Genomic DNA, 121896 nt, shown 5'->3' on the forward strand with positions numbered 1-121896 from the left:
GCTCAGGGAGCTGCGATTGTTTAGTCTGGAGAAGAGGAGACATTATTTCTCTCTACAATGCCTGCAAGGATGTTGTGGTGAGGTGGGAGTTGACCTCTTCTCCCACGTAATTAACGATGGGACTAGAAGGAATGGCTTCATGTTGTGCCAGGCAAGGTTCACATTGGTTATTAGGAAAAATATCTTCTGAGAAGGAGTGATCAGGCACTGGAATGGGCTCCCCAAGGACATGATGGAGTCACTGTCCCTGGAGGTGTACAAGAAACGTTTAGATGTTGTACTGAGGGCCATCATTTAGTAGGAGATATTTGTGGTAGGTGGACTGGATGACCTTGGAGGTCTTTTCCAACCTTGGTGATTCATGAATCTACAGTTTTAAGTGTCCTACTAACTGAATTTCAGGTTCAGTTAAGCACTTAGAACTTCTATGAAACAATGGAATTTCTGATATTCCACATCCCCCTCTCCCCTTCCCCCCCTCCCCAAACAATGATTAGTAGAAGTTAGCTCACTGAGCACTCAATCTCTTAATCCTCTCACAAGTAAACGCTATGTAGTATTATTTATCCTGTTCTCAACAAAGTAGTTCAGGCACCTAATGCTACCAGTAGAGCTAGAAACCTCAGGAAGTTGTTATCTTCTAACAGTTTAAAAAATCTTGACTTTTTCAGTTCACCACTTTTTCTTCCTTATGTATATATGGGATCATACCATAGAATCATATCAAAGAATGGCTTGGTTTGGAAGGGACATTGAGGATCATCAAGTTCCAAACCCCATGCAATAGGCAGGGTTGCCAGCCTCTAGACCAAGTACTAGATCAGACTGTCCAGGACTCCATCCCACCTGGCCTTAAACACCTCCAGGAACAGAGCATTCATCACTCTCTCAGTAAAAACTTTCCTGACACCTAAGATAAATCTCCCTTCCTTTAGTTTAAAACCATCTCCCCTTGTCCTGTCACTATCCACCCTTGTAAAAAGTCAGTTCAGTGTAGACTGCTGGTCTGAGCTCCAGAGACCACAGGTTGTGCAGTCCATGAATACAACTGGAGCTTAGATGTGAGATTGACGTTGCCAGGACATAATCAGTTCTGTGTATTAACTGCAACAACTCATGAGTTCTCTCAAGTTGACCTAAGAAATCACCAGAGGAAAATCGGCCATTGATAAAATCTAGGATATGAGTGAGTTGTATCTCTTGGAAACACTGTTTCAGGAAAAGAGACCCAGTCAAAATCTTTTTTTTTTTTTTTTTCCCCTCGAAAAGGTTCGCATAAAAAAAAATGTGAAATTTTCACCTGAGAAACTAATTTCCTTATTCTTCCTAGTCTTAATTGTCCAAAGACCATTATCAGAACTAATTCCACCCTTGACCTACCCTATTCAATGCATATGCATGCTGTATGCTACACTGTTTTACTTGCACCCTTCTTTCTGATGTCTAGATAGAGAAATAGATTTCAAGTCTTTTCTGCAAGTAATAGCATTGGTCATATTACTAATTGAGAGTGTAGTTAGAAATGAATAATCATTAAATTAATCATTTAAATTAAAAAAGTGTAAGAAAAGTTCCTGCATTAAGAACAGTGCAAATTGGTTAAAATTATCATCACTATTAAAAGATGTTGAACTGGTTTCCTAACTGCTTAGGACTTAGGAGGGAGGGCGGGAGGAAGGAAGGAAGGAAAGAAGGAAGGAAGGAAAGAAGGAAGGAAGGAAGGAAAGAAGGAAGGAAGGAAGGAAAGAAGGAAGGAAGGAAGGAAGGACAAGAGGGAGGGAGGAAGGAAGGGAGGGAGGGAGGGAGGAAAAAGATGAAAGAAAGAAGAAAAATGAAAAATGAAAAAAGAAAAATGAAAAAAGAAAAAAATCTCCATCATTTTAAATTAAATGAAAATATATTTAAATGTGTTTTCATTGGCAACCAGAAACTGCTGCTATGACTCAATTTTAAATGCAACCCACTCACAGGAATGCAACTCAAATCCTGAGAATTCCATTCACAAGTCAGCTAATAGCTATGAAAAGAGCAAAAAAGCAGCAAAAGGTGTGCCACCTCTCAACAAAAAGGGTTTTTGCTCAGATGAAGGTGTGCTGGTAAATGTTCTGCCCTTAGAATAGCAAGACACATTCTTTAACTTCCAGTGATTCCAAAGATCTTAGTGTAACTACTTATATGATTAGAGATACCCCCTGATTCAGCAAAATATTTGAAACAAATGTTGAAACAAGCAGGCATTTACATTTTTTATTGTTGCTGAATGAAATTACACAGCTGCATGTTTGCTTCAGGACACTGGTTAGGACTTCTTATTCAGGGGCATTTCTGTCTCAGTAAAGCAGATAAATCTGCCAAATCTCTAAATCAGATTAACACATTAAATGGTGATATAGATGCAAAAAGGAATTACTAGAGCATACAGTCTTAAACTATGAATAGGTTAGAATGCCTTTTAAACATATGTGTGAGCAGTGGCCACAACAAACCAGCACATGATGATACCACAGACAGGTATGCCTACGTTTTCTTTCCACCAGATGTGGCTGGGCATCATTTGTTAGGTAAAATACAAGAAGACTTTGAGTATCTAACATATAATCCTTAGCATTCTCAGGATGAAACCACTCCATTCTGAGCCCTGCAAATAGCATTTTATAAGCTTCCTACAGAGCTTGCTTTCTTGCTCTTAGTCGTCATTCCAGTTAACGTTAGCAATCCTAAAATTAAACCGGATCTCAGCTGCTCCCTGGACTGCAGTGAGGTACGAAGAATTGCCAGAAAGGCAGCCAAAATCTTCATGTGCAGCTGAAAACACTGAGAGTTGTTGAAATTGATGTGGGTAATTTCAGACACTGGTTCAGTTCTAACAAAAATCAGCCAAGCAGTGTAGTACCCGTAAAATACATTGCAAATAGCTCTAAATATTATATGAACTCAGTTTATTTATTATTTTCTGGGGACCTTTTGCTGATTTGGGACTCAGGGATGTTTGTGAAATAGCAAATATATTTGGAAGCAAGTGTATGGGGCAGGGAGATTATAGCATAGTGAATATCTAAAGAAACAAAAAAAAAAAACAACTGACTTCAGACCTCAGGAAGCAAATTGTGCAAAGCCAATAAAAATATGATCGATTTTCATACTGTGAAAGATACAACTCACTCTCACTTTTATCAAACAAATCAGTTTCATGGCTGTTTGGAGCTGCCAAAAGTTGTTGTTGAGCCAGGAAGCTGCCAAATGTTCCTAATGTGAAAAAAAAAAAAAAAAAAAAAAAAAAAAAAAAAAAAAGAATAAGTTATTATGGTATAAGTGTCTTATGCAAAGATTTGTGATGTAACAGAATGGAGCTGGAGAGTCTCTAAATTGTTGGTCGCTCAACTTTTAATACCTTGGTCAAGGTCTGGTGTTACATAATTTTATAGCTAGAGTTTAAAGAAGTACAATAAAAATTGTTGGCTAGAATGAATATTATTCACCGTCAAAGAAAGCAGCAGTTTAAAGAACAATCATTCTTTTGAAAGAGAAATTACGGAATGACTAACTCTAGGTTATAGTGGTCACATGGTATGTATGCAAGTATTGGAGTTTGTGAACATAAGGCAGACAATACATGCCCATTTATCAGTCTCTCCTCCAAAAACTTTCTCTGTTCACACTCAGTATTTTTTCATTCCTGTAAGTATAGAAGCATAGAATATCCTGAGTTGAAGGGTCCAACTCCTGGCTCCACATAAGATCACCCAAAAACCAGGTCATATGTCTGAGACTGTTGTCCAGGTGCTTCTTGAATAAGCTCAGTGTCATGACCACTGCCCTGGGGACCTTATTCTAGTGCCAAACCATTTTCTGGCACAGATCCTGTCCTCAGCCCCCAGCTGCCCCTGCCCTGGCACATCTCCATGCCGTTCCCTCGGGCCCTGTCGCTGTCACACAGAGCAGAGCTCAGCACTGCCCCCCGCTCGCTGTCAGGAGCTGCAGCTGCCATCAGGCCTCCCCTCAGCCTTTCCTGCTCTTGGTCAAGACACCCAGGGGCCTCGACCACTCCTCATACTTCTTCCCCTCTAGACCCTTCACTATCTTTGTAGCCCTGCTTTGAATGCACTTTAAGAGCTTTATATCTTTTCTGTACTGTGACGTCCAAAGCTGCATAGTTCTCAAGGTGAGGCTGCACCAGGAGTGTCAAACATTGTAATGTCTGACATATGTGAAGAGACCATATGGCTTACATAGAGGGCCTGCTGTAAGTAAAGACGAAGTTCAAGACCACCTAAAGAGTTGAACGTACACAAGTCCATGGGACCCAATGCCATCCATCCACGGGTTCTGAGGGAACTGACTGATGAAGTTGCCACATTGTTATCCATCATATTTGAAAGGTCATGACAGTCTTGTGAAGCTCCCACTGATTGGAAAAGGGGAAACATAACACCTATTTTTTAAGAAGGGGAAAAAAAGAAGATTCAGGGAATTACTGGCCAGTTAGTCTCACCTCTGAGCCTGGAAAGATCGTGGAGCAAATCATCCTGAAAGGCCATACTGATACATGGAAAATAAAGATGAGGTGATTCGTGGTAACCAGCATGGCTTCACCAAGGAGGAGTCATGCCTGACAAATTTGGTGGCCTTTTATGATGGAGTTACAGTGTCAGTGGATAAAGGAAGAGCAACTGACGTCATCTATCTGGACTTGTGCAAAGCATTTGAGACTGCAATATCCTGGTTGCCACATTGGAGAAAAATGGATTATGGATGGACCACTCACTGGATAGTGAACTGGCTGGATTGTCACACTCAGAGAGTTGTGGTCCATGGCTCAGTGTCCAAGTGGAGACCAGTGGAATCAGTGCTGGGACTGGTGTTATTTAACATCTTTGTAGGGTACATGGACAGTGGGATCAAGTGCACCCTGAGCAAGTTTGCAGATGACACCATGCTGTATGGTGCAGCTGACATGCCAGAGGGAAGGGTTGCCATCTAGAGGGACCTGCACCAGCATGAGAGATGGGCCCATGCCAACCTCATGAAGTTCAACAAGGCCAAGTGCAAGGTCCTGCACCTGGGTCAGAACAATCCTAAGCACAAATACAGGCTGGATAGAGAATGACTTGACAGCATCCCTGAGGAGAAGGATCTGGGTGTGTCATTGATGAAAGACTCAATATGAGCCAACAGTGTGCTCCAGCAGCCCAGAAGGCAAACCGTATCCTGGGTTGCATCAAGAGAATTGTGACCAGCAGGTCAAGGGAGGTGATTCTGCCCATTTGCTCTCATGAGATCCCATCTAGAGTATTGTATCCAGTTCTGGGGCTGCCAACACAAGAAGGACATGGAGCTGTTGGAGCAAATCCAGAGGATGGTCACAAAAATGATCAGAGGACTGAAGTACCTCTCCCATGAGGACAGGCTGAGATATCTAGGGCTCTTCAGCCTGGAGAAGTGAAGGCTTCGAGGGAAGTGTATAGTGGCCTTCTAGTACCTGAAGAGGGCCTACAGGAAAGCTGGGGAGGGACATTCTATAAGGGCGTGTAGTGACAGAAAGAGGGGAAACAGTTTTAAACTGGATGAGGGTAGATTTAGACCAGATAATAAGTACAAATTCTTTACTGTGAGGGTGATGAGACATTGGAATATGTTGCCTAGCAAGGCTGTGAATGTCCCCTCCCTGGAAGCATTCAAGGCCAGGCTGGATGGAGCTTTGAGCAACCTGGTCTAGAAGGAGGTGTCCCTGCTGATAGCAGAGGGGTTGGAACTAGATGATTTTAAAGATCCCTTCTAACCCAAACCACTCTATGATTCTATGGCCAGGTGACAGAAGTCTCTAGGTCACCTTCCTCCAGCTAGACAGACCAACTTTGATATATGGCTAGAAATCAGTCAGAAATACATCTGATAAATTTCTATCTACATACAATGACTATTGCTCTTAGATATGACATTGTGCTTGATACAGTTTGAAACACACACTTTTGCAGATGTTGCATATTTATGGACTAGGATTTTCATATACATTAGCAGGAAAAAAAATTAAGCTAATGTTGAGTACATATGAAAATATTTCCTCAGGGGAAAGAAGATGCCAACAGAACAAGGAGGTATTTTAATATATTCAATCACTAATTCAGTTATAATTTTATATTAACAGTTAAGCAGTTTGAGAAGCTTCACCCATTGGCAGCAGTTCTGCAACCTCATAAAATAAGACCATGGCAGGCAATTCACACTGTCTATTCTAGTAAACTCACAGGAATGCTTGGGTGCTGAAGTAAAATGTGTGAAAAGGTCCAGAGCTACACTAATAAGCTTTCTTAGGAGCCAGAAGATGTCAGGGGCACCTCAATGTGCCTTTTACTAATGGTCCCAGAAAAAGGTGCAAGAATTGTCTGAAAGTGGCAATAGACTAGATCTGAAAGCATTCTGAGGAAAGCTCATGAAATTAAAGGGAGCATATTCCCTTGTCATATTTGTCTACTGCTTATCTATCTGAGAAGGTGTCAAAAATGCCATCTTACTTTGAAAATGGAGTAGACATTTAATATAGAACAGAATAAAGCTGTTCTTGTTTTCCTAATAGGAGACCTGCATGAATGCAGATAGATTGTCAATGAGGTCTCATAAAGATTATTTCAGGTAATGCACAAGAGAAAGCGATTGTGAAAGAAACATCATTAAAATCAGAATGACATATTGACTTGCATGGAGAAAAATTGGGAAGCATAGTGAAAGACAAATATGCCTTATCTGTTGTTCCTTAATGGGCAAGCAAGCCTAGGCACTTAAAGACAAAATTAGAAAAAGTAAGTTATAGACTGAAGGACAATAACATCAAAAAAAAGATATTATTCTGTAAGCAAAAGAAAGGTATAGATAAGTAAATTGTGTAAAGGAGAGCAGTGATCAATCATGGGAGCAGAAAAGCATGAAACGTTCTCTCAAAGAGCTGCTTAGTGATGGACTTTTCTTTACAAGGTCAAACAGATCATAACTCAAAGGAAAATAAGATATTTATATATACTCTACAAGTACAGTTTTGAAAGGGCAGGTAAAACACAGTTTGGCAGTTGAAGAAGTCCTGAGTAACCTTGGAACGAAATAGAAATTATAACTTTGAATCTGAAAAGGCTAAGACAAAAATAGCACATATCTTGAAATGGAACAGGAAAAGATTTGGAGAATTATATATGTCAATCTAACACTACTATTGGTAAAATGATAGAACAATCAATTCTACAAGTACCTGAGGTATAACAATGCTAATAAATGTATAGGTTTGTCAAAATCAAATAGTGAAAGACAATGTAATTTCTTCTGTTTAGAGAGCCAGTCTAGTAAGTGAGAAAGAAGAAGGAAAAGTGATGTTTTGTCATTGGCAAGACTTCTGTCACTGTCCTGAATGAAATTCTTATTTGCAACCTAAGGAAACATGGTCCAGATAAAATAGTTACCCAGTGGAGAAACTCTCAAACTGTGTGATAATTTCAGTAGTCCTGCATAATTCTGCTTAAGGTACACTTCTGTTCAAGACTTTAATATTGGCCTGGATGGTGAAGTAAAAAAAATATATTCAGAAATTCTGCAGATATCATGGGACAACAATGGGTTTAAAATACATTAGAGGAAGGACAGGAAGACTGAAATTTAGAGTGTTCTTACTATAAGAGCTCAAACTCAATAGATTTTCCTCTGTGAATACCATTCATAAAACAAATGCAAACAATATTCACTTTATTTGTATATATTCTAAATTTAAAGGTTAGCTTTTTCTTTAAATTTAAAGGAGAAATGTATAGGGAAAATATCTTAACGAGTATTCACAGATCTTTGCAGAATTAACTGACCCTGAAATACACTGCTCCAAACCCAACAAAATGACAGAGGTAGAGTACATATTTTTGCATGAATACATGAGAAAAATTTAACAGTTCATTAAGCAACCAATGAGATTAGAAGCTATTTTTACTTTATCCAAATGAACAAATCAGCCTGGATAAATGAAATAAACTGTGGTGAACATTTAGGAACAAGCAGTCAAGCATAATAACTTTTAAGATACATGTGGAATATTCACAGAATTGGGTAGTCTGGGAGGAGATACAAAGGAAACATAATAAGAATTGAACAATTATTACAATAGCCCATTATTTTGGAACTATTATATGAACAAGATAACATAAAACAACAGTTGATATCATTTTGTACATCACAGGCCATCCTGTGGTGTACAGCAGGGAATAATCCATAAACACATCAGCAGGGTTCCTGATCTAGTAACTCTGGTGTGTACACATGGAGAGAAATTTCATCACAACAAATCAAGATATCTCTTTTTCCTTTGTGTTTTTTCTTTGGAAAAAGACAGAAAGAGTAAACTTCTCATGAGACCTAATACAACATTTCATTATATGTCCCCAGTTTTTCTTGGTATCACAGGCTATTGACTCCTTCTGGATTCACAATGGAACTACATTAGTTTTGAAAATCCAGCAGAGGATGCTCAGGCATGTCTGACCATCTACTAGATGCAGGTTTTGAAGGCATTCTCAGTATGTTTGCTGATGACCCTGAACGGTGAAGTGTTTTTAACTGTCTGGAGGGTTAGAAAGACTTGCAGATGGATCTTGAGACATTGGAACATCAATAGCATGAATTTCAACCAAGGAAATACTAGATGCTGCACCTAGAATGGAGCAATGCTGAACACAGGTACAGGTTGAACGTAGGCCTTTATCTAGCAGTGTTCCCCAGAGGCCAGTGCTGGGTCTGATCTTGTTCAGCATCTTCATTAATGACCTTGATGAGGGAATAGTGTCCACCTTCAGCAAATTTGCTGATGATATGAAGCTGGGAGGAATGGCAGACGTATCAGAAGACTGTGCTGCCATTCAGTGAGACCTGGACAGGCTGGAGAGTTGAATAGAGAGGAGCCAGATGAGGCTTAACAAAAGCAAGTGCATAATCTTGAATCTAGGGAGGAATAACACATGCACAAGAACAGGTTGGGGGGTGATCTGCTGGAGAAGAGCTCTGTAGAGGAGGACCTGGGCATCCTGGTGGACGACAGGTTGGCCATGAGCCAGCAGTGTGCCCTGGTGGCCAAAAAGGCCAATTGCATCCTGGGGTGCATTAAAAAGAGTGTGGCCAGCAGTCAAGGGAGGTGATCCTCCCCCTCTATTCTGCCCCGGTCAGGCCTCACATGGAATATTATGTCCTGTACTGGGCTCCCCAGTGCAAAAAAGACAGGGATCTCCTGGAAAGAGTCGAGCAAAGGGCCACAAAGATGATAAAGGGCCAGGAGCATTATGAGGAAAGGCTGAGCGACATGGGGCTGCTCAGCCTTCAGAAAAGAAGACTAAGAGGGGATCTGATCAGTATATGTAAATATATATATTTATTTATATATAAATATCTAAGGTGCAGGAGACAAAGGGATGAGGCCAGACTTTTCAGTGGTGCACGGCAATAGGACAAGAGGAAGTGACCCTGAATTGAAGCACAGGAAGTTCTGCACAAATGTGCTTAAGAAATTCTTCACAGTGAGGGTGACAGAGTACTGGGACAGGCTGCTCAAGGGGCTGTGGATTCTCCTTCTCTGGAGATGTTCAAGACCCACCTGGACACCTACCTGTGCAACCTGGTCTATGTACCTGCTTTGACAGCGGCTTTGGACTAGGTGACCTCTAGAGGTCCCTTTCAGTTCCTACAATTATTTGATTCTGTGAATCTGTGAGTGGCTGGGGAGCAGTTGAGCAGGAGGAAACATGGGAGTACTGGTGCCAACAGTTCAGCATGAGATAGCAGCATGCCCTGGCAACCAAGGGGCAAACTGCATGTTGGGGTGCATTAGCATAGCACAGCCAGTTGGGCAAATGAGCTGATTCTAACACTGTATTTGGTTCTGATGCAACTTCATCTTAAATATTGTGTGCCGTTCTGGGCTCCATAGCATTAAAAAATGTTAAGGTCCTTGAAAGCATCAAGGAAGCAGCATCAAAGATCAAAAAAAATCATTCTATGATTCTATGATTCTGTGAAAGCTAGCGACCAGGCCGGAAGGCATGTCCTGTGAGGAGAGGCTAGGGCACCTGAGAGGTCCAGTCTGGAGAAGAGAAGGCTGAGATGCAACCTCAATGCTCCCTGCACCTCTTTGAGGAGGGGAAGAAGAGGGAGGTGCCAGGCTATCCTAGCCTAGCCTACCCTAGCCTAGCCTAGCCTAGCCTGTCTGACCCGACTCTACCCTACCCAATTCTATTATATCCTATAAAAACAGAAGTGGCTTCTCACACTGGAAAATCACGTCAGATATCTGTTAGTAAAATGATGAAGTAATTTGTAATTTAGTAGCTCTTCTTTTAAACCATCTCACTCCAGACTGAGGCCATAGTTTCACCATCATTACTACAAAATTAACAAATTAATGAGTTACTCATTTACAAAAAAATTGATCCAAGCATGCAGTTTATCACTATGTTTATGCTGGTCTAGCTGGAGCACACTGTGAAATTTATGACTGACGTTCTGCCAAGAACCAGATGCAAAAGGTTGAATAATGGGCCTGTGGCAGAACACTGAACCACTCAAATGTGTGAAAACAACTCAAGCAGACATGAGTTTACATTGGATCAGTGCTTTTGTGTCATGTAATGGAAGTGACTTTGTTGGAAGCCCTGAAGCTTGACTCTAGACTATGCATGTTGTGAAAACATGGCCTGAGGGTACAGTTGTAGATATTTTTCCAAGTATATTCCAGCTAGTATAAAAAAAAAAAAAAATTAAAATTAAAAATCTGTTTTGCTTATGGATGTGCATTCTTATTTTTACAAAAATATTTGTTATCACCTCACTTTTGTCAGTGACAGAATCTGTCAGTTGTGCTGCTATGCCGCAGTCTAGGCACTGAAGGAAAGTTTTCCCCAAAGGTTTATAGAATCACAGAATGGCTTGAGTTGGAAGGAACCTTAAAATTCATTCAATTTCAGCCTCCAGCTGTGGGCAGGGCTGTCCTCCACCAGCTCAGGCTGCCCAGGGCCCCATCAAACCTGGCCTTGAACTCCTCCAGAGATGCGGCATACACAGCTTCTGCAGTCTGTGCCAGTGCCTCACCACCCTCCGAATAAAGAATTTCTTCCTAACATCTAATCTACATCTCTCCTCTTTTAGTTTAAAGCCGTTCCCCTTTTTCTATCAATTTCAGGACATGTAAAAATTCAGTCTCCCTTTTTTAGGGTCACAGAATTATAGGGATTGGAAGGGAGCTCTGCAGATCATCTAGTCCAACCCTGATAGTTAACTACAACCAAAGCCCTTTCTTCTCCAAAGATGGTGCCTTCATCCCAAATGTGTAAGGTGCCAAGAGCTCCATTTAAACACATTCTGCATTTAGTGAAACTTCTGTAGTCTTTAAAAGCATTGGCTAACTGTGTGCTTTGTTACTTAAACATTTTATGAAGGCAGACTGCCAAACTAAAAATTCTGATTTATATCCTTTGTGTGATGCTCAATTTCTGATGCATTAATCTCATCATTGTTATTGAAGGTGATAGCATTTTTTTAAAATACAAACATAAATATATTTACTTTAATGGCTTGTATTGTTGTACACGTGTATCTTTCTAAGTTGGACATACAGAAACATAACAATTTAAATTATGCTAGAGGTATCACTCCTTTAAATAAGATTATTCCAAGGTAGGGTTTCTTTTGCAGCATGTTGCTTTATAAATTTTTCTACCATGTAAAACCAACTGTCTAAACAAATGTTTCATACTTATAAATGGAACTGGATGCACTGTGACCATGCTAATGTTTATCATGATTATTTTAGCTCCAGCACATTACTTTAACTTGTAAGCAACTGATATGTCAACATTGGAAGTAGAAATAGAAGTAGAAATATTTTAATGTGTTTACTCCAGAGTAAAAAAAAATAAATTAATTAAAAACGTCATACACAGTGTCTGTTGTATTTTAGTAATTACTGTTACAAATGAGTACTGACTCTACTGTGAAAGGATGGTTTCATCCAAATCTTGTTTGAAAGAAAGTAACTGAAGTTATGTTGTTCTTGTACTGTGATTTCACAGCACATGGCAGCATGTTCCTTGTCTTTTTTTTTTTTTTTTTTTTTTTTTTTTTTTTTGCCTTCCAGATGCTGGTGGTAGCAAAGGGGAAAGACTGAGTGCCAAACTAAAAGCTTTGCCTGGAACAAGTGAGCTCTGTGAAAGCAGCAGCAGTAAAAAATAGGCAAGTGGGTATCTTATACTTGCAACTTCTCAGACCCTCAAAGGGAGGGGAATTAGAAAAATTATGTTATTGGAAGAGCACGTAGAATAATTACACAATTAGGAAAGCATTTTTCCCATGAAATAGTCGTGATGAACGACGTTCATTGTTCAGAGCTCACTTTAAAGGATCTGTAGATCATGTAGAAATGTGGCCCAAGTAAATATTTATGTTGTTATTCATCTGCAGCAAGGTTTGGTCAGGAAAAAATATCTTAAAAATCCAAATGTGATCTTCTTTTCCTTCAGTGATCTTTCTAGTCTGCATTTCAAAAAGATGCCTTTGACAGATATGTCATGTTAGAAAGCAGTCTCATGTTTGATCAGATGTGCTTAAAATCAAACTAAAAGTACTTGCAGGTAACTGTTTCAAATGTAGTTGTTTAAATCCCAGATGCTTCCTACATAGACTCACTTGGCCCACAAGCAGAAAGACCGATAACTGCAGCAACGAAAAGAATGGAGGAAGATGATTTTGCTGATGAAGAACTAGGAGAGGATTTTCTTCCAGAATAATGTGTGGTCCACTCAAAATCTTTTTTCCTTTTAAGCTTTGTAGCAAAAAAAAAAAAAAATGCTTCTTCACGGTGGTTTTGTACCAGGTTTTAATGAAATAACTGTTGATCATGTTTATGATGACTTATTCCTTTTTTTTTTTTTTTTTAGCTGGGATCATTTCGTTTTGCAATAGTATCCCACTGTGTTGTACAAAAACAGCTGAGGAATGATGCCTTACGGAATAAAGCAAGAATGAGCAGTCAGGGACAGGAGTCACTGAAGTCAGCTCTGCCACTTGTACACTGTATAAAGAACATCAACCACAGAAAAACTGGGAAGGTCTTGAGGGAAAAAAAGGAAAAAAAATCTTAGTATGGGAGGAAGTGATAAAATTATATATGACACACAGAGTTTGTAATTTCTGTCTGCCTAATGCTGTTAATCACTGCTGTTAGGAAATACTTAAAGACTGTTAGCAATATCTCTTAGAGGCAAATAGCCTTTCAGAATTCTTGCAATATTTACTTATTATGAAGTGTAACTGCATACAGTACATGAAATGTGGAGAGAATGTATTTTTTAAAACAGATTTATTCAGACATTCTACAATAGTCTCTACAATGGAAATCATGTTCAGTGATGAATTACTTTCTACTTGAACCATCTGTATTTGCTTGAAATCACTAAAGTAATAAAATAACTAGTCGAGATTTAAACCTTAGGCAAATAAAACAATAGAATACAGTACCAAAGATTTATTTGTCGCACCGTTTCTCTGTATTTATCTTTGACTAAACTGAATATCAGAAAGAATAAGGCAGGCCCACCTTCTCAAGACTGGAATTGACTTTATACATCCAGAGCATTACTAAACACTCAGCTAGACAAACAACATAAAAATAAAATTCTCTTTTTATTAGTGAACATCAAACTTGTCAAAAATCAATTCCATTAATAGAGGAAGAGAAATTCCTTACACTGCGTCACTATCTTTCTCACTATCCCTTGCACAGTATGCTATCCTCCAACATAGAGCAGACATTCTATTTTAGTAAGCAGGATCCCAAAGACTATGCCAATGCCACAGGTGGATTGTAGCTCCTTTGAGAATGCTGGGCCCACATGTTTGACAGGACTCACTCACAAGTCTTCTCTTCTTTTTCCACATTTTCATAAGGCCTATTTCCACATGCCCTCTACCGTATAGTACGTTGCCTGTACTTTTAGTCCGTGGGAAGGATCTATTCCCTAGCTACTCAAATATATCAGGTTATAAATTCGGAAGGAAAATACTAATGACTCCAGCATATCTTCATGAGATAGTTTTGAATATGAATCTTGTATGTCATACCAATTTCATTTTTCCTTCCAATCCCCACAGATGCATCCAGTAGCTTCTAGAGATGCCATCTTGTGTGCCGTTTCTTCATCATTTGTTCCGAGAAGCTGAAGACATGTGTGGCATGGCACATTCAGAAATAGCCCTGTTATCACAAGTGCAAATCTCACATTTAATCAAAATGTTTAAAGCTAAACTAATCCTTGAGAAGATATTTGCTCACTCTCCCCTTTCCATTCCTGGACTGCTAAGCTTTATCAGTCTTCTCCCTGTGTTCTTGATTTTGATATTTATCACAGTCATATGGTCAACTTTATACAGCTGTAATTCAAGGCATATATTTAACTTTGAAAGCACAAACATTCTTGTCAGTTTTCCCATCCACAATGATCCTCATAAGGATATCTTGGCATAGTCTTCTGGGAACTAAACTTTCGATGTTATATGTGATCTGAGAAGGGAGTTAATGCATTTTGGCTGCAATTCCCAAGAGAGCTTCAGGATCCGTTTTTCTTTCAGTCAGGAAATGTTCCCCTTAAGTGTTTGACACTGAACTAGGTAAACTCTGCAACATCAGCAGATGCTAACAAGTAAATTGTTATGCAACCAGTATGTAAGAGGGCAAGGGTCTGGCATGACAGAGATCTCAGTGAAATAAATACAGGAAATACAAAAATTTCTCAAACGCTGATAGAAGAGAGAAAACAAAGTGAACTGCACTGAAACTTGGACAGTTAAGCATGTATAAAACTGTAGAAAAATATGAAGAGAACATTCAACAATAAATTAATAAATATATAAATGAACCACTACTGTTTTTTCTATATACACTGTTCTCATCAGTGAAAACAATTAAGTAGTTGCTGGTCCAAGTAGGTCTTATGAAATGGAAGTAGTGCACATTTTCTAACTTTTATCTGTTTCCACAATACTGGATTTTATTCTGTCTAGATCATAACTGAGTAAATTTTCCCACACCAAAGAACTTCTATATTCATTAACAGAAATGTGATTCTGCACATCTTCCCTTTATTTGTTTGAAATTCCTGGAGTGTGTCTTCTTCACTTGTATTTTAACCTGATCTCTTCTATTCACCAGCAGAAAATCATAAAATCACAAAGCAAAATTGAGTCATCTTTTTAATTACCAGAATCTCTCTGTTTTACTACTAAATTTGTGGAAATTTCACTTTTGTTTTAAACATTTACTCCAGTTTGTTATTTTCAAAAAACACCTCTGGACAAGTAGAATTCAGAAATTCTGAATCAACTTATTCCACTCAAAGGCTTTGGTCCATTTGCTTGCTCATTAAGGCCCATAAAAACATAATACAGTACAGCTTTGAGTGAAGCAAATTTTCTGTATGCCTAAACTCTACTATCTAGACAATTAAAAAAAAATATAGAGGCTTCATTGTCCTAAATTAAAGTCAAATATTTTCCTTTTTCCTTTAAAGAAAAAGAAAAAATTCAACCTCAGAATTAAGCATGGTTGCTCTATCGTCTAATGCCCAAAAATTCTTACCTCTTGTAATTAAACACATTTTTTTCAATATTCATAACGTTGTTTTCATAGTGCCAGGAAGAGCTCAGAGTAACAGGGAGAGGGAAGTGATTGTCCCCCTCTACTCGGCTCTTGTGAGGCCCCATCTGCAGTACTGCATCCAGACTTGGGGCCCCCAGTACAGGAAAGACGTGGAGCTCTTGAAGCGGGTCCAGAGGAGGGCCACTAAGATGATCAGAGGGCTGGAGCACCTCTCCTGTGAGGAAAGGCTGAGGGTACTGGGATTGTTTAGCTTGGAGAAGAGAAGGCTCTGGGGAGACCTCATTGTGGCCTTCCAGTACTCAAAGGGAGTATAAACAGGAGGGGGCAGGTCTGTTTATGAAGATGGATAGTGATATAAAAAGAGGGAATGGTAGGAGAAAGTTTTTCACACAGAGGGTGGTGTCACACTGGCACAGGTTGCCCAAGGAGGTTGTGGATGCCCCATCCCTGGAGGCATTCAAGGCCAGGCTGGCTGTGACTCTGGGCAGCCTGGTCTGGTGGTTGATGACCCTGCACATAGCAGGGGGGTTGAAACCAGATGATCTTTGAGGCCCTTTTCAACCCAGGCCATTCTATGATTCTATGATTCTGTGAAAGCCCCATAGAATGCAAGAGTGAAGAAATCAAGGGGGGAATTTAAGAAATCAGATTGCAGAAATAACCCAAACGAGCTGTTACTTGTATGCAAGACATCCATTCCAAAGGATTTTGTTCAAATAATTGTGGCTAATGTATATTGCTCTTGGATGGTTATTAAAAAGACTCCATTGTAAATTGTTTTCCCATCAAATTCTGTAGGCCCATAAAAATCGCCTATAAAAAAGTATTAGAATCTGACATTGGATACGTTCATACAATATAAATTAAAGAGGCCAAAGAAGAAGATGAAGAACAAATAGAAAAAGGAGAAGAAATAGGAGGAATTTAAATTCACCTGGGCATTTGAATACATAGGAAATACTGGCAGAAACATTACTGCCTTCCACAGTTGCAAAAATTCTATTATTCCAGGATTTTATTCTTTTTTTTTTTTTTTTTTTTTTTTTAATTGCCTCAGGTTTCCAGACTAAAAATACACTAGAACTCATCAGTTCCAAGTTTGGGAGTTGCAGGCAGATCTTGGGAGTTGTGAGCAGGTCCATGGATACTGAGATCACCTTCTTCTTAATACCTGGATGGAGATGTTAAAAAATAGGGCCCAGTATACTGGAGAAAAAAAATACATTACAGTTTTAGGATAATCGCACTAATATATTTTCCTTCACTAAACTTTTAGATATTTCCTATTTTTGTTCCAGTTAAGTATTTCCTCTTCACTCTTTCATCCTGAAAATGTCCAATGACAGATATTTCTTTAGATACATAACTATTTTAAAAGAAAATGTATCAAGGTGGTAAATACCAAGGGCAAATCTATCTTGAAAATAAATGAATCTAGAAAAAGTATTCTGCAGAGAAACTCCAGGGAGGTGTTGCCTTTTTCTGGAAGCATCAAACAGTTCTTTGCTAATTGATCTGTTTCTCTAATGGTTACAATTTCCAGTGATGAGGAAAATTGCTGTAATGTGAGAGCAAGACAAGGATTTATTTTACATTTGTTACAAAAAGTAGTAGAAATGATGGAGACCAGAGCTAGAAAAGGTGGGAAAAGGAGAAAGGAAGTTGAAGAGGGAGTAGCCAAATAGAACATTTCTGTCTTTTTTTGGTAGATATGGAATGCATCAAATCAAATCAATTTTTTGTCACATTTTATGATGCTCATGTGATTTATGGATTCTGATCACATCTCATGGTACATGCACCATACCTGGAAGTTTTGGCTTGGTCCCACTTCCTGTCAGTCAGGTCTCAGAATGTCAGGAAACACTGAAGAATTGTTTGTTATGCAGCAAATCCAACAGTACTATTATAAAGCGCAAAATATATCATTTGCATGCTGCATTAAAATAAATAAATAAGAATAAAACCCAACTGAATTACTTTCAGTATAAGCTAATCTCTTTTTTTTTCCTAAGAAATAAGGAATAAAGTTTTGCAATTTTTCTGTTAGTAGTTGATCATCAACCCACCTCCCACCTAGATCTTGTCAATGTATCTAATGGACAAAGTTTCCACTGAGAATGGGATCAGGTACACTTGCACAATTTTCATCTGCCTATAGTCTTGGGCTTAGATAATGGGGAGAAAGTCCCAGACTACCACAGTGGTAGGTATATACCAGTATGACAAGAAAGATTTAAATTCCCTCTTCTGTAACCACATAGAGTTGTTTAATATGGTAAGATATATTCCTGAAGGTAATTCAGTAACTAGTACTAAATGGAGAGACAAATTTGCAGCATTTGACTGAGTGTATAAGTTTTATTAACTACGGTTCATTTTCTGTATTTCAGATTTTTCTGCCAGTGAAATAAAAGAATGATTACTTCTTCATCACTGTAGTGTGATCACTACAGTGTCAGAAGTCATCACACATGACTTCTGTATGTTTTTATTTTCAAATAAATACAAGCTGCTCTGCAAAACATCATTAATAGTTATTACCAACATCTAATTTCATGCTCATCATGAAATACAAAGAATGCCTCCTTTAGTCTGATTCCTGTTTGCCCCTGTTCAAGGAAAAAAAAAAAAAAAAGAAAAAAAAAAAAGAAAAAAAAAAAAGGAAAAAGCCACCTGCAATGGAGAACTTCTGAAACTAGAACTTCTGCAGTTTGAACTAAGGAATCATGACTCAATGCTTTGAAGGGATAGGCATGAAGAGAAAATTGCAAAACAAATATAAACAAGCATATAGACAAGACTATTAGATGTTGTAAATGTAAGTAAACAGAAAGGGTCAGTGTTGTTACAGACAAAATACTGAAGTTAAAACCAACAGGAAGCAACCTCCTGTAAATCATACCCATTGATACATCAGGCCAGACAAATCTATTGTTAAATGCTCTCCTTGTAAGAAAAATCTCAATGGAAGTAGAGGTGTTCCCAAGTGCAGAATTTGTGATGATGTCCATGCATCCAAACAAACGCATGCTGCCACTTTTTTGCAGCATTAATAGACTTCACAGTGCTCTAGCTTTGGCTTAGCTTTCCTGGGTTAGCATTCTGAGCTAACTTCATAGGCACCTCTTCCATCTTCTTCAAGAGAAGTTTGGAATTGGCATTGTGGAATGTCCAGTACAGAGGAAATTCTATAAGAATCTATTCTGTTAAATTTTATTGAGTAACACAGGTTGATATGTCAAAAGGAGAAAAATTTCTAAAAATTATCTATAGTGGAAACTTGAATTAATCTTAACTTGCAGCTGTTAAACTTAACTTGCAACTGTTAACGAACTATGGTACACCATAAATGTAAAAACAGCAACCTGAGAGTTTAAAGCATGTTACTACTTTATAAAAAGAAAAACAAACTCCATGCAAAAAGTGGAGCAAATTGTTAGCTCACACCAACAACGCTGAAACCTTTGAAACATAAATTGTGTTTCAGTGCAGCTTTACAGAAAGATGCTGGAAGAAAACTGCTGTGATGGACTGCTGTAATTTATCCTCCCATACTGTTTTAACTCTGTTAAAAGTACATAGCTTCTCCAGTGTCTGATGTGTACAATGCAAAAATGTCACTAGTTTGCGATCTAAATTCTGTCCTCATTGCACAGGGTCACATTCACTAAAGTATTGAAAAAGTAACGTACAGAAAAGTATAGGAAGTCTCTCCTGCTTTTATCAGTCCAATGGAGCTGCTCAGCTATAGAGAAGAAAAAAGGACTTAATTCCTTGTCAATCAAATGTGACTATATAGAATGACATCTTTACAGAATTTTGGAAGAAAAGAACACAGTATAACTCATCATCACTCTTTTGCAATTACAGGTAGGAATAAGAGATCAAATTAAGAGATTTAATACAGAAATAATTATGACATATTTACAGACATATCCCTAAGAATTTAGTGATGACTGAAACAGTACCACATTGAACACAGTGGACTATACTAACAAAAAGTTTTCATCTCCCCATTTCTATCAGATTTTTGTATGGCGACGTGAACTTAAAGTAAACAGAAAAATATTCAGTTTTCTACACACTTGAATTGGCAAGAACTACCTAACTAAAAAATACTCCAGTCAGTGGAGGCTTGTTTAATTACGATATCATACAGTCTCTCATAATACATTTTTTATGACTCAGAAGCATCTTAAATCAGTTTTATTTTTCTATCTATATTCTTCTGAATTTAATCTCATTAGTGGAAAGAAAATTCAGAAGAAAGAGAAGACAATCACATATTATTCAGATTTTTTTGAATCTGTGCAATATTTACTTTGTAATTTTTTGAAGAAGGTAACTTTGTGCTCACTGCACATCCTTGCTCATTGCAGGAGAGGTCCTGCTTATTGCAGGAGAGTTGAACTAGACGGCCTTTAAAGCTCCCTTCCAACTGAAACAATTCTATGAATTTGTGGTTTACTTACATGGAAATCGGCAGGAAGTGGATGAATTAATGTTGTTAAAAATCCCATACATAACTATCTGTTCCAAAAATCTGCATTTTTCTAATTGTATCTCTCATAAGAAAACAATCTTCAGAAAACAATAGAAGTGAAAAATACACACGTGTATTACATGCCCTTATAATCCTAAGTGTGTGATTGCTGGGACAATGTAACTGATTAATCTGGAGAAGTCTCAGGATGGAGTAGGTTAAGGAGAATCTCATCAATGTCAATAAATACCCAAAGGAAAGACTCAAATAGGATGGAACCAGGCTTTTATTGGTAATGTCCAGGGCCAGGACAGAAGACAATGGGCGCACACTGGAATGTAGGAGGTTCCCCCTGAGCACCAGGCAGTACTTCTTACCTGTGCATTGCTGCAAGTTGCCCAGAGATTGTGGAATCTTCTCCTTGAGGGTCTCCAAAAGCTGTCTGGGCATCCTTCTGATGTCTGGAGGAGAGGTTGGACCCAGTGGACCCAGAAGGCCCTGACAGTCTGAGTCATTCCTTGATACTGTGACAACTATTCCTCTAGTGAATTTCAAACTGAATACTGAATAATAATGGAATGATTATACTTACAGGTACCTGATATTAAAATAGTATGAAGAAAACATAGAATCAAAGTCTTTACCTTAAAATAAATGAGTGGTGTTGAAATTTCAAAAGGGCTCTCCTCTTTATTGTCTACAGATCTTTACCATGAGACTAGGTGAAATTTGTAAAAACAGTGTATATTACTGTAAAGTTTGCATAAATTAAGGTCATATATTACACAGCAAAAAGAAATGTGTAAGTACTGACAGAACACTGAACATAGCGCAAGCAGAGAGCAGGTCAAGTCTGAATGAAGAAAGATAATTAGCTTAGGTAACATCTTTAAGAGAGAGATAATTTTGTAGAGTTCAGTGCAAGCAGGCCATCCATACTACTAGGAGCCTATAGAAATGTGTTGTTGCTAATGTTTTTACTCAAACCAACTTCTAAAAGATAGCGTGGATATATCTACATAAATTGTAATTTTCATACCTTCCGTTCACAGACAGATACAATAGCATATATGAAAATCCTACTGATTCTGCAAAAGATGACGTGTAGAATCTTACCAAAAGTGTATTTTGTGTTGGAATGAAACTACTTCATTGAATTGAATTGCACTTTTCATAAATGAGAATTCTGATGAAGAACTGAAACCTCCTAAAATGCATACATTTCCAAAATTACTGATTTACATTTTATTTACAGATTTCTTAAATGGTATTTCTAAACCAAGCAAACAGAAGGTGAAGTAATACTGTTTTTTGGTGTTTTTTTTTTTAATATATATATTTAAAAAAGTAGAAAAACACCATCAAGTGGGAATGAAGAAGAGAAACAAACATGAGTGATTAAGTGACATAAGCTGATAGATGGTTGATATTGTTTCTCTTTTTAATACTTTTTTTTATAATCTCCTTTTTCACCAATTACATTACCTGTATGTTATATTCCAAATTATTTGTTTTATTCTATAATACTCTCTTTTATAGGTCAGAAATTAGTAATACTGATAGACTGTTTACAAAATAAGAACTCTTGTACTCAGAGATAATCTATTAAGTGGAATAACAAAAAAGAATACTTAAACACCAGCACAATATTGTTGTAAGCAAACTGGTGAGTAGGGATTTCTTTTCTACCTGTAATGTCATTATTAAAAGCACCCTTCCAGTGAGATTTTAGATAAGATAGGTAGGCCCAAGATGTAATACAAAATCTGGTTTATTGTTTTTCCAGAGACAGTCCTGGTAAGAATGTTTTGCTTGCAGTTCTTACCTTGTTTTGAGGCCGTAATGTAGTACTTGGATTTAACTGCTTGAAAGGTCAGCTCTAGAAATCCATTTTAAAAAGTCAGAGTTCATATAAAAAGTCACAGCCCAGACCCAACAGAATTGTCAAAATATTACTGTTGTAAAAGGCTCCTCTGCTTTTGTTGCTGCTCTTTATGAAAAGGAATATCTGATTATCAGAATTCTGCTGATCTACCCTTTCCTTATTTAACAACAAGAAAAAAACAAATGTAGACGTTTGCTTTTGTTTTCTATTAGACTTCTTAGACCATAGTTTCAGGCTGACTCCCACGGATGTCAATAAATATAAAAACAATTATTGTGATGAGACCAAGCCCAGCTGTCAAGATGTTAGTGCAAAGTCAGCAGTGTTCTCTTTTTTATTGTAATTCACAGTCCATGCATCCACACACAGAAGTTAGCGTTTGTGATAGAGTAATGCATTTCTTTTCCCCATCCTCTGTTTTTTCTGTGTATTCAAACTGAAATTTCTTACTATATGGATTCTCATATTTTCCACGAAGGCTTTGAACCTGTAGTGATCGTTCAGCTTTCTGTACATCTTTCCAGAGCCATACAGCACACTTTAAGCAAGAAGGACCACAGAACTACTCTTTTGCTCCAAATGACTTGAGATAGAACAGTAACATTTTTGTCTCTCCTTCTATAAAAATCACAAAGATTAATTTCATTGCACAATTGGTTTTAATATCTCACCCCTGTGCAATTGTCTGTCTGGACTCGGTTGCATGAAGAAAATATGTTCAGCTTTAAAAATAACAAGCACCCAAAAAGCTAATATAGATATTGTCAATTGATAGATAACATACTAATATGTGAAGCCTGTTCAGTATTCATTTACGCCTTGTATTAATGGCATTTAGCAGGAAGGAAGAAGACCCATGAAACAGAAGTCTTCAAACAGATAATCTTTGAAATGACAGAAGTCTTCAAAACTGCTTTCCTGACAAGAGTATGAACTACTATTTGGAAATACTTCCAGATCTTCCCATATTTGTGACAGTAAGATTTCAATTGCTCTTGATTTTGTTTTCTCCTTATTTGGCTCCTTGATTCTTTCAGACAGACTATGCAGAATACAGACAAAATATCTGAGAAGCAGCAACATAAACACAATGTGTGACAAGCAGCACACTGCATTATCTAGGATGAAGAATAAGACCACTCCAGAGTGTGAGAAGACATCAAAATAACAGATAACAATAAGCAATTGCAATATGAAGCTCAAGACTTCAGTCAGAATTCAATTGGTCTTAAGCAGGGAATTCCATTTCTATCACTAGTGAGGACAGAAAATGTTTGACTACTTATCTCAGAATCCATTTAACTCAGATTGGTGTGATTTATAATTATGTATCTTGCCTCCTATTACACTTATGTGTTCAAGTTTTTGTTTGATACCTTTGTAGTTAAACAAGTCATAAATAACTTCTTCACGGTGAGGGTGACGGAGCACTGGAACAGGCTGCCCAGGGAGGTGGTGGAGTCTCCTTCTCTGGAGATATTCAAGTCTCGCCTGGACGCCTACCTGTGCGACCTGGTGTAGGGAACCTGCTTTGGAAGGGGGGTTGGTCTCGATGATCTCTAGAGGTCCCTTCCAACCCCTACAATTCTGTGATTCTGTGATTCTGTGATAAATTGCGTCTGAGAGTATGAGTTAATAACTTTCCTTCAGCTACATCACTGTATTATTAGCTGTTTTCAAGCAAAACTAAATTATCTTCTCAGAGCACATTAAGTCGTAGGATTTGGCATATTTAGCATCTGCGCCAGTTGGCCTAAACAGGATGAGCATACACAGAACAAGCATCTGTTCTAGAGCGATATTCAGAAAAACAGGTCTACTCTGTCTGTTTTATATCTTTGGGATTTCTCTCTTATCTCATAATGCTTACAAAGTATCTTGTAGATCGTCTGTGATTTTTAGTGTACATGAACTTCAGCTTGTTTTTTCCTGCCTAGTTTGAGTGAGAAAATGCATTCACAGATGCATTTTAAAAACAGGATCAATGCTTTTACACTGGTAAATCCTGTGACTGAGAGCTGTCAAATTTTTCCATGCATTAGTATGCAAAGATTCTGTTAGAGTATGTATTGATACTGCTGGCTGAGAGTTGAAGCAAGAAAGTAAGGACTTGTGTATCAGCTAGTCTTAGGATGTCCAGCAAGATATCAAGGAACCAAAGTCATGCAGGATGGGTATGCTGAAAGAGGGAATGAGTAAGTCTTACCAAGTGAGTGAGATTGTTACTAGGCCTTCAGCATACCAAAGAACAAAACGATATAGCCTCCTAGTACTACTTAATACAAGTAAAGTAAGTTTAATGCATGTTTCTGAGACCATTTGCTATTTCTGAGACCAACTATGGGAGAACAACTCTCTCCCTCATTATTAAATTATCTCATCTACTTTTAAAAGCAGCACAGACAAATACAATCTGCCTTTTGGAAATAGTTTATAGTGCATCACAAACTGAGCTTGGAATTTGTTTGGAAGAATGTGCTAGAAACCATGCTAAAAATTTCACAGCACTAACAATTGAATTTTAGTGTCCAGGATGTTCCCTTGCATTACTCAAATTTTTAGCAGGTGTAGTTAAGACAAATAATGAGAACAGTAAGATTCTTTTGTTCCTTAGAACTGTTGAGGTAGTGTTCTTGGTTAAGCACTTGTATAAACTGAACAATGTTGTCTGTACAAAGCATACATTGAATTCCTGTAACAGAGTAAGAGTCATTAAGACAAGAGATGTATTAAGTAGTCATCACACTGAAAGTGAAATGGAATTTCTCATTGTTTTTCTCTGTGGGACATTGGTTTGTATAACTCCAACTGTCATATGAGCAATTCCCCACTATTTCTGTGCAACAATAATAGGTACGTAACTAACATCATTGAGAGGTTTTTCCAACATTCCTAATCACACTTGTTACAAGATCCAGAGAGACAGCCAGTCTCTGGTGCCACAAAAGTTCTCCATAGTTTCCTCAAAATTTGCAGAAGACAGAAAATAAAGCCTAATTGGAAGAATCCTGAATGTCAAGGACATTCTGACCAAACGGTAAGGGCAGAAAGTAGAGAAATCTGACTCACTTCATTAGGTCTTTGCTATTTATCCTCTTGCTATTTATCTAGAAGTTTGGATTTGGAGCATAATGTATTTAGAGAAATAATGCTGAAGTTGCATTAATAAAATATATCTTTGAGATCAAAAGGATGTATTCAATGGAAAATATTTATTTTCATCCATCTTTTTGAGCATCTGTAATTTACAAAAAAGGGGAAAGTAGAACAAATAAGCTTTCTAGCAGAAAACTTCAAGAAGGAATGAGAACAAATAAAATACCATCTTAATTAAACAAGATCCTTTCATTTTGGAAGTGTACATGATTCCTTAACCAAAGACACTATACACTAGGGAAAAAATATGTTATAGAAATACACTTCAACAGAAAAGATTCATGATCTATCTGCATTTTTTAGTATTCCTCAATGTTTCAGTTAGTATCTAGATTTTCTCTCTTTTCTATTTGGTTATGATTTTTAGTTTTCATGCTGAAGGTGAACAGTTTTCCCTATGTTTTCTGAGTTTCCAAGATTTTCATCAGGACTTTCTTAAGTTATGTGTGCTTAGCATTCTGCAGATCAGTCCTTTCAGATTCTAATTCATCTATCTGCAGCTGTGGCTCTCTGCTTGAAACCTGTGTATACTCCAAATGAGAATGCAGATCAGTGATTTGGAACAGGAGTTCTGAGAAAAGAAGTTTGAGCTCTTAACTCTGGAGTTGAATGTAGACATTTGAAATACCAATAGTGTAAATTATGTTACGTTCTGAGGTAAAAAATTCACCTGAAAGGATACTACAGAGGGTTGACAAATCATGAGGTTTTGAGGGCGTTGTGTCTCACTAAGAGCAATTGCCAGTTCTAGAACACAAGGCAGTGTAGATACAAACTGTTGTACTTGATGCTGACCGGGAACAACTGTTCTCCAGTTAATTGATGACCGGCAGCAACAAACAGAATTGGAAGAGTTAAGCCTTGAAGATACTGATTCAGATTACTCCTACAGAAACTGAAAATGTTCCACATGTTTTAGTAGTCCTGGCAGCATGGGCATAGAGCAGACTTCTGTGAAAGGCAAGCAAATCACTGACACTTCTGAAAAAGTGGAAAATAGATTCCTTTCATTTTACCTCTGCTGCCTGAAAATCCAGCTCAAAACGAAGAGAGCTTTAAACTGTTTTTGGAAAGTATAAAGCCCAGAATTGACCACCTTTTGCACAGAGGCAAATTTTAGTTATATATCGAAACAACTAAGTTAAGTCATTCCTCCTGCTGCCTTTCTACACTGTGAATGCATGTTGACAGCTGCTTTGCCTTATTAATAGAAACGTGTGGTCTTCCCTTCTACCATGCTTGGAGGAACTGCTAGATGTTACAATGACTCTTGAGTAACATCTCAGCTTAGGAAAGGTGAGATTGTTTGCTAAACCAATACCTTAGACTTCTTCCAGGCGGTGCGGTATTTCAAATGGGCAACTCTAGATACAAGGCACATTTCAGCCAAGCTAATTGCATTAGTAGACAGTAGAAAAACCGCTCTCAATGTGGGTTAACAGGGTGGGTAATCTATCTGTTTGTCATTAAGTAAGCAAAAAGGGAATCTGTAAATCTTACAACAGATGGTAGATTTATGCTACGGTCTGTGTTCTTTCCATGGGATTTATTACCATATGTGCTGTTTCTATTTTACCATCCTTCTGTTTTGATTACTGATACAACTCTATTTGAATGCAAGCAGGATTAGGGCTTGGTGTAGTGAAACCAAGTCAGGTTCCAAAAGAGCAATGAGCAGTATGCTTATCCTTAATGTAAAGATGATAGTAGATCAAAAATTAAAACGATGTATAAGAAATTATAAACTTTATTGTTAACTACTTTTTGATATTCAACACAGTCATTTGAACACTTAAAGGGGTTAGAGGGTTGCATATGCTTTCAACTAGCATCAGTTAGCACTATCATTAGCATTTGGGTCAACAGTCAAATCCGTGAGGCAGATGGCAACTTTGGAAAGCTTCCTTGGATAGACAGCTATACAGGTGTCAACTTCATGTCCTCTCATTCTGAGATAAAGTACCATTATTTCTACTCCTCTCCATCCTCTCGTTCTCTTCTGTCTCCTTCTTGGTACATTTCAGGTAGGTGACTCAACAGATGAGAGAGTAGGCAAAATGTAAAAACATCCCAACAAAGATGAAGTCAGATAAAAGTACCCTTAATTCCCTGAAGAAGCAAGTGAATTAGACTGCAGGATAAGAAAAAGGAAATTTGTACCTCTTAATAGTCAGAAATATTTTCCCAATAAAAGTAGGCCAGAAAAGATCTGATTCCAGCATCAATTTCAGACATTTTACAGGAGGCTCTTTTTGACATCCTATGGCTCAGTGTTCTGCATATCTTTATAATGAGGAAAAGGATTGCTAGCATCTAGCTTTAAAAACAATTATAGTTTTGGTACTACAAATGTTAAGCTATAAAGTGTCATAGAATGACCCACAAAAATCTTCTTTCTTGTTTTTTATCTGTTTTAGCTTCATAGATGGGAATGAGAATGGGAATCTGCCTTTTAAAAGTTTTGTGAATTGTAGGGTCTGGAAGGGACCTCTAAAGATCAAGTCCAATCCCCCTGCTAAAGCTGGCTCCTGAGACCAGGGTGCACAGACAGGCATCCATGTAAGTCTTGGACGTCTCCAGAGAAGGAGAATCCACAGCTCCCCTGGGCAGCCTGTTCCAGTGCTCTGTCACCATCACTGTGAAGAATTTCTTAAGCACATTTGTGCAGAACTTCCTGTGCTTCGGGGGGGGCCATTTCCTCTTGTCCTATCGCTGTGCACCACTGAAAAGTCTGGCCTCATCCCTTTGCCTCCCACACCTTAGATATTAATAGACATTGATTAGATCTCCTCTTTGTCTTCTTTCCTGGAAAGATGCTCCAGGCCCTTTATCATCTTTGTGGCCCTTTGCTCGACTCTTTCCAGGAGATCCCTGTCTTTTTTGTCCTGGGGAGCCAGAACTGGATGCAATACTCCAGGAGAGGCCAGAGTAGGGTAGAGCAGAGGGGGATGATCACCTCCCTTGACTGCTGGCCACACTCTTTTTAATGCACTCCAGAATGCCATTGGCCTTTTTGGCCACAAGGGCACACTGCTGGCTCACTGTTGTTGCTGGTAATTTTTTTCCCACATCAATATTCTGAAATAAGACAGACCAATTCACATTATTGATGTCTCATTGCATTTCTTTTCTTTTCTTCCTATTCAAGGAAAATTCTGTGGCTTCTGGACAGCATAGGATAACTAATAATCAGAGTTAGTTCTGTTCGTTTAGTGCAGTAAAAAATTAAAACTATGGCAGGTATGTTGCAGAGGGCAACCACAGCCCACTCAAATTGTATATGCTTTACATGTGAAAACCTGCATAGCCAGTAACAGTTAATTAATCCTCACTTAGAATATCTATTAGTAACAGATGTTACAGTTTCTATTTAAAACAGACACATGAGATACCAAGACATGACAAAGGAAATGTTACTCTTCAATTTTCCTTTTCTCTAAAGTACAACAGTGGTATTACACCATAATCAAAAACACAGGACCTCACCTTAGGTTCACTTATCTCTTATCTATGGAATTATAAAGAGATGTGATGAGGGTAGATAGTGATAGGACAAGGGGGAATTTTATACAGGGGGGGTTTTATACAGAGACAAGGGAGACTTGGGTTAAATATTAGAGGGAAATTTTTCACCAGAAGGTGCTGAAGCACTGGAACAGGCTGCCCAAGAAGGCTGTGGATGCCCCGTCCCTGGAGGCATTCATGGCCAGGCTGGACATGGCTCCAGGCAGCCTGGTCTAGTGGTTGGTGACCCTGCACATAGCGGGGGATTGAAACTAGATGATCTTTGTGATCCTTTTCAACCCAGGCCATTCTATAATTCTATGATTCTATGACTTTAAAAAAACTACAATAGCAAAAAGAGAAGTAGATGCATACAGGTATAAATATCTCCATCATTCAGCACCATTGAGCACCAATACTGGAAATCATCATGCTAGTTTTAAAGAAGCTAACTTGGGAACCAGTGATAGTAAGACTCCTTAGCTGTTTCTGTCAGTGGGTTCCGGTGTCTTATGAATACTGCATCCGCTAAATGGTAAGTTATCAATTCACAGAAAAACTAGAGAGTAACTAAAAAAACTGTGTGCCAGTCAGTTTGACTGTCCTTTTGAAAACAGAAGAAGCTGAATCTATTCCTTTGCGTCAGTTTGCATTAGCTGTCCCTTCTATCATAAAATATTTTCCTTGGAAAATTATTTCCAGAATACAAATTATACCAGATGAAGTCAGTGTTTTAGAGGTTATCTCAGGGGACAACCTAATGATGAGAAAACTATAGGAGTTAATATATATGATTAAAATGTCATTGATAAATGTCTAATTAAAAAAGAGAGATACCATTAGACAGTTACCTGAAAGTTACTTAGCCATGGGGCAGCCCATGTAGGAAATGTTTTTAATTGCTCAAAAGTCAGAGAAAATTCCTATCACTAATGAAAATACTGCTTTGGGTGAGGATGAAGTAAATAAATATAGCAGCATGTCTGAATAAAGTCTCCATCGTGGTCTTTTTCTCACAAATACTTAAGGCCATTTATATCACAGAATCACAGAATCACAGAATTGTAGGGGTTGGAAGGGACCTCTAGAGATCATCGAGACCAACCCCCCTTCCAAAGCAGGTTCCCTACACCAGGTCGCACAGGTAGGCGTCCAGGCGAGACTTGAATATCTCCAGAGAAGGAGACTCCACCACCTCCCTGGGCAGCCTGTTCCAGTGCTCCGTCACCCTCACCGTGAAGAAGTTCTTACGCACATTCGTGCGAAACTTCCTATGCTGCAGCTTATGTCCGTTTCCCCTCGTCCTGTCTCCACGTACCACTGAAAAGAGACTGGCCTCACCGCTATGGCCACCACACCTCAGATATTTATAAACCTGGATCACGTCCCCTCTCAGTCTTCTTTTCTCAAGGCTAAACAGACCCAGTTTACTTAGCCTTTCTTCATAGGGGAGATGCTCCAGGCCCTTCACCATCTTTGTGGCCCTCCGCTGGACTCTTTCCAAGAGATCCCTGTCTTTTTTGTACTGGGGAGCCCAGAACTGGACACAGTATTCCAGATGAGGCCTTACCAGGGCAGAGTAGAGGGGGAGGATCACCTCCCTCGACCTGCTGGACACGCTCTTCTTAATGCACCCCAGAATGCCATTGGCCTTTTTGGCCACGAGGGCACACTGCTGGCTCATGGCCAACCTGTCGTCCACCAGGACGCCCAGGTCCCTCTCTGCAGAGCTCCTCTCCAGCAGCTCATCCCCCAGCCTGTATTGGTGCATGCAATTATTCCTCCCTAGGTGTAAGACCCTACACTTGCTTGTGTTGAACCTCATCCGGTTTCTTACTGCCCAGCTCTCCAGCCTGTCCAGGTCTCGCTGAATGGCAGCACAGCCTTCAGACGTGTCAGCCAATCCTCCCAACTTCCTATCATCAGCAAACTTGCTGAGGGTGGCCACTATCCCCTCATCAAGGTCATTGATGAAGATGTTGAACAAGACCGGACCCAGCACAGACCCCTGGGGGACACCACTGGTTACAGGTCTCCAGCCAGACTCTGCACCACCAACGACGACCCTCTGCGCTCTGCCAGTCAGCCAGTTCTCAACCCACCTCACTGTCCACTCGTCTATCCCACACTTCCTCAGCTTTGTTATAAGGATGTCGTGGGAGACAGTATCAAACGCCTTTCTAAAATCAAGGTAGATTACATCTACCGCTCTTCCCCCATCCACCCAGCATGTGACAGCATCATAGAAGGCCACCAAGTTGGTCGAGCACGACCTCCCCTTGGTGAACCCATGCTGACTACTCCTGATAACCTCCTTTTCTCCCAGTTGTCTGGAGATGGTATCCAGCACAAGCTGTTCCATCACCTTACCAGGGACGGAGGTGAGGCTGACAGGCCTATAATTACCCGGATCTTCCTTCTTGCCCTTTTTGAAGACCGGAGTGACACTGGCTATCCTCCAGTCTTCAGGGACCTCCCCTGTTGTCCAAGACCTCTCAAAAATGATGGAGAGCGGTTCGGCAATGACTTCTGCCAGCTCCCTCAGCACATGTGGATGCACCCCATCAGGTCCCATGGACTTGTGGACCTTAGTACTGCCTAGGCGCTCACGCACGTCCTCTTTCCTGACTAAAGGGAAGTCTCCCATTCCCCAGACCCTCTCACTAACCTCCAGGGTGTGGGATTCCTGCAGGGGAGCCTTTTCACTGAAGACAGATGTAAAGAAGGCATTCAGTATCTCTGCCTTCTCAGCATCCCCTGTTACGAGGACCCCCCCCTCACTTAGTAAGGGGCCCACATTCTCCCTAGTTTTCCTTTTGCTATTAACATACTTGAAGAAGCCTTTTTTATTATCCTTTATCACTTTAGCCAGAAATATCATGGTATTGGGATACTGTATGCAGTTTGATTGTATCTCTTTTTAAAGGTCAGCCTTCTGAAACACTGTTTGCTTTCTTTTGAATCCTGTCAGTCAAATATAAATCACCACCTCTTCACACCTCAGATATCCCCTCAAAACAGAAGAAACAGCCTCAAGAAAAATCCTAACAATGACATTTGCTGGCAAAACATTTCTCAATGCACAGTCTGTCAGAAAAAAAAACTCCTTCATATACTTAATATCATACTATGTCTTTCAAACTCTGTATCTATTTGAACAATTCCCAATAACTGATTTCCCTAATCCTGTGTGAAAATAATCAGAGCAGCTAGAGCCAAAACTATTGAGTAGATCTCCCATCAATCATCTCTCTTCTAACGTTTATTCGTTTATTCCTCTTGTGCATATCACATGTTGACCAGACATAATATTTTGACATAATGTGGAAATCTTTATGCTAAACTTTGTGTTCTCTGCAGTGTCAGTGCATGACTCTTTGCCATTTCTTAATACTTCATTGTCGTTTTGTATTGCCAACAACTTAAATCTTCATCTTTTAAAGAATGTGTTTTCTGTTAAGATCAGAATTGCCTATTTTCCAGTCAAAGGAAAAAAAAAAAAAAAAAGATTTGACATTATTTCTATAATGAATTTGCAATTATAAATGCTAATTCAGAGTCTGATTTTCAGACTGCAAGAAATCATTCAGATAAGTTACAGGTACCCATTACCTTTTACAACAATGACTAATTCTATGCTTCTGCTTTATTAGAAGACAGTATTTATAGGATTTTGTTCATTACTGGTTCTTTACTTGAGAAGGAATTTTTAGGAGCATTCCTTTCCAATATGGTACCTATCACAATAGGTCTCTCCTCCTCAGCTACAACGACTGAAAAATTACGATAAGATTTTGCAATTAATTCTGGTGATGAAGACACTGGTATAGTCTTCTGTTGGTTGTTATTACTGGATAATCTTAAAAGTAGCTTCTAAATAAAGCCATGCTGATGCCTACTGTGGTATGTGCTGTGTAAATATATAGTAAGTAATTAAGTAAAGCTACTCATTTTCAGGTGCTTCCTCCATTTCTTCCATCTTCTTTGTGCTGCATAGTTTCCATGTATTAGATTAGTAGTTCATGTGCATAGTTCATAATATAGCTACAATATATTGAGAAAATGCTATCATAACAAAGTGAGCCCCTCTTAACAAAGAAAAGTATCTTTTCCTCCAGCTACTGGAAAGGTACGTATTACATTGCTGTTTGACATTACCTAAAGATCAGGAACGGTAAACTTCCTTGCTTCGACCAAGTTTCAAGTTTATTCTTTCTACATATTACAGGTACATATTTGTACATATTGCAATTAGTTGCCTGGAACTCCTTTCGGTGTCTTTTAAATTGTGATTTCATTTTCCTGTTCCCAATGAACTTCATCACAGTATGCTTTCTGAAAATTACAAGCTATTCTGTATTTTCCCTCTATCTCATGCTTTGATCTAAAATGACATCCTAAAACACTGCCAATTCATTAGCTAAAATGTTATTTGTAACATTAACAAGGCCCACTGAAGTGTATTGTCTGAAATACAAACCTGTCACTTATCTTCTCACAATTAGTTTGTGCTTATAGTAATGAACTGTGTTAATTTTGTTTCTAACTAGAAATAAGACTGATCTTAAAAGTCCTATTTTTAATAAAAGTGAAAATTTCAGTAAATTGTGGAAGGAAGGAAATATACCAAACATAATTGCATGCTTTTGTCAGTTTAGTTCCTGGGCTGTTATTCAGCACAGTTCACCTTGCCTGTATTGCACCACATCCTTTTCTGTTCTCAGTAAAAAGTGAGATAAACAAACAGTTAAGGGCCTCAGCACAGTCCACATCCTCCTTAGGACTCAAGAAATCAATGCTTGCAAAACATTGCTGGCTCGTGGTAATTCTAGAGATTTTAACCTCGTTAATTGCTCAGAACATACTGATCAAAATTAGATTCACAACGTCCCAGTCATTAGCAGTGAATTAATTGCTCATTACATAGGTTGACTTTTATGAGTTGTTTATTTTAATCATTTACTTACATTTTCTTCACAGGTAGTGATGCAATTCATGTTTTAACTAGTAACAGTTTCAGCAAGATGTATCATTTCAGTTCACACTCTAATGAACAAATATGAAAAATTACTTGTATAAGTAACAAAATTAATTTCCCTATTGAAGATCTAATCTCATTTCATCATTTGATTTATAGCAGTCATAAAGATAAATGTCTCTACTATTAATTAAAATATTTCCCTCTTTAACATCTCACACTTCTAATAATCTAACCATTATTTCTGTATTTTTATCTCCTAATTTTCTTAAGCTTTTAGATAGTTGACTAAGAATAACAACCATTTCAAGGCAGTGCTTTCTGCTTAGGTAGTTGTCAAATACCGCATTAACTGCTCCATCTCCTTTTATTGCACTTTTTGTCATAAGCTTTATGCCTGTGCCTCTGCTGGCATTCTAATGTTTATCCTATGGGGCTGAAGTCGGGGCATCCCTAGCACAGGAGCATTGACTGTGGAAATCACTCCCTCTACTGGATATTTGAGCTTCTTGTTTTTGCAGTTCGTAATCTCGGCTCAAGCATTTACCAGACTGATCTAATCTGTGGCTTAGCTTTCCCAATCTGTTTGGGAACAGTGCGTTAACAGGAGAGATAAAATATTTAAAAGGGTAAAAAGCGTTTTTTAAAAAACTGTTACTGCAGGGAAAAAAACAAAACAAAACAAAACACAGGAAAAGCAGGGACCAAGAAGTGTATAAACTACGCAGTGAGGAGAAAATGGAAAATAAAAATGAAAACAAAGGCAGATATATGGACCTGGATTCTGTAACTACCCCAAGTATGCATTTTCTGAAAAAGATGCAGTGACAAAAATGCCTGTCCCTTGTAGCACAGGATTGTAGCACTCTCAGTGCAGATCAGGGTAGTAGTGCTCCTGATCACTGGCAGTTTGATCTCTTAAGGATAGCTGAAAATACAAATTTTCCTGACATTTTTACATTATTTTAAAAATTTCATGTCAAAATCTGCCAAAGCATGAATCAGATTTCTCAGATTGTAAGACATGACAATATGTTTTATGAGCATGAGTCTGCTAATAATGTCTAGTTGTTTCTGTATCAAAGGCAGAAGTAGTATCTTTAACCCATTTGGTCAAAGACATGACAGTGCAATGCCAATCCACATGTGGGTTGCATGGATAGATGGCTCTGCCCCAGGATCATACAGAAACAGGCATAGCAGTGACAGCTGATCAGAAGCAGAAAACTGAAGGGCAAGTGTGTGCTCAGGAGGGAGAACTCCTACGCTTAGATGCCTCCAGCTGTTTTTCCCTGCAGGCCTACAAGCAGTAGCCTGGGCAGGCTCTCTCTACCAAACATGGGCAATATTCTGGGTGGGGAATGTGACTCTGTGACCCCTCCTGCTGCCTGGCAGTGAGAACACATAGTGTGCGAATGGATTTCTGACATTATTTAGATTCTTTTAGCCACATATTCAGTTGCTTTTATAGACATATAAATTTTTTCCAATATTTTTAATGAAGCCCATTTTCAATGTAATATGGAAAGACTTCCTCTCTTACTTCAATTAATGCAGAATCACACTGTTAAGAATCCAGCTTTAAAGGATGGTAAAATTTGACTATGTGCATTTCTGTATCCCCATCAGCTGGAGAGAGACTCCTGTAGTAAACTAAATTTGCTCGTAAAGTACTAACAGCTCTTACCACTTTGACTCATTAGCTTAGCACAAGGAACTACAGGCTCCCTTGTAAAGTACAATTGCATTAAAAGAGAAACCAGTGCTGTTCCTTTTACATCAGTACGCAAATGGAGAGAAAATGCATCAAATCATAAACCTGAAACATATACAATCACAGATTTTAGATTCCTGCAGCAGAGAATAATAGATGAGGCAAGAATTAGGAACGTTCCGAAACAGCAGTATCATGGTCCAAAGGAAAAACACTGGCTGAAGACTGCCACTTAATGTAAAATTATGATAACATGTCAACTGTATATTGCATTGCCACTGTTACATTGTGGCACTGTTTAAGAGTTCCAGTCACAGATCACAGGTCCAATCTTTCTCATGCTCATCTCTGAAAATACACAAAAATTCATTTCACAAAAAAATTAAGTTTGGGTGAAAAAATGGGATTTGGGGTCTGCGTTTTGGAGAGATTTGGCCTTTTTTCAGCCTATCCCCAAAGCACTAGGATTGAAATATGGGAATGGAGGGGGAAGAAGAGGGAAAATAGGGAATAAATAGGAAAATTCGGGGAAAGCAATGGAGGGAATTGGGGGAAGGGAAAAATGAAGTAAAATTGGTGGAAAAAGGGAAAAAATGGGAAAAGTAAGAGAAAAAAATGGAAGAAAAATGAAGGAAATAGCTGAAAATGAGACAAAAAAATGCTTTAAAAATAGAAAGAGTTCAGGAGATGGCAGAAAATTGTGTTACTTTGAGATTCCCCCCTGCCACCCCCCCCCCCCCCAAAAAATGGGGAAGGAAGCAGAAAAATATTGAAGAAAAAAAATTGGTTTTGGGATGAAACCAGGACATTTTGGTTAAAATTGGGCTGAAAAGCCCCAGTTTGGGAGAAAGAAGATGAGAAAAGGGGAGGGGGGTTAGATAATGGGAATCCCCAGAACAGCAAAACTGTGGAAAACGCTGATTTTGGGCAAAATGGGGATAAAAATTGTCACAATTGGCCCTAAGGATTTTCAGTTTCAGTAATGCAAGTGGATCATCTGAGTGGATGGAGGAAGCGGGAGTGGATCACCTAAATGGGTGTGGGAAGTGTAAAGCTGAGTAAACTAATGTTATAAAGACTGTAAAGACTATCTTGATTGTAAAGGTTATGTTGTAAAGATTGTGTGTTTCACAGCTACCACCCAAGCTTGGATATCCATCCAAGGCTCCTAAAAATCAATATGCTCTCCATAAATATTAAAATAAAAGTATCGTAATTTTATATTTTTTCCTGATCTTACTTCTGCTTAAAACTTTTGTATCTCTGCCCATAAAGCATAATGCTTAGATTCTGCAAATCCATATGCAAACCACTGCTGACTTTGCTGAGCTTTAAAGAGAACAGACTTGTCCTATATCCAACTGTAAACAGTAAAATCATGACCTACAAATGAATATGCATATACATTCTGCTCCTCATACTTCTATAATTTTACTATACATTTCTGCCCATTTAGCTTTTCTCATCAAAGTTAAACTGCAAGCATCTTTCACCTCAATGACATCTTTATCATGAATGTGAATCAGCATAATAATTAATTAATATAAATTAGCATAATAATTCATACCTTAATTCTGTCTATCTTCCTTACAGAATCTCCTCTTCACATATACTATGTTTTCCATAAAATGGCATGGACTCAATGTCTGTAATCTAGGATTTCTCTCTAATCCTTGCTCTTATTCAAATTATTACCTGCTCTGAAGTTATATATTGTATGATTAGAATCACTGGATATTTATAAAGATGTAATGTAACATTTTAACCACTTCTTTGTTGAAATAGTGCCCTCCTCCTGCCCCTTAAACCACATAGAGAAGAAAATCAAATGTTACTTAAATCAAGCATCCATAAACACGTATGGATATCTCTGCATGTTTTTGAAAGAGTGGACACACAAACCTAGTTGGACAGACTAGCGACTGCAGTAAACAATGCATTTGGTATTACACTGTCACTGGTATCAGAATCACTGATGGCCAGGATGCCATTGGCCGTTTTGGCCACCAGGGCACACTGCTAGCTCATGTTCAGCAGACTGTCCATCAGTACACCAAGGTCCCTTTCCATCAGGCAGCTTTCCAGCCACATCTCCCCAAGCCTGTAGGGTTGCCTGGGGTTGTTGTGACCAAAATGGTTTGGGTTGAAAGGGACTTTTAAGATCATCTAGTTCCAACCCCCCTGCTATAGGCAGGGACACCTCTCTCTAGACCAGGTTGCTCAAAGCCCCATCCAGCCTGGCCTTGAATGTTTTCAGGGAGGGGGCATTCACAGCCTCACTGGGCAACCTATTCCAGTGCCTCATCACCCTCACAATAAAGAATTTCTCCTTAGTATCTAGTCCAAATCTACCTTCATCCGATACAAAAACATTTCCCCTCATCCTGTTGCTAGATGCCTTATAAAAAGCTCCTCCCTAGCTTTCCTGGGCCCCCTTTAGATACTGGAAGGCCGCCATAAACTCCCCTCAGAGCCTTCTCCAGGCTGAAGAGCTGGTGTCTCAGCCTGTCCTGTAGTGGAGGTGCTCCAGCCCCCTGATCAACTCTGTGGCCCTCGTTTTGACCTGCTCCAACAACTCCATGTCCTTCTTGTGTTGGGGGCCCCAGAACTGGACACAGACTCCAGATGAGGTCTCAAAAGAGCGGAATCACCTCCCTGAACCTGCTTTTTTTAATGCAGCCCAGAATATGGTTGGCCTTCTGGGCTGCAAGAGCACAATGCCAGCTCATGTTGAGTCTTTCATCAACTGACATCCCCAAATCCTTCTCCTCAGGGCTGCTCTCAAGCCATTCTCACCCAGCCTGTATCTGTGCTTAGGATTGTTCTGATCAAGGTAGAGCATCTTACAATTGGCCTTGTTGAACTTCATGAAGTTGGCATGGGCCCACCTCTCAAGCCTGTCCAGGTCCCTCTGGATGACCCAAACAGACATTCCAGAAACAGTTGCCAGTGTAGAATACACCCTCTAGCATGTCAACTGCAACATGCAGCTTGGTTTTGTCCACAAACTTGCTCAGGGTGCACTTGATCGCACTATTCATGTCACCTATGAAGATGTCAAATAACATCGGTCCCAGCACTGATCCCTGAGGAATGCCACTTGTCACTGGTCTCCACTTGGAAATTGAGCCATTGACTGCAAGTCTCTGAGTGTGAATCCAGTGAGTGGTCCATCCATCCATCAGATCAATTTTTCTCCAGTTTGGTCACCAGGATGTCACGAGAGATAGTGACAAATGGTTTGCACGGGTCCAGGTAGATGTCATCAGATGCTCTTCCTTTACCCACTGACACTGTAACGCCATCATAAAAGGCCACCAAGTTTGTCAGGCATGACTCTTGGAGTTTGTCAGGCATGACCCTTGGAGAATCCATGTTGGTTACTACCAATCACTTCATCTTTATTTTCCATGTGCCTTAGTATGGCCTTCAAGATGATCTGCTCCATGATCTTTCCAGGCTCTGGGTTGAGATTGATTGCCCAGTAGTTCCCTGGATCTTCTTTTCTTCTCTTTCTTGAGAATGGGCATTATATTTACCCTTTTCCAACCAGTGGGAATTTCATGAGACTACCATGACCTTTCAAATATGACAGATAGCATCTTGGCAACTTCATCAGCTAGTTCCCTCAGAACCCATGGATGGATCTCATTGGGTCCCACAGCCTTGTGCACCTTCAGGTTCTTTTGATGGTCTCAAAACTGATCTTCACTTACATCAGGCAGATCTACCTTCTCCAAGTTCTTATCGCTGCTTTCTACCTTTCAAGGTCTTACAAAGTAAAATTCTTTGGCAGATAAGAACAATTACTTGAGGGCATCTCAGATACATCTTGATGGACTGATACAACTCAGTTCAGTTGCAAGTGACTAAGGTCCTAGCAAAATTTGAGATGCTTTCAGGTATCCCACCTGATCTGCAACCATTGGTCCACAGACCATGTCATATATGCCACTATCACAAAGATATGAGTATCTTAAGCAATGAAGACGTGTGTGGGTATCTAAATCAAGCTTCGTGTCAAAATCATTAAAAATATTTAGAATACCAGTTGATCAGCTCTTACAGTGCTTGAAATTTATAGATCTCCAGATTATGAACCACTTAATTTTCTCAATGTTAAAGCCTAATACCTTCCTTAAGAAAATGCAGCCCCACAGCATTGCCTTCAAGTTATCTGGGAGCAAGGGAGGACCCTTGCTTATAAAGGGAGTAAGGAGTACCTGAGGAACTACAAGCTGGTGAGTCTCACCTCCGTACCTGGGAAGATCATGGAACAGATCCTTCTGGATGGCATGTTTGATCACAAAGAGGAATGAACATGTGATCCGAGACAGCCAGCATGGCTTCACCAGGTGAAGATCATGCTTAGCCAATCTGGTGGCCTTCTATGATGGAGTGATAGCATTGGTGGACAAAGGCGACTGATGTCATTTACCTGGACTTGAGCAAGGCCTTTGACATGGTCCTCCACCACATCCTTATCTCCAAATTGGAAGGATGTGGATTTGATGGGTGGACCACTCGATGGATAAGAAATTGGTTGAAAGGTCGCAGACAGAGGGTGGTTGTCAATGGCTCTATGTCCAGGTGGAGGCCAGTAATGAGCAGTGTCCCCCAGGGACACTGTCTTGGGACCAGTGCTCTATAAGATCTTTATCAATGACATCAATGATGGAATCGAGTGCACCCTCAGCAAATTTGCTGATGACACCAAGCTGAGCGGTGCGGTTGACACGGTGGAAGGAAAAGATGCCATTCAGAGGGACCTCAACAGACTTGAAAGATGGGCCTGGGTGAACCTAATGAAGATCAATACAGCAAAGAGCAAGGTTTTGCACTTTTACTGGAGGAATCCAAGGCATTTATACAGACTGGAAGGAACAGTACTTGAGAGCAGCCTCGCAGAGAAGGACCTGGGGGTCCTGATGAATGAAAAGCTTAGTATGAGCTGACAATGTGCTCTTGCAGCTCAGAAAGCAAATGGTATCCTGGGCTCCATCAGAAGAGGGGTGGCCAGCAAGGACAAGGAGGTGATTGTCCCCCTCTACTTGTGAGGCCCCATCTGGAGTACTGTGTCCAGATCTTGAGCCCTCAGTACAAAAAAGTACACAGAGAGCTGTTGGAGAGGGTCCAGAGGAGAGCCACAAAGATGATCAGGGAACTGGAGCACCTCCCCTGTGAAGACAAGCTGAGGGAGCTGGGCTTGTTCAGCCTGGAGAAAAGAAGGCTGCGGGTGACCTCATTGCAACCTTTCAGTAGCTAAAGAAAGCCTACAAACAGGAGGGAAATCAACTCTTTGAAAGGGTGGATAACAGCAGGACAAGGGGAAATGGTTTTAAGTTGAGGGAGGGAAGATTGAGGTTGGATGTCAGGGGGAAGTTCTTTACAGAGAGAGTGGTGAGGTGCTGGAACAGGCTGCCCAGAGAGGTTGTGGATGCCTCATCCTTGGAGGTGTTCGAGGCCAGATTGGATGGGCCTGGCAACCTGGTCTAGTATTAAATGGGGAGGTTGGTGGCCCTGCATGTGGCAGGGGGGTTGGAGCTTCATGATCCTTGTTGTCCCTTCCAACCTTGGCCATTCTGTGATTCTGTGATTCTGTGATCTGCTCTTTGAGTCTGAGATAGGACTGTCACTAAACTATGGCAAAGGCCTTGAAAGTGACTGCTCAGTTAGCTCATAGCATCAGTGCTTCTGCTTGAAAAGAACTGAGCATCATAATTATGTGGGTGTGCATTCTTACTCACTAGCTCTGATGGCATTCTTCTGAGCACTAGAAGAGAAATGCCCTTTGGGAGTCTCATTCTTTGCTCACTCTTTGAGGTATGAAGCTGCCCTGAATCACACTGCTAAAGCAAGGCATTCTGTTCCAGACAATTGGTACTTAATTCTGGCATCAGGAATACTGTTTTGCAGGTACCTTTTTTGGAATAAACCAAAGTTTACATTTAAGGATTACAGAATGGATTCTACAGCAATAGCAAGCACAGTAACACCAAATTAAATAAAGCCTATCTAACTAAAATGGCAACATTGTTTTGTGTGGCTTCTCATTACATTACATATTTTAGATGATTAAATGACAAGATGAAAATTTTGGATCTCTCTGAGATCTGGCAGCAGAATTCACAGACACTGTATTTCAGTAATATAGGCAAAAATATTATGAATAATCAGGCATGAGTGTAGGAGGTTCTTCTGACTATAACAAAAAGAATATTTGAATACAGAATCATGTTAGAAAGATGAAGCTTTGAAGTCCTACCTTTTATTACATCTTTAAATTGCATATTCTAAGCACAACAGAATGTATCAGACTACAATTCTTGATTCAGAAACAGTGACATGTAAAAAAATAAACACAAGTCTCCAAAAAGGAAAGCTAGAAATTACCTTAAAATGATTTATGACAATTTAAACTGATGACTAAGTGAGGATAAAACAAGCAAGCTTTTCATAATTGAGAATGTTAATTATGTAACAGCTGAGACATGTATGCAAACAAGATAATTTTGAAGTAATTTTAGATGATCTGTTTTCAAGGAGAATGAGACAATTTAACCTTAGTTAAATTGGGTGGCTTCTAAAAAGAAAGCCAGCCTGTTACACATACAATTTAGCATTGATGAATGAAAGAAACTTTAACTTTTTTCTACTGATTCCTATTGAAAAAGTGAAATTGACAATTCTAAAAAAGGAGTGGATTTCAGGCTGCTCTAAGAAACTATATTACACGGCAATAAATAATAAAACAATATGTTTGGAAATATTTAATTTAGACAATGGTAACACAGCAGATGCCCTGGAATCTCATGAAAGCATAAACTTCATCAAATCAAAGTTTTGTGCAGAGACGCTCAGCATTTTGGAATAAGCTCAGCACTGGAAAACAAACCAACAAAACAAGCAAACAAACAACAAAACAAGAAAAACATATTTTATATCCTTTAGATCCTTTCTGAAGGATATATTTTTAAAACCTTAAGAAAATTTTTTCTTCATATATGTATTCAAGAACAGATGAGCTTCTTACAGGATAGGAAAGTCAGGTCTAAGTACACAGAAGCATGCTCAATCACAAGGTAACAAATTACCAAAGATAATATATTCTATATTATATTCTATAATAAAAATAAATGGGAAGAAATAAACAAACAAACAAACAAACAAAAATAAGCTTAACTGGCAATAATAATTTGCATAGCACACCACTCTCAAGGCATTTACTTTTCCCTATCTCAAGACTGCAAGATTCCTTGATCAGCAGGATTCTGAAGCACTGAGAAAATCCCTGCATCTAACACAGTTTTGGATTCCAGGGAACAAGTGACACCAGGAAAGAAACTGACATTAAGAACTACATTATTAGATCTAATTCTGACAGACTTACACACTTAAAATTTTTTATCTTAGTTCCAACATGTTCTGCGACCATCCAAAACAATTTTAGACTGACCTACTTGTTCTTTGACACGAAGCAAAATCAAAAGATTTGTTTAAAGATGGATTTACTTTATAGGCATTAGATTTCATATGTGAGAAAGATGAGCTTCATAGATCTGGTTTGGAAGCTTAATAGCAAATATAAACCATTATCTTCAAGGGAAACGAGAAGAAATGTCACTTTCTTACAATTAAGGTTATATTTGGAAATATTCTTCAATGGCAAATCATACTGAACATAAGGGTGTGTTTTTGAAAGGAATATAAAATGCTGGATGATACTCACCATAGAGTGAAATGTTATACTTTACTATTATCATAATGCCTAGTATCACCAGAGTTTTTCAGAAATGGGAACTACTGTGAAGGAGTTTTGCCTTTCAAATATGCATTATGCTTGAGCTTAAAAACAAGAATACAAACAGACAAAAAATGTTAAGAGCAACAATACATATCTTCCTGTGTTCCGTATCATATTCCTGAAGTTCCATCTAACATATTCTGTTTCTTCACTCATTTCTAATGATCTGTCTCTAGCCACTTCCCACAATACTTTTCTCCAGCACAAATGACAATGTGCAGGTCTTGAAGATGACTCCAGAATAATGTGTCAAAGGACCAGGGATTACTGGGTTAATGCCTAGGTTAGTCATTAGTTCAGCACTGAATATCTGTATAAAAAGTAATAAATTGGAAACTATGTATTTTGGTAAAGAAGTGAAAGTCTGGTTATTTATTTATTTTCTTAAGTAGAAAAGACTTCTCTGTTCTAATTCATCACCACTGCTGGCAAGGAGGTAATATTTACTACAGGGTAGTAAGTAGCCTACACAAATCACTGCCCCACTGCAATGTGCTTCAGTGTTCAAAGATAATACATACAGCCTTCACTGTAGCCTTCCTGCTATCTCAGTAGGTCAAAAATAATCCCTGTTTTCTATCTTACTGCTCATCAGTTCAGTACTGATAGACTGATAGCCCACCATAGACCATCCAGATCACCATGGGATATCTCAGTAAAAAGCACTTCATATATATACCCATTTGAGACCTAATTCTACACCAGGCTGTCAGATATCCTAAAGCTACAGCATGAGCAATAACTATTCACCTTCTTAGTGATCACTTTATCCTCTCTTATCTTGCTTGGGCCAGCTGTTCTGTCCTCATGCTGTGAGAGACAAAAACTACCTGAAAAACAACAGATAAGCTAACCACACAGCTGAATGTCTTGCTCAATAAAATCAAAGGTGCTGAACAAAAATTCTCAAAATGTAATTTCATAGAAGTACCATGGTTTTATCTTTCTTCATTTCATTCTGTGACATAAGCCATACACTGCCTTTCACTTCTTTTCCTTAGTGCCTTCTTCACTGCTATTTCTTCTGAAGCCTGAGATACCATAAAATTCCTGTAGTTAAAACCTACATCTTCCTTAACAAGAATCAAATGAGATGATAACATTTTAAAAGAGTAAAATCTCCTTGCTCTAATACTTTCAACATCCTTTTACCTCAGAAGGGGAAGACCTAAATTAGCAGGCAGTCATTTGTACCTGTCTTTTATGTATTACATTCATTTTCCTGTTTTGCTTGCTATGAGTGCTTCTAAAACACCTTGTAAACCACAACTAGTCATTACCGATAAACAGTGTTTTTCCTAAATAGTCCTTTCAGATAAAAATTGAGCACACTGTACCACACTGGGAATTATTTCAAATTAATAGTCTCTTTCTTCTCCTAGGCAACCATAGCTGAGCACAGTGGAACTTCTTTACTGTGAGCATTCTATCTGTGAATGTCTTTGTCTAGACCTTCTCTACAAAAGCAAAAAAAAAAAAAAAGAATCACAGAATCACAGAATCGTAGGGGTTGGAAGGGACCTCCAGAGATCAAGTCCAACCCCCTGCCAAAGCAGGTTCCCTACACCAGGTCGCACAAGAAGAAGAAGAAGAAGCACCATCATAGGCCAGGATAAGTTTGGTTGTACTTTTATTTATTTTAACATACACATCACTAGGACTCGATGTAGCTGGAAATGAATAAACCTACGCTATGCCCCAAGGAAAAAACAAACAGACTAATTCCATAGTTCCACTGCAGTCTGCTAGAACAGGGTAGCAAAGAGCAAAACTTAGTGGAATCATAAAATCACAGAATCATAGAATGGCTGAGGATGGAGATCATCTGGTCCAACACCCTGCTCAAGAAGGGACACCCTGAGCAGGCTGCCCAGTACCATGTCCAGGCAGCTTATGACAGTCTCCAAGGAGGGAGATTTCTCAACCTCTGTGCCTCCTGATGTTCAAGACAGTGTCTTTAATAATATGCTTTAACTTTTGGTTAGCTGGTCAGGCAGCTGAGATGGCCAGGTAGTTTTACTCAATGATCTTTGTCCCCTCCATCTGAGCTATTCTAACTCTTCGGACAACATGTGGTCAGCCAGTGAAGAAGTATTTCCTGACACCCTGACAAAGCCTCCTATGTTCCTCCTGCATCCAGTTAATGCCCATTGCTTCATCATCACAGAATCACTGAATCACAGAATCACAGAATGGCCAGGGTTGGAAGGGACAACAAGGATCATGAAGCTCCAACCCCCCTGCCACATGCAGGGCCACCAACCTCCCCATTTAATATTTGACCAGGGCCTCAAACACCTCCAAGGATGAGGCATCCACAACCTCTCTGGGCAGCCTGTTCCAGCACCTCACCATTCTCTCTGTAAAGAACTTCCCCCTGACATCCAACCTCAATCTTCCCTCCCTCAACTTAAAACCATTTCCCCTTGTCCTGCTGTTATCCACCCTTTCAAAGAGTTGATTTCCCTCCTGTTTGTAGGCTTTCTTTAGCTACTGAAAGGTTGCAATGAGGTCACCCGCAGCCTTCTTTTCTCCAGGCTGAACAAGCCCAGCTCCCTCAGCTTGTCTTCACAGGGGAGGTGCTCCAGTTCCCTGATCATCTTTGTGGCTCTCCTCTGGACCCTCTCCAACAGCTCTCTGTGTACTTTTTTGTACTGAGGGCTCAAGATCTGGACACAGTACTCCAGATGGGGCCTCACAAGTAGAGGGGGACAATCACCTCCTTGTCCTTGCTGGCCACCCCTCTTCTGATGGAGCCCAGGATACCATTTGCTTCTGAGTTGATGTCACAAGGCATCAGAGAAAAGAGCCTGGTTCTATCCTTTTGCATCCTGGGATGTACACATTGATAAGATCCCCACTAAGCCTCTCTTTCTCCAGGCTGCACAGTAACAGAGCTCTCAGCCTCTTCTTACTGCAGGTGTACTCCAGACCCTTCATCATTTTCAAGGCCCTTTATATGACTCTTTCCACAATGTCCATGCCACTCTTGTACTGTGGAACCCAGAACTAGACACAGCACTCCAGGTGCGGCCTCACCAGAGCTGAATAGAAGGATCACTTCCCTCAGTCATTTAGCAACATTTCTCTTAATGAAGCACACAGTGCTGTAAGCCTTCTTGCCGCATGGGCATATTGTTGACTTATGTTTAACCTGGTGTCCACCAGGAGCCCCAGGCCCTTTTCTGCAGAGTTCCTTTCCATCCGGATGCCTCCAGCATGTCCTCATGCCTGGACTGTTCCTCCCCAGATGCAGGACTTGCACTACTTTCTTGAACTGCATGAGATTCCTATCAGCCCACCACTCCAGCCTGTTGAGGTCCCCTTCGATGACAGCAAGGTCCTCTGGTGCATTCCCCCCAGTTGTGTGTCTAGGTTTTCTCCCATACTGCTCCACGAGTTGCAGCAATTCCATGTAAAAGTTCACAAAACTACTTACATATTTCATTTAAAATTTCTCTTTGCTTTGGTGCCCATTAAGGCACTCAGAGGCTGCAGAGGAGCTGATACACTGCTGTACGTGATGCATCCTGCTGCTTGCAGTTGCTCTGCTCATATTGGTTCCAGTCTGGCTGCGATCACTCTGGACAGAGCTTGTTCCTGAGTTCTGAAAAATCCTGAGCACAGGCGGGCACCGCTGCTCACCTGAAGAAGCCTAATGCATTTGAGCGCCTGCGCTGCTGCCTTTATGGAAAGCGCTCCAGCAGCGCATAGCATTTTTGTCGTTCTGTTACTGTTCCTTCTTTTATTGAAAAGTTTTTATTCAGCTCTCTCTAATCCACACCCGCGTCTCACCTCTGCCGCACCCAGCCCGGCACACCCAACCCCGGCTTCCCCCTTTGCCAGGCAGGAGACAGCGGAGGTGCCCCGCCGGCACCCCGCGGGGAGGGCTCGCGGCAGCCCCCGAGAGGACCGGCCCTCCCCTGGGTGACCTCCACGGCGGGCAGGGCCGGCCGGGCACCGCGGTGGCTGAGCGCTTTCCGCAGCCGTTTGTCTCCTGTCTCTTCCCGTTCGCATGAGCAGCTGCTGCTGCGCAGCCCCTTCCCCGCCCGCCTCGGCGGCGTCGCCTCCTCCTCGCAGCTTCGAGCAGCGCGGCCCGGTAAGCGGAGCAGGGCGCGGGGAGGGGCAGCGCCGCCGGCCCTCAGGCCCTGCCGGGGCGCGATAAAGGGCGGGCACCTGCACCGAGCCCTCGGGGTGCTGCCCGCCCCGGGGGGAGCCGGAGAGCGGCGGCGGCGGGAGCCCCGACTTCTCTTCAGAGTTTACTTAGCGGTGCCGCCGCCTGACAGCGCCCGCAACGTGCGGGAGTGGGGCCCAGCGTTCCATGCGCCACCCACGGGGCGGCTGCCGCCCCCCGGCCCCGCTCCGAGGCGGTCGGTGTCCGGCCGGGGCCTGGCGGGCGCGGCGGGGATGTGAGCTGGAGGATGGCGGCTGGGCCGGGACGCTTGGTTGGCTGTGGCTGTGGGCCGGTGTCTGTTGGTGGGAAGCGTGTGTGTGCCACCAGGACGTTATTGATTGCCCGACCTTTATTTTGTGCGGCAGCCGGTGTTTATACGTACAGAACCATTAAACAGTCCTGGAACAGTCAGTGGGATTTCATGCAAGAAGAAATTTATGTGCCAAACCCTGGTTTTCCATTTTGTCTGTTGTGTCAAAGCAATTTAAGCACTCCATATTCTCTTGATGTACAGTGTAGACTCGTCGACTTTGGCTGTGTGCAGCAGGATCTTTTAGTAAATTAAGTAACACATTGCAAGCGGGACATTCTTTCCTATTTTTAAGATTAACTGCCTTTTAATTTACTACTGTTGCTGGAAGAGAGTATATCGAGGCCCACCACCCTTCCATCAGCAGTGGACCGTTACTTGGGGCTGAGTTCACAACAGCTGCACTGGTGGAGCAGTTCACAGTCCTGCAGGAGAGATGTGCACATCAGCTCACACATGTTGCTGCTTTGCTGCCATGGCAGCCTGAACGTCATTTTCTTTCTCCCCTTATAACGTGAATTTTTTGAGAAATGCAGATTAAGTGTACTTTTACAAGTGTTTCTTTAAAAGAGAAAAACACCGGGGATTGCAACCTAGCAGTGAGTTTTCATGTGTGCTTGAGCTCCTTGTTTTCCTGTTCACCAAAGTGTTGGTTCCTCCCTTTTCAGGAATAGGAATTTCTGGTACGTACACTTGTTGCCCAACACAGTTCATCTCGCTTCTGTCACTCTACCTCAAAGCTTCCATGCATCTACTATTTTTTCAAGACTCTCTGTCACTAGTGCTTAGTTAATGTGCCCTAGTTCCTTGCTGCAATCTAATTACTATTGTCAGCTTCATGGCTGCAGTATCCTGATGGGGTCACAGGTGACTTTTGAACAAAAAGCATTGAGAACCACTTTTATGCAGTTGAGAGGAAGGCAAACCTAGTTGAAGAGAGATGCTAGATCAGGCTTTCAACGGAAATACATTTTTATGTTTAGTCTTTTGCACATTTAAGAAACTTTGGCGGGGCTTTATTTCATGATTTGTAGCAGTATTTTTGAGAGCAGATGACCAAAGCTGAATAAATTATGGAGTTTGCATTGTATAAGAAACTTGAATAAAATATCAAGCAGGACTTTCTATTTATGAGAGGTTGCCAGTAGGCAAAGCGTCCCATTCGAGGAATGGTGAGTAAACAGGAAGCTGATTACCGGTGTTTTCTCAATTTGTCTGCTGCTTCATCCTTCACATGATTCCTACTGTTTTTTTCACAATAATCCCACTAGCTTTCTGTGTTGTTGTTCATGGATTTCCAGATGGATAGGAGAAGGGAAAAATGTTCTTATTGTTTTTTCTTCACTTAACATACTGATGAGCATGTATGAGCCTGAAAATCTTGAGGAGCTCACACAGAGAGTGCACGTGGAAATTATTTACCAGTTATTCACTGCAGTAATTATTTAATCTTCTGGTGTGTCCCGTTTAAAAAGAAATCTAGTGAATCATAAGTTATTTTCCACCCTAAGAAGGCAATGTCCTTACCTTTTCTTCCTCATGAGAATTCGTCTGGTCAGGTCAATACTGGTAGCACTTCATATTGAGTTCATATTGAGTTCTGCAGCCAGACTGGAACACAGCTGTGTAGGGATAGATGATCCTTTTCAAAGAGTTCACAGGATTGTAGTGACAGGTGGAGATCAAAAAAGCATGATCTTTGAGGAGATAGTTAAAGAATTTATTTTATTTTAACCCAAAGACAAGTCTGAAAGGAAACTTTAAGTTGTAAAGTGTTCCTGTGTGGAAGGAAAAAAGACATTTTGTCTTCTGAATTCACAGCAAATAAGGGAATAAGTAAGGTTTAAATTGCATGAAAATTTAGATTAGACATGGGTTATAATAATAGAAGATAACAAAGTAATGAAATAGTTAGGGAAGTGTTGGGAAGTGTAGGGAAGGCTGTAAAATCTCCATCAGAAGCCTTTTAAGAGAAGGTTAGAAAAATGTTTTGAGAGAGTATAGAGTCTCTGAGTTGAAGAAACTCTCTGTTCCAGGCTCTTCTGAGAATGAATCACAAAAGAAAAGTTTGAAAGATATAAAAACAAGCCATAGAGGAGCATAGGCTTTTTTACACTTGGATATATCTACGTGTTATTTTGGAGGCAAGTATGAGCTTACACAAGGTAAATAATCTTGAAGCAATACGGCCACAACAAACATGGCCCTGTGCCAACCTGGAAAGGCCCACTGAGGGGGACACTATCTAGTTTCTGTGTGTCTGATTCTCAAAATCTCAGGTCTTTACATTGGCGCTGAAAGGTGAAACAAGGTGAGAATAGGGTGCTTTGTAGCAGTTTTAAAGGCAAACCATGAGAAATAAAATGTATATATATTGAAATGTATCCAGAGCACTATGGCTAAATAACATTTGATTAATAAAAACACTTCTGAACTCTGTGTGTCCACTTTTATTTGAATTCCAGTTTAAGTTATTTGTAAATCAAATAGAAATGAATGCTTGTTGAAAAAATCATAAATGTTTCATCTGTTGTTTTCTTAAGTGATATGTGTAGAAACCTTTGTAATGTGTTAGTGTAATTTCTTCTGCCTTCAGCAAGATCTGCAAAAAGGGACATACATGTAGAATTTTAGTAGTGTTACATTCCTTTTTAAATTCTTCGAGACCAGAAGAACACTTCACTCACTGTAATATTGTTTTTAAAAGTATTTGAATTTCAGGGTTGATGTTTCTTTTCATCTGGATTAGTGTCAGCATCCTTGGTCACACTGTGCAACTTGAGGTATGCAGATTATTAAATCTATAGTATATTATACATTCATTTATTTTTAAAGGTATAGACCTAAGCAAATACTTACAGTGCTTAACAAGAAAATAAAACTTAGATTTTGCAGTATAGCAATGATTCCTTGCTAGGCAATATTCAGGTAAAGGGAATGTTTACATTGCTTCGAATGTGACCCTTTCATTAGGCAACCTTTCCTTAAATGACTTGAGCATTGTGTTTTAAGTGCAGCAACTGCATTCATTCAATAGCCTGTTGTCTGTTCAGAGCTCTATCACTATTTGTTTCATACCCCACTTCAGCAAGTATCACCGTTATCAAATGAAGCAGCTTTTGGATCAAATGACAAAACGGTTTTTTTTCTACTTAGTATAAAGGAAATAGGCTACATACGGAGACTTAAATATATGCAATTTGAATACATAGATTAAGTATATATGCTGTACAAGACAGATATCACCAGTAAAAAGGATATGGCTGCACCTGAAATTCCCATTTGAGCTAGCCTTAGGCAGAGTTGTTCAGGCCTTACTGAGTCTTAGATTTGAGGTTCCCACTGAGCTGTAAGAATTTTAAGATTAAATTAATTTTAGGAGTGCTATAAAACTGCCAAGAACAGATTAATTCCAACAACATTAAGGTGTTTGAGTAATGCACACTTGTAACTGGTGATCATTTCTCCAAAGTCCAGTGTCATAGTTTTCACTGCAGATTGTACATACTGCCTGTAAAACCTTATGGAACCTGAATTTGTTTTTTTTTTTTTAATGTTAGTCTTTCTCACATTGTTTCACAGACTGAGGTTAATAAGAAGAAGTTGAGATTCTGCTTCAGGCATTTGAATAATCAAATTTTTGTCACAAACAGAACAGACTTTCCAGTGTAAATTTTGCCTTATCCATAACTGTCTCTTCTATAATCTTTTGTTTGGCCATCTAAATGTACATTAACGACTTCCATTCATCTAGAAAAGAAGACAAATGGAATCTTCAGAAAATTTTATCTTAATTTATCATGATGTTGAAAAAACAGACTTAATGTTTGTCTTGATTTCACTTTCTTAGTTTGGATCTAGTTACTGAATGCTTTGTACACATTTGAGTTCGTGTGATGTGTGAACATCATGTTTTAGTTCTTCCTCATTAAACTGTATTCAGACTCCATACATATTCAGAAAATGTAGGAAATTTGCTGAAAAAACCTCGGATATAAATGGAAAACGACAAATATTGTATGTTTGTTTCCTAGTCTTCTATTCATTGGGAAAACAAGGCAGGAAAAGACAAGGCAGAAATAGGGAAAATGCAAAGGCTTATGTGACTGAATAAGCCGCATGGCTATAATGGAAACAAATGTTGATGACCTCAGAGCAAAAAATACATTAAAGTAAAGTTGAAAGAACTGCAGAATCAGACATTTGGACTGTGGAAGAACAGAGATTATTTTATTACTAGTTTTAGATTTTATACCACAGCCTCCTTTATGGGAGGGACTGTGTAAGCAGGCATAATTGTAGCATAATCTTCCAGTTGCTTGTGTATGCATAAAAGATCTGCTTTTTTCCAGGTAGCTAGCAGAAAGGGATAAAACAGAAGCAGGAAGAAAGAGGAAAACCTTTAGTAAATACATGAGAAAAGTGAAAGTTATAGAATAAGGCTAGAGGACACCAGAGAAATATTGTAAGATAGCAAGGCATAGAGAGAAAAATATTTGCCTGTCCTTAATTTAAGTCTTAACTTTGTTTTATAAGGAAGTTGATTTAGGTCTGTTAAAATCTTGGTTGTACCAGTAGCACTGATCGTCTTACATAATGTTACGAAAGAGAACAAGCCTCTAGGGGCATTTTGAGTAAACAGCCTTTGTTTTCATGTCAGCATTAACTTTTGTTATGTGACATCACATAAATGTCTGTATGTGTGTATTAGATGTATCGGGCAACAATGACTTGTTTCTGTGGACCTGCTCTAGGAAATAGTATGATGTGGAAGAGGAGATTGTAATTGGGAAGGCTGAAGTTCTCTCATCTCTTTTGCAAGCACTGAGGAGATTGTTGTTGTTTTTTTTGAGATTTCGGGATTTTTGTTTTCCAGTTCTGTATGCAACCTGGAAATTAGATAAGCTGTTTTTATTTACTTTCTTAAAGTGGTTAGATGATGTGCTGTACAAAATCAGGGAATGCTTGTAAACAAAGAATTAGCCTCTTCCATCACGAAGAGGAGGTATAGACTGATAGACTTCAGAGCTGCAAAAGAAAAAACCATGTTGCTTTTAACAGGTGACTGAATTGTACATTTTTATGGTCTTTTCAAATAGACTGACAAAGCTGAAGAATCACAAGTTGAAATGAGTAACCAAGAGACTGATGTGCTACGTTGCTGGAGATGTAGAAAATACATAGCAAATTCTGTTTGCCTTGCAAAATGTTATGGAAAAGAGCCATCTGATGTAAGTATAGTGTCTGAAGGGCTGCTTTGTTCTTGTTATTTAGCTTTTTCCAGTGCTACTGGTTTTTGATAAAGGAGAATCGTTAGTCTTTCCTTCACTAGATTTGCTTGTGAAGATAAGTACTAAAATCTGGACAATTCCATGGAGAAAGATGTAAGCAGTAGTGCTATCAAAGCCAGGTAATCAACAATTACCTAATATTCTGCAGCCTGCTGGCTGATGTTTGTGATGTATTTGTCCACTTGCTTGTGTATATATTGGTACCAGTTTACATATAAAAATCAGTTTTATCTTTGCATCTTGTTTTGTTATAATTTGTCTTAACAGGGAACTCTTTATTTCTAAGGTGTATTTTAAGTGCTGATGCTGATTTCTGGTTAACTGGTAGATAACTGTGCGTAAAATATTCCTAGATCAGATATCTCTGTTATTAATTTTGAAAGAGCAGGGGATAGTCTGCGCACAGATACTGTTGATGCACTGCCAGGCTAAATACCACTTAGTAACTTGTGTCATATTGTTAAAATAAAGAGAAAAATGATCATACAGAATAAGACAGTGACAAAATATTTCTTATTGCTTTGTAAGTTAGTTATCATAAAGAATTAGAGTCCTTCCAAGTACACCAAGAACAATGTGCTTACATCCTATGGTGCTGAATCAGAGAGAAAAAAATAAATAGAATAGAATATGTTAATTTTATTTGGTTTTGAATACACTAGAAATAAAATACCGCACCATTTGTTTTAGCACTGGAGAAAAGCATAACCATTGAAGTTAAAAACAAAGTTACTATGAAGACCCTAGCATAATTATTATTAATAATATACCCTATTTTATTAATCTATATGCATTTAGGTTGGTAGTCAGAAATCAAATGTTTTTAACACACAGGTTTGCAAGAGGGCAGGATATACACTCACCTCATGTACATCTGTAACACGGAACATTTTCAGAAGGCTACCTTTTAAAAGCAGCATCTTTTTGGTTTGTTTTTTTCTGTGTGTGTTCTGTTTTTTTTTTTTTTTACAATCACTGTGACTTTCAGTTGCTAAATTTCTGGAGTCTTAATCTGGGTTGATAGCTGATCTTGAGTTTTAGTCTACCAGGCATATCATTTCAGGACTCAGCAAGAAGAATTTTCATTGTATTTAGCATTTTCTAATAACTTAGCTTTTCAAACAACTGAAAGAAAGCCTTTTTTCACCTAAAAACTGTTTCTAGAGGAAGGCTAGATATCAAACACACAAAAAATGATAAACTAATTATTGTGTTGTGTTTAGGATCTTCTTTTGGAATTTATTTTAAAGTTAAAAGCTCAGTATTTTTGAATGGTAATCTGCCCTACTCATTATGTGCCTCTCCAACAATACAAAAGTAAAAATTTTAAATGGCTTTTTCTGAAGCAAAAATTTAACAGTAATGTTAGTCCTTTTGAATAAATAAGCAAAGCATTTCCAAAGTCAGCAGTATTTGGATGCAGATATTTCTTGACAATAATAACTTTGTTCTAATCAAGATCTTTTCATATTAAATGCAATTAAATCAGTTGTTTGAGCTTCTTCTTAAACAGTGTATTGCTAGTGCCTTATTAGTGGAGTTACTCTATTTGTAAATTGAAGCCCAGATTATGACTACATAAATACCTATAAATTCAGAAGGAAAACTTCAGTTCCGGAACATTGTTATTCCAGAATATAATGTGTGTCTGTAGTTGAGAAGCGCATGAGATGATATCTACAAGTGGGAATGCAAAGACTCATCTGCTGCATACATAGTAGGAAATTCCCCTTTTCTGTATAGGTTTTGTGGGTACCTTATTAAAATAACTCTCAGAATATACTCCTGTCTTTCTCATATTGCAAAGTACAGTGATCACATTTTCAATTTTAGTTCTTTTTGCAGTTTTTTTTTTTTTTACATTACACTTCGTTTTGTGGAAGGGGACATCTTTGCAAAGTCAAGTCTAGTGCATTCCTTAGGCAGTGCAGCTCTTCTGACACAATCTGTGGGGCCAAGCAGAAGTACAAATGTATCCTGTGCTACTTCATCGAAGTACTCAGATGTACCTTTCAAGTGAATCTTTTAAGGTCACTACAAATGTATCAAGATTCAAGGTGACTTGGTTGTCACCACAATACGCTTTCCTGTATTTCAGGGTGGACTCAACTTCCCATAGTATAGATCTTAATTTCCTAACATACTGTAATCTTAGAAAGATTAATTTTTTGCTGGTTTCTTTTATGATTAAACTCCTTTTGCCTGCAGAGCATGAGGGTGTAGAATATTTTTCATGGTATATACTAAGGGTTTTTTGTTTGTTTGCAGTGGATTTTCACTCCTTTCATGGCAAAATATAGTGGAACTTTAAATTGATAGTAAAGATCCATCTTTATTTTGAACAGAACTGAAAGTGCTCTTTCACTAATTATGTAGATAGCAGATAAATGTAATTTAATGCTGCTTTCTGAGTCAGCAGGAGACAAAAAAAATAATAGAGTAGTAATATTTTCAGTATGTCATCTTTCCCTTTTGAATTTTAGGCTTGCAATTGAATATGTTGCTTAAATATGAGTAAAAGAATACTCTTAGAACAAATCTTAAAACTAAATGTTGAAGTTGCGTATACATTATAAATACTTTAAATCAGAATTAGGTCTAAGTTGAATCAGAATTTTATCTTGAGTTGAAGTACATGCAGTCTATTTCATAGAGAAGATGAAGGTGATATCATAGATACAGCAAATGAATCTGTTTCAGTTCTGCTGTCATTAAGTGGAGAATTTCTATAAGTTTGTCTACAGTATATGTTTCACTTTAAATTCTCAGAATAAAATTTTTACTCCCATTAGTTCCGTAAAGTAGTAGTCAGTGTTTTTTCGACATTTATCACCTTTAACAAAGGCTTTTTGGACTTTGACACTTATAAGAGCTTGTGTCTTACACATCCTTAGAACTTTACTGACATTCAAAACTGACATTCAAAAATTGTCCAATACTGACCAGTCTTCATATACTATAACTTAATTTCTTCCTGCCTTTATGGAAAATTGTACCAGCTGATAGAGCATGTGAAATCAGTTTCCTTATATAATGGAAGATCAGCTATTGCATACTTTCTGTTCTTGCAAACAAAATAAAAACACCTCCAGACGCCTCCATCTGCACAGTGGAGTCTGTCCAATGTCCTTAGATTCAGAAATAGTATATTCTTGACAGCATCTACTTGATTTTTGGCTTAAAGAATGTACCAGCATCTTTGAGTATCATTTGTTAATAAAAATATTTACTGAATTTGGGAGGCTGATATTTGATTATGTTCAAACAAAAAAATCCTACATGAATGTTGAATAACAATACAGTATTTATTTTTTCAATAGATATCACGGCATTCAGCTGTTGCTGAGGAGTCTTGCAACATTTGGCATGTGAGCTTAGAAGCTATACCAGAGTGGGTTAAATGCGTCATTGAGAAGGTAGATATATTCTTCCTTGTATCTTTATCATTTAACAAAACATCAAATAAGGAGGGAAGAAATTTGAAGGATACTTCTCTGAAAAGATCTATATATATTACAGAGAAGTCTGTAACTGAAGGATTTTTTTTTGTAACACTATATATTATTATGGAAGACTTTTATATGTATTATTTTCTTATGTACAAAGGCTGCTCTGAAACTAATGCCTCCTACTTTCTGATGCTGGCCCACCGTGCCATAAGCAGATGGTTATGGTGTGTCAGTAGAAGTTAAACTTTCCCACTGATATTCCATTACATTTTGTTGATATACAAGATATGGCAGCAGCGGGGCAGACTGGCAAAACAACATCTGACATGTAAGTGCATACAAAGGAAAGGTGAGGAATTGAATTCCTCCATTAAGAAAAAATGCACTGTTCTGCTCATGAGGAAGCAAAATGGCTTCTGACAGTTTCTTGGCAAAACCAGACAAAGTATTCACAGGTAGGCCAATAGTCATATACAGAAAGAAGAGCTGAAGTCACCCAACTGGTAAAGGGGATCTCTGGCCGTACAGCACTTCTTCACAGGAAAAAGCCAACATCCAAGTGACACTCTCTTTTCAGTGGCTGGCCCTTATATGACCCCAGGGTGACTCCTCACTTGGTCCACACCTTCTGGTTACATGGGCAGCACAGGTGCAAACAGTTTGCCTATGCTCTATGAGTCAGTGACATCTTTCATCATGTGCTCCGTCACCAGTTCAATCTATGACCTAACAGGCTCCCCTACGTGCCCCCATTGATATTCATTGACTGCTGCTGAACATGGAAGGTGACCTAACAGTGGATGTGTACATTGTGAGATGGTGGGTAGTGTGTTTCAGCCAGTGCAGATTGTCAGGAGCATGGCATGCAGGTTCTTGTTCACTGCTGGAGGGAATGCATAGCTCACAATGGTGACTATATATTAAAAATGTATGAATTATCTAGGCTTTGGCTTTTGGTTTGTGCTGATCATTGTATCTTTTAGTACTAGCACTTGTGGACAGTAACATTGAAGGTTTTTTAGAGATTGATTGTTGGAATATGATATAATTTCTTTCTTTTACATGTGATTTTTTTTTTATATGACTAGAAAATACTTGCTTACTTGGAAATTCCAAGGTCTGATGACAAGCTAGTGTCAATGCATTTGAATCTTAACTGCCCATTGAAAAGTATAAGACATCTCACAACTGTTGAAATTATTGTTTCTATTGACTGTATTCTTTTTTTTCGGTCTAGAAATTAAATGTTACTTGTAGAATCACAGAATGGCATGGGTAAGAAGGGGACTTTAAGCTCACCCAATTCCAACCCTGTACCATCAGCAGAGTTTCCAGCCACCAAATCAAGTTGATCATGGCCCCATCCCATGACCTTGACACCTTCAGGGATGTGGCATCCACAGCTTCTCTGGGCAGCCTGTTTGAGTGCCAAACTACCCTCTGAGTAAGGAATTTCCACCTAATATCTACCTTAAATCTCCCCTCTTTAGTTTAAAGCCATTCCCTCTCATCTTTTATAAGACCTTGTTAAAATGTTGCTCTGCTCCTGCTTATAAGCTCCTTTCAAGTACTGGATGGCCATAATGAGGTCTCTCCAGAGTCTTGTCTTCTCCAGGCTGAACAAGCCCATCTCCCTCAGCCTTTCACTGTAAGAAAGCACTCCAGCCCTCTGATTATCTTCATGGCTCAGTTCACATCTGTCTTGTGTTGCAGGCCCAAGGCCTGGACGCATTACTGCAGGTGGGGCCTCAGGAGGGCAGAGCAGAGTAGCACAGTCCCCTCCATCTCCCTGCTAACTACCTTTCTGTTGATGTTGCCCAAGATACATTGGCCTTCAGGGCTGGATACACATATTGCTGGCTTGTGTTAGTCTTTTCATCCACCAGAACTTCCCAAGTCTTTCTCTGCTGGTGTAGGAGAAGTAAGCCAAATCAGTGGGTTTTGTTTGCCCTGCAAACAAATTAATGTTTGATTTTGAGAAGCACATTCTATTTGCACTTCTTTCTGCTTAGGTTTCAGTATCCAAGTTCTCTTATATATGCAAAAGCATATATATTTCTGTTATATTCTATTCTGTTTTAATCTGTATCTGAAATTACAATTCTGGTCTAAGCAAATCCACTCTGAAAATGGCAGTGCAAAGAAAAAATGATGACTGTAAAACTAAGCATTTAGAAATTAAGGAAACTTGTTTCATTCTCCTTCAATGTCTGTCTGTTTTGTATTCTTAAACATTAATTAATCTCTTCTGAAAATTAATGAAATCTTGGACCTAAATAGTGCACGACAGAATAGTGCATCTGCTTCAAAAATATTGATCTTTGGGAAGAAAAAGAAAAGCAGGGTGATAAGGTATTTTCATGCCTTTACATTCATTCATGCATTACAGATTAACCTAATCTTGAATGCCTGATCACAGTGACCCAATTTTTATAGCAGTTTGCACATTCAATTATTTCAGTATAATTGGAATTAATGTTACGTTAGTTGTAAATGCTCATCTTTCTGCATATGAAAACCCAAAGGTTCATTTTGGAGGCCTAAGAGATAAAAGACCTGTAGACAGTGACTGCTTAGAAGAGGTTTAGAGTATTTCCTCAAGATTGCAGAAGAGCAATGTTTCTCTGGTTGTCGAGGCACAGAACACAGTACTCTTTGCAAGTCTTCAGTATCAGTGTTTTGTTTTCTCTTTCACATCCTCAGAACTCTTGTTTCATTCACTTCTGACCTCTCTGGAAAGATGCTGCAGGTTATGGATATATATATGGGGTTTTAAAACAATTTTGGTTTATCCATAGATCCTCCTGGGCTCTGAATAATGTTGTGATCATGTGTTATTTTCTCCCTTATGACTCCTGAATCAAAGGCTAAATCATTTTACATAAGCACAAAGTCTATTTGCAGCCTGCAACAGCCCACTGCTTCCCAGCCAGTTCTTTTTTGCCATCTGTCCCTGTTCTTAACCAATCTCATTGGGTTTCATGCACACATTAATATATAGCAAATCTTCAATAATTATAAATATCTGATCAGTGTTGCTACCGCTCATTATTTACTAGAATTCTGATTTCCCTATCAGTCTTCATTTTGTTTGGCTTCTTCGGGTAAACATTCTTACTTTTCTGTCTTTATGGAGACCATTTTTAAATCTGTGTATCCTAAGCTCTTCTTAAGATCTTGCTGGTTTTCCCACTGCCACCGCCTCTGCTGTTACTTCTTAAACTGAGTCAGTGGTTTATCGTTCCCTTACCAAGCTCATGCTAAATCAATCCCAGACTCCCTTGTACCGCACTTGATCTCCCAGTTTCCCTGCACATTTGGCAATTGGGATGTACTTTTTTTTCCCTACGATCTCTAGCTTTCCCATTTTTGCCTGAATCACAGAGTGGCTGAGGTTGGCAGAGCACTCTGGGTCCATCTGGCCCAACCCCTGCTCCAGCGGGAACACCCAGAGCAGGGTGCCCAGGTCTGTATCCAGGCAGATTCTGGAGATCTTCAAGGAGGAGACCCCACAACTCTCTGGACAATCTGTGCCAGTGCACAGATAAATACCCAGTATTTATACAAACTGGGGGAAGATCTCCTTGAGAGCAGCCCTGCAGAGAAGGACTTGGAGGTCCTGGTGGACAAGAAGCTGAACATGAGCCGGCAATGTGTTCTTGTAGCCTGGAAGGCCAAATATGTTCTGGGCTGCATTAAAAAAGGGGTGGCCAGCAGGGAGAGGGAGGTGATTGTCCCCCTCTACTCGGCTCTTGTGAGGCCCCATCTGTAGTACTGCATCCAGACTTGGGGCCTCCGGCACAGGAAGGACATGGAGCTCTTGGAGCAGGTCCAGAGGAGGGCCACTAAGATGATCAGAGGGCTGGAGCACCTCTCCTGTGAGGAAAGGTTGAGGGAAGTAGGATTGTTTAGCCTGGAAAAGAGAAGACTCCAGGGAGACCTCATTGTGGCCTTCTAGTACTTGAAGGAGCGGAGGGAGAATGGCTGTTTTTGAGGGTGGATAGTGATATGACAAGGGCAATGGCTTTAAAGTGAGACAGGGGAGGTTTAGGTTAGATAGGTTAGATATTAGGAAGAAGTTTTTCACTCAGCAGGTGGTGACTTACTGAAACAAGTTGCCCAAGGATGTTGTGGATGCCCCATCCCTGGAAGCATTCAAGGCTAGGCTGGATGTGGCTCTGGGCAGCCTGGTCTGGTGGTTGGCAACCTTGCACGCAGCAGGGGATTGAAACTAGATGATCTTTGAGGTTCTTTTCAACCCAGGCCATTCTATGATTCTATGATTCTGTGCAACACTGAAGTTCCCTGCTTTTCAAGGCAAACTCTGATATTCCAGTTTGCCAGCCTCTTAGCTTTCTTCCCTAATCTTTGTAGATAATTCCTTCTCCCTGTCTATAGATTGAGGTTACTACTGCACTAATAAGTGCTTTTTCCTTAATTTTAGTGCCTAGTCATAAGCATCCAAGAGTATGAGAGACTTAAAGTAAATCTCTGAGTTCGCTTAATCGTTCTTAGGGAATGGCATAGAGACAAGTTCGTCAGCCTTACAAACTAGGACTGCATGCTTAATGAATTTTGTGGGATTTGTTTGTGTTTAGGTATATGTTAACAGGTTTGTTTTTCTCTTAGTTAATAACATGTCCAGATTTAAATAGGTTCTCATCTATCATATCTTTGATACTTTTTGAAATTTTATGTTTTTAACGCACTATGCAGAAGTGAGTTTCTCAAAGAAATGTTTCTGTAACTTTTTACAATACTACATGTGAAAAATAACTTTTCTTCCACACACATCTTTTCTGAAACTGCGAAAGTGCTTGTACTGAAGCTTCCAGAAGTGTTCACTCAGACAAATATTGGCCATGGAATCATTTGCTAAACTACCTTGCAAAGATATTTGCAACTGAAAGCAATGCTTTTTCTAGAAATGCTAGGCAGCTTCTGTATCAGTTGCTAATTTCACATCCAGCACACTAGTGAATAACATGTGACTGGAGTCGATAATAATGTTTCTCATCTGGGCTGTGATCCTGCAAACACTAGCATGTCTTTAATCCTCAAAAAAGTTTCAACTAAACAGATGAGTATAATTGTGCAACTATGAATGGGATTTTAGGTCTTTGATATGTATTTCCTTTTCAAAGAGTGACATTAAGTTTGAAATGAGATTCATAAAAATGCTGATAATATAAATAAACACATCCCTAATGATACAGTATTTGCGATTTATGATGGTGTGTTCATACAGATTATGTTGTTATACTACCAAAATGCAGGAACCATTTCAAGCTTTCTGTGGAGAAGCAAAGAAAAAAACCTATATTTTCTTTGTGAGAAATCTTCTTCCACTGTACTTGGTATGCAAGAAATGTATCAGCGCTCAGAAAACTGAGCTGAGAAACTCTGCTTGCCAGTTCCAGATTAACATGGTAAATCAATTTTCTTGTTTAAAAGGATCTAATGTTTTCAATGGTATTGTTCTACCTATGAACAAATTATTAAAATATTTTAGAGCCCCTGCATTTTGAAGTGTATGTTAGTACTAGAATTCTTACATTTAGAATAGTTATCACTTAGAATTAATTATCGCTTCAGTAAGCAGTGAACATTTTCTCTGGAACATTTTTTATGGTGGATTTTCTTTTTGGAGTCTCTTTTCTTGTGTTTGAAAAACAGTAGCTAAACCCTTTAGTAGAAGGACAAAAGTAAATATAGTAATGATTTCCTAATCTTAGATTTGTAATGAATGTGTTGAATGATGATTTGTTTTTTGTTAATAGGCACAGTGGACCGTTGGAAAACTGCACTGTCCATTTTGTGAGGCCCGTTTAGGGGGCTTTAACTTTGTTTGCAACACAAAATGCTCCTGTGGACAGCTAGTAAATATACATTTCTGCAAAAGTCGGACTGATTATCAAGCAGCTCACTCTGTTACATTGGCAAAGTCAGCAGGAAAATGCTTACCTCTCTGTGAAATTAAGTCTGGTTTTAGCAAGAGTAGCTGCCATGAAATGGTAACAGCAGTTTCAGATATCAGCCCCCAAGAGCTTTCATACATCACCAGAAGGAATAACAACGATACTGAAAGATTTACAGAAGCACTTTGTCTAGAAGTGAGATCTCCCAGATTTGTGATGGAAAGTAAAAAATTTCCCTTAAAGGCATTAAATCAAAAAGGAAATCTTTTTGCTTCCTGTTTGAATGATGCATGCACGCTAAAACCTTTTCACAGAAGATCACACAGTTTGGATTTAAATATCAGTCAGAGAGTTGCTTTGTCACCTGTGTTATTTGAAACTTCCAGTACGAGACCAGTTTACCACATGAAATGGTCAAATGGCCAAAATGAAAATCCGTCATCACCAGGTGACCTGCAATTAGAGTCTAATCATAGTACTTTTCAGGTCCAATATAGTTCAAGTGCTGGCAAACTACAAAAAAGGTTTCGAGCTTTGTCCTGTACCACATTGGTACACAGAGACACAGAAAGTGATGAATGTGGTTTTGAAGCTACTGGACAATCTTCTGGGAATGCCATTGCTGATGGGTCATCTTTTCTGATGAACTTTGCTTCATCTGCAAGTGCTGTAGAAGAGGAACAGTATATTGCACCTGAGAGTCCTGTACAGTCTACAAGTATTTCATTCAACCAAAACCTGAGTAAGAGAGAAAAAAACAAGTTGAAAAGCATAAGGAGAAAACAAAAGCGGCGAGAACAGTGGCTACAGAAGCAAGTAGGTGTTTAAAGTGTGTGCTGCATTTTTTCTTTTGTTTGGCTTACTTTTATTACTTTTGATATTGTTTCTTAGTATATGGTTTTAATATAGTGCTGCTGTATAGGGTTAGTTATCCTGCAAACAAGGCATTTCAACCTCTTTCTGCATGTAATTTGTCTAATTCAATCCAATCCGCTTTTTCCTATATAAAATCAAATTGTAATGGATATGTATGTAAAACTTGTTTATGTTGGCTTTCCTAATATTTTGTGATGTAACAGCAAATCTGAAGTGGGAAGAAATACAGTAAAATTTAGTCAATGTGATTGAAGGTAGCCTACACATTCACATCTCTAAATGAGAAACAATAGTATTTCAGAATTTCCTAACTACTACATAATGTCATTTTAGGTTATCTTTGCAGCAAACTTTATTTTTAAAGGTGTCTGCATTTATTATTTATTGTAACATAAACATTTCTTTCTTTGGGTAATGAATTGAATGTTGTTTTTTAAGATATAAGTCTCAGTATCTAAATGTCTTACCTAGAAATATGAAAAGAAGTTGCATATTTTTATCTCATGTACCATGGGCTATGGTTTCCCTCTTCAGACTATCTAACGAAGACCAAAATTGAAGGTTACATAGGATCAGTCCTTTGTACATAAATGATTTTCCCTCCTAATGCTTTGGTACAATGCTACACTACTCAGGCAGTAAGTGACTTCAGGTTCTTTCCTACATACTGTCATTAGAACCTTTAGAGTACAGTATAGAATCTAAGCAGAACAATGAATTCAGGGTTGAGAGATAGCTACCTGGAGGCTGACTCTTAACTAAATTTAAGAACCAGCTTGACAATATGAAGGGACATATCATAAGACTTTTTCAGTCTGCATGTGTGTTCTTTTATCTTTGGGATTTTTTTTTTGGTTTTGTTTAAATTCATATTGCCAAATTTGGAAACCATGTTCAATTTTTATAACGGTACACTGATACTGAAAGTAAAGAACCTTTCTAAGATTTGTATGTCTTAATATTAAATATTTATTTTCTAACAAGTTTAAGAATTACTAGAATGTCAGAGTCCCTTAAATGCTTTTAAAAATTCAAGGTCTTTTTATTTTTGTTGAATGAAGTGACAGAGCAAAGGCACGATGCATAAGAGCATTTGCATAGCCATGTCATCTGCAGTCTCTGCAGCCACCTTCATCTTTGCTAGATGTTACTTTTAAGAGCAAAGTGCCATACATATTTTCCTAATTTGTGGTAACTGGGGAGAGGAAAAGATAAACTTTAAATCTTTCCCATGTTAGACCATGCTTCTTACTACTTTTCCTTATTAGGTGTCCTCCCTTCTCTTCCAGGTTTGCTTTCATTTCTCTCTGGCTTTCAGATACTCTTTTCAGATACTCTTGGTAATTATGTACATATTGTTACATTGCTGCTTAGAATAAGAAACAGAGCTGTGGGACTCTTTAGCCATGATTTTCAGCATACTTAGCACCTATGTTTAAGCAGTGAGATAGTAAAACCTCACAAAAAAAAAACAACAAAAAACATCATAAACCTCTGACTGGATAGAATGAGAGAGTTTTGATAAATGACACTGAGGAATGTTTCATTTAAGTGCTTTTCTGCAGTGCAGCAGAATCCTTATGTGGATGCATCTCTTCCAAGCTCTCTTCACTACAAGTACTATATATCTCATTTTTATCTTTAGTTAAAACCTTTCTGAAAAGCAGTTTGAGAGAACAGATCTGCAAATGCATCATGCAGTTCTCTACTTCTGTTTCATAGCATGGTAACTTCATCTGTCAAGTTCTTTGCCTGTCTTGCAATAAGCCAAAATATGTTGATAAAAGTTGTGTTGTGAAGAATGTGAGCTAATATGAAGATGAAGTATATAAATCTCAAATTGTGAATAGGAACAATTCTGTGAGCTTCTGACATACGCGTACACTTGGAGGTCTGCACTGGGAGTACACGCAGGACTGAGCTGCCCTGCTAACAGCAGAGGGACCCAAGCTTCCTTTGACTGTTCTGCAGGGGAGATCTCTTAGAGCCTGTAGAGTGTATAAGCATTTTGTGCACACAAGTGTGAGCATCTTTGTGTTCAGGAGGGATTTCTAGCTCTGCAGTGTATTGTTACGACATAAAGTGTTTCAGTCTAGGAATTGCTAGTGTTAATATTTTTTTCTCGGAACTATTACTATAGCTAAGAAGATTTTTGTTACAAACTCTTCTTTTATGTACATCTTTTTATATTTGCATTGTTTGCTATGGTCTGAAGCTCATACTTGTATTCTAAAATATCTCTGACAGAGATATCATCATTTGCTGCTCCTCCAGTTATATTTTATTTCTGCTCAGGAAGACTGCTGAGCTAGCTTCAAAACTGCAGTATCAGTTCATCAGTATCAGATGATTTTGGAAATCATCCTGATCCATCTGAAAACAGATGTCACTGAGTATTCTGAGAGCCTTCTCTGTCTCTTCTTCTGAAGTTCTCTTCTTTCTTAGCAGATCTGCATTTCTTTACACTGCTTCATTATTTTATGTGAAATAACACATTGTTACAGCTATCTGTGGTTGTCCCATACAACGATAACAAAAATAAATCATGGTAGACACAGATATCTGATCAGTTAGATAAACTGTTCTTACAGCTAAACCAAGTAAAACAGGCAAGAAAAGTTCAGTCAGAGCAAGCCTGATGCAGCTTCAGTTCAGACGTTGCAGGCTGAGAACAAAGCTGATGTCTGTTGCTAGCACTGGCAATACTGCACACATAAGGCAGTATCTTTATTTAGCTAGTACATTTTACAAGACTGTTGAGGAGCATCTGAACCAAAACTTGTATGATTTTATTGTGGCTATTATCTGATACCTTTGTAATTAAGAGATTAATTCTGTCACAGATTATAAACTACAGTAAGGAAGAGGTATTAGCAATGATGGATTCATGCCCAAATGCATGATTTACCTTTCTTAAATTGCAACTGTATTTTCAGAGGGAGAATTGTACTTTCTTTTGATTTTATTGTGGCTATTATCTGATACCTTTGTAATGAAGAGATTTATTCTGTCATATACTATAGAGTAAGGAAGAGATAGTAGCGATGACAGATGCATGCCTAAATGAGTGACTTACCTTTCTTAAATTGCAGTTGTACTTTCAGAGGAAGTTGCATCTGAGGGAGACAGCACGCAAAAGCTGCTGATTTATGAGATGCATTTGGAGCTCCTTTTGCATGCCTTTAAATTCCAGCACTTTAGACTTTAATTACTTTTATCAGTAGTCTTCTCACACTTTTTTCATGATTGCAGTTTTTTAGGGTCATTTTTGACCCACCTCTTCGTGTGATCATAGAACCATAGAAACATACTGGCTGGGGTTGGAAGGGCCTCTAACGATCATCCACTTCTAACCCCCAGCAGTGTGCAGGGTTCCACTCACCATATCATGCTGCCCAGGGCCCTGTCCAACCTGGCAAATGCCTTCAGGTATGGAGCATCCGCAACTTCTCTAGCTTACCTGTTCCAGCACCTTACATCTGGTCTCTGAATAAAAAAAATTCCTCCTAATTTCTAACTTAGGTGTCTCCTCTTTTAGTAAAGCCTTCCTTGTACTGTCTGACCATATAAAAAATCAGTCTCTATCTTGTTTATAAGTTCCCTTTAAGTACTGGAAGGCCACAAGATCTCCCTAGGGGCTTCTCCTCTCCAAGCTGAATAAGCCCAGCTCCCCTGGTCTTACTTCACAGGAGAGGTGGTCCAGCCCTCTGATCCTCTTCATTGTCCTTTTCTGGACCTCCACTTCAACAGCTCTTCATCTGCCTTGTGCTGGGGGCCACGGGCCTGGATCCACTATTCCAGATGGGACCTCACCGGGGCAGAGCAGAGTGCTACAATCTGCTGCCTGCTGGCCACCCTTCTGTTGATGCAGCCCAGGATACAGTTGGCCTTCTGGGCTGCAAGCACACACTGCTGCCTTACATCCAGCTTTTCATCCACCAGGGCCACTGTGTCATTCTCCACAGGACTGCTCTCAGTTTGTACATATATTTGGGATTGTCCTGACTGAAGTGCAACACCCTTCACTTGACCTTATTGAACGACCTCGTTAGGTTCACAGGGGCTCACTTTTCAAGCTTGTCCACTTCCCTTTGACATTCCTTCTTTCTGTTGTATAAACTGCACCATTGCTTGTTAACTTCAGGACTTCCTCTCACACACCACAGTCTCCTACTCCTCTGTATTTTATTGTTGGCTGTCAATTCAGTGTTCATTAGATAGCATACATCATTGTTAATATTAGTTAGATATTACCACTTCAATATCATATTGATGAGCAGCTGAGAACTACAGAAATACTATATACTTCTTTCTTGCATACACTTCTAAGTTTATATTATGTTGTTTATTTTATAAACTCACAAACAGCTTAGATAATAACAGTTTATAAGACATGCTCTCCCTCAGCTAAGAACAATGATCCCTTAATGGAGGTAAGTTACAGCGCCGTGCGCAATGTGAAAAGCAGACTGAATTGCACAGTTATGTAAGATGGTTCACAGCGCACAAAAATGAAGGTTCAATACAAGTAAGAATTCAGAAGTACTTTCATATTTATGAAATTTACTGCAGATTAATAGAAAGACAATGAATACACAGTAAGGAGAAAATTTAAGATTGGTTTTTGTCTTGTTACACAATTTTGTGTCTTCACATCTACAGATTGTACTGTTAATGATTCACTGACTCTGCATTTGTGTCAGTTTGATATCTCTGATTGGTTTTCATGTTATCAGACTCTCTGTATGGGTATAAAACAATGGCAAATTTGAGATCTGGAAGCTTGCTTGGAGGTTTAAACAGAGAGCAGACGTTGGTTCTGTGAATGCAAGTAGAATTTTTTTTTCAGAAAAAAAGAAATTCCAAACTCCTAGGAGCATTAAATTTCCATATTGCTATGATTTGTTCTGTTTCTGGAACTAATCACTCATGCATTGTTGTGTTCAAGATACCTGATTTTTTCTCATTCACAACCCCCTTCAATTTTACGGTATCAAGCATGATAGTGTTTATTTTTGTTATTATTTTCTTCCTCCCCACTCACCATGTCTGTATATGGCAGGAAATAACACTATGTGAGAAGAATTGATTTCTTTACAATTCTTCAACTTTTTTTTTTTTTTTTTTTTGGTAAAAATTTAGGTGTGCATGGAGAAGTAACTCTAAACATTAAAACGATCTCACACAACTAGAATAGAAATAAGAGATTTTGTAAAACCTCCCTGTTCTGAAGTTGATAAGCTATCTGATTTTAGTAGGAAATTAAAAAAAAAAGTATCAGTGAAATGAATTATTTTATGTAGTACTGTAAAATTCTGAAGAGATGTTGTATGGTAGCTGCATTTCAGAATGAAATATAAGGAAAGGTAGTATTTACTGTTTATACTGTAGAAGGTTGTAGTCTTTGAGCATATGAACACTTACTTCAGTCAAAAGTACAAGCTTATACCAAAATAATCTAATACAGTTAATAAAGCAAAAGATTTCTATATTATGATCTAACACCCTAATCTCTTAAAGCTGTGACAACATTGTTTTTTTTTTAAGGCCAGCTATTCCCAAAATTGTATTGGTATTGGTATTTCATACCAAGCTAACATTAGCATGTCTAGAAGAGTGTCTCAAGTAGGACCTTCTGTTCTTAAATCAGATTAATTTGCTTATATTCCTAAGTCCGAAGAATCCTGAGTGTATTTAACTTCTTAGACCTGTTAAGATTACTGAGACTTAATCTTGACACATAAAGCAAATGCTTCTGTGTTCACTCCCATTAGCAATAGAGTTGACGGGTTGTCTTTGGTTCATACACTGTTTTTGTAGCATTGATTACGTTGGAAAAGTAGGGTTGTGGAACAGACAATAGGAAAATGTAGCATTGCTTATGGGCATTTGTAGATTTTTGTAAATTTTTAGAGTTCGTGTTTTTTTTCCCCACTGTTAGGTGGAGTCTGTTCTATCTCGCTTACTATGGAAGAGGCAAGGTTGTATGAAAATTTACAGAGATTAAGTAGATGTGAACATGGTAGTTGCTCTTGGTTGCATACTGACATAGCTTGTACTGAATGTAATTGTCCCCTTGAAGTGAGTCTATAATCCCGACTAAGTTGAGAATATTAGTTATGTTACAGTAAAAATTAAGATACTTACTTTGGTGGACTAGCAAACTGAATGCGGATTTTATGTGTTAGAAGAAATACGAAACAGAAACAGATTTTTCTTAGATGATCTCTGATCTCTGGTACAGGGAACTTTTAAAATTAAAAACAAAACAGAATTTTTGTCGTCACTGTCACAGTATGTTGTATTCTGGGAATGTGAGAGTGAGTGTCTTGGGAGGTTTATACTAAATTCTTACTTAATTCAGTTTCAGTGATTGTACAGTACCAATTACTAATTGACTTGGTTAATTGTAAGTAAGCAAATCTGAGAAACCAGTCCAGCTCTGTGTTGTGCTTCTGGAACCACAAGTAACGACAGCAATCATTTTACAAAACACTTATTATGCAGTAAGTTGCCTGACCCCTAACTGTCTTTTCACAAGGAAAGCATGTTTCTGGGTGAAAAAATAGGCATGGAAACAGCTGAAATCTAGTTCAGACTACATGCCTAATGATTTCAGTGTTTCCTAAGAAACTAAAATACCTAATTCTTTAGGGTACATTTAATTTCTACTAAGTAATGGTTAGGACCATTCTAGAGGGAATACTTGTACTTGAGTCACCTGAATGTTGCTAACACTAGATAATCATAATCTGAAGATGCACCTTGAGATCTAATTCAGTCCTCAGTTGCTTCTAGGTAAAACAGATATTCATTCTTGTGCTTGTCTCCTCCCTTTTGTGCTAAATGAAGTTTGAGTGGACAAGACTATATCTTAAACATAGTTAGAATTATCTGCTTACTACATGTGTTTATAAAAGTAGTCTGAAATTGCAACTGTTACATTTTTTATCATTTGATAGCAGAATCATTTTTCTCCCATATCTTAAAGGAATTAATTCAGGGTCATGTTAATCTTTAATGCCATATAGGAATCTAAAAAAAAAAAAAAAAAAGAAAAAAAAAAATGTGCCCAGAAAGTGATAATGCATCCTGGGAGTATTACATAGTTTTAGCTATGGCATTGTCTCATGACAATTATATAGCATGCTATATTGTAAGACCAACAGTAAGATTTTTTTTCTGCTGTTTTTTCTTAGAAATAACAAATTTGAGGAAAAAATGGTCCAAAGCACTACATGCATTGATAGATCAGCAAAAAGTATGCAGCAAGTTTATTTCAAAGCTGCATAGTTGTCATGGAATATTGCTCTGTCAATAATGCCAAATTATAATGATGCCAAACATGTGGATACTTATGATTACACAATTGACATCAAAATGTTTGCCACTGCATTATGGCTAATTTTTGTGCTTGTTTCATTCTTTCCACGAGGAGAACTTGGCATTAACTTCTTTGTATTGCATTAGACTTTCCTTCCAAAGCTTATAAAAATTATTTCACATACTTTTTTTTCAGTAGGAATGTTTTGGAAAAGGCTGCCCTATACCTAAACAATAGCTCTCATTACAGATGCTTTGTTGCCCCAAAAATACATTACTTTTTTAAGTACATAAGCATTCATATGCTTGTAACTATTCAGAAGAGAGGACAGAGCGTTATGGAAGCACAGAAATTAAGTTAAATGTAGAAATTTACAAATGTACAGTGTCTAGTTGTATTAAATGTACAGTTACTGAAGCCAAGAGCCTAAGAACAACAACGAACAGGAAAACTGCTATAGCACTTATTTTAAATATGTGTAGGTTCATACTCTGTGAATCATTGGATTTGTAAACAATATCTATTTAATTGTGTAGCTTTTCTACAGAAGTGTTTTGCTGCATTTTTCATAAAGACATCAGCAGGTAGGGTATCCTAACATATTTATTTGTTTTAGAGCAATTCAGAATTGTTAGATACTTTTCATTGTGGGTAAAATCAGTAACCTTTGCTTCATTGGCATGCAGTATATCTTCAGAAACGATTCAGTGTAAGAGAACAGCCAACTAGAAGGCTTAATAGACCCAGTAAGCCATGCCATGTTCGGTATAAAAACACTGACTGACTGAGGGTTTGAAATTGGGTATTCTAAGAGCAGTCATAGTTGCTCCATGCTTTCAGATTTAAATTTAATCTGATGCAAATTAAGTGTATCAATTTTTTTCAGGTAGAGATTTTTATTTGAGAACACAGAGCACAGCAGAGGCAGAGGGATGTGATCCTGCCCCTTTACTCTGTGCTGATTAGATCTCACCTGGACTACTGCATCCCGATGTGGAGTCCTGAGCACAGGAAAGACATGGACCTGTTGGAGCGCATCCAGAGGGCCATGAAAAGATCCAAATGGTGAAATACCCCCTACAAGGACAGGGTGAGAGAGGTGGGGCTGTTCAGCCTGGAGAAGGCTCTGGGGAGACCTTACAGCAGCCTTTCCTTATCTAAAGTGGGGCTGTAAGAAAGAAGAGGACAGACCTTTTGCAGAGTCTGTTGTATAGGACAAAGAAAATGGTTACAAACTAAAAAAGGGGAGATTTAGATTGGATGTAAGGAAAAAGTTTTTTATGATAAGGGTAGTAAGGCATTGGAATAGGTTGCCCAGAGATGCGGTAGAACCTATGTCCCAGATAGACCAGGATTTGAGCAGCCTGATCTAGCTGTAGGTGTCCATGTTCAGTGAGGGGAGTTTGACCAGGTGACATTTAGAGGACCCTTCTAACTCATACAATTTTGTGATTCTATAATCATTCTGGATCATGCCCTTCCAATCTGGACCCCATAAGCCTGTTCAGAAGCAAGCTGAATTCTGCACTTATTCTTCTGTTCCCTTGCTATCCTCTCCTGCATCACAGGACATTTGATGTGAATGCAGTGAGGGTTATATGCAAGCTGAATCCATGATTTTGTACTGCCAGAAAAGAGCATGATACTGAAAATATCTAAGTGCTTCTGTATGAATCAGTCTGAATACAGGCAGGCAGTCAGATGTCCTCACCATATATTTGTTTCTGGGATCATCATGCAGAAGTATTTGAGCTAACATTGCACAGAAGTGTTTCTGATGTGCTAAATTTATTTCTTCACACTATATTATGGTGGTTAGACTGCTCATATGTCAAACAGGCCCTGGAAACTTAAGATTAGCTTTGATGTAATTCTGGTTATGTCCTGTGAGACCTGCTAAATAAAAGTGACTGTATAAAGAACCTGTTGTCTTTGCAGTTATGACAGTTAATCACAAAATCAAAAAATCATAGAATAGTTCGGGTTTGGCTTTGGACATTTGAGATCACCTAGTTCCAACCCCCTGCTGTAGGCAGGGACACCTCCCTCTAGACCAGGTTGCTCAAAGCAACATCTGGCCTTGCCCTTGAACAACTCCAGCATTCACAGCTTCACTGGGCAACCTGTTCCAGTGTCTTACCACCCTCACATTAAAAAAACTTCTTTCTAATATCTAGTCCAAATCTACCCTTTTCCAGTTTAAAACCATTTCCCCTCATCCTGTTGCTACATGCCCGTATAAAAAGTCCCTCCACGGTTTTCCTGTAGGCCCCCTTTAAGTACTGGAAGACCACTATTGGCCTTCTTGGAGCCTTCTTCAGGGTGAACAGCTCCAACTCTCTCAGCCTGTCCTCGTAGTGGAGGTGCTCCAGCCCCCTGATGATCTTTGTGGCCCTCCTCTGGACCCACTCCAACAGCTCCATGTCCTTCTTGTGTTGGGGACCCCAGAAGTGGATGCAGTACTCTAGGTGGAGTCTCATGAGAGCAGAGTAGAGGGGCAGAATCACTTCCCTCAACCTGCTGATCACACTTCTTTTGATGCAGTCCAGGACATAGTTGGCCATCTGGGCAGCTTACGTTGAGTCTTTCATCAACTCGTCCAGCCTGTATCTGTGTTTAGGACTGTCCCAACCCAGGTGCAGGGCCTTGCACTTGGCCTTGTTAAACTTCATGAGGTTGGCATGGGTCCACCTCTCAAGCCTATCCAGATCCCTCTGGATGACCCAAACAGATGTTCCAGAAAGATAGTTGCCAGTGTTGAATACAAGATTAATTCAGATGAGAATGATGGCAAACAGTGATAAATGATTTTCACTAGGTATTTCCACTGTTATAAAAAGTTAACTTTAATAGAGTAATGATATATTTTGTTTGTATGGCATTTGGGGAATTCTTGTTTTCTTCATGATCACCTTTCCTACTATCAATAATTTACTTTTTATGAAAATGTATATGTATGTGTGTGTATGCCTACTACAAACCACACATCATCTCAAATGTGAGTGATTATAGTCTTATGAAGTATTTTTCTAAGCTAAGTTAAAAGCTGATATATTACTGACTGATATTATGGAGAAGTCTGAATTCTTAATTGAGTTTCATTTGGCAGATAAAATAGCAGATAAAATAGTTCCTAACTGATTTTTTTTATAAAAAGTGATGTAGGCTTCTATCCACTTTTTAAATACAATAATGAATATTTAATACTGAGTCTGCAAAAATTAGCATGCTCGAAAATGGAGTGCAGTCTAAAACTAAAAATGGGAAGTAGTTAAGAAGCTAAATGAGTAAGTTAAGTTCAGGTGATAGAGCTCAGACTGTACTCTTCAGGTACTGGAAGGCTGCTATAAGTTCCCCCCGGATCCTTTTCTTTTCTAGGCTGGAAAGCCCTAGATCTAAAAGTACGCAAGTAATCTTTAATAAGGTGAAAAATGAAATATCAGTTTCTGTTTCAAGTTAGTGTATGTGCTTTTCAGTCTTCTACAAAATTGTACAAAATTCTGAAATGCAAAGCAAGAAAAGTATATTGTTCAGACTGCTAGGGTATGTGTTATATGCTTTTCTTGTTATCACAGGGAATTAAATATTCATTTACTGAAAAATAAGAGCAGTGTCTTCTTATATTCTGAATCAACCTTTTATCAAAGCCAGTGTCCAAGGTCCTTCTAACCTAACTTTTCAGATTACCATGCTTGACAAAGGTAGGAAAAAAAGACTCTAAACAATTTGTCTTTTATACCACTTTTTGTTTGTATAACGCTCAGGCTTTTACAAGGCCACCAAGTATTGGCAATTTGCCAGTGCAGAAATGGGGTAGGCAGAATTATTTAGCATTGGTTTCTCAGATGTTTGGTTGATGTACTGTGTGTGTACTCTAAGAAAGTGAACCTAATCACCAGATTTGGTGCCAGGATATTTCTTTTTCACACAGCTTGTAGAGGTGAAAGCAGTTCCTAGTTTCCTTGTCAATTTTATCTGTAACTGATTTTCTTCTTCTTAGTTTGCTAGGTTGTTGATTTTCCTTTTGCCTTTCAGTATAAATGTAAAAGTTATTTCAGAACGAAGGAATGTAGTCTTGGATCAATGGCTATGAAGTATGAGCTCCCGTCTTATTACTCATGATTTTAGAATAGTGGACTTGGTAACGCTGGGAGTGTTCTGGTCCTATTTCTTATAATTCTATGAGCTTTTAGCCACCTTGTGCTACTTTGAGTAGATTTAGGTCAGGGACTAACATGCAATTGGTACATTTGTAATTGCTGGAAAAGAGCCAAAGAGTCATCCTTCAGTCGGAAGCATGGTGGCCCTGGTCCTGTGCAGTCTGCTTGGAGCACCTTTCACCCAGCAGTAGTGCTGTGGGTCTGAGACCCAGGTGGTGCATCACATTGTGAAGATACAGTCAGGTATTGGATGTTTCTTCTGTCAGCTCAAAGTGTCTGAGCTTGTAGAAAAGGGCCATATCCAAGCAAAGTGTAAGCGTGTAAGCGCAGTGATTTTTACCACGTCAAATTATAAGTAGAAATTGTATAGCTAAGAGTCTGAGCTGAGCATATGGGATAACATTTCAGATGCAAAACCTTAAACAGTGTAGAAGAAGCGGTATCATCATTCTGTCCTTTCCCATATACAAAAATTCCTCCTGCAAAAAATAGGTTTTTGTTACTGTTACTTGTTCACCCACCTCTAAATTGGCTTACTGATGTATGTATCCAGAATGCATTGCTTCTGAGTGCTTATCACATGTGTAAACTACAATACCACTTTTTAGCGTTTAGCTTTTTAAACTGGTAAAATATCAGAAGTAATGTTTTGATTTTGGGATTTAAACTAGTTTTGTATATTTGCAATTAAATTTCTTAATGTGTATTTTTTTTCTGTGCTTTTTTCATTTGCTTGGCATCTTTATGCAGGCATACTGATTACTTCTGTATAAGGTCTTACCTAGTAAGGCCGTTTGTTTTGCAATGAATGCATGGATTGTAGAAGAGCTGCTGTATAGACTTCATCTTTGTGTCATTGCCTTATAAACTAATATTCAGTTGCTGGATAGCTTTAACTACTGTGAATATATTTTTTTATAAATACTTAGAATTAAATAAAACATTCATTATGTGTAGGAGTTCACAATGCTTCTTTCTACCACTTAGGAAAACTACATTAGTAGTGCATAGTATGTCCATCTGAACACAGAGGTATATGAACTGTTTTCTGCTGCAGCTGCGCAATGCTAGTACAAAAGAATTCTGTTCACAGTTTCTTGCAGTTTTTAAAGACAGATGTTTTTGCTTCTTAGAAACTAAATTAAGAGCAACATTTGGGAGGCCTTATGGTGACATTCTGCGTTAGAAACTGCTTTATTGCACTTCAGTATTTGTTTTTTAAATAATGTTTTAAGTCATTTGTTCTTGATATCAAGTTGTCTCTTCTGGTATTTAAAAAAGAGCTGGTGAAACACATAGGTGTATGTACTGTAATGTAAGGTACAGTGTGTGTAAACATTTATAATGCTTTTTTATCTACATAATTATCCTCCACAATTATGCAACAGGTGACATGGTTTTGTTTGACTTAGTATATGTTTTGATAAGTATGTTTTAATATACATTTTAATATGTATTTTATGACCTGTAGACTTTCCTTTTCCTTATATGATACAGTCATAGGAAGAATAGCTAAACAATTAGTACTTTCAGAGCTGTGGTAGGGTGATTCTGGTCAGCAGCCAAACACTCAGCTTCTTGATCACTCCGCTCTTCTCACTCTGGGAAGAAAATAGGAGGAAGGCAAGCAGAATTGTGGTTCGAGATAATAAGAGCTTAATAGAGGAAATGAAAGCTGCACGTACAAGCAAAGCAAAGAGGAATTCGTTGACTATTTCTGATCAGCAGGCAGATGTCCAGCTGCTTCCTGGAAAGCGGTGTTTCAGTACACATAGTGGTTGCTTGCAAAAAGGAGACATCACAAGCTTGAATGCCCTCTCTTCTCCTTTCTCTGGACTTCTGTTGCTGACACAGAATATCCCTTTGCTTAGTTTGGATCACCGGTTTTGGCTGTGTCCTCTCCCGGCCTCAAGCTCAGACCCAACGTACTTGCTGTGCAGTGGGCAGAGAAAGTTTCTTGTTTCTCTTACTGGTAGTTGCCTTTTGTCACACCTTTGTGCTTTTCTTCCCAGTGGCGTCTCTCAGAGAGATCTGAGTCCGTTTCATTACCATTTCATGCTCCCCTTTATCTATTGAATGGTCTGTGGTTGAGTGGCTGATGTTGACGTTGATGGACTTCAGCGCTAATACTGCAGTCAGGCTTAAGAGGGGCAGAATTCACATCACTGAGTTTTTCTTTCAAGTTGTCTCTACTGGTTAAATTTTATTATTTTTGAAAGCTTATCTGCAGAATGAGCACTAAGAAATACTTTCTAGTAACAAAATGTTGGGTACTAGAGGATTTGATTTTTTCATGTGTACTCTAGATATTCTTTTCACAAAGGCTTAATGTTGGATCTTCTGCTTGAGGACTATAGTTTGCTTTTATTAGGAACCCAAAATAAAAAAATAGCATCTCATCGAATTCACTCTGAAAGCCATAAAATAAAATGTAGCTTACAATATTCTGTTCTTCTAAGATAACCAGAACCTTGAATAAGATTGCTCTAAACATGCCCTGCATTTGCCTGAGGAACTGACATAAGTAATCACCTAAAATGATCACAGTTTGTAAGCCACGAGCTTACATTAAGGAGGCAAGCAATCCATCAGAGTCAAACTAAACAGCATTGCTTTGCTTTGTGTTCTTTACTGTACTGGGTCTTTTCTCTTTGACCATTACATTTCCTCATCAGAAAAGACTTTTTCCGTTCTGCTAAAGTAGGTCACAGGATGCTGCCTACATTAGGGGAATAAAAGTGAAATTATTTGTAAAAAGATTTAGAATATATATAAAATCTATGAGGCTTTAAAATATTTTAAATATACAAAACTAACGAAAGATTCACTTTATCCATTAACCTAAGTATCAAAGACTGATTTTTCCCAATGAAGGAAGCTCAGTCTCATTCGGCTACCTAAGACTCTGAACACATCTACTCACAAAAAAAAGAAACAAAGCAAGTATGGCATTCCTCAGTTGGGAGCCTGGTGTTTCTGTTAAAGTGAATGCCTCACTTTTGAAGCTGAATGCCTCTTCTGGTCAACAAAGAGTTCTCTCGTTGTTGCTTTTGGAGATCTTACATGGTAAGGTGAGTGGTACGTTCCCATGTGCGGTGTCACATCAGTCATACCCAGGATGTCTAGGCAGCTCTGATACGTCCCAGGACAATATTAAGTGCTTCTTTTTAGCTAGCACTAGAAAGGTTGCAAGATCCCACTTGAGACTGTTGGATAATGTGAGATGCTGTCCCACGGAGATCTGCCCTCTGATGAAGTTTTGTAAGACTGTTTTGTTAGTTCTCTTTTTTCTACACTGTTCTAAAAGATGGAAAGCAGGAAATAGAGTAATTTCTTAATTTCAATGTAGATAATTAAAAATGAAGTCATATTTAACTAATGGTAATAGTAGTGGGCAGTCTTACATTGCCACATTCAAACTGGAATTCTACTGCATTTTACAGAAAGGATTATGTTTATTCTGATCCCAAATTAGAATACAGTGTTTTGGCTCCTCCCAGAAAAAGAAAACTGCAATTAATTTTGCATAACTTAGGGCAGTGATTCATAAATAACCCTTTCTGATGTTCCTTTTCATTCTTAAACATTTTAAAATGTTTTTCACATGAAAATACTGTAAGCTGAGCATTCTGTTTTGTTGTCTTATATTTCTACAAATTTCTAAACTCTCCTTTTACCTTCTTTGTGTCAGTCTGGCAAGGACTTTTTGACTGGCAGCAGTGAATTTTTTTATAATGTCTTGTCTACTGATAATGAATTGTTTTGTATATTGTCTACCATAGTCAGATCTGACTATTTGTTTTATCATATGTCTAAGTTAGGCCAAATACCTGAAGTGTAGGGCAGTGTATAAAACCAAATAGAAGACTTCTAATAAATATATATTTCTTAATGTTTATTTAAGGAGGGTGTTGCTGCATGAGAAAGCTTTTGGGCAAGGTGTACTGGTGCTAATATAACTTCAAGAGCTTGTGATCTGTAAAACGAGATGATGATGTCTAAGGTGTTTTTTTCCTCAGCTGCTTTTCAAAAAATTTCAACCTTCTAACAAGAGGCTTGCCTGCATTTAATGTTCACAAATAGTTTTTTATGGTAACATTTTTATTTTTTTAAGATAGCTACTTAATAGACTTACTGTGTGCCTCTGTTTATATCATAAAATGTGTAGCTAAAATGTGTACATTTATGAATACACAATTATTGTAGTAGGTCTAAATGCACACACACTGTGCTGCTATAATGAACTCCTAGAAATGCATAGTCTTCTCATCTGATTCAACAGAGTAAAATCCTAGACTTGTCCTAGTGATTTTAGTGGAAGGTTGGCTTCACTCTGCTGTTTACCTAAGCAACACAAGAAACATGTCTTTAAAATGCATTGTTACAATTACAGATCTTATGCATTTTATGAATCTTTACTTCATATTCGTTGGAGTTAAATCATTTTGTATCCCATAGTCTCATTCTAAATTGCCCTTCAGTTTTATAGTAAAAGAAATTCTGTTCTAATAACTGATTTCTTCCATATCGTTCTTGGAATTTCAAACACAGGGAATTAGTGGAAAATTCCAACCAACGTTGTCTATGGTTCTTAACTATGAAAGTATTCATATGTAACGTGGCTCTAAAGTGGATTTTTCCTGTGAGAGATTGCCTGAGTATAATTCTTTTAATATCTCTAGAAAACGGCTTTTTGTCCAAAGCAGTAAATTCCCAGTAAATTCAGTAATAAACAAAAAATGGTGCAAAATGAAAGACAGCACTAGAATGAATTGTATCCCTTTCTCAGGCAGCATCTCATCATTGCCTTTCTTCTGCGGTGATGAAAGATAAATTCCCATGAAAGAACGGAAGTGGTTTTAAATTATTGTTTTAAAACCTTATAGTGTTTTTCTCTATTTCTTTGGTGTATACACATTTCTGTAATGACATAGATAACTTTTTCCAGTGTTTTCATATGATCATTTCAGCAGTAGAGAAAGTCTGAGCAAATCATCACTTTCTAGTGTATCCTGCATCTTTGCAGACACTGACAGCAGAAGAGGGCAAGATGAGGCTAGGACTGGCAGTAATTACTTTTTAAGTTAGTGTCAGAACTATTGATCAGGGCAGCTTCAATCAGCACTGTGCTTACTTTAGTTATCCAGTTATACTGGATGTCATGAAATTTTTACATCTGATGAAGCTGTAATGATAATAGCAATAATAGGAGGGTTATACTCAACATTTCTACTTTTGAGAAAAAATTAAAAATATGAAGGAAGCTTTCAGTATGCAGTTTGCTTTCTATAGTTGTCAGGCCTGAACACTCTAAAGTGCTGAATTCCTGTTTGTCTATATGAGATTATTCTGTGTGATGAATTTCTTAAAAAAAAAAAAAAAATCTTACAAGCAGTTCTTAAAAACATTCTTTAAAAAAAAGTTAGTTGAGCTACCATAAGCAAATGGTATTAACTATGTCTGCAGTTCACAGTTAAGGATAGTGTAGATGTTTGTGTATACATATGTTTCTAGATAAACTCAAGTTATCTGTGGAAAGCAGTTATTCTAGCCATAGTAAGATTGCCTTATGGCCACACTAATTATCTCCACTGAGAGGAAGAGTTCATTAGCTTGTGCACAAACATAACTGCTTTCAGGTTCTTATTCTTGTTTTTGTGTGAAGTTAGGGTACTCTGTAATGTAAAGCAACTTGGTTTTCTATTTGTTATGGACTTTGAGAGGGAAGGAAGGGAAGAGGAGCAGTTAAATTTAGCGATAGCTACCCTAAAGATTGTTCTTTCCTCCCAGTGTTTATTCTATTAATATCTTTTTTAACTTAGTCTATATATGTCTGCTAGTTCTATTTGACTAGAATATTCTCTAGGTAATAGCTACCTGGTTAATTGAATATCAAATTATTTATTTCACTTTGTCTCTTTGTGATAGCTAAAAGTATAAGCACTGTTTTAAAATTTTGTCTAATTGTATCAGCTGTATTTTCTTGGAAAACAAAAATTGTACTTAAGCATTTCCGGACATTCTTCTGCTAGCCTTTTCACGTTTTTATTGGTGATATTTTATTTCTGACTTTCGTTTACCAATGTATTTTTTGAAGAAAAAATTTACCAGTATTCTTTCTGAGTGTGAGCCTTGCAAAGAAACTTTATCTACTATTCATTATTTGTGCATTTTAGCAAAAAGGGGAAAAAAGCAGGGAAGAAAGTAAGTTAGAACCATATTTGGAGAGGAACACAGATAAAATGTACTCATTGGATAAAATTATCAAGGAGTTGGATTTCTTACAACTTAACAGAATGTGTCAGAGTAGCTTCAGTTTCTGAAGATGTGATTAAAAAGCTGTAATATAGTTACTGTTACAGTGCAATCAGTGCACAACATTTGAAGCAGATTTTCTTCTTAGAAAGGCATTATTTTATCAAACGTGAAAATGGGAACATGGAGAGCATTTCTATACAGATCATTAACAAGATACATTGCTGTTTATATTTTGCTAATAATGGAAAGATAATAATGAAAATTCCATAAAAGTGTGCAGTAAAAATATAAATGTTAGAGGAATTACACAAAATACATCTGAAGGAAAGAAGATCCCTGGCTGCAGAATCCTAATTTCCTGCTGTTTTCACTTTCTCAAAAATAAACACTTGCTAGCACTGTTTTACACAGTTCATTTTGTTATAGCAAAAAGACAACCAGAAAAATAAGCTTATTTTGCTGCACCATGGACTACTGCAGTAGCCGTAGTCCATGGTGCCCTTCCCTTGGCTTGTCTTAGCATCTTGCATCCCCTGTGAAGAGAGAGACTTCAGAGCATTTCTTGGACCAGATACCTTCTATATCTTATGGGCCAGGTAAAAATAATTTTGTTTCATCAGTATCCACTGATAGCCATAGACCGTAGCAGAATGGAACAGATGTTAAAAGCAGTGGATCAGGGTGTAGAGTCTAGAATCTCCTAAGCACACAGTCTCATTCTATATCCAAAATACTGGCTGTTGGACTACATTCTATAACAGTTGAGCCAAAGGTCGGGTTTTGGTGTTTTCTCATCCAGCTTATTCTTTGCCAGACATTTTCTGCCACTTCCACATAATCTAAAGAGCCATGTTTCTTTTACACAAAGTCACAAAAACAGGAGAAATGTTGGTTTAAAAAATATCACTCCTATATCAAATGGTTATTTCCTTTACTAATAAAATTACATCTGCAATGCAAGCAGAAAAGAAAGTCCTCTATCATTCCTGTTGGAGTTGTAGCAAAATGTTGTTTAAACAGAGACTTGTCATGGTTAGCAGAGTAGGACATGTATCATAAATGAAAGTGCACATAACATCTCAATGCCAGTTGAAGAAGTATCATGTACCATGCCTTGCCCACTGCCGACAGATGGAGTGAATTCTCTTTGAGGAAGGGGGGTAGTTGGCAGTGCATTTTGAAAGATTTCCCTGTTGGCAATCTTCTACTTAAAAATTGGGAAGCTGCTATTTGTGGACTAGCTATACCTATAGTAAGGCTTATGTTGTAAAAAATTTGTTGCAAAGGAAATGGTGCTTGAGAAATTACGGGGTAAGTGATTGGAGGGTGTTTTTTTTTTTTTTTTTTTTTTTTTTTTTTTTTGAAATGTGTAGTCTCTCTCTTAATGTTATCACTTACTTTGAGGTTGCTAGTAGTTCTGTCATTTTGCAACTAATCCTATTTATAGTCAGTTATACACTTCAGAACAGTAATTCTTAAATCCTTCTGTTGGTGAATATGTTGCAACAATATTAATAGTTGAATCCTACTTTTTAAATCCAGGTAGAGAAATGTGAAATAAGCAGATGTTCAGCTCCATTTTCTGTTTCATTATCCTATCTTTCTCAAAGAGGAGCTTTAAATTCTCAGATTTTTTAATGGAGGGGAGGTGGATTTTAGTATTTGGTTTCTGAGAAGCTTTGTGAGAGGCTTTGCTTGAAGGCAATCTGCAATACTAAATCATAACAGAGAGAAAAGATTGAAATTGTTAGAGCTTGTTATTCAGTCCCCTCAAGGCTTTTGAAGGAAGGCTTACAAGAAGGGAAATGTTGCCACCCTAAATTTTAAAATGTTCTTATCATCTTCCTAAATAACTTCTGGAAAAAAAAATGAAGTAGGATGTGATATGCTGATTATACAACACAGATAATTAACGTCTTGCATAAAATAGGGTATGAATGTTGTAATAACTGCACAGCACATATAGTTTGCTGTATAAGGAGGTATGTATTTTTGTAATAATTAGGACTTTATTATGCATGCATGTGTACAAGATTTTCCACTTATACTGAGGAATAAAAAATAAGTAGTAATTTCTGCTCTGTTTATAGAAAAGATTTGGATAACAGCTGTTTAAATAGAGTGTCTGGAAAGAGGATTTATTTAAGTACCAGCATACTGACAACAGGCCCTCTGAAGCCATCCACATTCATCACTTTCAGAGTGAGACATTTAATGGTTAAACAAGCTTTTGCACCGTTTGGACAACTGGATATGACTGAAATAAAATGCTGAGGAAAAAAGACACAGTGCTTATTGATGACAGCTGTCATCACAGAACCATAATTTATACCTTCTGACAAAATAGCATAAAAATCAGTTGAGATTGCTTTATCAAAATGAGCATCTAGATCTTATTTTTCAGAAAAGCAATATATAATGCCAGATATATTTGCCTGCCATTTTGTTCATGGGGATACTTCTAGGTGTTTGAGTTTTTTTAAGAGCAAGATCAAATTTCAGTATCACCCTCAGAAGACTGCATGAAAGGAAAAGGGACTTGGATTTTTTCAGTTGATACATAAGAACAAATACTTTGTATTTTTGGTGATTTATTGTCTTAATTTTACATTGAAATGTCTATTTCAGAGGGACTATAAACTGCAAGTTTTACTGAGTCAGAATGATGAAAATCTTGTTTTACAAATACTTTTGTTGTAGCTGATTCCTGGAGTTCTAAGCTGAAATCAGTTTTCAGAGTAGCATTTACAACTGAAAATTTTCTGAAAGGCTATAGGAAATCTGTAGGAAATCAAAGAGATTTGAACAACTTGCAAATTCCTAATAATGGGCTATCTACCTTAATTTTCTTCATGCTTTTGAAGTGAGGATGTATTTTTTTGTACCTCTGTTATCTGTTTGTTTGCATTTTAAAGAAGAACTCTTTGTGATTTTGTCAGATCATTCCTGAAATGCGTGAGAAACAAATTCCAGGATTCAAGTCTGATGCAGTATGGATTATTGAGTAGTGATCTTACGGCATAGAAGAGATAAACTAAGAGTGATTAAATCTGATTACTTTTACTTGTATTTATTTTCCTTGAACGTAAGTGAATGTTGTACTTCAACACTGTTTATGGATGGAATCTATTTATGTAGTAAATAATTAGGTAGAGTTTAAGGAACTCAGCCAAGATGCATTAAATAGATGGCCTGATTGTTCCAAGCAATCTCCCAATTATTCCATCCAGTTAAGGAAATTTTCGAAAACTGGGACAATCATTTAACTGTCAAATATAGATTTAGATCCCTAATTTTAGGATGACGTATTTTAAAGCAATTCATTTCACTCAGTAGATCTTTCTTCTATTGCAGTATACCACAAGCAACATCTCAATTGTAGATACCAAAGGTATTAGGATGTTCGTGAAAGCAGGTGTCCTGTTTGTAACTTCATTTTAGGGTGAGAGGGAGATGTGCCCTTGGCCAATGGAAAAAATTGGTGAGGCCTCACCTCAAATACTTTGTTCAGTTTTGGGCACCTCAGTACAGAAAGGACATTGAGGTGTGGGAGCAGGTCCAAAGAAAGGCAACAAGGCATGTGAAAGGCATGGAGAATATGCCCTATGAGGAGCAAATGAAGGAACTGGGGATGTTCAGTCTGGGGAAAAGAAGGCTGAGGGGAGACCTTATTGCTCTCTTCCAGTATCCGAAAGGTGCTTACAGTGAGAGCAGGGCCAGTCTCTTCTCACTGGTGACAGGTGACAGGATGAGGGGAAATGGCCTCAAGTTGTGGAAGGGTAAGTTTAGGTTGGATATCAGGAAAAACTTCTTTACAGAAATGGTTGTTAAGCTTTGTTGTAGCTTTCACTGTGGTATTCGTTTGACAACTGTTTGCAGTCAGTTCTATGGAGTTGCTGTAGATTGTATAATCAGTAGAATATTTATTTTACACATCTATATATAGACTGTGGAACGTAAAGTACATAGGTAACTTGGAGCCAACAAGTTGCATGAACAGAGAAGCCTTGGTAATAAACTGAAAATCAGTCAATTAATATTGTTGATTATAAAGCTGTGCCCCAGAAATGGAGATACACTGGAGCTACTGGGGTTTGTAAAGGCTGATCAGAATAGATGTGGAACTCTCTCTCCAGACAGACCTCTTTTCATGTCATCTTCTCCATGGTCTGCCATACAGTGCATGGAGACTTATTTTAATGATGGGAGTAGGAGTTCTGCACAAAGGAGCCTTTTGTACACTATTAACTGGGATTGTGTCATGCATCACTATAAATTGCTTTAGATTTATGCTGAATGACAAGAAGAATTTCAGATGCATTGTTTGACATACAATGACTGTATTTATGCAAAGCTGCCAAAATATAGCAGCACTTCTCTAAACAGCCTTTCACAGGCATTTTGTTAAAAGCATTTTCCGTGAAAGAGTAACAGTACGTACTCTTCTACAAAGCCTAGAAGTAGATGGAAAAATAAATGCATACGATTGTTATTTCAGTGCTGAAAATCTTTTTGTTTTATTTAAAAGGTTTATGAGACATAACACTAACATTTCAATTTAAAAAACAACTTTCTTGATTCTCTAGTTTTTATAGATACAAATTGACAGGATTGTTTCTTTTTATCATATACCAGAATAAACTACTAGCAGAAGAGAACTTTCCACATGTAGTGATTGCTTTCTCTGTGCAGAATTTGCAGACTTCTGGGAATTAATTTTTTCGTCATATTATTTGAAATACTAGTTGTAATAAAGATAAGTCACTATTAACGTTTGTTTTAGTGTTAGGTGTAGCTTAACTAATTGCTGTGCCTAGATGTTCTCTGCATATTAATATCTGCTGTGAAGCCACATTTGCCAAATTAGGTGTAATCGTAGAATCATAGAAGCGCTCAGGTTGGAAAAGACCTTCAAGATCATTGAGTCCAACCACAACCTAACTGTACTACCCTAACTCTAACAACACTAACCCTCTGCTAAATCATGTCCCTGAGCACCACATCCAAAAGGATTTTAAACACATCCAGGGATGGTGGTGATATGTGGCGGTGGTAATGTAAGGCCTACATTTTTCTCCTAAATTCCAGAATAAGCAATATGTATATTTAATTAAATGCAAATTAAAATAGAAATGAAGATAGGCTTATGCTTCTTCTTTACTTGTTCAGGGGTGAATATAAAAATTCAAGCATTGAAATGACTATTATTCGAATACTTCAATTAATATCTATTCCAGTAGCCTACTTCTGAATTCACCTTGGTAATTAAATTATTTTAATAGGAAAAATACTTTTTATTAATCAAATGAAGTAGATCTCATCATCCTCAAGAAATCTTCATAAAAGTTATGTTTGTAGGTGTTCCTTTAACAATAAATTTTATTCTCCTAAGAGAAATTTCTAAGAGGATAATAATGCCAATTTAGATTTATGTTCCAAAATCATAACAATTACTTCAAGATCTTTTCAGTTACTTCATAAAAGGAACCACAGAGTTTGTCCATGATTCTGTACAAAAAATGTGTAAATAATTTCAAATCCATCATAATGGGAAACAGATGCTTGTGAAAAAAGAGGAGATGTATAAAATAACCAGGTACTATTCCATTATTTGTGTGGGTGGCTTGTTTCAACCTTGTTAAAACAGTATGAATCAGTAATACATTAAAATACTTGTTGCCAGTTCAGGGAGGTTTTTACTGGAATAAAAAGAGAAAAGATTAGATCCTTTTCTTCTCCTTTACCTGTATGTGTGGGATTTGGTTTTCATTTTTCATTTCTTTCACAGAATGTGTGGTTTATTTTCATTTTGAATTATTAATTGCATCTATAAGATCTGTCAGCTCTTTATTCCCTCTAGCGGTTTAAAAATTTCAGGCTGATTGAATTGCTGTGCCTTCTGTTGTAAGATGTATTTTAGGCTTTTATTTCATTGTCCCCTTTCTAGTTTTCAATGTCAGTTTTAAATTGTAGCTTCTCAGACTTGCATATTATATTCTAGCAGAGGTCTCAGTAACAACTGGTGCTGAATTTCAAGGGAGCCTTTAAAAGCAATCTATGTAAGCAATATGAGGAGACATTTCTTTGGGGCAAGCACAAATTATTTTCTTTAAATGGTTTTCTATAACCACATTTTCCCTGTGTGTATGAAGGCATCCTAGCATTTAGTAAGTATGTGAGGAGTTTTTTGGTCCTCCAAGGCTCAGTAGAATTGACAGATTTGTCATTTCCTTGCATCATCCATTGGCGGCACCTCTGATCAGGTGCCGTTGTAAATGGCCTCAGTGAAGGGGCAGCATGACATAACGTAAGTGAAATGCATGTAGTTCCTTGGCTCTAGATGCTTGACTTCTTGCTTAGAAACCATGGTAAATTATGTCCAGAAGCCCTATACCAGTGTTTGTAAGTACTGATCCAAGACCCTGTGTCCATCCGTAACAGTTGCTCAGTTTCTAGTTCATAGTTACCACAGATGTTTCTACCTGAACATTTTCCAGCATATGACAAGACTTATTTGTATGTCAGGATGCACAACACAGCTTTGAAATTATGAGAAGTGATCTCAGAGTATCTCTCAGAGTTGTTGCCTATGCAAGCCCCATCAGCACTTTTGATCTATACTCTTAACTGTCATTTAAAACCTACTTAATTTTCTCAACTATGTTCTGTGCATAATGATTGAGTAAACTTAGCGCAGTGAGAAATATAGCTTGCCTGTGTTGCTTATTATGTCATCATTCAGTATTAAGAAAAGTTTGTAGTTGTACTATTGTGGCCATCATTAACTGAAGAAAGAAAAAAATCTGATATTGATAAGGTAAAGTTAGTTTGTGCACAAATATTTGACTAGACAAATCAAATCAAGCATATTTGATTAGACAGGCTGCTAGAGGATAGGAAAAAAAAATGTGGGATAAGGATGTCTTTTCAGATAAGTAAAGTAGCAGCCTTCGTGAATAAACATAACTTCAGAATAACTTTCAGTTAATAGAGAGGGAAAGGGAATTTGGGTGTTAAGGAGGATATCTTCTCTGAGAAGGAGGAAGACAGGTAGTTTGCTATTTTCTCTGAAACACAGAGGAAGGTAACTGGAGGTAAGAGTGCAAATATCTATTCAGAATAACCTGATTTTCACTCGTATCATTTATTCATTTATTGTTGACTCTTTAAAGCGTCACATATTAAAAGCACAAGTGTCTCATCAGTACTTGCCTTAGAAGCTGTGGTTTGCAGAGCACTTCACTGAAGGAGATAGATAACACCATTGCCTGCAGTTATTTCTAAATGACACAAAATAAGATGAAAATAAATATGCTGCATGCTTTAAACAAAAGTTCTCTGTGGAAGAAAATGTTCCTCTGTCATTTTTCCCTTGAGCAATTTATCCAACCCAAATACAGCAGAGATAGTCTGAAGAGAGGCCATGGCTCCTGGTAGTAGGCAGCTCTGCAGAACTGCTTAAGTTGCTTTTCCATGCTCTGAAGTTTTTAGCTTGCCTTTGGATCTTTCTAAAATGTTGTATTGTAGAGTGCAGGTAGTTCAGAGTGAATTATTGATTTGTACAGATATGTAAGCTGTGGGCATTGGTGTTTGCACCCTATTATGATTCATCTGTTTTGAGCTTAGGTTTGCTAGCAGCCTGAAAAGATGTGTAGTCATCATGCCAGTCAACAAAAATAGTGTGCTTAAAGGCATACAATCCCTAGTGGACCTTATGACCTGATCTGAAAGAATTTTTGCTAGATTAGTTAGAAAAGATTTATGATTTTTTCTACTATATTTTGGACTTGATTTGTTTGCTTCAGACCAATTTAGTCTGCAGAAATCAGGTTATATGATTTCTGATCAAAGCAATAACATATTAATGCTCTTATAAGTTGTTATGTGAATAGGTAAAGCTTACTTTCCTATTTCTTCATATCTTATAACTAACATTTATGCCTCCTCCCTTCTATGATCATTTGCTCTTTCTTTACTCTCTCTACTCCCAAGTATCCCAGCTCTTATTTAGATTTTAAAGCTCCTTACAGTACTTCTCTCTTGTACCATCTCCCCACTTTGCTCTTCCAAGTCTTCATTGTAGACACTTACAAACTTTCCCACTGTAATCACAGAATCACAGAATATCTGTAGTTGGAAAAGACCACAAGGATCTAGTCCAGCTGCTGGCACCCTAAAGCTACCCAAAAATCAGCATTTTTCACCAAGCGTTTCTTGAACTCCAGCAGGTTGGGCTGTGACCACTGTCCTGGGCAGCCTGTTCCAGGGCCTGACCACCCTCTGATGAAGAACCTTTAGTCTAATACCCAACCTGACCCTTCCCTGATGCAGCTTTATGCCATCCCCTCAGGTTCTATGACTGTCACCATAGGGAAGAGATCAGTGCCTGCCCTCTGCTACTTACCAGAGAAAGCTATAGGCCATCATGAGGCTTCACCAGGCTGAATAAACCAAGTGACCTCAGTTGTATCCTTCACTATGTTTATCGCCCTCCTTTCAATCTCTTAAATAGTTTTAAAGTGATGGCACTCACTTCAGTCTATCTGTCAATTTTTATTAAATTTTCAGGGAGTTCTAGCATTATATTAGATTTGGTTACAATTGACTAGTGGGTTTCAAAGCTGCTGTGGGACAACCTGACCAATATGGCAATCTGATGAGTTGTATTTTTGTAGGAAATTAGGCTAAAACAACTGATGCTTCTTTTCCAATAATAACTAAGTATTTATTTCTTCTTGATCTATTTCTGTACAAAAGAGAACCTATATTCATTCTTTCAAACTTTTCCGACTGTTAGTGTGCAGTTCTGATTATATAATGTGAATGAAGTCTTTAGAGCTGCAGATCACTGTGGTATCGTTTATGTTCAGTTTATGGATAACAGGGAACAGACAAAGGAACAGGTTCCAAGAGTCCAAAGGAGACTATGCATTCAAAATGTGAGGTACCCAAATGTAAAGCAAATCAGGTCTTCCTCCTGGTTTGTAAACACAAGAAAGTGGCTTTATATATTCTTCTCTCACAGACCACTGTTCCCATTTCAAGGTACTGTTTGAGGTACTGTACATGTAAGAAAGCAGAGAAGTAGATGCTTCAGATGCTTCTGCAAAGAAACTACAGTTTATCCACCTTTACATGATGCATGCAAGGACAGAACAAGATTTTTTTCCTCCTAACATAACATCTAGTCTGATCACTACATATGTCATTATCTGGAAAAAAATGGTCATTATATTATATTCATTATATTCAGCCTGGAATGGGATTTACAAAGTTTTATGGAGAGGATAAAGAACTTTTTTTAAGCACTAAATAAGAATTTTTGAGTATTTAATGAGCTATGCACTAATAATGTATTTTTCCGTAGTCTTTGTTCCACAGAGTTCTCCATCACTCTTACACAATCTCATTCAGTGCAATGCCAGCTATTTCATCATGCGCATTACTAGACTTAAGCCAGCACTTCACACTGCTAGGTGTTTTTCTAGTCCACCACAGTACTGTACGGCACAGTACTATGCTTCTTAGCACTTCCCATATCCAGATTATTTCTCATTCTTAGCACCACAATACTACAAAATAGTCACCTGATAAAAGCATGTCCAGGCTGAATGGATTGCCCCTGAAACTTCCATCATGGAACTTACTGGAGAGTCCAAATCATTCTATTTTAACTCTTTGTTAGAAGTATTAGAGAATGTATCCCTACAAGGCATGTGTAGTCATCTTCTGCTATCATTTCAGGGCAGTTTATTGCTACATTATTATGTATTCATAAGTCAACTGCTAATTAATTTGGACTTACATTTACATTCCTAAAGCATAGATACCTTTATACTTCTGATTAAAAAGTGAAATATATGGAAAACATTCTGTAATGTTTACTTAGCTTCAGAGCCCTTCAGAAATCCACCTTTGATCATTAATCTTTGCTGGCGTAATATTTCTATGAAATACAGCTTTATGTGTGTGTTTTTTTTAGGTTTTATTTCAGGCAGTTCATTTTGCAAAGTAATTCTGTGAATTGCAGAGCTGATATTTTCTTCATTGTCATTCTTTGTAATTATGGACATTTAAAATAACTTTAAAAGCATTCTAAATTACTTCATTTAAAATGACATTTCTTTTAAGGCTTTCTCTTCATTGTTTGTCATCTTGGTGCGCGTGTTGTTCTGTGTGTGCTCTTATCCTGGTTTCAGCTGGGACAGAGTTGATTTTTTCTTCAAAATGTCTGGAGAGGAAAAGGCTGTAGGGTGACCTCATTGCAGCCTTCCAGTATCTAAAGGCAGCCTATAAACAGGAGAGGAGTTGACTCTTTACAAGGGTAGATAGGGCAGGACAAGAGGAAATGATTTTAGGTTGAGGGAGGGAAGATTTAGGTTGGATATCAGGGGGAAGTTCTTTACAGAGAGACTGATGAGGTGCTGGAACAGGCTGCCCAGAGAGGCTGTGCATGCCCCATCCATCGAGGTGTTCAAGGTCAGGTTGGATGGGGCCCTGGGCAACCTGGTATAGTATTAGATATGGAGGTTGGTGGCCCTGCATGCAACAGGGGGGTTGGAGATTCATGATCCTTGTGGTCCCTTCCAACCCAAGCCATTCTGTGATTCTGTGATTCTATGGTGTGATATTATGTTTGGCTTTGGGAGAAAAATCCACTGTTTTGGTTGTTGCTGTGCAGTAGCTGCACAGAACCAAGGATATTTCAGCTTTTTGTATTTTCTTGCTTGTGTGGGAAATGGGGGGGACACAAAGAGCTGTGAGGGGCTACAGCCAGGATGGCTGATCTAAACTAGCCAAAGGAATACTATGCGGGGAGAGGAAGGTGGAGGGGAAGAAAAAGAAAAAAAAAACTTCAAGAATTGAGAGTAGGTGGCTGGAGGTTCAGCCAGTGCTCAGGGACTGGCTGGGTGTCAGTTAGTGGGTGGTGAGTAGTTGCATTGTGCATCATTTGTTTTGTATATATGCATAATTTTATTTTTTTTCTCTTCTGTATCAGTGTATTAGTAATTATTTTTTATCTCGATCCACAAGTTTTACTTTGTTATTTTGGGGGCTTTTTTTTCCTACTTTCTCCCCCATTGCACTGGAAGGCGGAAGAGATCGAACAGTTGTGTGGTGCTAAGTTGTCTGCTGGGTAAAACTGCAACTGCTGTTCTGATCATACTCCCAAATTTTCCTCTCAATTTTCTTTTTCTGGTAGCATGCATACAAAATGTTACCTTCTTAATGTCTAACCCACTAATTTAGATATTTCTCATTCTTAGAATGTAGAGTAAATCTTACATTAAATATCACATTGTTAATTGATATCTGCATTCTCTCTGAATGTGAGACAGAATTAAACACTTCCACATAGTTGAGCCAAACTACATTGTACTCCTTACCTTTAGCTGATTTAGTTTACAGACAATACGAGCAGAATTTGGTACTTTGTTTCTCTGTTATGTTAGTAATGACCTTCTGCTACCTATCCATGAAGTATTAGTAATTATAGTCAGATGATACTACTATCAGTTTTAGCAGTTCTCAAGAGACTTCAGAAGGTTGAAGTTTCTGTGGATTCTTACCTTTCTTTCATTTCTTAGTAAAGTAGTATTGTTTGGCTTTCTGGTAGTATTTTACTGTCTTTTCCTTTTTTGTCACTGTCTTCGATAACTGTCGTTTCTCAATTTTGTCTTTATTATAGTTCTGCAAGAGTAGTGGTCTGTCTTACTCTTTAGAGATCTCATGCACTGAAGCTCTCCTTCTAATTCAAATATTCAGGCACTGCTTAACTGCAGAAGAAAAATGGTAACCCTATAAAATATTTGCATAAGCTTAGCACTAGCATTTGAAAGTTGCTTTGATTTAACTTTGTGATTCTAAAATAATGCAGTGTGCATAGATAGGTCTTTTCAGAAGAGAGGCAAAGCGGTAGAAATGATAGCTCTTCCTCTGATCCACTAATCGAATTAGTCATAACTGGAATCTAGTTGAGACATTGGGATGATTTTGATATGCCTTCTAATTGTAAATGACTCTGAGATTCTCCTGTCTGTTCATCTTACCCTGATTTCAAAGTCTCTGAACCAACAAGTACCCTTGAATTCTCAGCCATTTTCCCACAAGTTCCATCATTTGTTTAATTGGTTCATGGAAAATGCTTAACTTGCAGCCCCTGAGCGAGATAGCTCAACTACACATCATGTATTTCCTCTCGTCAGCCTTCATCAAAACCAGTCAGCAAAAATTGCTTCCACTCCACAACTTTTAGATTTATGCTAGCCTTTAATTATGATTTTATCCTTACGTGGCAGAGTTCTGTGGGTTGGAGCTGGGACTGGGGGGATGTTTTTGTCACAACATATCAGAGTTTCCTTATATCTACCAAAGTCATCTGTGTCATGTATGGAGCTGTGACTACGCTCCTTGCTTCCTGTGCCGGTGTCGTTTCCATGTTATGTCAATGAAATTGTGTTGTGAGGATTCCTTCATTTTAAAATTACCTAGCGGCAGTCAACTCCCAGTGATCTTTTACCATGTTGTTCAGGTGTGGGATATTTGTGCTGTAGATATAGGGACAGTCTGGGCTAAAGAGAATTGATTTGGTGTAATGCAGTGCTTCTCTAAAATTCCTTTGGACAAGCTTCCCCCAGAATATGACACAGTTGTTTTCCTGCAGCACAGAACTAGAAATAATAGACCCAGGCAGTACATTGGCTGTGCGTCAGGACAGTCTAGTTGCATTTGCAGTAAATTTCAATACTTGCAAATGTTTTCTGGACCATCTCAGATCTGAAATGGAGAAAGCTGGAGTAATAAATGCTGAGATGAGTGTTACAAGAGCCACATATGCATTGACACTCTGAGTTTCACGTGATCTTACGATTGGAGATAGTTCTAAACCCAAGATGTCTCCATGCACTTAAGTCACAGCAGGCCAGAATCTCTAAGCACTTTGGCAACTGTTCTGGAAAGCAGATCATATAGAGCTGAGATAGTCTGGTAGGACTACTATCTAATACAGTTGATAAATTCTAGGTAAATATTTTTGTTTTGTGCTCTTAAATGCATTCCACAGTATCTGTATTGTTAGAGCCTTTCATTATTTTCACTGTCAGTGTCCCAGGCAACAGATGGCTGACAGTAAGGAGAGAATACAGAAATCCAAACCAGTAAGATATAAATGTAGTCATCCCTGAAATCAACAGAGACTCTTATGTCCACAGTAGGCATAAAATAATAGTTATTATTAATATTTGCTATACCAGCTTCAGACAGTGGTTTTCTGCCATGGCCCACAAGTGTCAGACAACTAGCAGTCAAGCAAATTAAATGCAAATCAAGCAGCTACTTTAGCACAAAGTAATATTTATTGAGTAGAAGTGTATCATGAGGTATTCTAAATATCAGTATGTAAGGACTTCTGAAGAGCTACCAAGGAGATAGATGCAGAGCAGTGCTTGAGCAAGGGGCATTCAGAATCATAAAAAGGAGCCCTTACAGGTCATCTACAGCTCCCATGCAGGGAGCAGGAGTATCTACAGCTACATCAGGTTGCTCAGAGTCTGGTTCAGCCTGACACTTGAATGTCTACAGTGACAAGGCATCCACCACATCTCCAGGCAACCTGTTCCAGTGCTTTTCACTACCCTAACTAGAAAAAACTTTTTCCTTGTATTCAATCTGATTCTCTCCTCTTTTAGTCTGAAACCATTTCCCCTTGTTCTATCAAAACAGACAGTGCTAAAAAGTCTCCCTTCTTCCTTACAGGCAGTCCCCCTTTCGATGCTGAAAGGCCACTGTCAGGTTTCCTCAGACCCTTCTCTTCTCCAAGCTGAACAGTCCCAGTTCTCTCAGCCTGTCCTTGCTGGGGAGGCATTTTGTCCCTTGGATCATTTGTGGTCTGCTGACCACACTTCTTTTGATGCAGCCCAGGATAAAGTTGGTTTTCTGAGCTTCAAGAGTACATTGGTGGTTTATGTCCAGCTTGCTATCCACCTTTTTGGCAGGGCTGTGCTCTATCCTTTCAACCCGTAGCTCATATACATTGTGGGGATTGCCACAACCTTGCACTTGATTTTGTTGAAATTCATTAGCTTCTCCTGGGTTCACTGCTTGACCCTGTCTAGATCTGTCTGGGTGACATCTCATTCCTCAGTCTTGTTGACCACATTTTTGAGGGTGCACTCAATCCCACTGTTGATGTCACTGATGAAAATATTATAGAGCATTGATCCCGTTACTGACCCCTGAGGAACACCACTCCTTACTGATCTCCATCCAGGCATTGAGATGCTGGCCACCACTACCCTCTTGGTATGATTTTGGAACCAGTTCCTCATCAGTTGAATGGTGTCCATCCATCTTTCCAATTTTGAGAGAAGGATGTTATGGGGGACCACGTCAAAGGCCTTACTGAAGTCCAGATAGATGACAGCAGTGGCTTTTCCCTTGTCCACTGATGCAGTTATGCCATCATATAAGGCCACTAACTTGGTCAGGCAGGACTTGTCCTTGGTCGAGCCATGCTGAATGTATCATATTACCTCCCTCTTTTCCATATGACTTAGTGTAGCAACCAGGAGGATCTACTTCAAGGTGTTCCCCAGCACAGGGATGAGGCTGAAAGAGCAGTAGTTCCTTGTGCTATGTTTTCTACCCTTCTTAAAAATAGGTGTGTGATATTTCCTCTTTTTCCATTTACAAGTGACTTCACCTTTACCAGATTGCCATGACTTTTCAAATATTATTGAGAGTATCTTGGCAGCTACATCAGACAAATCCCACAGTACTCTGGGATGCACCTCATCAAGACCCTTCCATTCAAGGGATATGCTAAGAGCAGCTGCCAGTGAAGACCGGGGCAAAAAACTTACCAAGTACTTCAGCCTTCTTGTCCATTGTTACCAGCCTACATATATTGCTCACTAGGAGTGGTACACCTTCTTGAACTTTCTTTTTCTAGTTGATGTACCTGTAGAAGCCTTTCTTGTTCTTCTTTACAGGCTTTACCTGGTCCGGTTCCATTTGGGCCTTGGACTTCCTGACCCTACCAGTACACAGCCTAGCAGCATCCCTATACTTCTCCCAGGATACCTGTCCCTACTTTCATTGTCTGTGCATTTTCTTGCTCTCCAGTTTGACCAGCAGGTCCTGGTTCAGCCATGCCAGTCCCTTGCCTTCCATTCCTGACTTCCTACACGAAGGAAAGCATCCTTGAAGATGTGCCAGTTATACTCTGCTTTCTTGCCCTTGAGGGCTCTTTCCCAGGGAGTTTTTTTGACTAACTTCCTGAAGAACTGGATTTCAGCTTTCCCAAAACATGGCATCCTGATTTTACTCTGTCTGATATCCCTCAAGAGCATGAACTCCACCATTGCCCAGACAGCTTCCAATTCTTATGTCACCCATCAGTTCACATGTGTTGGTCAACAACAGGTTCAGTATTGCATCTCCCCTTGTGGGGCTGTTACTTGGCTCAAGAAGTTATCCTCAGTGCATTCCTGGAGCCTCCTGGACTACCTGCAGCTCACTGTGCTACTTTTCCAGCAGATGTCAGGGTGGTTTAAACCCCCCAGCAGGATGAGAGCCTATAATTTCGGTGCCAGCTATAGCTGGAGAAAGAAGGTTTCATCAGCAGGTTCTGCTTGATCAGATGGCCTTTAGTAAACACCAAGACACAAGGCTCCCTTCTTTGTCTTGATCTGTAACTCTCAATCAAAGCTTTTGATTTGCTCATGGCCTTCTTCGGAGATAGCTCTTCACACTCTATTTCTTCCTTAATGTACAGTTCAGTATCTCCTCTCCTTCCTTGCTCCTCCATTCTGAACAGTTTGTAGCCACTGCATTCCAGTCATGGGAATCATCCCTACAGGTTTCAGTGACAGCAACTACATCATGGTTTGTAGCACATAGTAGCACAGTGGCTTCCATCTCCTACTGTTTGTTTCCCTATCTGCATGCATTGGAGTAGAGGAACTTCACTTGGGAGCCAACCTTGTTGTTTTCTTGGAGGATAACTCCTTGATTCCTCTGAAGTGTTCCTATTGCTTTCTCCTGTTGCCTCAGTGTTCCCTGGCTCATACTGTCGTAAGATTTCAAGTGTGCTGCAGTGTTGCCAGCACGTGTCAGGGCAGCAGATTGATACACCTGCTAGCACCCTGTCCCACTAACCCAGCTCTGCTGTCCCACACCTTGTTATGTGCAGGCTTGGTATCATTTCCCTCCACCTTCAACCTTAGTTAAAGTTGTGCCGGTTAATGTCAAGTATGCATGCTAGAGCCTGCAAGAAATCCCTGACTCAACTGAACTTCTTACTTTAAGGTTTAGTTTCTGCATTATAGTAATAAAATTGTGGCTTGCTTCAAATTGTGAATCATTGTTCATGCTGAAGCATGCACTTTGCTAATGACTTCTCAAGTGAAGAACAATGTCCAGGTTATTTTTCTTTCCAGATTTTAGGTTTGTTTTGCCCTTCTTGGGAAAGTATTCAGTTATTTTCATAACAGTTGTAAGTATATTGTTAAAATTTATTTTTAAAAAATGTGACCACAGTGCATCTGTATTCAACATTATTGCTTTCATTATTTCTTTTTTTTTGATGTTTCATTATTTCATTAAAAGTAACCTATCTTAAAAATTAATATCACCAATGTGTACTAACTTAGCCATTCTTTAAAACATTTTCCTGCTGATTATCTTATCCAGAGTTTTGAGATGAGCTGTGCAGAGATGTTTTCTTTTTCTTTTTCTTCTTGCAGACTGCAAATGATAATCTACATGCAGACGATGAGCCTGAACTCAGAGGAGATAAGGAAAGCTATCTCTGTGCAGTGTGCCTGGATGTTTATTTCAATCCTTACATGTGCTACCCATGCCACCATATCTTTTGTGAACCATGCTTAAGGATGCTTGCCAAAGACAATCCAACCAGCACTCCATGTCCACTGTGTCGCACTACAATTGCCAGAGTCTTTTTCCAAACAGGTAACAAATTGAAAGTTTTTATAATGTAGAAAATTACTTTAATTTTTCATTTGTGTGTTACAGAATTACAGAATGGTTGATGTTGGGTAGGACCTCTGTAGATCATCTACTCCAACATTTCCTGTCTGAGCAGAATCCCCTAAAGCAAAACCAGGATTGTGTCCAGACAGCTATTGAATATCACCAGGGAAGGAGGCTCCACAAATTCTTTGGACAGCCATTTCCTGCACTCAGTCATCTTCATAGTAAAGAAGTTTTTCCTTGTGTTCAGTCAGAACTTCCAGTGTTTGAGTTTGTGCCCATTGCCTCTCATCCTAACATTGGCCCCTACTGAGAAGAGCCCAATTTACTTGACACCTTCTCTTTAGATACACATTGATCAGATTTCCCCTGAGCCTTCTCTTCTCCAGATTGAACAGTCCCAGCCCGTTCAGCCTTCCTTATAGAAGAGATGCTCTAATCCCTTCATCATTAACTGCTCTTTACTATGCCCTCTTCTGGAGCTCCATCTTTCTGTTGTACTAGGAATCCCAAAGATAGACACAGTACTTCAGATGAGACCTTACCAGAGCAAAGTAGAGGGAGAGAAGACAACACAGTGTGTTGTCAATGCTGTTCCTCATACAATCCAGGATACCACTGACCTTGCCACAGGGCACACTGCTAGCTCATGGTCAACTTGATGTCCACCAGACTCATGTGTCTCTATCCACAGGGTTACATTAGCCCCAGACTGTATCTGTACAGGGTGTTATTCCACCAGGGTGCACTACCCCACTCCTGCCTTTGTTGAATTTCCAGAGATCTGAATAAACATGTAGTTAAAAGTACAGTGTACAATCATAAAATTAGTTCAAAGAGATACTAATGTGCAATGAGTACATCCAGAACCCATTGAGAGCAAAATTTAGTCTTATCATCCACTGTGAGGATTTCTTTGTGTTTAACCCTTTTTAGGACTGTTTCATGCACACTTAAACATTTTTTATATTTGAAGTGAGATTCTGATATTTTGTATTTCCTTGGTTTCTTTTTGCTGAATAAATCTTACAAACTCCAGGCATTATAAACATATATTGTATCAAAATACTTCACTGGAGTTATTTTTAAATGGCTAACTTAATTACCAAAAAAAACCTTTTTGGTTTTATGATTTTAATTCTGCTATAAGTGAAAATAAAGCTTGGCAGAGCTACAGAATTCTCCTATCTTCTTTTTAAATCCTCTCTTCCTGGCCTCTGCACTTTTCTCTCTGATATTCCTGTCTTTAAGCAGTAGGAACACATGGTAAGTAATGATCAGCTTATATAGAGCAGCACAGATCAGTCTTTGTACCTGGAGCTTTAAAAGGTAAGTTCAAACACCACAAATGAAATTCCACTACAACAAAGTACCTCTGTGGTATTTGGAGGATTTTGCGGCACTTCGAAGTATACATAGACAATAATAACATAATAGTCCAGAGGAGGACTATGAAGATGATCAGCAAGCTGGAGCACCTCCTTTATTAGGACAAACTGAGAGAGCTGGGGCTGTTCAGCCAAGAAGAGAAGGCTCCAAGGAGAACTTATAACAGCCTTTCAGTATCTGAAGGGGGCCTACAGGAAAGCTGGGGAGGGACTTTTTATAAGGCATGTAGTGACTGGATGAGGGGGAGTGGTTTTCAACTGAAAGATGGTAGGTTTAGACTAGATATCAGGAAGAAGTTCTTTACTATGAGAGCGGTGAGACACTGGAACAGCTTGCCCAGCACGGCTGTGGATGCCCCCTCCCTGGAGCTGTTCAAGGCCAGGCTGGATGGGGCTCTGAGCAACCTGGTCTAGAGGGAGATGTCCCTGCCTGTAGCAGGAGATTGGAATTAACTGAACCCAAACCATTCTATGATTCAGTGATTCCGTGATTCATCTGTCTTGTTGCCTACATCAAATGAGCCTATTCTATCTTTTCTATCCATGAAAATAAAACTTGCAATGAATAAAGTAAAGTAATAGTACGCAAGCTTTTTCAGAGGTCCTTGAAGGGCTTTTTCTTTCTTTTAAGACATACAAGGAATTGTGGCAGCAGCTATTAGTCTGGAGACATGACATTTAGGAGGTAGAATATTTGTAAAGCAATCGAAAATGTGGGTTTTTAAGTTTTTCATACTAATTGCTAACTTGACAACTCTGTCTGCTATCATCAGATCAATTCTTTTTTGTACTAGGAAAATATTGTTAATTTTAAACTTTATTTTCCATTCTTTTATTTCTCTGGATGAGTTAGTTTTTCCAGTTTTGATTTGCAGACCATGTAGATATTAACTGAAATTACATCTTCATGAACTGATAAGCTCTTGAGATTCATAGGTAATTATCAACTTTTACAACCTGTCATTAACTATTCTATGAATGTTCCTGTTAATGCTGTATTTTAAAAATGTTCAAAATAATTTTTAGACTTCTCTCTTCACTGCACTACTGTCTGTTACTGTATTAAAGTGTTAAAACAAAAAACCAACTCAAGCTGAGAATTAGTACCATAGTCAGACTGATAGATTCATAGAAGTTGTCATAGGCCTGTAAATTAAATTAACTGATTTAGAATGTATTTTCTTTTGTTAGCATTTGACATCATCTTAAATGTTTTATTTATGAGGAAACAGCATGTTTAAATCTTATTCTTGCCATGTCTGGAAAGATTTTTAATTCAAAAAAACTTGAAGAGATGTTATAGTCATAAAAGTGCATTTCACAGTAGACAAGGCACTTTTAATTTGTTGCATAGCCATATACAATTTTTGCTAATTATACATTTATACATGTGTTGTTTTCCATTAATTGCTGTAGAACTGAACAACTCTACAAAGTCCTTTTTCCCTACGGAATATTTGAAATTACAAGAAAGTTTTCAAAAATCTAATTCTGCAAAATGGCCTCTACCAAGCTGCAAGAAAGCTTTCAGAGTTTTTGAAGGTAAGAACATTGCTTACATATCATTTTAGACAATAATAATTTTTAGACTTAGTATCTGTATTTGTTGAAGGTTTTTCTAATCTTCATTCAATCTTGAATACACTAGTTGAAAGTAAGTCTCTAGCTAATCTGTGCTTTAGGAAACCAGCAATGGATGATTGTTGTAATTAAGTTAAATTCTCCCTCTGTGATTCATACCTAGCGTTCTGGATCTAAAAATATGCTGCAAATTTCATAAAGTCAGTTTGTGTGTATAAATTTCTATTTATTCTTAAATCTTTAATTTTATGCACATTATCAGGATAATTATATGTGGTTTCCTGTTTTGAAAAAAATGTGGCTGCAAGGTGGGAGAAAGAAAATTGCTCTGGATAAAGGGTTCCCAGTTTGGAGTCTAGTCAATAAAGACCATCCCCAAAAAATCAGTCTCTTTTATTAGTAAATTCATATTAAAATTTAGAATAATACCAACTGTACTATTTTATTTTATTGTTTTATACATGCGAAGTGGAGTAAAGATAGGGCTTTTTAAGGACATGATGGTGGTGCATATAAGGAGTTGAAAATATGGAATTTTACATATGAGGATAACTGCCTAATATACTTCAGCATTGTCCAAGAAGAAAGTTGGGGATATGCTCTTTCATTTGGTTTATATCTAGCAGATATAGTGGTGGTGTAGTTTAACCTGGCAGCAGCTCAACTCCACGCTGCATTTGCTCAACCCTCCCTCTGCCCCAGTGGGATGAGGGAGAGAATTGGAAACAAAATAGAACTTGTGAGTTGAGGTAAAAACTATTTACTAAGACACAAAAAGAAAACAGAAACAAAAATGTTGTGGTATATATCTCTGTGGTGGTACATTATTGCTACCTGCCAGCCAAAGCCCGGGCATAACACAGCTGCACACCGACCAACAGTCTGCTACCAACTCAACATCTCACCACCTGCCAACCAACACCCAGCAACCCTCAAGCACTGGCTGCCCCGGCCAACTCCCACAGGTTTATAGACTTCCTCACCATGTGACATGGTATGGAATAACCCCATTGCTAATTCAGGCCACGTATCCTGGCTTTGCCCCCTGGCATAAAGGCACCAAGCCTTCCTTACCAAGCAGCCCTGCCTAATTCTGGGCATGCTTCCATCACTCAGCAACAACTGAAATTTCAGTGTACTATTAACACTGTCTCTTTAAAATCTGCCTCTAAAATTTTACTTTATGAAATAAATAAGTGCATTACATTGCTCAATTACTTTGTGTATTGGTAACTTCAAAAAATGTAAGTGCGCAATAAAAATAACATCTCGAATAACTGTGTCGTTAGATAGATTTAAAAATGGGTGATGTAGTTTTGATAGCAAATATGCCTCACTGGAGTCTGTTGTGCTTAAGTCTAAACCCTATAATTTAACAATATCTGAAGTCTAGCCTTCGGTATGCAATGCCAGACTGGAACTGTGTTCTGTAAACTTTGCACAATCACAGAAGGTTCATAAATTAAGTGAAAATCTCCAAAAGTAATTTGATTCCATAATTGTGGATTAAAGAAAAAATGATTACAATCATTTAAATTGAGGATACAGTGCATAGTGAATTTGCTGTAGTGAGATGCACGAGTGTCAAAAACAGACTGAGACTGTTAGAAGATTGGGCTTTAAATAGTTATTGAAAAAGTTTTCACATAATAACTGAGATAGAAATACATTAGAGAAACCAGTGAAATGTGGTAGAATAGGCAAGATAGAGATGGAAATATTGTAAAGTAGTGCTGGCTGCCTGTGTGGGGAAGAAGGTTTTGGATATACCTGAAAATGACATACGTAGTGTTCAGAATGAGAGATGGAATTATAAAACCACTGTGTTAAAACCCTTAGGCTAGTGGGAAATTAACTCTAACCATTCTCATGCTAAGATTTTTATTTAATATATAGCCATTACATTGGAAGTGGGAAAGACAATTTAGAAATAGAACAGTTCTTTTTATGGTTTTTGAATGCTTAATCTAGAAAATATTCCACCAATGTTACATATAGTGGAACCTGTGCCATATTCTTATTGATGGCATCTGTTTAGTAATGTAATAAAAAGCTATTGGCTTCTGCATCAGGAAAGGATTGCAAGATACAACAGCGTTTTCAACTCCTGTTGTTACCAGTGGGAGCTCCTAATACTGCAGCACGCCACACTGCCATATTGTTTTAACTAATCATTCTTTAGAGAAAAAGAGTGCTCAGATTTCTATGCATTTTTCAAAAAAGGTAGAAATATTGTGAAAGATTTTAATAACACCTACTGGTATATACCTTTATCTCTGTCTTTAAAAATGCACATTGGGGTACAACACTCAAAAATCTTCCTTTATTCAAGGTTCTTACAGTTATTTTGACTAGAAAGACAGCAAAAAAAGAATGCTAAACAGCTGTTAAAATACATGTCTGTAAAATCTCATCAACTAGGTTTGAATTCATCATATTTCTCTTTTTAAAAAGAAGGAAAAAAGAAAAGTGATACTGTTTTTCAAGTTACTCATGCTGTGATCTATTAAGAACAGAAACAAAACAGTTGTTATTGAAAATAGGAGGTGCAGCATTGATTTTAACCAAAACAATAATAGTGGAGTGTAAGAAATGTCTCCATATAACTCTCCTGTTCATATTCAGACTTACATAAATTATTTATCGTTGTTGCTGAAGCAGAGAAAGTATAGGATAGGACACGGGAAGATATTCTGTTGTTAAGCAACAATTATACATCCATTCTTATTTTGATAGTTTTTAGCTGCAAATATTCAAAACTTTAGTAGTACCTGCAGTTGTTCTAGTCTTATAGCACAATCTGTACTACCCTTTGTTCCTCTTAGCTATCCAATCTCTTCTTTCCCTAGACTTTCTACTCCATTCTTTCTTATTGCATTTTTCTCTTTCCATTAATTTCCTCCCTCACTTCTTTGTTTGTTCCTTTGTCAATCTGTGATACTGTACAGTGCTTACTGACCAGAATGCTTTTTTAACTGAGATCCATCAGTTTATTCAGTATAGCTTGTGGAATCACAGTTTACATACATGCATTTCTTACAAGATGAATTTATAATGTACAGTTGTCACAGTATGTGGGTTTTCTACCTCAAGGAGACGCATGTTACTAGGACATGTTGTTTTTGAGTTTCTGTTATGCCTAAAGTATACCAGGACAGAAAATACAGGATCCAAGCATTGCTAGTTGACGGGGTCTTATGAGGAAAGGATGAGAGGCTGAGACTGTTTATCCTGGACAAAAGAAGGCTGAGATGGATCTTACAATACTTATAAAACCTAAAGGGCAGGTGTCAAGAGGATGGGGACAGGCTCTTTTCAGTGATGCCCACTGATGGGACAAAGGCAATGGACACAAACAGGAGCAGAGGAGGTTCCCTATGAAGGTGATAAAAAAATTCTCTGTTTTGAAGACGAGAGTGCACTGGCACAAGCTGCTCAGAGAGGTTGTGTATTCTCTTTTTCCAGACATATTCAAATGCTGCCTGGATGCTTTCCTGTGCAAGCTACAGGAAGGAACAAGGAATCTGCTTTAGGAGGGAGTTGGACTAGATGATCTCAAGTCCCTTCCAACCTCTGTGATTCTGTATCTTAATGTGTTAAAGAAAACTGAATTCTAAGTCATTTTCATGTGTCATCAGAGGTGTTTGTTTAACTAATACCCCTGCTGTGTCAAGAATATCAATAGTTATACAACACCCAGGATTGTGATAGACTGGCCATAACAAAATGAAATTCCCTCGCCTTTCCACATATATTTTATGACATGTCTCTAATTAACGTCATCAGAGGTGTCATAGGGAACTGAGTATTGCTGCTCACCAGTAAGACAAGCTAAGAATTTAGACCTCTGTGGTCCCACAGCTGTACTGGATGGACCAAACTGAAATTGTAGGGGAGTTAGAAGTCAATTTTCACCCTGCTGCTTACAAATTCCAAAAGTCTTTTAAAGAGAATTTTTGTCTCAATATGCTGTGTTTAGGACAAGAGGGAATGTTCTATCATTCATTAGTAGATGGTTATGGGATGGATAACAAATAAAAGGATAGAAGTAAATTACTCAGTTTTCTTTCTGGTGGAACATTAGCAGTCTGATCCTAAATGGGCCTATGATACAGTCCAGTTTATTTGTAAGTAGGAACGAGGATGATAAACTTTGCTTACTGATCTACGATGTTCAGGATAATAAAGTGTAAGCCATATAGAAGCAGTTGCATAAGATTGTCATGATACTGTGTAATCTTCAGTAATGTCTACATTCCTTTCTTTGTAGAAGTAGTAAAAAGGGAAGGTAGAGAGAAGATAAATAAGGAATTACAAAGTTTTGAATAATGTCCTAATGAGATATGTGTAAATAGACTAGAATTATTCAGCCAGAACAAGAGATCAGGATTAAGAAAGAAGTTTCTGGAGGTAATTAAAATCTTGAGAGGCATGACAGAAGTGAATGAGCTGCTGTTATTCACTGTCTCATAATAAAAGAAGTAGGGAACATTAAATAGAAATGTCACATGGCATATTCAAAATCAACAAAATCCACGGATCTACAACATGTAATCAGGCAGTGTAACTTACTGTTCCAAGTTGCCACATACAAGGCATGTAAACTTCTGTTAATCCAGGAGGTTTACAAATCATGACAGTTTTTTCTTGCAAAAAAGAATACAGTGAAGTCAAAGTAAACTAAACAACACAGTAAAGTTAAATTCAACTCAAAGATAACATATTTGCCTGTGTAGATCCTTGAGCTGTATGTCCGTGGGAACTGAGAGAACATACCAGAAAAGGATTGCGACGTGCTTGCTCCATTCTTATTCTCTTTCCTCACTGTTCATCAGTTTCACATTGTTTGACCTTGTTAGAGAAAGAATAATAGGGTGATAGGCCTTTAGTGTATTCCAGCACAGCTATTCTTTTGAGGTATCTTACAGTTTGCTGGCAATTATATCTTCAGTTACAATTTTTCCTTAGACATCATAAAATAATTTTATGTATTTATCAAATAAAATTACATAAATACTTTGTATTTGCCCTCCAGAAACAATTGAGAACAGTACATAATCCTGCTTAAACCACCCTGGCTAAACTTGGAAATATTATCTTTTTGCAATGGTACTCTTTCATCATAGAATCTCTTCAGAGCATAATATATACCATGGGCTTAATTTTATGCCTTATGTAAAAGTCCGCTGAGACTAGTTCAGCTTATGACTGATTTCTGTGAACACATGCCAGCAAAGATGCCTTCTGTCTTCATCACCAGCAGGGATTAGCAAGTATCTTTCCGTGCATTTTACTGGAAGTGAGGAATGGTCCTTGCCAGCTAGGCCAAGTTGAATGGGAAAATAAATAGATTGTGGCTTCTGAACATGCCCAGTAAAATTAATAATATTCGTACTTGGCTGTGAACTATGTTTAATAAAGATAATGGCAGACATGCTTCTCCAGTACACTCCTTCAATACACTTAGCACTAAAATGCACTGGATAGTAGAGCAATGTGTAATAAAGTAGCCCCTGAAGAGTCTCCACCGATGTAAGAATATCTTAACTTGAAAGTTATGTTTGCTCAGTGAACAGACATTTGATTTGATGACCAACAGATCCCATATACTGTAAAAATAAAGAAGAATCTGTGGCTGAGAAGAGGTTGTAGAGAATGTTGGAAGAAGCTTCTAAAAGTCATCTAATCCAGCCCCTGCTTCTGTGGGCACCTTCTACTAGATCAGGTTGCCCAGGGCCTTATCCAGCCTGGCCTTGAACACCTCCAGCATCTGCAGCTTATCTGGGAAGCCTGTTCCATTCAGCTATTAAACAAACAAAAAAAAAGATGAACATGTACATTTTTTTCTGCTATCTATCAGGATTTTTTAACAGTTTATAAACATAATTTATCTTAAACATAGTTTATTTTAAATTTAAATAAGATCTTTCTTGATATACTTTTAAGTAACAGTTTTTGGTGAAAATTTATTTTTAATTTTCCAATGAACAAATATGACAGCATTTCACACAGCTATTTCTGTAAAACGTTGGTCAGCTTCCTAAAAACTGTTTAAGTAATGCCAGTATTACAAGACTTTGAACTCAAAAAACTATGCCAGCCTTCTCACAATATGGTTTTGCACTGTGTATTTTTCACTTTCTGGAGGAATTCATATTTCTTTTGTTTGCTCAAATGAGAAGTAGGAATTTTCTGAATAGACACTGGCTACAGATTTGAATATCAATCTGTTTGAAGACAGTGGCATGGCTCCAAGATAGGTCATTCACCAGTTTGTCTGAACAGGTTACAGGAGGCATGCTGCCAGACAGCTGGATATGCAAATGTAATGATTTTATGGCAATAGGAGTCTTATCTTACATACAATTTAGTGAAGTTTTGGTATGCCTATACTGTATACTGTCTTTGGCCTTCACTGTCACAGAATAGAGCCAATCATTTTACTTAAGAAAGTATTTGCATTACTGTTATCTTAGTGTTCCAGTAAAATTGGCTTAAAACATTAAATCTTTAAGCACTGAAAGTCTTGTGGTAAGCAAAACTCTTCAAAAATTGTATTAAATGGTCAGTAATATTATACCAGTGTAATTTTTAAGAAAACATAATAATAATAAAATTCAAGAAATAGCATATGAAGACAAATTAAGTACACCAAACTGGGAACAAACGAAATTATACTTACGCTATTTTATACTTATTCAATCTTGAGCTTTTATATTAACCCTTCCTATAAGTGTCAATAGCTATTGCCTCTATACATTTTTTATCATAGCATTCCCAACCGATGGAAACTGCAAGGAAATAAGTAGTTGGGAATAAAGCTAACAAGAGTGGTTATTACAAGAATATGATATGAAAGATTAAAGAATCTTTTTATAATTTAGCAAGAGTTGATGACATCTGAAATACAGTATTTGATCAGCTGAGGAGATGATAAAAGTGAAAAAAAAATATCATGCAACATGATTTTTAGAAGTATTTGGTGATAAGAAAGCAGGAGCAGTGCAAGAAGTTGCCAGTGGTGGACAGAATTTGAGACTGTGATAACTTAGTGAAGAGACAGGGAAGTAGACATGAACAAGAGATGCAAAGCAAATAGGAAAATACATATTGAGTTAGAATATTCTGAATAATTTCAAGCTGATTTCTCATGTTGGTTATTGATGCACATACCATATAGAATTAAATATTTCAAGGTTTTGTTTGACATTAACTGGTTTTCAGTGTCTATGCTATTACAATAAGAACAGGTATTCCACAAATTACATTCATTGTAAAGATAAAACTCATCTACGTGAAAATGCTAACAAAAGGGGAAATAAATGAGAATTACAGTAACTGTAATATGTGTCATAAATATGCGTGTTGAAAACTTAGAGTGATGTGCTGTGATCTGTGACATGCTCTCACTAGGATAGTGCATATTTTGCGTTCATCAACAAGGCCATATGGATTGCAGTCAGGAGAACTGGGATGGTGAAGGGCAACAGCATTAAAGAAGCCAATTTTTCAGTTCAGAGATCTCTGGTGAAAAAGGAGAACATGCTTTTCAATTACTGCATATTATTTTTATTATATCACTCTTAATTTAATTTTTGAATACAGAGATTTTAAATTAGGAGGGTAGGTTTTGATGTAAATCATTTTTAAAAACTGTCATGTGGTGTTCTGCCTGTTTTGTACTTAGTGTGTGGTAGTTTAGGGGAAAGGAACAAAGCAGCAAATAATGCACTTAGTGATTTTTTAAAAATCTGCTTACAAACTGCCTATCAAAATTTCTTCACAATTCCCACATTCTAACAACATTTGTACTGTGAAGCATGAGATTAGTCACTCCATTTTTGTATTCATCCCAGTTCTTAGACTCACCAATTAGCTTGTATTTGTGAATCAGTAATTACGGAATAATCATAGATATCTGAACAGGCAGACAACATTTTCTAAGCTCACTGTGTCCTCCCATAAGCTTTGTGCTTGTTGACTCATTTACTTGAAGGGAAATAAACAGTCCATGACAGAAGACACAAGTTGTTCTAGCTTTGATCTGAATTTATTAGAGGGACTAGATGAGTAGCCTTTGAGTATTTTTCAGGAAATCGGTAAATAGAAATTAGTAAATAGATTTAAAGAATTAGCAAAATCTTAGATGTGCATAACTCCTCATGTAAAAATGTGTTTCCTTGCATGTAATGTGGCTTTGTGGATTTCTTCATTTTAAAAGCTTTGTCTTGTTTTAAATCTCAATAACGTGATTCTTTGATGAGATATACCAGCTGGCTTTCTGTTTTGTGTTCTAATTGGTAAGAGCTGAATTATTCATCTATAAGATAGCAAAAGGTAACTTGCTTCATGCATTTTTATTTGGTTATTAAGATTCAGAAGATTGTTGTTGATTTCTGACAGAGGCACTACATTTATGTCTTTGAACTCAAACTAATGGTAGGAATAGTAGCTGTAAAAAAAACTTGAATGGTAAATAATCTCCACTGAATTCCAGTGGGTGTTATTTTAATGGAAAAAATATCTCCTCTCTTTCTCTTAGGCAGAGTAAAATTGTCATATCTTTTTTTTCTCAGGTGTAAATATTTGTAATTTTTGTTTAAACTATATTTATGATATTTCAAAGAAGAAAAATACTCCAAATGAGCAGTTTCTTCCTTTCTGTCTGGAAGAAGTGAGAGGTGTTAGTTGAAGTTATTAAGAGTAAAAGATCAGAAGATATGTTAATTCAGGCAGGGCTTTTGTGAACAAATATGTGACATAGGAGCTTAGAGCCTAGGTTTATTTAGATTGCATATATCAAGTTAATGTAGATAGCTAAAAAAAAAAAAAAAAAAAAAAAAAAAAAAAAAAAAAGAGCTAAAAAGATTATCATTTCTAATTTTGAAAAAAATATATTTTGAAAGGCTGAGCAATATGGAATAAAGCAAGGCAAGTACAAGAACTTCTATAAATTATTTTTGTTTGTTTTCATTTTAAGTGACTTCTGTTTTACTTGCATATATTGCCATCCCAGTTGCTTGGAGAGTTCATAAGGTTTCACAAGAGTACATATTATTTCTAGGTAGTAGTGCCAATAAGTTAATACTGATAATTGATCAGCAAGGAGTATTATATGTCTAACTGTAGGGCTACCATTTTTTTAGACTTCCTGCTTCAACAGATGAAATGTATGTCATTATCAAATTTTGGATTTCTGCACAGTTTTTTTCTGTACATGATATTCTTTTTCTTACCTTAAATGCCTTAAGAAAGTCACAAAACAAAAATGTAATGTAACAGTGAAGAACGGTGGGTTCCTAACTGCTCTGCCTTATAAAAAGGAGTGTTCCTTTGCATAAGGAACACCAAATCTTGTGTTACCTGCGAAAGGCTTCAGTCCGTGGCTTTTCAAATTCTCAGTCATCAGTTGCTTTTCTAGATTCTTGGTAGACAAGGTGTTGGACATGTTGAAAGCCAATTACTGTGTGTTGCATGCTATGTTGCTTACGTGATGCTGATTTTTTTGTGTACAGAGGGACTCCGCATCACATGCACAGTGAGTTCAGTGAATCAGCCTTTATGGATTTGCAAATAATTGCTTATAAACAAATTACCTCTGTGTAAATTTATCGCAGATTTCAGCATTTAAACCAAAAGCTCCATAGAAGCACTACAGCCAGTAAGACAGACATAACAGTGAATATAAAAATTCTCAGATAGGGATTATATGCAGTTGTTTTAAAGACCAACTGCTAATGTTATTAGGACTAGGATTTTCTGGGGGGAATGGAAAAATGTTCAGGCCATCGTATAATTTTAGTCATATGTGGATACGGGGTGCTGGCAGCTGGTGAGAGCCTGGAGATGAAGTCAGAAGGGCAAGACCACAGAAGTGTGCAGAGGGAATGTGAAGGAAGGTAGAAGTAGGATGAGGGTCATTTTAGGGAAGATGGTTGGGCTTTGAGGTGAGAAAGGCTGCGAAACAGATGGCAGAATTTTTAGCATATGAAAGCTAAGCATCCTCATGTGCATCCTTGGGCAAGAGGAGTTTGGAATTTGATGACTTTACAGAAAAGAATGAGATTTTGACATCTAAGACAATGAGTGTGCAGATCTGAAGTATCTGAGGCAGGCAGGGTAGGGAGGTTTGAGCTTTTCAGGAAAAGCAGGAAAAGCTAAAATTAAGAATTTGAGAAAGGCTTGTGATGGGGATACGTGGCTGTTGTTTGAGGAAGGAACTGGATGCTTTATTGAGTGTGGTGAAAGGTTTGAAACTGACTTGGAGCTTGGGATTCAGTGGAAAATCCTTGCAGGCATTCACAGTGTGACTGCCATCTTCTCCTAAACATCTAGCAACAAATGCTCTTATCTTTGTTGGAAATAACTTAAAACTCATGGCTCATTTTAATCATTAAATATTACGCTGTAAATACAACCAGAACATGAAAGAGCATGATGTACACATCTGAGAAGGCTGGTATGTATGTAAGAAATCCAAGACAAATACTGGAAAATTTCATTTGGGAAACAGTGAAGGAAATGTTTCATGAAATGAAGTCTTCTTTCAAGCAGGGCTCATAGAAAGGAAAGCAGACCGAGGAAAGATGGGCTAATACACTGGCAAGATACTGGAAATGAGTATAGCAAGCTGTACTGGTTTGTTGGAGTCCCACAGCAGTTTGCGTAGTTCAGAACATTCATCAGTAATTTGCAAAAAGGGTACAGCATGATACTAAATTATTCAGTTCACTGATGATAGTAATATGAAAGTATTTTCTTTATCAGAAACTTGAAGGAGGCAACACAGTACTCTTATATCAGGTCTGCGCATGACTGTAAACTGAAGGATCGGTCTGCCATTCAGACAGAGTCATGTGGACAGGTTGGAGCAAACTGAAAGGAACCTCTTGAAATTCAGCAGGTTCAAGTGTGTTGTTTTTTACCTGAGAGAGGGGAGCCCCTAGCAGTGTGATAGATTGAGTGCTGACTGGGGAGCAGTCCTCTGGAAAGAACCTGGGCATCTTGGTGTGGAGGAAACTGAGCTGGCTGCATGCCGTAGCACACTGTGCCCCAGCTGTACTCTGGGCTGCAGGAACAGGAGCATGGCCAGTAGACGAGGGAAGTCATTATCACCTGTTATTCAGCAGACTACATCTGGAATACTGCAAGTACCATGAAGAAGTTGTTAAATTGGAGCAGGTTTAGCAAAGGGACAGCAACTGCTAATAATGCTGGAGTGCCTACCCTGTGAGGACAGTCTGAGGGAAATGGGTTTGCTTTGTTTGGAGAAGGGAGGGTTTGGGGAAGATATCGGGGCAGCACTATAGCTTTATGGAAGTCACCAAGAGCACAGTGCTTCCTCTTCACACTGGCATGTGACAAGCATGGTAAAATGAGAAGCTCAGACTGCAAATAAGATCAATTTTCAGTAGGAGTACATTCAAGCAGTGGAGCAGCTACTCATAGAAGTGACGCAATGTTCTGAGCTGTAAATTAGGTAATTACCTCTTATCAAAAGAGACCTGTTAACATCATGGGTAGTTTTCTGAAAATATTCAATGCATAGTCTGAAAGTAAACAGGCATTATTAGGCTCATTACAAAATGGAAAGCTTCAGTTTGTTGGCAAGATTTGTGGTGAACCCACATCTCCAATTTTGCTATAATTTTGAATCCAATTCTCTCAAAGGATAAAACAGAGTGAGGTATAATATAGAAAGGAAGGTCTGAATTATGGAAGTTTTTCCATAGAGAGAGAAAATACAACTTTTTCATTTGGAAAAGGTTTTACAGGACATATACAAGAGGTAAAATTATTAATGGTGTTTTAGGAAAAATTTTAGCTGTTAATTAGCAATTAAATCATCCATAATGGATAGGGAAAATCAACACACACAAAACCACATGTCTACCCCCCATTTGCATTTTAGGAAAGAGATTAATAACTTTCTTCTGATCTCATTGGCTGAATGCCCACTAGTGGTTGGTTGGAGTACATCACCAGTGCTTATTTGAGCTCTTGGAGCTCATCTTCTGGTTTAATTCTACCCCAACTGAAGTCAATCTATTTGCTCCAAGATTACTCCACAAAGGGACAAAATGTGTGGTAAGTGGGCTTAATGTAAAATCTAGTTTAAAAGCATGCATAATCATATCTCAGGAAAGGATGTCCCATCAATGATGTTTTTACGCATTGTTCTGAGCATAGCTTCCAAAACACCGAGTCCATAAAGTGCTCATTGCTGCAAGAATGCTGTGCCAATCCATACTTGCCTTTTTTGTTAGTCTTTTGGTAGATTTGTTTGCTGCTGTTCATATCAACAACACGAGATTGGGTCATAATTATGTCTATATATCTGAAACAATTGTTCTTAGGTAATTTAATCTTATATGAGCATTTACAGTGTAAATGGTTGTTGTAGCCTGCATATTAATCAGGCACAATTTACTCTAAAATTGTGCCTTTTTATTATCTTTTCTTCTTCAGTAATAGCAAAATGAGTTCTGTCAGTTTATAAAACTGAGAGAATATTTTAAATTGTTGGTAGCCTTACTTGGAGTACTGAGCTAATACCTCAATCTGATGCCACAAAAACTTCAGCAAGAATGCCCATTCTTGCCCAGATATGCCCATTCATGTTCTGGTGCTAATCCTTTGTTTGCTCGATTTCTTGATTACAGAAGTGTGATTTGCACATAATGTTGCTTTTGTTATCCAGTGACTGGCTTCCACTAGCAGCCTTCTAGACTCTTCTGGCACTGTGTATGTATCTGCATGTGATTTGATTGGAAGTTCCTTTTTAGAGTATAACAACACAGGCACAAAAAAGTTAAGGTGTACATTTTAACAAATACATGTATTTGTAGAAATTATTTAGGAAATGTACTGATCAAATAAGATTGAGTTCGCTTTTTAAAAATGGAGCAAATACATTGGAAATGATTTGGAGCTCTCTCAGCTGTTCTGTTTCATAATTCAAACCCCTCTTAAGTGTTGCTGTACTGTTTTTAAGCAGCTTCACAGTTCTGAGTTTTTGTCTGCAGATGGCTAGAAACAGATGTAGAGACAGTTTATGTCAGCTCTCGCTGGAGACATAGACATTTGATGGTATTTTCCATGGCACAACTTACTGAAGACAGTAGTCACAGTATGGATCATAGTGCCTGAAGGAAACTTTGGCATGATCATACAGGGTTTCTAAATTTGATCCTGTTTCTGTACTGTACTGACATTTATTTCATAATATGTTTCAGGTCAAAGAAACATTTATTGTTCTTTGTTAGCCCCTGCTAAGTTCAAGAATTCAGTTTACAGAGTGGTTTTAATATTGAAGTTTTCAGCTGAAGCTCAATCAGTGTATAGGTGGTAAAAAAAGACACTATTTTAATAATGGATTTAAAATGCAATCCATATGACCAGCTGTCAACCTTCAATAGCTTTACCCATTTTCAGCGAAGCCACAGGGATTACATGTGTTATACACTAACCGGTTCCTGGTTGATACGTATCTTCACTGCATCAACAGTTGTTTCTCTGTGGCTTTCTATAGCAAGAACAATACAGAGTAGTTAATATCCTGTACTGATACAGATGTTCTTGAATGTAGAATGATTGCATTACAACATCTAATCCATGATAAAATCAGTGTGTTTTCCTGAAGGTTAATTGCAGACATACAAATCAAGAATAATGTTTATCTAAATCCTGTAGAAGGTGAGGAATGCCAATTCAAAACTAATGCAGCTACTTGTGTACATAATTCCCCTGAGTAGATGTTCCCAGACACTAAAATTCATGTGTAAAAGGTGAAGTGAATGATATAGTATTAGTGATAATACTTGTCATTTTCAAATTTTTTTTTTTTTTTAATAACGCAAGTCAGGATTGGTCAGTAGTGTTTAACATGTGTTAGAGAAATAGATAAGGAAAATAGAGGCTTGAAATCAAATTAGCATTTTTCAAGTGAATTACTTCTTGGTAGAAAGTCATTTAGACTCACATTTTTCAGGATTAAATTAAGGAATTACTGATACTATTTTTAAGTAATCAAAGATCATATATTGAATTAATGTAACTTGAAGTTAACATAACTTAAAATAATTTAAAGCATAACAGAAGTCTATCATTCTTCTCTTTTAGCTGGTGTTTAACTCATGCATTTGTTGAGGCTTTTTTGTTTGTTTGTTTGTTTGTTCATTTGTTTTTGCAGTATTGTAATTTCAAACTCTTTAAAAATACATCACTGGACTGTTTTCTCTTTCTACAATCAGGGTAGTATATTTAGCTGTGAGGTGAATCTTAGACCAATCTGAGTAACTGAAAACTTTTCAGTTTATCATAAAATATTATCATTCCCTCGACTAGAATGAAGATTTTGTATGTGGTCTCCAAGACAAGATAGATAAAATACTGGAGGGATTCTGATGTGTACAGATGGAGATGTATAAGCAGTGTCTGTACACAATAAACTGATGCAAATGGTCATAAATAAATAAATAAATAAATGTGATGATATAGTGATGTCTAACCATAAGTGGCTCTCCAGAGAAAGAATTTCTCTTTTCAGCATGCCAGTCACTCTTCTGTACAAAGCATCCTTGAATGATTATGTATTCTATCTGGAGTAAAATGATCCATCATTAAATATCTCTAAAACAGAAACAGAACAACAGTTCAACAGTACAACAGAAAGAAACAATAGTCTTATTTGGAATGCATGGAAACAATTGTGCTGAAAAGTTCTGGACAAAATATTAATTAGGAAAAGAATACAAAGAAACAGTCAGTATCTACCAGTGAAAAAGTATACTAGTGAATTCCAGCAAAGTTCTCTATTAGAATTTTTTTTTTTTTTAAATAGATTTCTCAATTACCTTGAATTAGATCTGATGTTATTTAAACGAAAGTTACTGGCATGTGAACAATTAGATATATTAGCCAATACTAAAGACAGGAACTTCAAGTAGTCCTGATTAAACTGCACTAGAAAACAGCACTACAGCAGATAAAAAATTAATGAATGCCATTGGGCAGTGGTGCACACTGAAGGAGAGACAGATTTTATGTCTTCCTATTCACCTTGAGACTCCCAAGAGCCATTATATCTGCTTAGAGGAGAATTTGCATGGCTCTGCAGAGACCCATTATAATGACTGAGAACAACCTGGAAACAGAATATAAGTCTAGAAGGCTTCCTTGACACCTTGTCCTTTATGGATGGGCCAGATCTTCCGCCTTTGCAGCTCACCTCCCACCCTCTTTCCTCTGCCACAAATTGTGTCCAGTGCAGATGAACAGACATGAAAGAGACCTCTGCAGTTTGTCTTGACAAACACATGTAGTAGGCTTACGTAGTATTTATCTTACTAAAAAGAGAAGTCAGGAGAAGTGGAAAGAAGTGCTTGTTTGGCATGGCAATGAGGATGTTCTTGGGGTCTCCCAGAGCCTATAAAATATTCAGAAATCTCTAATTCAGATGCTTAGATTTCATTATGCATCTCCAAAATGAGGAGAGAAATAGAGGGTTTTGATGGCAGTAAGTAGTAAAGATTATCAGAAATGGAAAAGTCCTTCCTCAGAAAAAAGTCATGGTTATAGGCATTGTGGACAAACTACTGTAACCTGCAGAATGGATAGGCCACCATTACTTGCAGATTTTTTTCTAGTAAAAGACCAAAATATATTCAAAAGTATTTTTTTAAAAAGCTTAAAATGATCAAATACATTTTTTTACACAACTTTGATTTCTTTAGATCTTTGATATTAAGAGCTTTACAGAATTTAAAGTAGGATTGCAGTTTCACATAGATGAAAGTATGGCATGAGTAACCTTTCTGAAATCAAGAGCAACAGCACACGAATTACATTTCAGTGCAAAAGCAAGCCTTTTATTTTGGGGGTTAAAATCAACTTTTCTCACATCAGATATTTGCAGATTTGATTATTGTGTAACTGTGGTACAGAGGTTTCTTTGCACCTCTCTGTGTCATTTGCTGCTTATTGTCATTAAGAGAGACTGCATGGAGTATGCTCTGCCCCTGCTTTTTCATTGAGAATGGCTTCATTTCTGTCTTTCCAGAGGGGTCATTATAAATACTTCAAAATTAGTGTAGTTTATAAAGAAAGCTATACGTGAGTTGAAAATTTATTCCAATTTAAAAATATAAAATCAAGTCATTCATTTACTTAAAATTTTATTACTTATGAATTTGTTTTCCTGGTGACATGCTAGATGATCTTTGTATGGATTCCTTAGAGGTAGATCCACCAAATTGGATTCACAACAGAAGAGTTTAAAAGTATGAGAGTGTGTGTCTAGACTTGTTAAGTATTTTGAGTTCTGTGTGTTCACACAGGGTTTTTATTTTAACTTGAAAAACTCCACTTGCATCTGCATATATATACTTTAAAGTACTACGAGTATTTTACAAACTGTAATTAAAAAAAAAAAAACAGTTTTCTGATATTCCTCAGATAGAGACATAGTATTAAAGCAAGCACAATTTTTTAAAGAGAGTGTTCTGAACTCATAATAGGAATTCATATATGCTTGCCCTGTTGAACTGTGTGTGTACACATATGCATATGGCTAGATTAGTGGAGAATTCACATGAGTAGATTTAAGGAATCCAGAGATAAATTACTCAAGAGATGAGTTACAGTGTTTAGAGCATTTCACTTCTAGGTCACTGAATGGAATTCAGTGGGAAGAAGGTACCAAGAGACACTTAGACAGTTTCATGGATCTGGATAAATATCTCATCCATCTCATGAGATATAGTGTTATCTTTAGGGAGTGCCAACACTGAGTAATCAAACCTACTATTTGCTAGAAACAGAAGAGCTAGGTTTTAAATCTTTCAAAATCAAGTCTGTGGAGATCTTCTTGTCCAACAAAGTGAGAAAACCTATCAGTGAGATGTGAGTTCTCATGCTTCCATTTTGTTCTCTAAGTAACTAAGAACTAACTTACTTTTGTCATAGTCAATCTAGTTGCTTTTATAAAGATGTTTTATCTTGTGATGTAATCTTCAGCAGGTTTCCGAAGACGGTCAGATACTGTAACAAGGAGACATTTCCCACATGCTGCTCACAGAATGGACTATATGGACTTTGAAGATGATAGCCGTGGATGGCGGTTTGATATGGACATGGTGATAATCTACATTTATTCAGTCAACTGGGTAATAGGATTTATTGTGTTCTGTTTTCTTTGCTATTTTTTCTTCCCTTTCTAGTTTGTAGAGATCACACCTAAGGAAAACAGCAACTGTAAACCACAATAATGTGATAGAAAACAATTGAAGAAGGAGAAATGTTCGATGTTGCATTTTTATCATTCAAAACTGCATCAGACTGCTTCAAGCATGCTATTATGCTTTTTGATGCTTCTGCTATGTACAACAAGTACTCGAGTTTGGTTCCAGATATAATGTGAATTCCAGATAATTCTTCTTTCAGTGGCCGTTTTACCTTGTTTTGGATGGGAACAGGACTTTATTCCTAATGTATAAAATAATTACTCTGTAGTATTACAAAATATTACTGTTTGTTCTTAGCGGAGTTAGAGTGTGTGCTACAATAAAAAATAACCCATACAGTCATGCTTAGGGTTGATGGTATATTAACAAAATTTGTAAATAAGTCATCTCACTCATTGGTGCTTCAATTGCTTGTGTATAAAAAACAATAAAGGCAGTTGCCATATATAATCAGATTTGTTGGGGATAGTAGATTTTAAGCACTGCACTATGTAATATATAAATATTTACCAGAGTAATTTCACTGGCATAATCCAAATTCCTGAAAGCTTTGACAATTGATAGACCTGTCAGCTTTCTGTTGTGGGGATATACTGAACTCAGTGCCTGAAATCAGAGCCTATAAACCAAAAAGAAAAATGACACTCTGCAGCATTTGATAAGTTTGTCTTTTCAGCAAATGGCAATCATAAGGAATCAGCTAACAGCTCAAGATCTGCACAGTGAAGGGACCTTTTCTGTGCAGATTCCCAGAGTAGCGCTGTACCTTTAGTAGACATCCAGATGACTGCATACACATCCAGCAACAGAGTTAATGGGGGCAGGCAGCATGCCTGCAGCTGTATGCTGTGAGACACTAACTCCAGCAAATAAAGGAGGAATAATGGAAACAGGAGCATTCTCCTGTAGTAATTCAGTCTGTACATGACTGAATCACTATTAAATTACCGTAGCAATTTGAGGATACTGTTTAAGTGGGGGCTCACCAGTACCATGTGTCTCCAGGGAGACCATGTAGGATGACACAGCATTTATGTGCACCTTTCGTGTAAAAGAATTATAAAGCACTTTATATCTATTCCATGTGGAGGTTGCTGAGTTTCAGTACCAAACTGTAGACAGATCAGCAATCAGTCTGTACTTGCTACTTTACACAGTATTTTCAAATGAAAGTGAAAATAAATTGAAAATTGAAAGTGAAAAAAGAATATTTGAAACTATTATGGAAATCAAATGCTGAATAATGATACAAGGTAGTTGAAGGGTTTACTTTTCAGGAAGGTACAAGGAAGTTCTTGTTTCTAAGGGCATGATCCTACAAGGAACACTGTGGTTTGATCTGAAAAAGCATTTGTGTTGTAACTGTGGTATCAGGATTTGTGTGGGTGACCTGTGTTTTTCTCAGTAGGTGGCATACTCCCCTGTTCTAAACGAGAACAAGGAGAAATGTGTAACAGAAGATGCCATCTGCCAAATGTTATGGAATGAAACCAGAGGCTTTATCAGTGTGCTTAACATTAAACATGTGCTTATGCTTCTTTGCTGAGCATGGCCATCATGCTCAGTATCTTATTGGTCATAAAGAGATCAGGACCAGAAACTTCAACTTAATCTCAAAAACAGCTGTAAATCAGCTACTTATATTTAATTTTCTTACAGGCATACAATTTATTTGTATGTTTGAGAATATGTATGTAGAATTAGAAATTACAAGTCTGAACACACTGATTGAGATAAATGCCTATTGCCATCATATTTAATATATGCAAACTTAAGAAGGTAAAATAATTGAGATTAACTATCATATGTGGCTATGATCGTGACAGAAATACATTTTCAGTAATTGCATTATACCTAGTTACATGATCTCTACTTAAAAATGATTGGCTTTATTACTGGTGGTGTAGGCATACAATTTTAAAAACTTTAAGGTTATAGGAAAGCACTTGGTAAATTTCCTTCTCTATACAAATGCAGGTAAATCTTTAAAAATTTGGGGTGTTTTTAGGCATAGGCTCCTGTTTTGCTACATGCATATGTGTAGGTCTGTATGCAAATGCTATCAGTAATTTTTAGAAGTTTTCTATTCCAGGACTGAGATTCTAACCATTTTTTATTTGTCTCTAATGTTATGAACTTCATGTTCCTCTCTCCATGAAGAGAGGGACAAATCTACCTTTTAAGACAAAAATGCTTCTACCTTTTATCTCAGAAAATACTAAAGTAAAGAGATATGTAATAAAAAAAAAAAAAATTAATTTAAATGACATAGTCTGAAATTTCAGTAATAACTTAAATTAAAATAGTATAACCAGGATATCTGCTATAGCAATATCCTTAAGGAAGTATTTCAAAATATATTGAGACATAAAAAACTTAGTATAGATACTAACTAATTATATAAGACAGAGTTACTTATATCACTGTTAGTAGCAGGTTGTGATGAATTATTTCAGAAAAGGGCAACAAGAAGAGACAAAAATCCAATCTAATATTGACCCCATCAAGCAAAAGTTGGTAACTGAGGGGTGGCTGCATTTTCCTCAATTTAGTAGGAGGGACAGTTTAGTGTAGCATTCCCAAAAGTGCAGCAGCATCTTTCTTTGAGTTCTAAACAGTGAACTCTCTCTCGAGCTGTACTATTTTACTTCATATTGTTTGCTATCCAGGTAATATTTTTTTTTTTAAGTTTTATAAATTACTGTTGCAACTTTGAGACATCCTCCATAGGGAACAAGAACTGGTAGGCATAGAAAAAATGTAAATTTTTTGTAGTTTATTGATTTTGTGAGATAAATTCTTTTGTAAAAATACACTGAAAATTAAAAGGTTCGAATCTGGTTTTCATCAAAGACTGTCTGTAAAATGATGTTGATATCTGTGGAAGCAATTTTCTGGTTAGGTTGATCCTGCTCTTCAATCTTGTCTTTCTTATCTGCAGTGATATTACAATGTTTGGAATAAAATTTGAGTTGTTTGTAATATTTTGCAGCCATTCGGTAGCTTTTCCTTGGTGGAATTAAATTTTAATAGTTTTCTCTATCAGTGTTTTTTTTTGTCACCGTGTCTCTTCTTCTTGGGATACAGCTGGGTTCCGCTGAATATTTTGTTTCTGTGATTACCTCTTTTCATATTAGCAGACTTTTATCAGAAATTATCCTGGGGTAAGGTTTCAGTCCTGGTACTGCTTCAATCATTCCAAACTGATTAACTGTTGAAGTCAGCATAAACCCAAGATGAGGATGAGAAGTTAGCTTTTTGACTGGCAATGGGACTTTGTGCTCACTCAGTAACATGTTTCTAGCCTAGCAGTGAGTATGTTTATAAATTTCCTACATGCTGGAGGTGCAGTCATCTTGCTTTCCTCCCACAACTTTTTTTAAAAATTCCCAAGCAATAGCTGCACCTGACCACAAAACTGAGATCTAAGGTTAGCCTTTATCAGTACTCTACAGATACACCTGAAGTACATACATATGTCACCAACAGCATTACCACAGTTACTGATGGAGAAGGATGACGATGAAGCAGAGTTCGGACTTATTTTGTCACTCTCTGAGAAAAGTAAACCTGATAATGTGACTCTTTGGAAGAAAAAGCAACTATTTTAGCTACTATAACAAGTGAGTCTCTTGTGTAGCATTGCTTTTGTGACTGTATATTCAGCATTCAGCATCTTTTGTCCTTGGCAACTCATACCACTTCATGACTGTGAGTTGTACTTAGAAATTAGGAAGTGAATCT

At 38.0% G+C, this 121896-nt stretch overlaps 1 protein-coding gene across 5 annotated transcripts; it reads left to right on the forward strand.

Moving 5' to 3' along the window:
- The first annotated feature begins 46985 nt into the window (after positions 1 to 46985).
- On the forward strand, positions 46986 to 121194 carry RNF180 (ring finger protein 180). 5 transcript variants are annotated; one of them, XM_085213588.1, is made up of 8 exons: positions 46986 to 47287; positions 52772 to 52903; positions 56284 to 56379; positions 61689 to 61841; positions 62193 to 63146; positions 97694 to 97919; positions 100745 to 100870; positions 117929 to 121194. In XM_085213588.1, exons 1-8 carry the CDS (start codon positions 47204 to 47206, stop codon positions 118126 to 118128), a joined length of 1971 nt encoding a protein of 656 aa, XP_085069714.1. In that variant the 5' UTR covers positions 46986 to 47203; the 3' UTR covers positions 118129 to 121194. The 5 variants fall into 5 exon arrangements, with proteins under 5 accessions (XP_085069714.1, XP_085069713.1, XP_085069716.1 ...); XM_085213587.1 differs by having other exon boundaries at positions 46987 to 47287; positions 117926 to 121194; XM_085213590.1 differs by lacking the exon at positions 61689 to 61841 and having other exon boundaries at positions 46988 to 47287.
- The last annotated feature ends 702 nt before the right edge of the window (positions 121195 to 121896 follow it).

The sequence above is a fragment of the Meleagris gallopavo genome, chromosome Z, assembly GCF_905368555.1.
Source record: "Meleagris gallopavo chromosome Z, MGAL_WU_HG_1.1, whole genome shotgun sequence".
In the NCBI taxonomy this organism is placed as follows: domain Eukaryota; kingdom Metazoa; phylum Chordata; class Aves; order Galliformes; family Phasianidae; genus Meleagris; species Meleagris gallopavo.

Excerpts from the sequence above, each read along its gene's own strand:
- RNF180 (XM_085213587.1), top strand. The coding sequence starts at position 47,204 with ATGAGCAGCTGCTGCTGCGCAGCCCCTTCCCCGCCCGCCTCGGCGGCG. Across the intron at positions 61,842-62,192 it reads GCCAGTTCCAGATTAACATG|GCACAGTGGACCGTTGGAAA; the intron begins GTAAATCAATTT and ends TTTTGTTAATAG. Across the intron at positions 100,871-117,925 it reads AGCTTTCAGAGTTTTTGAAG|CAGGTTTCCGAAGACGGTCA; the intron begins GTAAGAACATTG and ends TGTAATCTTCAG.